Source organism: Zingiber officinale, chromosome 3A (assembly GCF_018446385.1).
Source record: "Zingiber officinale cultivar Zhangliang chromosome 3A, Zo_v1.1, whole genome shotgun sequence".
NCBI lineage: Eukaryota > Viridiplantae > Streptophyta > Magnoliopsida > Zingiberales > Zingiberaceae > Zingiber > Zingiber officinale.
In genome coordinates, this window is record NC_055990.1 from 22,087,864 (window position 1) to 22,231,739 (window position 143,876).

The window sequence follows — 143,876 nt, forward strand, 5'->3', positions numbered from 1 at the left end:
GGCGCCCCCAGCGATACCTCTTTATCTGTTCTCAATGACTATGTAACGATGTAAGGATAAAACTTTTTCCTCGGTTGGCCGTCTGGATTGGTTCGAGCACTTGGAGTGCTATTGATGTGGACCCGATTGTCATCCGCAGCAATGTCTCTTCGATAAGGCGCATGTTCAATACTAAGGCAGCCCGGGCACTTGGACAAGTCAACTTCATGTTGACTTGTCCGAATTCTGCTCCAGTCACTTTGGATGATTCCTCATACTATCGAAAGTTGATTTCACCCGAACCTAACTCTGATCTTCTCCTCGAACAGTCTTCCGTTTCGGTTTCTCGTTCCTCGAAAGTACCGCGCGCGTCTTTCTCGCTCCATCGGTGTACTCTTCCGTAGCTTCTCGTCCCTCGGATGCACCGAGTCCGTCGGCTCGCTTCCCGTGGCATCCTTCTAGTTCACTACATCTTCCATTCGACTTCTTGTGTTCCTAAGTTCCTGCACACTTAATAGTTAATACAAGGATCAAAATATAACATGATTTAATTTAACTTGGTTGATCATATTAAAATCAAGGTACTTACATTTTTCTCTAAATGAGATGTGTAACTAAGAGATACTGGACTTTTGGACCGCTCACTGCTAGTACTTCCCGATTTATTTTAGCAGCCGATGAAAAATTTCTATGATGTCAAGCTAGTAGTCCTAGGTTCGGTGCTATCTGATTTAACTTTTATATATATATATATATATATATATATAATCAATTATTCACAATTGTACACGGCCTCTTAAATGTGATTTCATGGTTACTTCTAACCGTCTGACAATGATTTCATAATTATATAATCGAGCGACTATTTGATAGAATGACGGCCTAATCAAGCGGCCATTTGATCGTGACGTCAAGTCGGCCGATCACAAGTTTAACTGTAAGATTTGATATTCATGTGATATCAAGTCAGCCGTTCATTAGAATCACATGTGCTTCTTGACCGATGACCGATGACCAATGAAAATGTTTCTAGAATCAAATTGATTATCTGTTTTTAAAAGTCCCTGAAACTTTAGTGCAATAGTTAGCGATGGGACAGATTTTTTAAATAATGGGAATTTAAATCTCATCCACCCATTATACATCGGAGGAGATTAGAAAACTTATGAGTCATCTGTCATTATGCAATTTTTTTAATTTATTTTGATAATTTTCACAGGAGGTAAATTGAGTATTTTGAGAAATTAGTGTGTGATTATATATATAATTTGAACGTTTAAGAAATTTGGGGCACTTCCAGTGTTTTTTTATGTCCAGAATACCTCCCATAATTCAGAATACCTCCAGCTGGTGATGGCAAGAACGAAGGTGAATTTACAAAAATAAAAAAATAGGTCATTGTTCGAATTATAGGGATATTTTCTAAAAATATATTCGACCTATTAACCACATAGTTAAAGTTAACGGATTACTCAAATGTCATGTAGATAACTTTTAAAATTACCTATGCATCTTATATTCATTTTACCCCTCTTTTTATTCCTAATTGATTGACAGTTTTAGTGTGATAAATCTGTTAATCAATTGAAAATGAGTATGTAATATTCCACCAATCGATTGTGGTAGTGTAGTAATAGATTGGTGAAATGTAACTCAATTGAAAATGAATTAAAAGAAAAATAATTGCTCTTAATATAATACGTTGAATTGATATTTGAGAGCATAAAATTATTAAGTAGACTTAGATGAGTACAAAGTCATGATTTGAATGATTCTAAGTTCTTTAGATTCATTAATCGATTTCATCCAAAATTGACTAATGAACTTAGAAAACTCTGAATCACTCCAAACTATAATTGATATATTTGTCTAAGTCTCCTTAATACATCTATATCTCTCGATGTAATACATTATATTGAGAGACATAATTTTCTAACTTATTCTCGATATGAAAAATTATATCAAATGTTCATTATTTATTATAAGTGCGATGATGATACTCATTAATCAACATCACAAATGATTTCATAAGACTCAATGATTTCATAAGACTCTCCTATGTCGGACAATATTAAATTTTTAATTTTCTGAATGACGTACATCTATCAACTGGTTTCATTCCAAAGTAGTTGGTGAACCTAAAGAATTTCAAATCACTCCAAACTAAGATCAATTAACTTATCTAAGTCTTCTCAATACATCTATACTTTCAAACATCGATGTGGTACATAATATTGAGAGTAATGTTTTTTTTTTAAACTCATGTCCGATGAATAATTGTTACCAATTGAATGCTATAGTGTAATATTCGATTGGTGGAATGTAATTAGATTTGTATGTAACATTTGATATTATTTTTCATGCCGAGAATGAGTAAAAAAAAATCATCGCTCTTAATATAATGTGCTAAATTGAGAAATCGACCAATGAATTTAGAAAACTGTGAATCACTCTAGAGCGGGGTTTTATAGATTGAACGGTGGGAGGGGGAGCTTTCTAGCCGACTGATAAAGAAAATGCTTTAATTTTTGGGTTTGATGATGAATTCGGACACTTCTATAGACTACGCTGTGTTCGAGCTCTCCCCCGAGCATTCACGGTGAGGATTCCCGGTCAATATGACTTTTGTAATTTTGTTATCCTGTGAAATTCTGAAAAGGCGCATTTTTACAGGTACGAATTGTTTGTCACGTGGAATGGTGAGACTGAGAAGCTTTCATCTGGTTTCTTCAAGTCATTCATCTCCCATTTGAAGATTGCCGAAGAACAGATTGCACGTGAAAGTACATCAATAAAACTTGAGGTTGAGACGAGGAATGAAAATTTATGGTTCAATAAAGGGACAATTGAAAGGTCGCAATGATATGGTTCTTGTTGGGTCCTTTATTGCTAATGTAAACTGGGTGCAGGTAGAATGATGGTATACCATCATTTTCGGTTAAGTCGAGGTCAGAGTTAAACTCTATATCTTTAAAATGAATTTACCCCGCACACGGTGCTCATGGAATACGGCAATCGTCTCCCTAGATACAACGACTTTTATCTTGCGATAGCAGCACTGCAAATCACAAGACCTCCGAACCGAGGAAGCTTCTTGAACTCTCCAATGCAAGAATGCAATGCTTGCTTTGCTTAGAAGGAAGTGAGTGAGTGAATGAGTACGTGAGGGACTTTATTTATACATATAAAAGAGTATAAGCACCTCTTGGTTCAATTAGATCTCATCCATCCATTTCAAAATGAGTGATATAGATCGCATCCTTTCCTAAGAGACATACTACCTCTTTATTAGATACATCCTTCAATCATCCAAAAGGCATTTAAAACCTTTTTAATTATTTTTCCATTTATAATTTTAACAATTCCCCACATAAATGAAAAATAATGCATGCAGGTTATCACCTAAGGAGAGTTCAATCGATAAGTCAATGCATCGGGAGAGGTAGTTTGTGGCTTTGAACCTTCCGTAGTGGAATGCTATCAAGCATACTAAGCTGCGCAGTGAACGTGATGTCTTGAATTGCTAAGTTGTTTGTTATATTAAGACAATAACACTCACACAAAGATTTATCTCACTTACTTTGGGTTCTCATGGTTGGTTCCGTTTTGGCCATGGATACCATCTTGGATTCATGAGTATTTCATTGAAACGACCAGTTTTCACACTCACATAGATGACACTTCTATCAAGAGTACCCTACCATACTCCACCTTATAAAGGTATATAAGTCATTAAAAACATAAGCTTAATCTCACTACATGTGGTAGGACAGCACAAGTTCATCCTAGGATTGAGATAGAGATAATGATAATATATATCGTGTGTTGTAACACAACTTCTGTAACTTCGTTGTTTCATTGAACCAAGATCTTGGGATCTCCAGTCAACAAGGTTAGGTTACCGCTACAGTCATTTTTAGTTATAGATTTTTAATTTCATTCCTCTCGATGAGCAGTATACTTGATCTCGACTTAGCTCCTTCATAAGAGGATCTGTCAAATTATCTTTGGACTTGACATAGTTGATTGCAATCACTCTGTTCGAGATCAACTGCCTAATGGTATTGTGTCTATGACGTATAAGTCAAGACTTACCATTATACATACTACTCCGTGCCCTTCCAATCGTCGATTGACTATCACAATGTATAAGTACGGCGGGCATAGGTTTCGTCCAACTCGAAATATCTTCCAAGAAATTCTGCAGTCATTCAGCTTCTTCAGCTACTTTGTCTAATGCTATAAACTCGGATTCCATAGTTGACTGAGCTATGCATGTCTGCTTTGTGGATTTCCAAGATACCACTCCTCCACCGATTGTGAATACATACCCACTAGTGAATTTGGAATCTTTTGTATCTGATATCCAATTAGCATCACAATATCACTCTAAGACAGTGGGATACTTTCCGTAATGTAATCCATATTCATAATATATTTCAAATATCTAAGAACTCGTATCAATACTTTCCAATAGGTGTCGTTTGGATTACTCGTAAAACGACTCAGCTTGTTGATCGTACAAGCAATATCCGGACATGTGCAGTTTGTGATATACATCAAGCTGCCTATTATCCGAGAATATTTCAATTGTGATACGGGCTCACCATGGTTTTTCTCTAATTGTTGACTTTGATCCATAGGTGTTTTCACTGTAGAGAGATCGTTCGCATTGAACATTTCCAATACTGACTTTACATAATGGGATTGTGTCAAAACTATCACATCGAATGTCCTGAGAATTTTAATTCCCAATATAACATCTGCTAGACTCATGTCTTTTATATCGAAATTCTTGGTCAACATTTTCTTTGTACTCATGATTACCTCATGATTACTGTCCATTATAAGCATGTCGTCTACGTATAGACAGATCATTACATGACCTTCAGGTGTGTTTTTGACATAAATGCATTTGTCACATTCATTTATTTTGAATTCGTTTGACAACATTATTTTGTCAAATTTTTCGTGTCATTGTTTAAATGCTTGTTTAAGTCCGTACAATAACTTAACAAGTCAACACACATTTTCCTCTTTTCTTGGAGCTACGAACCCCTCAGTTGCTCCATATAGATTTCTTCTTCCAACTCATCATTTAAGAACGCAGTCTTAACATCCATTTGGTGTATTTCAAGATCATACAGTGTTGTGATAGCTATCAGCACTCGTATGGATGTAATCCTTGTCACCGATGAGTAGGTATCAAAGTAGTCAAGGTCTTCCTTTTGCTTGTACCCTTTGGCTACAAGTCTAACGTTATACTTGTCAATTGATCCATCAGCTTTATACTTGCGTTTTAGTATCCACTTACAATCTAATGGTTTGGTACCAGAAGGAAGGTCTACTAGTTCCCAAGTATGGTTATTCATGATGGACTCAATTTCACTATTGACGGCTTCTTTCCACATTGGGGTGTCGGGACTAGAGAGAGCTTCGTTTATGTTCTTGGGTTCATTTTCGATATAAAAGTCATGAAGTCTGGTCCGAACAATTTCTCAACTCTAGCTCATTTGCTCCGACGTGGCTTTTTGCTTTGATTGACAATAGTCCTTTTACGACAACTAAGTTCAGAAACGTCATTTTCGTTAGAACTTCCGTTGTTATCACTTTGAACGTTTCCCTTCTTATTTGAGAATATGTTTTTAAAGAATATCACATTCCGAGATTCTATGGTTGTTCCCACATGAATATCAGGAATGTCTGACTTGTGAACTATAAATCGATATGCACTACTGTTATGGGCATATCCGACAAATATCGCATCGAACATTTTAGGTCTGATCTTTACTTGCTTTGGCTTAGGTACCTCGACCTTTGCTAAGCACCCCATACCTTTAGGTATTTGTACGATGACTCGCAGCCTTTTCATAGTTCATATGGTATTTTATCATTTTTCTTGTGAGGAATTTTGTTGAGAATGTGGTTTGCTGATAGTATAACTTCCCCTCACAAGTTCTGGGGTAAGCTTGAATTTATCAACAAGGCATTCATCATTTCTTTTAGTGTCCAATTTTTACGTTCGGCAACACCATTTGATTGAGGCGAGTAAGGCGGCATTGTTTGATGGATAATGCCAGATTCTGAACAAAACTTATCAAACGGTGCACCACATTCTCCTCCTCTACCACTACGAATTATTTTAATTCATTTATCAAGTTGATTTTCAACTTCTATTTTATAGGTTCTGAAAACTTCTAAGGCTTCATCTTTACTTCTTAAAAGAAAGACATAACAGAACCTCGTGCAGTCATCGATAAAAGTAATAAAATACTTTTTACCTCCTCTAGTATGCACGAATTTTAAGTCACATAGATCACTATGTATTAACTCTAGAGGAGTCGTTGACCTTTCCACCGAATGAAAAGGTAGTCTCGTTATTTTTGCTTCTATGCACACTTCACATTTGTGTGTTTCGTCAACATTGACGTTTGATAATAAATTTAACTTGACGAGACGTTTCAGAGTATTATTATTGACATGCTCAAGTCGATCATGCCACAAATTAAAACACTCAACAACATAACTGGAAGCTTTTATTTTATTACCATCAAATTCACGGTGTACAGTCATTACAACCATTTTGATCTGACTCTGTTCTAAGTACCCTTTACCTACGAATACATCATTTTTCGTAAGTACAAAGTTGTTTGACTGGAACACTAGTTTGAAATCAACCTTAACAAGTGTTGATCCAGAAACTAGATTTTTTCTAATGTCGAGAACATGGAGCACATCAATGAGCGTTAGCTCTTTCCCAGACGTCATTTTCAGAACAACTTTCCTGAGTCCGACAAACGGGGATGTCATGGAATTGCCCATATAGAGCTTTCTTCCACTTATCTGAGTATACTTGGAGAACATCGCCTTATCATAACAGATATGATGAGTTGCTCCAGTATCGATCCACCACTGCTTCAGGTTATCCACCACCGTGTTGGCTTCAAACACGACTGCAGTGAGATCCAATTCCATGTCGTCAGAAGTTACGACTTGGTTCGCAACATCCTTCTGACTCTTGGTTGGTTTCTTCGGGTGTCTGCAATCCTTGGGCATGTGTCCTGACTTTCCGCAGTTGTAGCATGTGCCCTTGAATTTCTTGCCTTGAGCATTCTTTTTGGATTGCTTCGGCTTTTTGGCTTTTGGTTCAGCCAGGTTGGACATCTCATCGACTGCCCGCTTCGTTCCTCTAGAGTCGAACATCTTTCGATTATCTTCCTCTATTCGTAGCCTCAGGATTAGGTTTTCAAGTCCCGTCTCCTTTTGCTCGTGCTTTAGGTAATTTTTGAAATCCTTCCACGACGGAGGGAGTTTCTCGATTAGCACAGCTACTTTGAACAACTCGTTCAGCTTCATGCCTTCGGCATCCAGATCATGCGTTATCAGTTGTATGTCTTGGACTTGAGATGTTACGCTCTTGGAATCCAGCATATTGAAATCCAGAAATCGGTCGACGATGAATTTCTTCAACCCGACGCTTTCGGTTTTGTATTTCCTTTTAAGTGACTCCCATAGAGATTTTGCCGTCTCTATTGAACAATACACGTTATACAACGCGTTGTCCAATGCATTGAGAACGTAGTTACGACACAGGAAATCTCCGTGCGACCACGCATCGTATGCATCCTTACTATCGGAATTACCTTCCGTAGCGGCTAGTGGGTCTTCATGCAAAAACCGTACGAGGTTTAATGTTGTCAGGTAGAACAGCATCTTCTGCTGCCATCTTTTGAAGTCAGCTCCGTTGAACTTTTCCGGCTTCTCTCCGGTTGGAACGGCGGTTGGAACGTCATGATTCCAGCCATCAGTTTGCATGAAGAAAATTCGTTTTAAAAATATTGGGTCCTTTATTGTTGATGCAAACTGAGTGCAGACAGGATGATGGTATACCACCATTTTTGGCTAAGTCGAGGCTAGACTTAAACTCTATCTCTTTAAGACGAATTTGTCCCACACACGGTGCTCACGGAATACGGCAATCGTCTCCCAAGATACAACGACTTTTATCTTGCGATAGCAGCACCGCAAATCGCAAGACCTCCGAACCGAGGAAGCTTCTTGAACTCTCCAATGCAAGAATACAATGCTTGCTTTACTTGGAAGGAAGTGGTGAGTGAATGAGTATGTGAGGGACTTTATTTATACATATGAAAGGGTATAAGCACCTCTTGGTTCAATTAGATCTCATCCATCTATTTCAAAATGAATGATGTAGATCGCATCCTTTCCTAAGAGACATATTATTTCTTTATTAGATGCACCCTTTAATTATTCTAAAAATATTTAAATTTTTATTATTATTTTTTCATTTATAATTTCTAACCGTTCTTTCCTGAACATGCTTTAAAAAATACATTAATTCAATTTTCTTACGAGTACTACTCACTGCAGGTTTGTTCAGTTTGTCTGTCAGCCAGAGGTACTTGAATCAGCCAATGCGTATGATGCTAAGATATCACAGTTGGAAGGGGCTAGAAGAATATTATTCTCAGGCACTGTACTCGAAGATAGGAGCCATTTACTTTGGTTTAAATTTTGAAGCAAGTACCTTGGGCATTGCTGAATCAATCACTGTTTATTTTTCCAGGCTTCTGGAGATCCACTTGCTAATTCAATGGGTATGTTCATTTTTGTTTGCCGCATGTCAATTTATCATTAAATTTATTCCTTAATATAAATTCTGTACTAGATCTGTATATTTTTATTTAATTATTTTGTCTCTAAATTTTGCTGATTCCCCATAATTGATTTCATTAGAACTAATTAAAGAAGTACATATGGTCAGTTGCATGTCATGGGTGGATTTGTTGGACAAAATAATTTGTTGTCAGATATTTTGAGAATTAACTAAATTTAAATACACTAAGTTAAATTCAATTTATCTGTCGAAATGACCTGAGTAGATAATCTTAGGCTGCCAGCAATAATTGATTTCTGCCAAGTGTTGAATGTAGACAAGTGACTGGCCAGGCGAGCAAGCGAGTCGCAAACCAAGTGACCGAGAGGCCAAGCGAGCAAGAGAACAAGCAGTCGAGCGAACTGCGGTCGGACGGGCGTGCGACCGAACGAACGTAAAGGCCGAGCGAGTTGCGGCAGGAAGAGTGTGCGATCGAACGAACGTAGAGGCCGAGCGAGTTGCGGGGTGCGGACGAGCGAGGAGCTAAGCAAAGAAGAGGCGGGGTGAGCGAGCGGCCGAGCAAGCGTGCAGCTGGACGGGCATGCGGCCGAGCAAATGAGCGTACGATCGAGCGGACCGAGCGTATGGCCGAGTGGACCAAGAGTCCGAGCGGGTTTGTGGTCGGACGAGTGAGCAGCCAAGCGACTGAGCGAGCGGCCGAGCGAATTGAGCGACCGGACAGGCGTGCAGCCGACCGAACGAAAATGTTGACTGAGTTAGCAGTCGAGCGAACGCAAAGTTCGAGCGGGCAGATGGATTGAGGACTACGAGGGTCACAGTTTCCTTGAAACAAATTTGCCTCACCTCCGGCTGTACTTCGAGGTTTTCTCGGGTCGTTTGTTTCCCAGGATACAACAGTAAACCTTGATTCCCACTAAGGACTGATGGTCACGACGAACCGAATGGTAACCGACTGCTATCACGAGCACTCCGCCAAGCAAGAGATGCATGACAGAGGAGAAGGGGAACGTAGGTGGAGATCTTCAACTTTTTGAGTGTGCAACCTTTTGCTTGTGGACGCATCCTCCTTATATAGGAGCTCAAACCAGTGGGCAGAGTTAATGATTGTTTAATGATCATTATTCGTCAACTGTGAAACGTCAATGTTTCACTCGGTTGCATTAATTTTTAATTTAATGCATTTGTTACACCCTTAAATAAGCAACAAAAAAATTATATGACAAAATGTTGGTTGTTCTACTTGGATAAATTTTGTCCTGACCAGGTCTACATTCGACGCGCGCACTCTCGCACGGGAGTCAACATGGTTCAGTGCAATCTAGGCTCTGAATTTGCACCCCCTACATACCCACGCGTGAGAAAGAGCCTCTCCCCATGCATTTGTTCACATCATCAATGCATGTGAATCAATACAAACCAACCAATATGTCTTAAAACTCCCAATGTGGGACTAAAGTCTCATTCACAATGGAGTTTTATTCCTCTTCCACCTTTTCTCCGTTCACATATATCCAACTGGATTGTCTAATGACTTGCATGTAAGGTGTCAATTATCCTTTCCATGTGATGTTTTTTTTGGTTTGCAAGTTATGCCTTCTGGTATATCCATTAACTTGCAACTCTGCCTCACACTTTCCTCCTTCAGCAGTGAGTTGTATGCTGTAATTTCATGATAATAGATCTCTTAACACATCTAACTGAACTGTATAAGCATATGAAATTGACTGTTGGAAATTTTATAACTATTGATGATATGCTTGGCGTCAATCCAACAATTGAGCCTGGTTAATCATCTCGACAATCAGTCGATGACTTGATTTGGTGCAGTTCGGTATGGTGACGTGGACCTTAACTCATTTATACTCTCGACACACCCTTTCGGTTGCCGAGACACCCTTTCAGGTAACAAACGTACCTTTCTTGATATCATCGTTATTGGCTTAATCTCGTCGATCGTTGAGTTACCCCTTCGGATATCGACATGCCCCTTTCGGGTAAGCTTATCCCTATAGATAAGAATATTAAGGTCGAGGTAAAGACTAGACCGTCTTTCCTCCAGACAATATTTCCCGTCGGTTTATCGACGATCGTCTCCCAAGATACAACTTGTGTCTCGAAATAGGAGCACTCCAAATTTTGAGTTCGTCGAACTTTCAAAGCCTTGGAACTCTTAAGAGACGAGAGAGAAGAGAACTCAAGAGGAGAATTTACAACTTTAGAATTGAGTGTTTTGAATCAAAGAAATGGGGTTCCTTCTATAGGGATGAAAAGTTACTTCCAAAAGGTGAAAAGACATGGGTTATGTCTTTTCACTTAAATCTTATCAATTATGAAAAGACATGGGTGTTTTTTTAATTTAAATCTTATCAATTACCATTAATTAATTCAATTGATTAATTATTTACTTAATCAATTATAAATATTAATTAATTGATTAATTAATTAATGTCACAATTACGATTAATCTTTTAATCAATCAACAAAATTAATTATAATTTCACACCCCTCAATGGTTCCGCATACTCGAGTTAGCATTCATATAATCTCATCCATGAATCAAACTCGTGTGCGAGTCAAAGTTTCGTCCGATCATATCAAACCAACCCTTCATTAGATATTAATTTCTCATTTACTCGAGAAATTAGTTTACGATAGTCTACTCGCGAAATAACTATCTTATCCCTATTTAATTTATTGGTCACCAAAATCAATTTTCCAACTGTTAGGATCTTGAGCGCAAAAATAACACAAGCACAGCGGAATAAACAACAAGATCCTTTCTAGAAGATCCAACGTTTCCAAGGGACAAGAAGGAAGCGCGCGATATTTCTGAGGGATGAAAAGTCGGAGCGGAAGATTGCTCGAGAAGGCTAGAAGATCGGGTGAGCCCAATTCTGGATGCTCGAAATCACTCAAGCGAGCGGAGCCAGAGCGGAAGCCGGGACAAAAAGTCAACTCAGAGTTGACTCTTGTCCGGGCGTAGGGCACCCAGAGCTACTCCAAGTGCTAGAACCACTTTGGTGCCAGCCGGGGCGCCTTGACTCCTCGGCACTGTGAATCAGGATCAGCAAGGGTCCAGGTGCTCGGAGCGGGGTAAAATTTTATCCCGCATCCGTTGCATAGCCGTTTGCGAGAAGATGAGATTTACCACACTGGGGGCGCCTGGACCGTGCCACGTCAACAAACGGTCAGTTTCGACTAGTGGGCTATAAATAGAGCTATGGTCTTCTCCATTTCGAATAACACGCTCTGTGTTTCGAATCTCTTTATGTTTTTTCACTTTCAAGCTTAATTTCCATGTAGGAGGTCTCTCCGCCTCCGACGTTTTGTTCGAGAAGGAGATCGTCATAGTGAGCTTATTTGCCTTGGAGGAGTAGCAATCCTCTGATTGCCAACTAAGTAAACTGTTTATCTTGTACTCGTTTTTATTCTGTAATATTTATTTAAGTGTGTAATCATTTAAAACCCGATTGTTTGAGAAATATATTTGTTGATTAATAGTGCAAGACAATTTACTCTACTCTTGCCAGCCGTAGGGACCTACTACCCCATATTTATTGGTTCACCTCCACATTTATAGGCTTCATTGGAAGGTTCGTGACATTTCAATGCCTTATGGAGATTTTTCATTTTCATCTCGGGGCTTGTGGTTTGTTGAGAGGACAATTTCCTCCACAATTTTCAGGATAAACCCAAAACTTATCAACTTAGCTTTTATCACCTTCTCAATGTTTTAGCCACAACATTGTTAAATCGAGGTGAATGAGATATAGTCAATTATTGAATGTTGTTCCTCGAGAAATATTCTTTTAGCAATATCATGCATTCTCTCCCTCCATCACCATAGATGATCTTGCTTAATTATTTTTTTCAACCATATTTCTAGCGTTTTTAATACAAAAAAAAAAACACACGAGTTCGAATCCTGTAAACAACCTCTTGCAAAAAGCAGGGTAAGACTGCATAGATCCTTCCTTGAGACCTCACATAGCGGGAGCTTCATGCACTGGACTACCTTTTTTTTTTATTTATAGTGTTTTAATACATTTCATCTTAATCTTGCTTAAAAGCAAGTCTCCATAACTCTAATCTTCTGATTTCACCAAGTTAAAACTATGGTTGTCTAATCAAGATGATTACCAAGATTAAACTTGATCTAACAAATGCTCAATCTAGAAAATATACATCTTAGTTTTCCAATTTCATCAAGCTAGAGGTATGATCGTCGGACTGGAGTGTTGACTAGGATTGCATTACTATTAAAGAGACATTTGACTCAAGAATTATACATCTCTTGGTATTCCAATCTCATTGAGCCAAAACTATGGTCGTTTGATCAAAGTCCTGACCAAGATTGTATTTGCTCTTCGAGAGACATCGAACTCAAGAAGTATACATCCCTTGGTCTTCCAATCTCGTCAAGCCAAAGTTGTGGTTGTCTGATTAGAGTGCTGACCAGGATGATATTACTTTTCAAGAAACACTCGACTCAAGAAGTATACATCCTTTGGTCTTCGAATCTCTTCTAGTCAAAACTATGGTAATTGTTTGATCAGAGTACCGACCAGGATTGTATTTACTCTTCGAGAGACACTAGACTCAAGAAGTATACATCCCTCGGTCTTCCAATCTCGTCGAGCCAAAGTTGTAGCTGTCAGATTGGAGTGTTAACCAGGATTGTATTATTCTTTGAGAGACACCCGACTCAAGAAATATACATCCTTTGATCTTCCAAACTTGTCAACCCATAGTTGTAGTCGTCTGATTGGAGTACTAACCATAATTGCATTTATTCTACGAGAGACACTTGACCCAATTTCTTAGTCAATTCCAACCCGTGTAATTCAATCCTTCTAACTCATCTATTTTGACCTCCACTAAGGTCTCGTTGAGTTAGACTTAAATCTAGCTTTTTGCCAATTGGCTTGATCTTCTATCTGAAGACTTCATTAGCCTACTTTTTGGATAGTTTAAACTCACTATTCTTAACTTTGTGATTTTAATCAAATGACCCGCTCAAAGTCTTGATCATCATTGTTACATTATACCCATCGTATAATTTTGTCATCCATCCTTTTAAGGCATGATTCTCCTATAAGAAAATTTTATCCTTCCTTACAAATAACTCTCCCATCGCTTAAGGTTCACTTTTAGATGTTCTAGAACATCTTTTGATAGTAACCTTATAAGGTACATGTTCTTCAAGTAATATTAGGTTAATCGCTTGAAGATGATTACGGAGAATTTCTCCGATTTCTCTCCAGTAGGAGTGGGACCCATGGTCGCTATAACCGTGAATATCTTCTTAAGACCATTGGAAATTTTATAATTATTGATGGATCTGCTTAGCGTCAATCCAACAATTGGGCTCAGTTAGTCATCTCAACAATGAGTCGATGACTTGAACCGGTGGAGTCGGTATGATGACGTGGACCTTGTTCCATTTATACTCTCGATATACCCTTTCGGTTATCGAGCCACCCTTTCAAGTAATAAATGTACCCTTCTTGGTATCATCACGAGTCATCCCTTTGGATATCGACACACCCCTATAGGGTAAGCTCATCTCTACAGATAAGAATATTAAGGTTGAGGTGAAGGCTAAGCCTTCTTTCCTTACGATGATATTGCCCTTCCCCGGTACTTACAGTTTATCGTCAATTGTCTTCCAAGATATGACTTACGTCTTGAAATAGGAGCACTCTGAATTTTGAGTCTGTTGAATTTTCAAAGCCTTGGAACTTTTAAGAGAGGAGAGCAAGAAGTGACATCAAGAGGAGAATTTACAACTTGAGAATTGAGTGTTTGAATCAAAAGAATGACATGGACCTTGTTCCATTTATATTCTCAATATACCCTTTCGGTTATCGAAACACCCTTTTAAGTAATAAATGTACCCTTCTGTATCATCGTTACCGACTTAATCTCGTCGATCGTCGAGTCATCCCTTTGGATATTGACACACCCCTATAAGGTAAGCTTATCCCTACAAATAAGAATATTAAGGTTGAGGTGAAGGCTAAGTCTTCTTTCCTTACGACGATATTACCCTTCCCCGGTACTCGTCAATTGTCTTCCAAGATACGACTTACGTCTCGAAATAGGAGCACTCTGAATTTTGAGTCTTGTTGAACTTTCAAAGCCTTGGAACTCTTAAGAGAGCAGAGCGAGAAGTGATTTCAAGAGGAGAATTTACAACTTGAGAATTGAGTGTTTGAATCAAAGGAATGAGGTTCCTTTTATAGGGATGAAAGGTTACTTCCAAGAGGTGAAAAGACATGGGATGTGTCTTTTCACTTAAACCTTATTAATTATGAAAAGATATGGGTGTGTCTGTTCACTTAAATATTATCAATCGTCATTAATTTATTTAATTGATTAATCTGATTAATTATTTACTTAATCTATTATAATCTATTATAAATATTAATTAATCAATTAATTAATATTACAATTACGATTAATTTTTTAATCAATCAATAAAATTAATTATAATTTCACACCCCTCAATGGTTCTGCATACTCGAGTTAGCCTTCATTTAATCTTATCCATGAATCCAACACGTGTGAGAGTCAAACTTCAGTCCGATCATATCGAACCAACCCTTCGATAAACATTAATTTTTCATTTACTCAAAAAATTAATTTCCGACGATTTATTAGCGAAATAGCCGTCTTATCTCTATTTAATTTATTGGTCACCAAAACCAATTTTGCAACATTTAACACATCTAACTGAACTGTATAAGCATATGAAATTGACATCTATAATATTTGTTCTGTAAAATTTCTAGTGCATAGATCTTTTGGACATAATTTGTGCTTGGCCTTTTCCCCTTTTGATTTGCCAGTTCTTGATTTCTTATCACACTGTTATTGTCTTTGTGAATTTTTGACAGGCAAAGTGGATAGTATTGCAGAAACAATGTAAGTTAATTTCTGATTGCATACACCAAAAATATCGTCCAATTATTTGTTGTGGAATGATACTAAAAATATTATTTTATTTTGCTTGAGTTCTTTTGAAAACTTTGAAAAATTCAATAAGGCATGAAATATTGGACAAAGAGGATTAAAGAAACGTTAAGCAAACTTGATAGTGGATGATGTTAGATCACATCAAAACCATAACTCTCTGAAACTCACACAGAAAGCCTATAAATGTGGATGAACTTTTATCATGAAAAAACTTGGTTGTAAGGTGAAATTTCAGTATAATTGGCGATGGAAAATCACAAACCAAAACTTTGGTTGAAGAGAGAGGAGCCATTGGCCAAGTATTAACATTCATAACAAGCAACCTATCTTGGAGTTTCAACTTGTGCATGTGCTATGCTTGTACATGTTTTTCACCTGAAACTAGGTTAAATAGAAAACAGAATGTTATAGTAAACATTCTAGTAACACTTTGGTCAATTAACTTAAGGACTTCCATAGTTCCATTCCATGTAGTGTGGATTAAGCAAAAACTCTAGTCAGATGGTTTTTCTGAAGAAGCAAACAAGTAAAGAAAAAGAGAGACTAAATTCTAATCAGGCAGCTTGAATATAAATAGTTGAATTTCAAAATGAAGAGAATGAAATTGTTGCATTCTTGCTTATCCATCACTTTTATCTTTCTTTGAAGGATAAAATAGCTTCTTTATGATGCATCCTATATAATTTAGGCATTAGAAAATTGATTTTTGGGATTTCAATTGATATTTAGGCTTTTTTATATGATCCGCGGCAACATCAAGGTACCAGTTTTAGGTCAAGATTGTTAACATGCTGGTTTATTTATATTACACACTTGCTAAATGTCACCAATTTAGTTTCTGAAATGGAGTGTGACCTATTCTTTGAAAACCAAAATAATCATGTTGCTACTTTGTGGTTTTGGAAACTCCATTTTGCTTTAGCCAAATGCTTCGACACAGATGAAACTTAAGGCGGAAGAGAAAGAGAGACAAAATTAGCTTGTTACTTATTGAACAATTAATATAATAATTTTTTGGTTTCTTGTGCAGGGAGGAGTTTCTAAAAGCTACTGATATGCGGCTCATCAGTCTTAAACAAGATCTGGCCACATCCTGTTCCCGTGCAGTTTCTGCTGGATTCTGTGACAAAAGTGTTTCTGATCTGCTTCTGTTTGCTGAATATTTTGGTGCAAACCGACTAAAGTAAGTTTTGGAACTTTAGACACTGCAATCATCTTATCTTAGTAGCCTAGCTTGCTTCGAATTGTTTTCTGAGTTGTTGAGGAGTTGGTATGCATCAATATTCTGGATACCATTGTTACCCTACTCTCTCTGATTTTTTTTTCCCTAGGCTTTATTGTTTGCACAACTTCCATATTAATGTGTGGAAACAATATCATCTACTTTTTATCTAACATTTTGAAAGTTCTTAGTTTGTAGTTCATTATGTGTTGGCAAAGTGTGAAACATGTGATTCGTCCACTAGCATGAGGAGCATATGTTCTCCATGGTTGCCTTGTAAGCCAGTTTAATTGAATCAATTCAGATTAAACAATCGTGAGTGGGGTTGCCTATTGCAATCCTGGTCATCATTTTTTCTCGTTAGCAACGAAGCCATCATTATGATGGTACTGAAATGGTCAATGCAGAATGACTAAAGAAAGAAAATTAAATATGATAACATGCATTGAAGAAGTCAATAAATGAATGCAATCTTAAGAATATGCAACCTATAGGTAATTAGTTCCCAATATGTATCATTTCTCCTCTTGAGAGGGCCAAAAACTAGTTAAGAATACAAGACAAGAGTATGATTGCTACCGTACACAAGTGACATAATCCATTAAAAGTACATGCATAAATCCTTGTTTTGAATCCATGTTATATCACAAGTACATGCATAAATGGGATGCAATGCTTCAAGAGAAGTGGGGAACCAGCAGGGTTCGGAAGGAAGCAAAAATGAAGGCCATGCGTGACAGCCTAGAACTTAGTCAAGCTGAGATGAACTCCAGACATTCAGGATCTGCTTATAGACAGAGATCAAGATACAGTCATGACCAGGTAAAAGTCTGGAACCTTCTAGTAATAGTTCAACTTCATGTAGCAAAAACCACGTTACTTACCTTAATTTTCAGATTGGCAATAGATGCATGCATATCTGTCGATCCTGTAGTTGCATACTAATTATCCAAGCTTATCATGTTTACATTATTAGATATCAACTCAATACAGTGTCAAGTGTATATAGAGAGGGGGAGAGCTGAAATTATCTGAAATTTGGATTGCTTCTTGCAGGATTATCTGAAATTTCAGTTGCATACATGTTGCACGCTGTTCACAGGTTTCTAATGTTGGCACTTGTCAATTAATGAATTACTAACTAAGGGAAGTCACAGTTTCCTGTCTAAATATGTGGTTTTTCATGTTTCTTAGAACTGCACATTTTAGGATAGAGTGGCATGGCTCAAATGTGAGATTACTAGGATATCTTACTCTGTATCTTATTTGAATACTGTTACAAGGCTGCATTCATCACTTTCGGGCAGTCTAAACCTTTTGATTATCATATAGTTGCATCTTGGAAGGTGTTTTCTTGTACAAGTTTTCAATACCCAAGTTTTCCACTTGTCGCTCAAGTTCATATGCCCGCTCCAATATTCCACCGTTTTCGATAATGTTGATTTCTCCAGGTTACTGAACAGCCATTGTTCTCTGCAGCACATTGCTCCCGCAGCTACATTCCAAACTCTCTCGCACCCTTCAGATTGACAGAGGATCATCTAACTGGAAGCTCCCTAAGAGATAATGTCTCTTCTTTTCTATGCATTTGTGAAAACAAAGATTTCAGACCTGATATCATTAGCTATCTTCTTAACTTCTTTTCAGCACCAGGCTCATCGTTGTCTCTATCATCGCCCCGGAGCAAGGAGTGTAAGCCTAGATGATATTGGATAACCAAAGAGCTCAAAAATATGATACTCCACATTTACATTGGAAACAATACAGTAGAACAAATTTGTTGTAGGATATCCTTCTATTTTTTGTTTGTGAGTTCTTGTTATATATATTTTGCTGTGAATGAACATGTTTAGCTTTGTAAAGATGATGTATTTTCTTTTCTTTTTTTCACTTGTATGAAATCTTTCATATATCAAAATATGTTGCAATACGAAGAAGTACACAATATGTAAGAAAGTGATTTGTGCAAAATATGTGTGTATTTTATTATGATTGTTCATTTTTTTAAAAAACAAACTGTATGAAAATAATTCTAAAATAAATTTGGGATTATGAAAAGGATGGTTCTGGGTTTTTGTAAGTTCTTGAAACTTAACCATTAAAGAATTTAATGAAAAAAGGACAAATTAATGGAGATGTGGAGGATCGAACCCCGTGCCTCTCGCATGCAAAGCGAGCGCTCTACCATTTGAGCTACATCCCCGTTGATATTTCAAAATATAATTATCTTAGATTACCTATACAAAAGCAACATGTATGTATCTGGCTATCTTTCTCAAACATTTTATAAAAAAAAAAAAATATTATCATGGTTTAGGTAGGTAACATGAATAAAAAATCAATTACATTAAATTACTTAAAAATTAAAGAAGGGCTAATGCTCATATTATTCTTAATATTAGAAAATTAAGAACTCAATATAATATATATATATATATCTATATTACATTAAAATACACCAAAGTGGTAAAGCTTGTTAAAATATTGAGATAATAATAGTTATGAAGTTTAATTAATATCAACTCCTTTCCTTTATTTTTTTCTTTTGTGTTTGTGAATTATTTTCTTCCTGATTTAATATTATCTCTTCATAGATTTTATAGCCTATGATCGTTCAGTTCAATCTTAACATGGTGTTTCAATGATATTATATAAAGTACATTATCTTTTTCTCTAAAAAACAAAATGTGACTAATCAATCACTTAGAAATATCCAAAGCATTCAAACTTTTGTATTTTTTTAACTATTAGTTAATGATAAAAATATTTTTTCTAAAAGTTTAATCGGGTTTTAAAAATTTTGTAAAATAGTATAGCACATATTTTAATTCACCAAAATTTCATTAATATCTAGCTCTATATGAATTTAACCTAATGTAAACACTTCAGTATATTAAAACTTAAAAAGAGAGGATGGAATTCGGGACCTCTTACCAAATGTCTACTTGATTACAATTTAAAACTAGTTACTATATCAATTTTACTTAATGTAAATAATTCAATATATTAAAATTAAAAATGGGGCATTCCGAGAATTGAACTCGAGACCTCTCGCACCCTAAGCGAGAATCATACCACTAGACCAAATGCCCACTTGTTTATAAGTTTAACAAAAAATTTATTTTTCAATTTAAAAATATTTCATAATTCACAGAATTATTTTTTGCAAACTTTATTTTTCTGTGAAAATTTATCATATTTTCTGCCCAAGAAAATATTTTTAAAATTTTTTAACTGTTATTGAATTTTTTGTATTTTTTTATAAAATACTAATTTTTAATATTAAAAATTCTCGATCATTCAATTTTTGAAAATTTATTTTTTCTATAAAAATACTTGCTCGATTATATTCTCAGGAAATTTTTCAAGAATTTTCAAGCTTAGAAACTATTTTTAAGTATTTTTTTAAATAAGATACATCTTTCTGTAGAAAAGAATTTATTATTACTTAAATTAATTTCATTTTTTTGTGAAAATTTTATCACTAATTTGGATATGTCTGTTTAACTGTGAAAATTATTTTTTCCAAACTGCTTTATAAATTGCAAAAATTCGGATTTCCAAAATTTAAACTTCATTATTTTTTTTATGAATGTTAGTCAATTTATTTTCCCTTAGAGAGTACTTCAGATTTATATCAATGTTATTTTCCAGGATATCCCCTATTTTTAATGTGATCAAAAGGAGGAGAATTTGAAATTAAGTCTAGGGGGGGTACATTTTTTATTTTGCATTTCATGTTATTAATTGTAAATTATGTACATGTTATTTTACTGTTATTTATTTTGGTTTATCCTAACTTAACTTAACTTGGGTTGCTCACATAAAAAAGGGGGGAGATTGTAAGAACCCGTGGTAGTTTTGATATGATCAACTAAGTCAAGTTAGGTCCTGTTGAGTTTTGATCCTTGTGTGTAAGTGTGCAGGAACTTAGGAGCATAAGAAGTCAAGCGAGAGACGCAGCTAGCGAGAAGGATGACACGAGAAGAAGTTGACGGGCTCAGTGCGTCTGAGGGACGAGGTGCTACGGAAGAGTATACTAGTGGATGAGAAGGAAGCACGCAACGTTTCCTAGGGACGAGAAGGAAGCGCACGACGTTTTTGAGGGATGAAAAGTCGGAGCGGAAGATTGGTCGAGAAGGCTGGAAGATCGAGTGAGTCCAATTCCGGATGACCGAAATCATTCAAACGAGCGAAACCGTAGCGGAAGCCGAGGCAACAAGTCAATCGGAGTTGACTCTTGTCCGAGCGTCGGGCACCCAGAGCTACTCCGAGTGCCCGAACCACTTTGGTGCCAGCCGGGGTGCCTCGACTCCTCGGCGTTGTGAATCAAGATCAACAAGGGTCCAGACGCTTAGAGTGGGATAAAATTTTATCCCGCGCCCGTTGGGTAGCCGTTTGTGAGAAGATAAGATTTGCCACGCTGGGGGCGCCTGGACCGTGCCACGTCAACAAACGGTCAGTTTCGACTAGTGGGCTATAAATAGAGCTATGGTCTTCTCCATTTCGAATAACACACTCTGTATTTCGAATCTCTTTATATTTTTTCACTTCCAAGCTTAATTTCCGTGTACGAGGTTTCTCCGTCTCTGACGTTTTGTTCAAGAAGGAGATCATCATAGTGAGCTTATTTGCCTTAGAGGAGTAGCAATCCTCTGATTGCCAACCAAGTAAACTATTTGTCTCGTACTCATTTTTATTCTGTAATATTTCTTTAAGTGTGTAATCGTTTAAAGCCCGATTGTTCGAGAAAGGTATTTGTTGATTAATAGTGCAAGGCAATTCACTCCCCTCTTGCTAGCCGCAGGGACCTACTACCCTATATTTATTGGTTCACCTGCACGTTTATAGGCTTCATTGGAAGGTTTATGACATTTCAATGCCTTATGGAGATTTTTCATTTTCATCTCGGGGCTTGTGGTTTGTTGAGAGGACAATTTCCCCCACAATTTTCAGGATAAACCGAAAACTTATCAACTTAGCTTTTATCATCTTCTCAATGTTTTAGCCACAACATTCTTAAATCGAGGTGAATGGGATGTTGTTGTTCCTCGCGAAATATTTCTTACGCAATATCATGCATTCTCTCCCTCCATCACCATAGATGATCTTACTTAATTATTTTTTTCAACCATATTTCTAGTGTTTTTAATAAAAAAAAAAAACACACGAGTTCGAATTCTAGAAACAATCTCTTGCAAAAAGCAGGGTAAGATTGCGTACAATGGATCCTTCCCCGGGACCCTGCATAGCGGGAGCTTCGTGCACCGGGCTACCTTTTTTTTATTTATAGTGTTTTTAATGCATTTCGCCCTAATCTTGCTTAAAAGCAAATCTCCATAATTCTAATCTTCTGATTTCACCAAGTTAAAACTATGATTGTCTAATCAAGATGATTACCAAGATTGCACTTGATCTAAAAAATGCTCAATCAAGAAAATATGCGTTACTTAGTCTTCCAATTTCATCGAGCTAGAGGTATGATCGTCGGACTAGAGTGTTGACCAGGATTGCATTTACTATTCAAGAGGTATTTAACTCAAGAAGTATACATCCCTTGGTCTTCCAATCTCATTGAGCCAAAACTATGGTCGTTTGATCAAAGTCCTGACCAAGATTGTATTTGCTCTTCGAGAGACATCAAACTCAAGAAGTATACATCCTTTGATCTTCCAATCTCGTCGAGCTAAAGTTGTGGTTGCCCGATTGGAGTGCTGACCAGGATGGTATTACTTTTCAAGAAACACTAGACTCAAGAAGTATACATCCTTTGGTCTTCTAATCTCTTCGAGTCAAAACTGTGGTTGTTTGATCTGAGTACTGACCAGGATTGTATTTACTCTTCAAGAGACACTAGACTCAAGAAGTATGCATCCCTCGGTCTTCCAATCTCGTCGAGCCAAAGTTGTAGCTGTCTGATTAGAGTGCTAACCAAGATTGTATCATTCTTCGAGAGACACTCGACTCAAGAATATACATCCTTTGATCTTCTAAACTTATCAAGCCATAGCTGTATTCGTCCGATTGGAGTACTAACCATGATTGCATTTATTCTATGAGAGACACCTGTCTCAATTTCTTAGTCAATTCCAACCCATGTGATTCAATCCTTATAACTTATCTATTTTGACCTCCACTGAGGTCTCATTGAGTTAGACTTAAATCTAGTTTTTTGCCAATTGGCTTGATCTTCTATATGAAGACTTCATTAGCCTACTTTTTGGATAGTTTAAACTCACTATTCGTAACTTTGTGATTTTAGTCAAATGACCCCCTCAAAGCCTTGACCATCATTGTTACATTATACCCATCGTATAATTTTATCGTCCATCCTTTTTAGGCATGGTTCTCCCATAAGAAAATTTTATTCTTCCTTGCAAATAACTCTCCCATCGCTTAAGGTTCAGTTTTAGATACTTTAGAACATCTTTTGATAGTAACCTTATAAGGCACATGTTCTTCAAGTAATATTAGGGTAATCACTTGAAGATGATTATGGAGAATTTCTCCGATTTCTCTCCAGTAGAAGTGAGACCCATGGTCACTATAATCGTGAATATCTTCTTAAGACCATTGGAAAATTTATAATTATTGATGGATCTACTTAGTATCGATCCAACAATTGGGCTCAGTTAGTTATCTCAACAATGAGTTGATGACTTGAATCCGTGGAGTCGGTATGACGACGTGGACCTTGTTCCATTTATATTCTCAATATACCCTTTCGGTTATCGAGACACCCTTTTAAGTAATAAATGTACTCTTTTTGGTATCATCGTTACCGACTTAATCTCGTCGATCGTCGAGTCATCCCTTTGGATATTGACACACCCCTATAAGGTAAGCTTATCCCTACAAATAAGAATATTAAGGTTGAGGTGAAGGCTAAGTCTTCTTTCCTTACGACGATATTGCCCTTCCCCGGTACTCGTCAATTGTCTTCCAAGATACGACTTACGTCTTGAAATAGGAGCACTCTGAATTTTGAGTCTTGTTGAACTTTCAAAGCCTTGGAACTCTTAAGAGAGCAGAGCGAGAAGTGATCTCAAGAGGAGAATTTACAACTTGAGAATTGAGTGTTTGAATCAAAGGAATGAGGTTCCTTTTATAGGGATGAAAGGTTATTTCCAAGAAGTAAAAAGACATGGGATGTGTCTTTTCACTTAAACCTTATTAATTATGAAAAGATATGGGTGTGTCTTTTCACTTAAATGTTATCAATCATCATTAATTTATTTAATTGATTAATTTGATTAATTATTTACTTAATCTATTATAAATATTAATTAATCAATTAATTAATATTACAATTACGATTAATTTTTTAATCAATCAATGAAATTAATTATAATTTCACATCCCTCAATGGTTCTGCATACTTGAGTTAGCCTTCATTTAATCTTATCCATGAATCCAACACGTGTGAGAGTCAAACTTCCGTCCGATCATATCGAACCAACCCTTCAATAAACATTAATTTCTCATTTACTCAAAAAATTAATTTACGACGATCTATTAGCGAAATAGCCGTCTTATCTCTATTTAATTTATTGGTCACCAAAACCAATTTTGCAACATTTAACACATCTAACTGAACTGTATAAGCATATGAAATTGACATCTATAATATTTGTTCTGTAAAATTTCTAGTGCATAGATCTTTTGGACATAATTTGTGCTTGGTCTTTTCCCCTTTTGATTTGTCAGTTCTTGATTTGTTATCACACTATTATTGTCTTTGTGAATTTTTGAAAGGCAAAGTGGATAGTATTGCAGAAACAATGTAAGTTAATTTCTGACTGCATACACCAAAAATATCGTCCAATTATTTGCTGTGGAATGATACTAAAAATATTATTTTATTTTGCTTGAGTTCTTTTGAAAACTTTGTAAAATGCAACAAGGCATGAAATATTGGACAAAGAGGATTAAAGAAACGTTAAGCAAACTTGATAGTGGATGATGTTAGATCACATCAAAACCATAACTCTCTGAAACTCACACAGAAAGCCTATAAATGTGGATGAACTTTTATCATGAAAAAACTTGGTTGTAAGGTGAAATTTCAGTATAATTGGCGATGGAAAATCACAAACCAAAACTTTGATTGAAGAGAGAGGAGCCATTGGCCAAGTATTAACATTCATAACAAGCAACCTATCGTGGAGTTTCAACTTGTGCATGTGCTATGCTTGTACATGTTTTGCACCTGAAACTAGGTTAAATAGAAAACAGAATGTTATAGTAAACATTCTAGTAACACTTTGGTCAATTAACTTAAGGACTTCCATAGTTCCATTCCATGTACTGTGGATTAAGCAAAAACTCTAGTCGGATGGTTTTTCTGAAGAAGCAAACAAGTAAAGAAAAAGAGAGGCTAAATTCTAATCAGGCAGCTTGAATATAAATAGTTGAATTCCAAAATGAAGAGAATGAAATTGTTGCATTCTTGCTTATCCATCACTTTTATCTTTCTTTGAAGGATAAAATAGCTTCTTTATGATGCATCCTATATAATTTAGGCATTAGAAAATTGATTTTTGGGATTTCAATTGATATTTAGGCTTTTTTTATATGATCCGCGGCAACATCAAGGTACCAGTTTTAGGTCAAAGATTGTTAACATGCTGGTTTATTTATATTACACCCTTGCTAAATGTCACCAATTTAGTTTCTGAAATGGAGAGTGACCTATTCTTTGAAAACCAAAATAATCATGTTGCCACTTTGTGGTTTTGGAAACTCCATTTTGCTTTAGCCAAATGCTTCAAGACAGATGAAACTTAAGGCGGAAGAGAAAGAGGGACAAAATTAGCTTGTTACTTATTGAACAATTAATATAATAATTTTTTGGTTTCTTGTGCAGGGAGGAGTTTCTAAAAGCTACTGATATGCGGCTCAAAGATATGTACTTTGTGGATGTATATGTACTTTGTGGTGCCTTTCCTATTCCAAGATATCAAACATTAACAATTCTCAATGTATTTTCAGTGCCAAAGCTGTTATCACTATATGATGAGGTTGTTCTGGATCATATTGAACACTTAATTAAAGTTGGAGTGGCTATGTCTGATTATTTGCTTGTCAGTTAATATCAATGGGAGAGCTGTAGTAAAATTAATACATCATGGAAAATAGATATGTGAAGACCTTATTTTAATTACTTAACTATTCTTTTTCTCTTTCTTGCATGTGTTCAATAACTTTCTCACCTCCTGTATTTCCATTATACTACCACTCCATATATAGTGAAAGATGTTAAGGTCCTCCTGTTGTGGTACTTTTGTGAGATTGATTATGCTATCTTGCTTGGCTTTTTTGGATGTTTTTCTAATCTCCTACTTTTTTTTAACTTTTACAACTCACACTATTGGCATCAGAGAAGTTGGAGCATGCCCAACCTACTCAACAGCATTTTGATATGGCAGTGCCAGAGGAGCCTTTTCTATCTGGTTCATCAGCCAAAGATCCTTCCCCATGCAGTGGAGGAAACTCTAGGTGGTTAAGTGGGCAGGATCGAATTAACCTCTTCGAAAACAAGCAGAAAGAACTCTCTGCAAGTTCTAAGAATATCAGCTCATCAAGTGTTTCTAATACACTAATACAAACATAAGGTGAGCACCAAAGGCTTTCTTCTCATGTGCCAGAAAAGTCAGTATTCAGAAGATGGGGTGACATGGGCTTTGAGAGTCACAGAAGCAACACTAGTTTCAATTGCAAGAATAGGGGTGGTGTTGCTTTTGGAACTTCTACATCTGGTAATTTCCTATATCTGTCCCAAAATAGAACCGGAGTCACTGAGATTACTAGCTTGAAGGATAGTGCAACATCTCAATGCAGGTTAGATGTTAAAGGACACAAGGCACCAAGCCCCTGTTCTACTTTGACATCATCATTCTCCTTTTACAATGGTTTAACAGGGGATAGAAACTGTAATGAGGAAGATTAGAAAGCTTCTAACCTCATGACCATGGCCAGAACAATCTCAGAGAACAATCAGGGCATACATTACCTGAGTGCTTCTGTTGGCAGGGTGTATCAGTGTGGATTAGATGATCAAGATGCTTTCAGTATTGACCAAAATTTTTTTTCTGAAACAAACAAAAAATCTGGCTCTATGAGCTTCAGATCTAGTCGAAGTCAATTGAAATTCGACAACAATGTGCAAATAGTGCAAACTGCATCTGTTACTGAGCAGGTTAGATTGAGAGGTCAAGGTGAGCAGATTCAAACTGGGGGCATTTCTTCTCAAGCCAGTGATATTAGGTTCAAAGATCACAGCGAGGTAGTTAACAAATTATGCACATTTGGGAGAACAGTAGATAATGAATAGACAACGAAAGGTCCATCAGCTTCTCAGATTTGCTTTGAAAATTCACCAGAGTTATCTACAGAAGGTGATTTATTAACTTCTCAATCTCAGCACACAATTTTCCCTGAAAAAGTAGAGGAAGCAAGGAAAAGAAATTCCACTGCCTCTCATAGAACTTTTGGAACTTCTGAAGGTAAGAAAAGTGGACATATCAATCACCATGACTGGAATTGGCATCAATTATCTGAATCAGAGACTGAACGACTACATAATCAAACAAATTTCTCAGGTGCAGATGAAGTAAGATATGTTAAAATAGACTACATGCCTACTATTCCTGTCTTGACGTCTAATAAATTTGCAGAGAGTTCTGGGTTTTTGTATGAAAATAAATTTAAAATAAAACAAACTGTATGAAAATAATTCTAAAATAAATTTGGGATTATGAAAAGGATGGTTCTGGGTTTTTGTAAGTTCTTGAAACTTAAACCATTGAAGAATTTAATGGAAAAAAAGGTAGTGGAGATGCGGGGGATCGAACCCCGTGCCTCTCGCATGCAAAGCGAGCGCTCTATCATTTGAGCTACATCCCCATTGGGATTTGAGAACATAATTGTCTTTGATTACCTAGACAAATGCAACATGTATGCATCTGCCTGTCTTTCTCAAACATTTTATAAAAAAAATTATTATCATGGTTTATTTTATTAAGGTAGGTAACATGAATCAAAAATCAATTACATTAAATTACTTAAAAATTAAAGAAGGGCTCATGCTCATATTATCCTTAATATTAGAAAATTAAGAACTCTATATATATATATATATATATACACATTAAAATACACCAAAGTGGTAAAGCTTGTTAAAATATTGAGATAATTATAGTTATGAAGTTTAATTCAATATCAACTCCTTTCCTTTGTTTTTTCTTTTGTGTTTGTGAATTATTTTCTTCCTGATTTAATATTATCTCTTCTTAGATTTTATAGCCTATGATCGTTCGGTTCAATCTTAACATGTTGTTTCAATGATATTATATTAAGTACATTATCTTTTTCTCTAAAAAGCAAAATGTGACTAATAAATCACTTAGAAATATCCAAAGCATTCAAACCTTTGTATTTTTTTAACTATTAGTTAATGATAAGAATATTTTTTCTAAAAGCTTAATCGCGATTAAAAATTTTGTAAAAATTGTATAGCACATATTTTAATTCACCAACATTTTATTAATATCTAGCTCTATATGAATTTAACCTAATGTAAACACTTCAGTATATTAAAACTTAAAAAAGAGAGGATGGAATTTGGGACCTCTTACCAAATGTCTACTTGATTACAATTTAAAACTAGTTACTATATCAATTTTACTTAATATGTAAAGAATTCAATATATTAAAATAAAAAATGGAGAATTCCAAGAATTGAACTCCAGACTTCTCACACCTTAAACGAAAATCATACCACTAGACCAAATACCTACTTATCTATAATTTTAATTTAATCTAATATAAACACTTTAGTATATTAAAATTTTAAAAAAAAGAGATTTGAACGAAAAATGGAGCATTCCGAGAATTGAACTCAGGACCTCTCGCACCCTAAGCGAGAATCATACCACTAGACCAAATGCCCACTTGTTTATAGATTTAATTTCATTTAATATAAACACTTTAGTATATTAAAATTTTAAAACAAAGAGATTTGAACGAAAAATGGGGCATTCCGAGAATTGAACTCGGGACCTCTCGCACCCTAAGCGAGAATCATACCACTAGACCAAATGCCCACTTGATTTTAAATTTAATTTATATTTATTTCTAGGTATTATTTAACTTCTTTTAAACCCTAGAATGCACGATGACGGAATAAATAGCTGCATACATGGAGGAATTCTTGGTCTCAGCCGCCGCATCGCTTTCGGTTCCTGATACGTCCCTGCTCCGGCGGCAGAATGCGGCGACCTTGCCGCCGCCAATTTGTCTTCTCCTTCGGAGACGGTACCGCAATGGCGTTCGATTCATCGCTCAATCTGCATAGAGAGTCCCTGTTCCAGTATCGGGCAAATCTGGCGCCCGTGCTGCTGGACTCTTCGTGTTCGTCTTCGGATACGCTATTTCATGGGTATCTTCCTTCCACACTGCCAAATCTGTGAATAATTATTCTGCGCGAGGTTAACCATTCGCTCTCTATTGTCCTCTTTTGGACCGATTTGTAGAGGAGTAGGATCTCAATTTCATTGATTTTTAAGACTGTGTTTACTGATTTTCATTGAGAAAATGCCTTTACCAACATTAACATATCCTCAATTGAAACTATCATGTTCTCACATCTTACAAGATATATCAATTTTGGCTAACTAATCGACATTGCCTTAGACATCCCGGATCAAACACTAAACAAGCTCATGATCCCTTGCAATCAAAATTCTCAAGAAGCAGGCATATGCCTATCAGGCGCTATTCTGTTAAGCCAAGAATCTAATAGCAAAAGTTTTGACTTTTGAGTTTGCTCATGTGTATTGAAGAGCAGTTCCGATTGAGCTCTTTTCCATTTTTCTCTTTCGGTTGATTTGCTTTCTTTCCTGTTTTTTAATTCCTCCGAAAAATGGAATGCTGTGCAGATTTTGTTAATGGGAGTTCTGATCTTTCTCCTAAGTGAAATATAACTACAGATGATCAAACAATGACAAAATATTAACTGTATGCTTTTGCTATTGCTGGCACAAACTCATAGGCTGCCTTTTTCCATGGTTAATGTTTAGTATACCTGCAATTCAGTGGTTTGATTTTTGCAACTGGCCGAGCTGACTGGTTGGAGCATTGCCAGGCAGTAAGTTAGAACAGTTGCATATATAAAAGAGCACAAACCAGCTCCGGGTTGCATAATTTTTGTAGCCCAGATTGACAGTTGCTCCACAATCAAAAACATCAAATAAGTATTCTTGTGATCAATTATAATATCATGTCAGCAGACCTGCTAGTAAAACTTGATCTTTTCCTTTCGGATTATGTAAAATGTGAATCAAAGTGTCTTTCTGTCACACATATTTATGTTGTCCTATTGGAAACATGATGCTGGACCATACATTCATTTCTTTTTCAACCCATGCTGTTTTGTTTTTTATTTCCAACTAATATTTTAGATAATAGCTACTCCTAAAAGGAGTTTAAATCATGCAAAACTTATTTTGGGTCTTAGTTTTTTCCCCCTCAATATTTTTCATTAAATTCTAGGACAATAATATCTCTCTCTGCCTTATACCATGTACCAGAAAAAGCTTGAAGCTTCTGACCTTGAAGAGGCTATTCTGATTTCTGATCATCTCTGGAAAAGGATTGGGATAAATGTAGTTACAGATTGTATCAATTCTAGCTTGATGATGGTAATACCTTTTCCTTTTTTGGTTTTGCATCAGGAAATTTTTTCCTAATATTACTAAGGACCTATATTTTTCCTTTTAATCAAAATAAAAGGGTCATATACTTTTTATTAGTAAGGCAAGATTTACTTAACTGCTCGTCTGTGCCTGTTAATGATTTTAAACTTTGTTGATTTCTTCATGTGGTCTTTAACTATCTCTGTTGATGGGCACAGGGTGTAACAGCCAGAGTAGTTTATCTTCATTAGCATCAAGCACATTGTTCTTGTGCTTAGAGATCTACCTGATACTGTGTTTTGCCATAATAGTTTTCGTTGTACAAGATTTATGCTTATTTGTTCTTTTAAAATATGGCTTATGCTTATATACTCATGGATGGATTATAACACAACACGTCAACACCAAAAGTACACTTCAAGAAGTTCATTATTGCACCAATCTCTCTGAACGTAACCTTCCATATCTTCCCTACAGTTGTGCTTGTCGCTGCTATAGCATATATGTATATTTCCATATTTCTTCATATCACAATATGAAGAATAACAACTGCAGCTATTGCATATATAGTCACATGGTTCATCACAACTAGTCATAAGTCATTCACTATCACTTGCATTATTTTCAGCAAAAGTGAAGAAGCTGAGTTCAAGTATAACGAGTATCCACATAAAATAATAGCCCTGTTGAAGAAGAAACTCGTTTTCGCATTGAAAAAAATTGATCAAAATATGACAAGTTTTACCTTGTCAGTCATACATGTGATTCTCATATTTACATTCGTTGATTCCAAGTAATCACATTCTTTAAAAATATTATTCTATGAGAAGCAAACAGGTTGGAAAATAACTTTGGCTTGTTTGGAGTAGATTTTTTTTCCCTGTAAAGCTCTTATTTTTTTTTCATTCGCTAACACAATGTTTTGTTTACCAATGATTTTACAGCATGCTAGACACTGATGAGGAAGAGTTTGCGTCTGTCGATCTCTCTCTTTTTTTTTTTGCCAACAATTAGATGTGTCGATTTTTGAGTGCATTCATTCTTTCAATACTAAGTGTATTCTCATTTAAAATTGAGTGCACTTAATATCCTTATCCTTTTAGGAAGCACACTGTGAAGAACTCTATTCTCTGTCAGTGGCCTGTTGTTATTGTGCAAATTAGGAGGTAGGAGAATCAAATAGTTTAATCAAGATGAGTAGAGATTAGCTTTCCAGGAGTTTTGACATTCTTTCAGATTAAATTGATAAAAGCTGTCTGTTTGAAAATACCAAGAGTTGAACTTGTGAAAGCTTTTATGTTGTCTTTGGGGGGTATAATAAATGAGAATATTATCTTAATATGTCACCTTGACATGGAAGAATAATTCTAGCATTATTGGATAATGCAATGGGAAAAAGAATGCCTCCACAAACTTCTTATGACCTTGAAATGCCATATAACATCACAAGAATATCATTAGTGAATTTGATGGTAATAGGCCAAGCAAAAGATTGTGTTAAACCTATATAGATCCCTCGATAGAGTTTTCTATCGGAGGTGCTATGTTCATCATGTAATATGGAGTCAAAAGATTGCGATGGATCTAAACATGGCACGACTATAAAGAAGGCATCCGACTTTGTGTTTGAAATAGGCACCCTTCTTGCTTTATTCTCCTCGCTCCTTTTCTTTCCATTTCCTTGAAGGAATTTCTCAGCGATGGATAGGAATAGTTATCTTGAGCAAGCAATGGCCAAAGTAATAAAGGTCTCTCAGAGGTCGGTGAGTGTATATAAGTTATGCTTTGGATTTACTACTTTTGCCACACTCACAGAGTGAGATGAATAGTTTGAAAAAGTTACCTTTCAATTTGCTCACAAAGATCATTATTCCAAGCCAAACCTACCAAATCTATTCAAAGTAAATCTGCCGCGGAAGCAGCACAAAACAGAATTTCATATTCTAGCACTGAATTATGAAAACTTACCCTCAGAAACAACAAAAAGAGGAGTTGAAGGCATCACGGATAAGTGAACAAGATAAAGTACGCCAAAAAGAGTGGTGTTTAGAGAAAAGGAATTCACTAAAGTCGCAAAGGAACAAAGTTGGTTATCAGCAGTTAAAGCAACAACTAACATCTCTCTACTGAGGTTTTTTGTTCTTCCATCATTCTAAACGCTACATCACACACCACTCAAATAAACAAACTCTGTCTCTCAACTCGGACGAATCCTACATATTTCAAAACGGTTTCGCTGTCACAATTGTTTCCAGTCCATATATATGAGTATGAGCTTCTGGCAGTGTAGAATAGGGTGGCTTAAGCTGAATAGGAAAATGTGAGGTAGATGCCTAGCCGTCTTTCTCACCCACTTTATTGTGGTGATAATGAAGGGGAAAACCTTTAGAATTGGTGATGACATAACAAGATTATTCTACAATTACATGCAGAAAGAGCATTGCCCTCATTCACTCTTTTTTCTTTCATCATAAGAAAATTGTTCCATATTTGTAACCAGCTTTAGCTAATCAAGAGGGTTCTGTAACAAATGAAAGAAAAGTTAGGGTTAGTAAATAGAGAAAGAGAAATGTAATAGCTTATTGCAACTTAAAACCCTAACTTCCTCCCAAACAAAGTCAAAAAAGCCAGTCAAATGGAACACTAGAAAGATAGTACAAAACAAAACAAAATAAAAACTCGACCACCTTATGCATCTATCTATATATATGCTCTTCCTCTCCATCAGCTAACCCACACTGCTCTTCCACAAACCCTCTCTTCTTCCTTGTTCTTGCCCTTCCCTAAACCACATACAGAACAGAGCATGGCGCTCGTCGGACTTCTTCTGCCTGCCATTCTCTCCTGGTTCTCTGCTGCACAAGGGTATGGCTACGGAGGATGGTCCGGTGCTCATGCCACCTTCTATGGCGGAAGTGATGCCTCTGGGACAATGGGTATCTTCACGGCTCAGAGTCATCATCCTTCAGGTTGTTCACGTCCGCTCCATTAAAAATGATCTGATGAAACTGTTTTCAGGTGGAGCTTGTGGCTACGGGAATCTGTACAGCCAAGGTTACGGCACCAACACGGCGGCTCTGAGCACCGCCCTCTTCGACGACGGCTTCGCCTGCGGCTCCTGCTATGAGCTCAGATGCGTGGACGATCCGCGGTGGTGCCTTCCGGGCTCCATCGTGGTGACCGCCACCAACTACTGCCCGCCCAACTACGCCCTCCCCAACGACGACGGAGGCTGGTGCAACCCTCCCCGGCAGCACTTCGACCTCTCGCAGCCGGCCTTCCTCCGCATTGCGCAGTACAGGGCCGGAATCGTGCCGGTTGCTCACCGAAGGTGAGTGTTGCTCAGCTGATTTTTTTTTTCCCCTTAGTCGCCGCGATTGATGCCCTCATTCGTGGTACATGCAGGGTGCCATGCCGGAGACGAGGAGGGATGAGGTTCACCATGAACGGCCACTCCTACTTCAACCTGGTGCTCATCACCAACGTGGGGGGTGCCGGCGACGTGCGCGCTGTGTCCGTCAAAGGTTCAGGAACGGAGTGGCAGTCCATGTCCAGGAACTGGGGCCAGAACTGGCAGAGCGGCGCGCGCCTCGACGGCCAAGCGCTCTCCTTCAAGGTAACCGCCAGCGACGGCCTCACCGTCGTCTCCTACAACGTCGTCCCTGCGTGGTGGTCGTTCGGCCAGAGCTACAGCGGCGGCCAGTTCGACTAGCAGCCCTTCTAGAACGAACTAGTATGGAGTTAAGTTGGTAGTGGTGGACTCTTAATTACCACCCTCCATGTTTGTGTCGAGGACTTAGGACCCTAGTTTGGATCAGTGCGATCCTCCTAATTAAGTGTTATTGTTGTATTGAGCCATCTGCATGGCAGTTCAACCATGCATACGAAGGCGATGAACTTTGAGCTACGACAACTGTTGCTGAGTTAAATCTACAAAAGAATGTTGCAGAAGCATACTAATTACTAAAACATACAGATGAGTCTCATCTTGGATTGCCCTGAGGAGGAAGAGAGATTATGAGGATTTTTTTGGTACGAGTTCCGGGGCAGGGGATTCTGAGACTGCATGTGGGTTCCTGAAGATCTGATGCTGTGTCGAAACTTTTTGTCAGAGAATTAAGAGAAACGAGATGGTTGGTGAACAGGTAGTTGGCTGAGTTAATAATAGAAGAAGGGTTGGGGCTCGTTCTGGCGTTGGACTCGAATGGATCGACAAGGGTGATCTGTTCTGGAACTGATGCAGCAATGAGGAAGCACAGCTGCAGGCAAGAAATCAGTATAAGAATTCAGATAATGCATTAGGAAACTAGGCAGGGAACAGAACCATGCTTGACGAAAAAATATTCTCACTCAAACAAACCTGAGCCGTCAAAAGGTCAACCTAGAACACACTTGTAGCATGCAGGCAAACATAACTGCCACCTACAAAACTGCACTCTTCTTCAAAACTCTTTTTACAAAACACTATTATCAAGAAACGCCAATCTTGAGTACATTAAAGAATAATGAAGGTAAAGATTTAAATAACCATAATGTAGTTTACTCATTTCTAGTTTTCTTGTCATGCCCGCGAAGTAGATGACCCACAAGGAAGGCAATACGAAAGGCCGGTACAAAATATAAGCTCATGTAGCCCTCATTAACAGTCTTGTATCTTTACAAGTAGAAATGCCATATATGGCTGTCGACAAATCAATATTTGGGCGACAGTTCTTAAGTGCCACTGTGCCCACTCTTATTTGCTCCAAAAAACAAAAAACACTTTGTCAAGCAACAACAATATGCTTACTTTGACTTTATCAGATACCATCGCAGGTAACAAAATGTTACACCTTAGACCAGTGAATCAGTGAATGAAATACCTCTCGTCAAACTTATCAAAAACTAGTTGAGATACCAAACTCGCCCGTGTTGATAGTTGATGCACCTATGCTGTCAATATACCTTAATTGAAATCAGGTTGGCCAGTTGATGTAAGGCATCGGTGCCACATCCTACTGTTTTTGTCGACATGCCTAGTAGATGCTATGACTTCAGTAATTGGGAAATAGACAAAGTGTGTGTTGCATATCCCAGTTGTAATGCCACTGTACCCAGCGAATGCTCCGTGTACCTGAACAAAAAAGTAGCAAAATTCAAGGGGGGAACATATATATACTACATAATATTCATCCAGGCAGTTACCCCGGAAAAGCAAATTTCATCAAATGTTAAAAATACTTGACATGAGATTAATATGGGCAAGTTCAAATGTAGTTTAGCTATTGGAACACAAGTGTTACTCGAACAAATGATAAATCAACTCAATCATTTAGTCAAGTTCAATAAGTTGAAGAGATCATTTTCATGATGACAAGTCTACAGAGTAAAAGTACACAAATTCTAGGAAAAGATACCTTACCACACGGGCAAAGAAATTAGAAGTTTTTAGACCAAATTGCAAGAACGGGCGAACAATATATTTTAACTATTCCAAGGATTGAGATGCTCAAACAGTATGATTAGATTTTCACAGAAACACTGAGAAATGAATTGATAGGATAGAGGATTCTCATCTCAAACAATATGATTTAGATTTCCATAGAATCATAGAGAATGAATTTAAATGTACAGAAGATTCTCTTTGGAGATGGAATTGGCAGATAGAAGGCAGAAGTGAGGGGTCAAAATAATTACAGAGAGCACCACTAACAACAGAAATGGTAGCTGCAAATTCCAGATGTCTAATGAAGTGAGGTGGATAGAGCAGATATTGGCAAATTTCTTAGTTTCATCTCTAGAAACTGAACACAACTGAATACATGTAGATATTGAAAACAACCATAGTGTCAAACTTTATTATCAAAAACATACATTCAGAGAACAAATAATTTACAAGAAATATTTCTATTAGATGTGAAGTAGAATAGAGAGATTCTTACCGCATTCTGGCCTAGTACAGTGCAAAGAATTGCATCCGATGCATTGGCACGGATGGCACGGATCATATAAGTTGGATCAATGTACTTCAAATCAGCTGGAATACCAATATTCTTGAAATGATTTTTGATCTGTGAAAGAAATGACATCATCCAAAAAACTGCAATCAGTTTAAGCAAAGTATAAACAACTGTACAGTTTAGAATCTGCATAATAATCTGACTTAGCGTTGAAAATCAATATTTTATAGATTCAAAGGCCTATGTGCTGGTGTTGTAAGAATTCATATTTTAAAAAACTGAGAAATAGACAATAAAATAAGACAAGAAGGTTAAAAGAGTAATCATAAGTGCAAAAAAAAAAAACATTTCTTGCCTATCTAATAATTTCATCAATTCCTTGGAATTCCTTGTTTCAATCATGAAGAAACACTCAAACAAGATATGAACACATTACCCTCATAAATCATACTGATTGCCTAGACTTTCAAAGTTTATTTCAACAATATGCGAAAATTTGGTGAGACTATCTATCAGCAAAACTCAAGCAATATCAAATGGGAGGCTATTAGCAGTCTTCTAATTTGTGATGAGTGTGAGTGTGCGCACGCGCGCGTGTGCGTCAATCCGTGCGTCACCCACACGTCACGCGTGCTCGCAGGCGGTGTGCGTGCGGGCCCACGGGCACCCGGATGTGCATGTGTGTGGGCGCATGGGCGTGTGTGTGCATGCATGCGTCATGCATGTGTGTGTGTGTGAGTGTGTGTGCGTGTGTGTGAGAGAGAGAGAGAGAGAGAAGCCAAAATTTTAAAAATTTTGGCAACAAAATTATTAATTAATTAACAAAATCATTTCTCCATCAGTCCTCACAAATAATCCACAGGACAAGTACATTTTCTTCTTTACAACAAAAATGAAATAGATGGTATAATGTGACAGCACCTGCTGTTGAAGGTGAACTCCAATATCGCTAAGCACCACATTTCCTGATGCATCAGTTGTGTTTGACTTTTGTAGGTATTCCTGAAAGACATTTAGAGGCCGTCACTAAATTAACTGAAATGAAAATTACCAATTAATTTTCTTCCAAAAATCGTTAGCAACAAAATCTAACACTGATTTGCTTAAATTGAAGTGCTACTTGTAAACTGTCCTGTATATCCAAATTAATGAGTGGACAGAATGTAATACACCCAGGAAAACTTTAGCAAAATTTTGAGTTCCTAGGTTCAGCTTCCAAGGATACAATAATTTTCCAAAATCTAAGTGTAAACATGCCATGGACAAAATTGGTTGGCTCATAGAAAAATGATCTAATTGCTCATACAAGAAAGCATTTTGTTCTAATCTCAAATAAAATAAATTATCAAGCATAGCGGCTTACTTGTCCTGCTCCTTCAGCAACACAGATCACAGCATTTCCTTTTGTTTTAATGAGATGCTCAAGATGTTGCAAGACTCCATTGGAACCCTCTAATTTGAAAGGTACCTTCGTTTGCATGATTTTCAGTGAATTGATCAAGGAAACAAACCAAATATGGGCATTGGATTTTACTGACCTCTGGAATCAAACAGATATCAATCTGACCACTAGAAAGTGATGCATGCATGGCTATAAAGCCGCTGCTTCTTCCCATCAATTTGACCAGGCCAATGCCATGGTATGCACTGCGAGCCTAGGTGGAAGGAAATATAAGCAACTTAAAAAAAAAGAAGAAGAAGAAGAAAAATAGAAATGTCTTCTTTTGGGAGAGAAAATGTTGGTAATAATTTCAAAAGTAATATGATAGATATGGACATTAGAATAATATGCTACCTCAACATAGGCAGAATTGATCACTCTCTGGGCTTCTTCTACAGCAGTATCAAAACCAAAAGTTTTGTCCATTAACAGTATGTCATTGTCAATGGTCTTAGGCACACCGACAACAGAAACTTTCAGCTTTCTCTTGCGACACTGAAGTTATAATATCAACAAGAAATTAAAGTCAAACTACAATGATAACCATGGTCTATCAATGTACAAGGTAAAGTTGAAAAATAATTTGCAACCTCATGACAATTTAAAATGAAAATATAATATCAGCAAAGAAGCTGTCTATGCATGTGCTTGCCAAATTAAGTCATGTAGATACCAAATTTATAACACTAAAATACAGACCCAATACCTCATTATGTATAGCAAGTGCACCTGCATGTGTTCCATCTCCACCCAGTACGAAAAGCATATCAATCCTCCTAGCCTGAGTTGTCCAATAGAAACCACAAATCAGTATCTGGTTCCTCTAATCCTGTAGAAAATACTCAATTAAGTCTAACCCATGAATTTGCAAGTCATCATACCTGAATGCTATCAACTATTTCGCTAGTGCTAGGCCCTCCTCGAGATACTCCTAGGAAGCTTCCACCAGCAAGGTTAATATTTTGAACCACTCTACGAGAGAGCTAAAAAAGAGGAAAGGGTACTATAAATTTCAAAAAAAAACATATGTGCAGACATTCCTAGAGATAGCAGAAAGTATATAGGACTTCATGGTACCGGTACTTCAGATAATCTCTCATCCGAAAATCCTCGATAACCATGTGGTATTCCAACAATATTTTTCACCCCATATTTTTCTAGTGTAAGAACTATCTGCAAAAAAAAAAGGAACATTATCATGACCAAATTTTGCCAATAAAGAGCACAAAAATTCATGCTGCAAGTAGTGATAAATTGGCTAAAAGTGAAAAATGAATACTAAATCCAGTAAATCTTAACGGACTGTAATGTAGCCAAATCTTGACAATGTTGACATAGTGTATCTGGATCACTAAATGATTGCCCAAGGTCTCTACCTTGCAGTGAGTCATAGTAATCAGTTAAGAATATGATTATCTTAATTCTTAAGATCAAAATTTCTCTCAATTTTCCTTGTGATGAAAATAAAGCAGACTCGATTAAAATAGAAAATGGTCTAATTAAGATAAATTTCTTTCTATTCCCCTTTGATATTGCAGCAAATTGTCACAACTGACACTGAGGCAATCTGCACTGCTTGTCTGCACAAGTTGACACTGAAGCAAAATATACCAACCAACCAGACATGAGAAACTAAATGACCAAAATTTATGTTTGATTGATTTGAAACTAAATTAAATCAAAAGTTCTTGAGAATGTAGAATTTATTGTGTCACACGAAATCCTGTGGAAAGATGCATAGCATAGCTCAACCCTGTATCGGAATAGAAAACTGAGAATGACACATTTTCTCTAATTGTCTTCACTGAAGATGGATGACATAGTTCAACTCTCTGCTAAATTGGCAATTTGAGAACATGACATTTACTCAGTTCATATATTTACTCGCTCAAGCAACACAAATGCAGCACAGCACATAAACATCACAGAATTGATTTTTTTTTCAGAAGAAAGAGAGGAAAAAACAAAGACTATTTTACTGGAAAACTGGATTTAACAGTACCAAGTTGCATTGGAATAGAACAGAAAATGCTGAGAGGAAGTAAAACAATTATTGTGCCTGGGGGTGTAAAGATAGGTCCTTATGCAGGATTTCTGAAGGTGGCACTGATGAAGTTCTCAATGGGTTGTTTGACACATTGTGGTAAAACATCCAATTGTCACACATGACTGATGTCGCACGGTGATGAAGCTCCAGGAGAGGAGCCTGACAATCCATTTGATGTTGTCAAAAACCTCGAGGCAGCAAAGAGTTAGAACAAGATCATCTTCAGAGTTGTCAATGTAAAGAACCAGATGTCAGATGTAGGATGAATGGCATGCCAAAATGATGAATCAAAGACGAGAGGATAATTTTAAGGCACAGCAGAAGAATTGCACCAGGAAAACCCATGTCTCTGCTCGTAGATGCATGAGAGTTGCAGACCCTGACACTATAACAAGCGTTCATCCCAAGTGCACAAGTTTGCTAGAAGCAGAGACCTAATGTACCTATGCCACATGGAAAGAGAGTTGAAGGAAACAAAGAAGGATAGCTTTGGTGCCTCAGCACCAAGAATAGGTCTTGTCACTGTGGACCAGGAGACGATGGCAACATAGATCCAAAGTTTCCATAGATGAGCCGCACAACAAATGGTTCATGAAGGCTCACAAATCTGCAAAATCTAGCTTTGTCAGATTTGGAATCCTTCAAAGTGGGAGAGAGATTGACCTCGCTATGTGGAAACAAGTACACAACAAAGAAGCTAAGGTTGATAAGACCAAGAACGTCGAAATGAATGCTAGGAAGAAGGATGTGAAGTGATGCTTCTTGGGGGAGCATTAATTTATTTGAAGCCAAAAGCATGTGGGAAGAGAAAAGATTTCTAGAGGGAAAGAAAAGGATTGAGAGATGAGTGGGACGCCAATTAGAAAACCAAAAGCCTAGAAAGGGGCGTCTAATACCATGTTAAGTTTGGAGGAAAGAAATATTATGCTGCTTCAATATGAGATAACTATTATTAAGATATACATACAATAATATGACTAATGAAAACCTTAGATCTAGAAGTACCAATGTGGAATTAGACCCAATACCACCTAATAATAGCAATATTAACTCCATTACTCGTACCAATGTCCAATCAATATAATATATGGAATAATTCAGCCTCCATAAGAATTAAGCAACTGTAAACAATGTGTCACAGTAGGCAACTTGGCTCTCCTTCCCAACTTCCATCATCACTCTCCCTCTCACATGGATACACATATATACATCCATAGATCTATTATCCAAGGCCACCTCTTTTAGTTTAACTTTTTGAACATTTAGAAGTTAAAACAACACCTGAATTTTGTTCAAATAGGTTATATATCCCATAATCCAATCCAAGGAGCAAGGTCATCATGCAAAATTCATAAAGTTTTACAGAGACGAAGACAAAAGCTGACAAAGCTTTTCATGCTAAAGTCAAAATATATAACCTACAACCTTAGAGAATGCTTTAATTTTTCAGAGGTTTCTAATATTTGAAAGGTTGGCACTTTTTAACCTTCTATATCTATGCTGTTTTTGTTCATATTTTCAAAACACTACGTCAATTGATTTAGCAAATCCATAGCACCTATGTATGACAAGTAGAATCCACGCATAAAAGGACTATGATGCAAAATCTATCTGCAACAACAATAGGAATTAACTAATGCACGAAAAATTGGCTAACCTGTCTAATGACATCGTTGAGACCAGGACAAAGACCTCCACAAGTAACAATGGCAGCTTTTACCTCCCCGGGTTCATAGTATATATTCTTTCTTGGACCAGCTCGATGCACCCTATTAGGGCCACAATTAACCAATAAAAGGTGATACAGGACAGTTATCATTGATAAAAGTACATTCACGTATTTTAGACTACTTTAAACATATATTACAAAAGAAATACCTCTATTCTGGAGATGAAATTTAAGAAAACAATATACAAAACATCATACACATAAACATAAAAGTTTGACCAATTATACTGTAGATACAAGTTAGTTCATACTTTTGGACATCAATTCTTTATATATAGTCAGAAATGAACATTACTACACTTAAGTACATAAGGAAAGAAATGAAATATAAGCCAAAATTGATCAGACACGACACGAAGCAGCTGAGAGTAAGGAGATACAGCTGCGTAAGACTAAATACTTCAAATATACTTAGTCTCATGCCCCAAAAAGAACACAATCGAATTATGTGACTAATCATTTTATATAATGTTTTAGTTAAACATGCATAAATCATGCTACAAGCTGTGATGGAATCATGGAAAACATCAATGATCAATTAAGAGCATGAACCAGCAAGATCATCCTTTTCCAAGCCACATGAAATATACTTACTGAAAGGAAAAAAGATTAATGATGCAATTGTTCTGAATTTACAAGAAACAGGAATACCATTGCTCTACCCAGCTACAATCAGGATCAATGCACTCTGCTCCAGCAGAAGTAGGCGAAGCAAACTTAATAACCTGGTAAGAATAATATAATGATTTGAAGCTCTATTAGACTTAACATTTATGGCATCCAGGGTCAATCTCTTAATGTTGGTGAGTATTGACCTTTTCCAGTTGGAAAAACTAAGAAGGATAAAAACACTAAGATCCATTAGGTATGGGGAGTGAACTATAAATAATACTGTAAAAGGAAAGTGTAATATTGACTTCACAATTATTAAAATACAACGGTAACTAGTTAATGGCAATAAACACTTCCACAAATCAGTTAATTCATTCTTACTCCTGCCATGGGCATAAACCAGTGTAATATGACATATCTTCAGTTTTAGAAACCAGTTTTCTCTTTTATCAATTTCCTTTAGAAATTGAACTGCAACTATCAACACTTCATAAAGTGGTATAATGCAACACATATTTAGTTTTGGAGACCAATTTCGACTTCTCATCCATATTATTCATGAATTGATGTAAGAATAGGAATGTTTTCTGGAAGAGCAAAATATTCTCTTATCATGAAAGAAAACTCTTCAGCATATTATCAGCATTTAGTATATGGAAGAAACTGTCTGAATATATGTTTTTATTGCAAGACCAAGTAATTCAATACTTGAGAGTTATAGCAAACTGTATCTGATATGGGGAACAACCAGCATAATATAACATATGTTCGGCTTTAGAAACCAGTTTTCTCTTTTTATCAATTTCCCTTAGAGATTGAACCGCAACTATAAACACTTAATAAGTCAGTTAATCCACTCTCACTCCTTAAGCATAAATGTCATGGAGATAAAGTGGCCTAATGCAACACATATTCAGTTTAGGAGACTAGTTTCCACTTCTCATCCATATTATTCATGAATTGATCTGCAATGAATTAAGAATACAGCAGAATAAGAGTATTTCCTGGAAGAGAAAAAAATCTCTTATCATGAAAGTAAAGTCTTCAGCATACTATCAGCATTTAGTATATGGAAGAAACTGTCAGAATAGATGTTTTGAATGCAAGAACAAGTCATTCACTAATTGAGAATTATAGAAAACTGTATTTGATAAGAAGAATAACCAAATGCTCCTGTCAAGAAGTACACCTTGAGTAGTGCTCTGTCATCATCATTCACATAGCCATTCCATATGTCACTTGCTGCCCCATTGCCATCAACTAAAGGGATCCTGTTCAAATCAAACAGCAATTTCTTTATAAAGATCTGGATATGGAAAAATATTTGCTATGAAGGAAAATCAATTAAACAACTATAAATGAATGAGTAATTTCCATAATAGACAAAAGCTTCTTGTGCATACAAACAGATCACCTGCTTTTAAGTGAGAATGTAGTTGACCTTGGCTTAATGTCAAGAATATCCCTCAAATGTGGTAAATTGAATCGTTTTTCAAAATCCTCCTGGAATTTCTTTTTCCAATCAAGATCAGTAAAGTCAATCTGTGGTTTCACAACAGATGGTCTAGAATTTGTAATTTGAGATTCAGCTTTAATCACTCTAGCAAACTTTCTTATCCTTGCACAGTGGAAGTTTCCAAGTCGAGAACCGGAACAGAACTTTATACCATGTTGATGCAAGTCAGCTAAATCAACACCATTAATTGCCTTTGTAAAAGCCATTGGGCAAATGCAGCAGAGATTCTGATGGAAAACATATGCAAAAAGAGCACATTAAGATTGGTTATATTGCAGTTTCTTGCTTTAGTTAAATTGAGATATTGTGGAGAATCCAATTAGGCACTGAAATCATGAGGAAAAAAAAAGCAATAAATCCAAGAAAAAATACAAATGGACAAAATTAACTATAGCCATATCCTTTTTCAAGCTTACACAACCATAAAGCCAAGTTGGAACTGTCAATCTAGTTCCACGGATGTTGAGAAATGAATCATCAGAAATGAAAGATTTAAAGAAGTTCAGTTTATTTCAACCTTGAACTACTTTAGCAAGCAAAAAGATTTTACTTTGAAACTCCATATTCAAGATTTAAATTATAAAGAGCAATTTTACAAAAATACTTGCACCAATCATCGTCGAGAAATGCACAAAAACCTTACTTTGAGGCTCCAGAATTAGCATCCAAATTATCTAGATTCTAGAACATTATAATGAAACTTGCATCAATAATCATCTGATTTGAAGGAAGTCACGATTCTAATGCACAGAAGCCTTACTTTGAGGCTCCAGAATTGACAGCCAAATTATCTAGATTCTAGAACAACATTTTCAAAGAAACTTGCATCAATAATCATCTGCTTTGAAGGAAGTCATGATTCTATATCATAAAATTGAAAAGGACGAAGGTTCCCAGCTGCCTATATAAAAAAGAGCAACAGAGCGATCAGTAAGATTGGATCTATGTACTAGCTACATGGAATGACACTAGAAAGATCCAAACGGAAACAACAACAAAAAATGTGACAACCCGTTCTCTATCAAATTCATATCCCTCTTTCCTTTTCCAACTAACCCAACGAACAAAACCTTCGGCAGGATGTCTAAAGTAAACAAGCATTAAGGTCCTGCTTTGAAGAAACCAAACACAGCACAAGCTAGATAACAAACGACATTTCCCATCGTCATCAGACAACGTCACCCCAACAAAAACGCAGTCAAGATCCACCGAAGAAATTAAGCATGCGCAAGGTCTAAAATCACCAGATCACAAAAAATAACGCTACGGCCCATGATAGCACCAAATCTAATAGGACCGTCACGATCCTTCCGAAGTATCTCAAGCAACACAGAGAAGAAATCGAATCATTTCGCTACCAGCTCACTTCGGGATCAGTGATCGATCCTTCTACTGCTCGCTGCTCGGGAGCACTCTTTCTTCTCCTCGAAGAATCCTCTCAGTCCAACGAAGGAGACGGCGATCGCGATTAACACCTCGGCCGGCGGTAGGTGGAGATCGGCGGAGGAAGCGATGAAGGAGGGAAGCGAAGTCAAAGAAGCCGCCCACCGATTTAATCGGCGAGCGATGGAATTGGGAATCAGTAAAGGACGGCGGCGGCATGATTATGAGCTTAGAGAAATAGTCTGACGCCGTCGACGATCAGGATGACGCCACGTGGGTAAAGAATTGTAACGCGAGTTTACGGATCGTCGATCTGGAGACGACTCGGAAGTCCGATGCCCGGCAGACGGTTTTGCCTTTTTGTCGTCCGTTGCACTTTCCGCGTGTCACAGAGCAAGAAAAAATCGTACGGAATTATCATAACGGTACATTTGCGAGTGACTTTGGGTCCAGATCGGCCCATTCTCTAATTGGCCCATATTCCTCCTAAGGTTATGTTAATGATTTTTTTTTAAAAAAAAAAAACATTAAACTTTTACTTTCATGTGTCATGTAAATTTAGATTCTTATAAAATACACAACATTATATTACTTTGTTTTTCTATATTTATTTATTTGATTCTACCAATTGAAATGAAATCATCTGATCATGTAACCATGATGTTGTTGTATTATAGAGACATCAATTTTATGCATGATCGTGTACACTAATATTACTTCTAATTTTTTTTTTAATGAGCAAGAATCTAATATTTTTCCTTATTGTCAAACTAATGTAATAGTAAAATGTTAGATGAGAATCTCCTTATAAAAATTTAATTTAATATCATATTTGATCTTAGTCAAAAAATTAAGAAAAATATGTTTTCTCACATCGCCATCCTAAAATATTTATACAAGCTTCTTTGCTTTGCTAATTAATATGGAACTAAAAAGACCTCTAGATTTCTAATTAATTAATAAATGTTCAACTAAATCTCGAACTCTAGATCATTAATAAAAAAAATTCAATAATACGTTGATGATTAATAAGCAAATTTTCTAATAATACACCATGGTTAGTCTTGAACTCTAAATTCTTGATTGATATTTGATACGTTTGTAGAAATTATTAATAAATTTTGAAATTATTTTCAATATAAAAAGAAAAATATATATTAAAATAATTTTATTTTGGGCTTCACCAAAATTAGTTGATGTCAACGTTTAATTTTGGACATTGTTTTATCTAATATCTATAGAAGTATTTTATTTATTTTATTTTATTTTATTTTATTTGCATTCTAAATATCAATTTTAACCCCACAAGGAATGATGATGGTAGAGGTGTTTAAAGTGCCATGGGCATCATGGAAAATAATAAATAGTAAACAATATAGAAGAAGAACAACAACAACAAGATTAAGGTTAGAATAATGCCTTGAAATCCTAAAGAGTTTTAGATAGCAGTCTAGCAGCCCAACGTGTGTTCTTCCATTTGATGCAAAGGAGTGATGAGGAATGAGACAGGGCAAGATTCACAAATCACAAATAGCTGTATGTGTGTTAGGTAGCAGTCCCAGCAGCTCACTGGACCCTTCCCTAGATTCCTGCCCTCCCTTTCTCCTCAAGGGACATCTTCCTTAAAAGCTTACTTTGTCCTTGTCTCTCCAGGAATTTCATCACCAATTTCCTAATCTTCTCCTAATTCACTCATGAACCTTCATTACTCATCCGGAGAAGATGCTAAATCAAGTTACAGTATAGTTGGCCAGCACTGAATTTTGATCATCTTCTCAGAGGTGAGTTCATTGATCATGTTGAAATCGATCATAAACGGGGAGGAGGGCTTTTCGGAAGGCAGGGTGGTGCTGAAGAGGAGGCTGAGTGTGGAGCAGTTGAGGACATTGGAGAAGAGCTTTGAGCAGGGGAACAAGTTGGAGCCAGAGAGGAAGATGCAGCTGGCCGTGGCTCTTGGGCTGCAGCCGAGGCAGGTGGTCGTCTGGTTCCAGAACCGGCGAGCCCGGTGGAAGACCAAGAAGAAGGAGAAAGATTACGATGCCCTCAAGAGACAGCTCGAGGCCATGAAATCCGAGAACGAAGCTCTTCGAGCCCACAACATCAAGATCCAAGCTGAGGTACTACTGCTCGTCAATATTCTGAAACATGAACTCAGGGACCATTAAGGGAACACTAAGTTTATGCAGATCATGGATCGCACAGGGAGAGTGGCGTCGGAGCTGATGATCAACCTCAACTTCCATTGATACACTAAGAATTACCAGTTCCTCTCCCATCACATCATTTTAAAAACCAAGAAGATCAAATTGGCATGTACTGATAGCTCTGTGTACTTGTTCTTTTCCACCCTGTGGGCTTATGAGAAGTGTGTGGAAGCTCTCAAGTAAAATGGCGATGTCGATCAGTTGACTCATGAAGTGTTGGCATGGGTTGATTAGCTTCTTCTCTTTACTGCAATGGCTGTCAGCTACGGAAGCAGAGACCTCTGTAAGGCAAGTAATTGAAAGGAGCAGATTGTTCTTGGACCATTCATGCTAAACCCAAAAGCCGGGGACCATGAAAGAACTATCAAAAGAATTGATGATCCAGCAATTTTATCTACTTTTTGTTTGGTTAGGTCCTCCATATGATCGATCAATCTGTTGTTGAAGAATTCATCACATGGACATGGACATGGACAGTTCATGCATATAATTCAACCACTGCAATTTCTTCAGAAATCTAACGATCCAATTCAGCACAAAAGTGTCGGGGAAATGCATTAATGTGTACGTTGTCTTCCACAGTGGGAGTGTTCGTGTGGACTTCTAGTTTTTCCGTTGATCAATTCAAATTGTGACTTTGTCAGAGAAGAAAATAATTTATTATAATGGAATTAACTCAATATTCTTCCTGCCATCTGTTCTCTTGATGATTGGTTTGACTTAGTGAGGCATGAGGATAGACATTTGATAATAAGAGTTTGAAAAATCCAAGATGAAGTTGACATATTGTCGGAGTCCATTGTGAAGTTGATAATGAGGAGAAGAGTGGAGCTTATGCAAACATTTTTGTTTACTATTTGAAGTTAGAGAGTTCATGAATAATCAAAAGAAGCCAATCAGCTTTAGATCAAAGTCCAAGCAGTTGATTCGTTCTTCAACAAAGAAAAGTTTGCGCAATCTCAGAATTTTGTTAGGATTCACTTTAAATGATTGTGAATGCCAAACACGGTCGACTGGTCAAGATGAGCTGTCCGAGTGCTGGAGCCAAATAGGCAGACCAAAAGCTTTTCGATCCCTCTGGTTGGTGTTGGAATTGTAATGTTGCAAATAAAATTTGACATTGAAATCATGTCAAAAAAATCATAAACGTATAAAGAAAAAAAATTTCATTTGTACGAAGTCTTTTGGATAAAGTCTAAAAATAAATTCATAAGAATTTATATCAAAGTGAATAATATCATACAATTATATAGATATCTAAAATTTTCCAATCCTAATTAATATCAGAGCTCAGACTGTCAAAAGATTTAATCGCTGTTTGTACACAAGAACTATTCGAACTGCTAGAAGATTTGACTGTCAACTGTGTACCAGAGCTATGATATAATCGAGTCGTGTGAATAGAATATTGACCTCAAATAAAAAAAATGGAAGTTCTCATATCGGGATCAAGAGGACTAGACACCAATAAAAAAATCCTCATGGATAGTTAAATAAAAAAATCTTAATTGCGATTAGATCAGGAGATCTAGTAAGTGAATTGGACTGAGAAACAAGAAAATCCTAATAGATTGAGTGGACTGTGAACAGGAAAAACTAGTTGATCGGTTAAACTGAGGGACATGAAAACTAAATAAATAAGGAATAGACATCAAATGAATATACTTTGTGTTTGAGAGGCATCCTATTATTCTTTGTTTGAAGGAAAGTTACGAAGTTGTAATATTAAAAAAATCATATATTAAAATTAAAAAGAAAAATTAGGTTCTTAAATTTAAAATAAATAATATCATACCATTAATATATATATATATATATATATATATATATATATATATATATATATATATATATATATATATATATATATATATATATCTTACTATTTTATTAAAAATCTCCCCCTTTTACTAACTAACTTTGGTGAAGCCTAAAATGAATTTATGTTAATATTATTATGAATTTTTCTCATCATTAATTTTCTCTGGTTGTTTTATATAAAAAAATATAGTTCTCTTTAGTCCCACATCTTAAAATTGACAACACTATGATCAAAGAAACTTCTATAAATATTTTAGGCCGACAATGTTAAAAAATATACTTTTCTTAGTTTTTTTACTAAGATAAGTATAATATTAAATTAAATTAATTTTTTTCATAGGGAATTAGTTTTCTTAGTTTTTTTATACTAAGGGTAATACTCGAAAATCTAAACAATTCAATTTTCCAAAGAGCTAAATAATATAGATTTTCAAAAGTCAGGTACTTTACCCTAATGACTCTACTAATAACTTTATTTATTTTAATGTAAAAATACTTTAATTAATATAGTTTCATTATAAAGGGTCAATGTGATTTCAATATATTATATTACGCGCGCATGAACTATCACTAATATATATATATATATATATATATATAGGCTTGACCGGATTTCTGTTCACACTTGATGATGACCCACCCCGAATCTAACCGTATGAGACGGCCGGCCTTCCCCTTCTTCCCTCCCGTCACCGAGTCTACGCCCCTCTTCCTCTTTCGCCAGTCAAACTCGCCTCGAAGCCATATACTCCACAAACCCTCCAGTTTTTCGCCCTCTCGTTTCCATGGATTTCTAATCTCCACTACTAGTTCGCAATCCTTTGGACGGAGTCATGGGGAACTGCTTCAACTTGTTGTCCAGGGTCGACGGCTCTCAGACCCCCCCAAATTCTACTTGTGAGGATTTCTTATCTGTTCCTCGTATTGTCTGATCTGTTAGTTTTAGTCTGTTTTACTGCTTAAAGTTGCTATCTTTCAGTTCATGCCATGCATGTAAATGATTCTAAGAATCCAGCTCTCTTCACAGATGGCTCGAGAGGAATCACCAGCAAAACCAGCGCTTCTTCGCTCCCATCGACTCTGACAGCTTCTACTACATCCAACCTTGGCTCGACTTCCTATAGCGAAACCGTCGTCAGAGGAACTCTTCCTACGCTGAAAAGCGAAGGGGAAATTCTGTCCTCCAATTTGAAGAACTTCAGTTTCAGCGATCTAAGGATTGCTACCAGATACTTTCGCTCCGAGAGTCTCATCGGGGAGGGCGGGTTCGGTTGCGTGTACAAAGGGTGGATCGACGATCAAACCCTAGCCCCTTCGAAGTCTGCGTCGTCGGCGGCCATGTTGGTCGCGGTGAAGAAACTCAAACCTGATGGATTCCAAGGTCACAAGGAATGGCTGGTAAGGTCGACGAAGATGGCGCCGCTGCATTTTGTTTCTAGGCTCTTCCTGGTCTCAGACTTTTCCAAACGGTTCCTTGCAGACTGAGGTCAACTATCTGGGTCAACTCCACCACCCGAACTTGGTCAAGCTGATCGGCTTCTGTTCGGAGGGCGATAATCGGCTCCTGGTCTACGAGTTCATGCCGAAAGGAAGCTTAGAGAACCAACTTTTTTTCAAAAGTGAGCAAAAAAAAAAAAAAAAGGGAGATTCAATATTTGATCGGACTCTTCTCTTCTCGTTCATTACCGACCGAGCTCTCTCTTTGCAGAAGGACCTGCGACTCTGCCTTGGGAAACTAGGATCAAGGTCGCAATTCAAGCTGCGAGAGGCATATCCTTCCTGAACGACGAGTGCGAGATCATTTATCGAGACGTGAAGGCATCCAACATACTCCTCGACAACGTACGCATCGGCCATCGGGCATCAGATCTCGAAGAACAGTTGAACCCTGCCCGGATAAGTGTCTGAGTCTTCACGGCTTTGTTTTGCAGGATTTCAACGTGAAGCTTTCGGACTTCGGCCTGGCGAAGGACGGACCGACCGGCGACCAGACTCACGTATCGACGCAGGTCATGGGAACTCATGGATATGCAGCTCCGGAGTACATTGCAACAGGCAGGCTTTCTGTGAAGGCCGACGTGTACAGCTTCGGGGTCGTGTTGCTGGAGTTACTGACGGGGCGAAGGGCCTTCGACAAAACGAAGGCGGGGGCGGAGCAGACCGTTGTGGACTGGGCGAAGCCTCATTTGGGCAACAAGCACAAGCTGCACCAGATCGCCGACTGGAGGCTGGAGGGGAAGTACCCAAAGAAACAGGCCCTCGAGCTCAGCATCCTCGCTCAGCAGTGCATCGGAAGCAATGCGAAGAAACGGCCGCGCATGGCTGAGGTCGCCGCCTCGCTGGAGAAGCTGCAGTATGCAAAGCATGGTGCTGCTTGGGTTCCGCAGGCCGAGCGGCAAAGGAAGGCGAGTTCTGGTTCGGCCGTCACACGGTCGTCGCCGGTCCAGAATCGTCGTTCCCCGCTGCGTGCGCCCCGCAGCTAGTGACTCTCCTTTACAAATATTCCTTTTTTAGGTGAGCTTTTCATATGGATGGATTCTTTTGTCATGGAGATATTCTCATGAAATAAGTTTTTGCGTGCAAATTAATGAACTGTGCGTGGTCGTGAAATATGAAATGTTGGTGAAAATAATTGTTTTAACATTATACTTTACTTTATTTGTCATATTAATAATCATATCGATCAACTTCAAGAAAAGAAAAACAAAAATGGAAAGGGACTTTATACGCAAGTGAACTGCCGCGATTAAACCTACTGAATTGTGTGATTGTGAGGAAGGTCTTCATGCGTATGAAGCCCTCATTCATGCTACTCCAACCTTTGCGAGCTATTTTAATAAAATCACAAATTGAACTAGCAGTTCTCAAAAGCAACTCATCAAAAGAAACTGCCGGTAGCTCAGCTGAACTTACCGAACTAGTAATACCTTGCTCGGACCTCTGCTGTTGAAGCTTCCTCTCCTTGAGTCATATTTGTACCACCACCAAGCTAGTCCCGAGCTTTGAATTGGATCCTAAAGCAAGCCAAAACTTCAAAAAGGCTGCATTGATCGACAAGGATGCATTCAATGCATAGCACAAAAAAATGGATAGCATCAGGTCAGTGACACTTGAATATCCAAAAAGCAATGCATTATACAAAATAAGCATGAGAATATGTACTGGCATAGCTAACACATGCTGACTACAAGGAATTAAAGAAGCTATTGAAACCAAAATCCCGCCTGATGCTCTTCCAGATCTGTTAAAAGAATTTACTTCACCAAAAAACAGTATGTTGCGGCAGAAAAAACCTCAGTCAATGAGTCACGGCAACTCAATCTGCAGATGCCCGAGCAACCCAAAAAACCAGTGCCCCGATCAAACACCATGACCAGAAAAATTCAGCACCATAACTTGCATTTTCTTATCCAGCTGAGCAAACCACTCCTTCACTACTTTGATTTCTTGAGATTGATCAGCAGCATCGACTAAATGCTCATGGTTTCTGTCCACAATTTCCTTAAAACTCAAGGGAAGAAGATTAACCAGAGCATTAATGATAGCAAGTTGGTTTGGAAGGCTGTTTTTCCCATGTAAAGAAGCTTTGAGCAAAGAAGATAAATTGCACCTCAGTTGTGAAACACCTATCTCCTGAAAACCTCCATAATCAACACCAAACCTGGACAAACAACAAACACCGGCAGGGAAAAACATCAGTTCCGATGAAGTTTCTTTAAGGTAAACATAACACAAAATATAACCAAAAATCATGAAGACGACAAAAATAAGAATAACAGATCAATGAATATATAATATAACATCCTATGAAAAGTGTAATTGCCAAAAAAAAAGTGAGATGATAGAATATATTTAAAAGCCTAATAATGATAGTATTCAACCAAGGTTCAAGTTTCATCTTTTTCTTACATATGAACTTCCCAATTGATGGATACATGCACCCACGGCCAAGACAACCTATTGTGCAGGCATCTCATGTCAATATATATGTATATATACCCTGCAACAGCCTAATTAGTTTTATGCAAAGGTGAAATTGCTATTCACTCTTAGTGAAATGATCCAATCCTAAATTATAGAGCAGGTTTATCCAGATGTATCGGCTAATATACACAATGATTTCTTGGAGAGAAAAAGCCTGTATAATCCTGTCAAATCTGCAGGCTCCAACCAAAACCTCCATTCTCTTCTTGCTACAACTTCCCAATTTTGATCTATGCAGTGAGTGACCTCCTCTCCGTGTTGTTTTTCTTTTGGCATCTAGCATCAAAAACATGTGTGGCAAGCGTAGATGGTTGGATGTATGGTGATTGCCAAAGGGATTGTTGTATACCCGTGATGGGCTTAAGTAGTCATGGTGGGTTTTCAGCAACTTACTTCCTGCTCTATATAAAAGGTATTCTGTTTGTCCATGAGCAATTTTTTTCCTGATGGTTAAATTTAGATTAGGAATGGAAGTAGTTGTTAATGTAAGAATAAGGAAAGCATACCTTCCAAGTTGACCAATCAAAACCACAGCAGCAATTGAAAATTCACTTGATGGACATAATTTTAGCATTGCAAGAATTCGTGGTAGAATATTGTCAGATGTCCATTTCCAACCCTGCAACAAAAATACCACAAATTTTTTAACTTAATTGCCAACTCTAATGATCTGATGGATATGATAACATGAGAAAGCAATTTCATATATCTAGAAGAAATAGAAAAGGAGAAGTCTCAAATCATTGACGATCAGACAGATAGCTGATGTACACAGCTCAAGGGTCCTGGTAAATAATCATTTTACTACTGCAAGTAAAAGGTAAATTCACAAAGTATATGAGCATGTGCAAGAGGAAATACTGGTTTTGACATTAACAGAGAAATGAGATTGTCTATAAGTATCTGAACATGTGCAGGACGGAATAGTGGCTTTGACTTTAGCAGAGAACTGAGATTGTCTAGGAAAAGCAACCATGACACATGATATATTAAGACATCCAAGAAGGTTGCAACAAAGTATCTGAACATGTGCAGGAGGAAAATAAAGGCTTTGGTTTAGCAGGGAAATGAGAATTGCCTAGGAAAAGCAACAGTGTGAAATAATATATTGACATCCCTGAAGATTGCAACAGAGAATAGAGATCCACACAATTATGTGATTGATTAACTAAGGTAAAAGGCAAAATATAATGTAAATTCTCATGAATAAACAAATTATTCCATCATAAGAGTGTTTGTGGCTGCTAATGTGAAATGTAAGAAAATCAAGGTTCGAGTAATCGAACAAACATCGTTGTGAGAAAATCTGTTAACTCTAGGCTACATTCAATAGTCCACTAAAAAACTGTGTGGTTGCTATGAGGAAAGGAAAGTAGAAAAAAGTAAGCATGCAGATGGACTAGCAATAAGATGGAAAATTATGATGGCAAACAAGTCATAGAAAGGTACCATGTAGAGGCTGAAAAGTTCAATTGCAGAAACAACATCAATGATGTAGCAGAGGGGCTTCATGGGAGCATAATCGGTTACCCTTTCAGGAGTGGAACTGGATGTTTGATCAGCATGACATCTGTGCTTAAATAACGCACATGAAGATTCACATCGATTAGACTTGTCATGTACTCTTGAGCAATGGATGCTGTCTTCTGCACCATGAGAACTTTCAGCAATTGGTTCCCGTGACAAGGGAAATATAGAGCTCGTGGATGAATTCCCAGAAAAAGCAAAATCATGCAGTATATCCATCAATGAAGAAGTGATTTTTTCTGTGCAAGCTATCTCTTTGGAGAAAGGACATTGTTCGCAAGGAGAAAAACTGATGTCCACATCTGAAGTCAAATGACCAGAAGGCATTGTTTCATATCCTTCCTCGAGAAGGGAAATGACTGATTTTAAGACAATTGCAAGAAAACTGTATTTCTCCATAGTAAAAAACTTCTCACCACTTACTAGAGCAAATATGTGCAATATCAACAAATTGCAACTTGTATCACATTTAAAGTGTGTAAGAACTTTATAAGAAGTTTCAACAAGAAATCCTATTTGGTCAAGCATAGTACAAATGGATGCACAAAAGATGCTAGTAGCCAACAGCTGATTGGTTTTAGCAGCATTCTGGGTCACAAACATGTTTCCACATTTCACATGAAAAAAATTGCTAGATAAAACTGAACATGATTGCTCAGACTCCACACCCTTGCACATCAAAATCCTTCTCTTGATAATAAAATCTTCTAGTAGGTCCAATAACATATCTATCTTGCAAACTTCTAAAAATAGCTGGCAAATTGTTGCATCAGAAAACACTGCAAGAGAAATATGGGTTAGTTACGAATCACATGAGTTGTGGCAGCGGGATCTGTCTACATCAATACATGCCTTATGTTTTAAAAATAAACTGAATTATCAGAGAAATTCTGTCAAGTATCATTCCAACTAGAGAGCCAGCACCTTAAAGAGATGGTTTAAAATAAAGTTCAGCAAAAAAAAAAGAATTGATTCTAAACAACAGAAAAATTTGAGAGTGTATTTATGGGACAGCATAGGCAAAACAGTCTAGACTGATGAGAGATTTGTTTTCCATAAAATAAAAAACATGGAGAGATGCTTGACAAAAGATATAAGAAACACTTAAATAAAAGGTAGGGACAATATAAGTTTGCATTCGTCACAATATCCATCTAGAACACACTTGTTCATCCATGAGACCCTTAGGATTTAAAAGTTATTTGTGAATCTGAAGAAATCTTCTATCATACAGCCCTAAGTCCTTTTCATTACGTTTATTATCTTCGCAAAAGGCATTTTGATAGACCAAAAGAAGATTAAGGTAATTAATGAGGCCAGAATCTTACATAGTGGTCTTCTATAAGCGCTTTATTAAGGAATTTAGTGCCATCATGACTCCTATAACAAGTTGCCTCAACGATGGTAGGAATATATCAACTCTAAGGCAAGGTGTTGCATCTTTTAGCAAAAAAAACTCAAAATCTAACAGAATTATGCAACCTACGATAAAAGGTTTTATCATCCAGACCATCGGACATTGTTGTTTCTTACTCATGAATTCATCCTCTACATTGACCACAAGGCATTAAGTTTCATTCAATCTCAAGATAAGTGCTAAAAACTTAGATGCATTGAGTTCCTTCAGGAATACATTTTTGTCCTAAAACATTGACCTAGTATGGAGAAGCTCATTGATGAACTAAGTAGTCATGATGTATCACATTACACACTTTTGACAAAAGACGCTGACCTATTTAAAGGTGTCCATCTATACTATTCCTAGGACTTCATGTAGATGATTTAGGGTTTAGCAGGACACGTTAGAAAGGATAAGACCATCCCCTTGCATTGGATTGATTTTCCTGATCATTATTGCGAAGACATATTGCCCAAATTGTATCACAATGTTGTACATGTCAAACGGCTAAGAAAACAAGGCAAAAAAAAAAAAAGTCATAAAAATTTCTGACAAAGATCAACAAACCTTTATCAATCTCCACGGACAAAGATTTAGCAAACTGTAGAATATTACTGGCCATCATGCTTTCAGGATAAGCACGTAGTCTACCAGAAATGTTGCCCAACATCAATGAAAAGAAAACACAGACCTTTTCCCTGAAGCAAGTAGAGTTATTGAACATGTTATATGTTTAGCTTAAAGGCATATGTAAATCCTCTTCTGCTATAAAATCCAAGTTGACTAAATTTTTCATTGTATGGATTATGGAATCAATTAACTTACTCTGGTTGGAGCTCTAACAGAGATTTTAAGCTCTGTAGGACTTCAACAATACTGCAGTCCACCTGAGAACTTCTAAAATTTTGAGATGCAACGATATTTCTAGCTTGAACTATTCGTGATATGCTTTCATCCTTGCAATCTGAAAAGACGACACAGCACCAGTTTGTATTTTCAAGCGATGCAGTGTTTCCATGTGGATTTTGTACCTCCTGGCTGGCAGCTAAATGCACACGACTGTCACTTCTGGCCACTACATTGGAATTTGAAATTTGGTTGTTGTCAACTTTTCCAGCACCAAGAAAATCATCTGGGGTTTGTCACAACATCATGATCAGTTATGATAAATCCTGGATCACTAACAAAGGATCACAAGCTACAAAAGTATTACACTACTCACCACCTATGATATTACATATGTTCGCTTCTAGCATAACTTGGCAATCTTCAATTGCTTTACCAAAGTCAAATTTGTCCACAGTTTAAGTTACATAAAAGGGCCCAGTGTGTACATATCTGAAACCACCCTTCATGTAACTTTTTGTTATTGTTCAATTAACTCTCATACTTTTGATTCAATTTTTTTTTTTACTTTTACTCTAATTATTTATTCGTCCAAATACAGAATTCAGTAAACTTTAAGCATGTATTTGCCAAATAAACATATCTTCTCTGATTGTTTGCATCCGATATAAATGGTACCTAGTTGCTCATATGTAACAACATTTTTATTTAAACTCTCCTAATGATTACGAACCCACATATCTCAACATCCACATCTCTGCTACATAATTTTGTGCTGTTTGTAACTATCAAATACATTGTCTAAAATATGTCATTAGCTTAGTTGGAGGAATATAATACATCTTGCAATATACCATCTTAAATTTTGATTCGATGACTGATTATTCCAAAATTTTAGACTGTTAGTATAGAACCCACAGCATTTGTACACTATTAACACTCACCCCCACATGTATCTGGAAAAACTCCAACATCTGCACTGCTTTAGTTAGTCGCAGAAATTCTTTCTAATAATTGACACTAGCAAGATTCAAAGGCATAGCCTCTTTACTCCAATACCATGTTGAATTTGCATGAATCACAAATTTTAAGCTATAAAGAAAAGATCACTAAAATTATTAATTACTGACACTAGAAGGATTAAAGTTATGACCTCATACTCCAATACCATGTTAAATTTGCATGAATCACTAGTTAAAACTTAAGCTATTGAGAAAAGATCTAAACAAGCAATATACTTTTAAAAACCATTATCCACGTTGACAAATGGATCTTCATCTATACATTATAACTTCACCAAGTTATGTAGTAGTACTGGTGATATAAATAGCATTACCTGACATCAGAGATTGGCCAGCAACGGTTACCACCCTGTCACAGAATGCCCTTCCAACAGCCAGAGACATAGTCTCCTCATGGTCAAATTTTTGTACACTTTTTTCAAGAGGCTCAGTATTGTGTAAATCTCTCTGAACTATAAGAGCACAATTAGGTTCTGATTCTTCAGAAGTATGAACAAAACCTTGAGTACATTTTGAAACTAAAGGTTGAATCTCATTTTTGTTTAAATCGCTCTGACTTTCAAGAACAGAATCAGGTTCTGAATCTTCAGACGCATGAATGACACCTATAGCATCCTTTGGTACTGGAGGGTTTGGTGTCAACAATTCCAACTTGTTTGAATTAATTTCCAAGTCAATAACATCAAAATAGCGACAAGGTTCGCAAGTAACTTCAGATATAGGTTTCCTGAAAATGCTGTCAACCAAACAGTGAGACTGATCCTTTCCTCCATTGGAAATTCTGATTTCAGGTAAAGTAGGTGAAACAGGCCTTTCAACTGCTTCCATGTACCGTCTCTCATCATCCTCATTATCCAACATGAGCAGAGTCATGCAATCCTGCAAATTTATATTCTTAGAACAAACAAAATCAGCCTGATTATCACTGATAGCACCAATATCCTCTTCTCTAGTTGAAGGATTAACTTCCTTCATTATGAGTGATATAGATGATGATTTATTGGCATTACATGACACCATAGGGTAATTGTTCTCTGATTGATGCATTTGACCAGGATTAGAACATTGTAGACATGATGTTTCCTGCTTATCTTTTGAGTTCTTCAGACTTCCTTGAAACTTTCCACACATACCATTGTGAATTTCAGCAAGTTGTCCTCTCCAATTATTAGAAGTTTTTGGGATTCCATTTTTTGCATGGGAATTTGGTTTGGGAAGACCGACAGGATTTCTGATTAGCTTTCTTCCTGTTGGTAGTTCTGTTTTGCCAATATGAAATTGTTTATCCTTGTCACTTAATGATTTATCCAATGTCAATGGATCCTGCTTCCTTGTTTTCTTGCCATTGACATCAACTATGTTACCCGTAGCTTTCTTTCCTTCTGAAACAGATGTGAGTGGATCCTTATGAAAACCTGTATTCTTATGACAGGATGATTTATCTAATGCCCCTGGATCCCTCTTCTTCCTTTTCTTGCTACCAACATGAACTTCAACACTATCTGAAACTTTGTTTCCTTCAGAAACAGATGGCAGTGGATCCTTATGAAAATGTTTATCCTTATAACAGAACGAATTATCTAGGCCCAGCAATTCTTGCTTCTCCCTTTTCTTTCCATTAACAAAAAATACTCTATCTGTAACCTTGTATTCTTCAACAACAGGCCTTTTGTCTTGTGTATTGCGGGTTGCTAAAAATACAGCATCTATTCCCTGTAAACTCATCATATCAGAACAAGTTGCAGAAGTGGAACAGACTGTAGAGCTCTGTTGCTTGTTTCCAAAAGAATTTCTACCAACAGACTCCAGTGCAAACTGAGTACCTGCAATTGATCTTATGCACTGTCCTCCAGATACATCAAAATGAGAGCATTTTCTAAACGAGCCAGGGCTAGAGGGTGAACCTTTGTACAACTTGCCCTGTAGAAGATCACTCTCTGAACTATGAAGTGCTGATCGTAAATTTAATTTAAGATCTGATCCATCAACCTGCAAAAAAATCATTGTTTTTAGGGCAACAGAAAATGATGAAAAATTCAATACATATACACTGAACATGTATAATCACTCGACTGATTGAACTTTATGAGCCAAAAAACAAGATATGAACTAAATGCATGAAGATTTTCCTAAGAAAAACTAAGTTCAAATGTTAAAACACTAGGAAGATTGAATTCTCATTGCTCAGAATCATAAAAATATGGAATCTCTGCCTGCAAATTAAGCTCTTGACAAGTAGCGTGTGATCAGGAAATCAGAGTTTCCTATCTCAACTTGGGGTTCTATTAACAATCTCATAACTAACTTGATCTCATAAGAGTGGTCAAAACTATCTGAAGGTTCAGGTGTTTACCCTGCAAAGACGATGTATGCCAGTCAGCCCATGGTTAAACAAACAATCATCTACTGGAATATGAATAATCTTGAATCTAAAAAACTAGATTCAAAGTTAGCACTTACATGAAACACATCCAACATTAGCCAAATGCAACTTATGGCCTGAGTCTATCATGGCATGAAAGTTCAGGAGTAACAGCATGAACACTTTATAACATAATAATAACCCATTAAAAAAAATTAAAACCAGGGGCCAAACCAGCTTTCTGAGGTATGTCACAGTATTAGAACAAAAAAATGTTCAGAAACACAGATGACTTGGGAATCAAGAACAATTGAGCCATAAAATCAAATCACAAACAAGGATATATCATGCAGCATACATACATAAGATAGCCTCTCTATGCTTTTCGAGGATCAGACAAGTAACACAGTCAGGGGAAGAATAGGCTGTTAAAAGCAAAACCTTACTAAAGTACAAAGTGTTCCATCACTGGAACATGTGAAACACAAATAAAAAATTGTCACAAACCTTTGCAAAGCCGTGTGTACCTTCATTTCTGTGAGACAGTTGATCACCAAGCATCTTAAGGTGACAAGAGAGTTGCATAAAGTCCTGCTGTACGAGATGTAATTGTTGGACAATAACCACCTTCTCCGCCTTTTCAAGCTTAACCATTCTTTTTGCATATTTTACTCGTTTCTTTTCAAACTTGAGTTGCTGTTTAAGAGACCTGATAATACCCACTTCATCACTTGAAACTAGCTTCATTTTTTTGTCATGGGCAGACCCTAGATTTGACATGACCTTGTTTAACTTCTTTTCTAGGTCTTCTATTTTTTTATTCCTGTCCTCCAGCATTTGCTTCATACGCTCTACATTGATCTTTTGCTCTCTCAACTCTATGCATTGTGCTTCCAAAGAACTACTTAGCTCTTTAGATTTACCCCTCTCGAAATCAGCATGGGTCTTTTCTATCATAGTCTTATGCTTTTCTGCTTCAATTGATTTGTCCAGTTCCTGGGTTTTTGCTCTTTCCGTCATTAATTTTGTTTTGATGTCAGTAAGTTCAGTTCTTAATCTCTCCAAAAAAAGTTTAAGCTCCTCAGCTTTCTTTTGCTCAGTCACTGCTAGCTTCCTTTGTTCTTCAGCTTTCCTTTTCTCTGTTTCAAACAGCTTTTTCTCCATCGTTATTTTTGTTTTGGCATCAGTAAGTTCAGTTCTTAATCTATCCAGAGAAAGTTCAAGCTCCTCAGCTTTCTTTCGTTCAGTCTCTGCTAGTTTCCTTTGTTCTTGAGCTTTCCTTTGCTCTGTTTCAAGCAGCTTTCTTCCCTCTGCAGCTTTTTTTTTCTCAACTTCAGCTCTCTTCTTCTCAGAATCACCTCTTTCTTTCTCTTTTACAAGTTCTTCTTTCAAGAATTTTATCTCTACATCCCTTTCAGAGATACAAACATCCGGCATCTTACCATGAGCTTTAGTTTCCTGTTGGTGATAAGCAGTTATCTCAGCCTTCAAATCATAAATTTCCTTCTCCAACTTAAGTATGATACCTGGTTCTTCTTCATTTGCTTTTTTTCCAGGTTCCAAATCCTCATGTTGCTGACAAACTGAATAAGATAAGAATACTGAGCCATCAAGAGACTAGGGAAGTTGATCAGAAAAAATGGCCAGAATGAAACACAGAAGAAACAAGAGAATATTATTTATTGACATAGCATTTTCCAGTTGCAGGATAAAGCATTCAAAGTACCACTCAAAAGCTAGATGCAAGGAGACACATTCTTTTGGAGCTGTGCATATCAGAAATGCTGCTCACGCAGAAGGTTTGGATTTCACACTTCATAAAAGAAAACAGATGAAGAAATACCACATATATAGAAGGAGAAGTAACTCCGAAACTATGAAATTTTGATTTATGCTAACTTTGTGTGCATGATAATAAACCTAAATGCCAATAGGCTTCCTTCAAAATGGCAATGCAAACACAGGCAATATTTATGTTTCTTTTTATTATCCTCAAAAATTTCTTCAAAGTGGAATCATACCTAGTTATTCACTTCTACTCAGATTCAAACTGCATAACCAGATACTGGTTATTCCTAAACATTTCTTTCAGCGTTTATCAATTGACTTTTTATAACTATTGCTAAAAATATCCTTGGTGTACTAATGACAATGAGAAACAAGAGATGGATAATGGTTATTCAAGAAATGATTTCCACATTTAAGAAAAAATTTCTACAGCAAATTAAGATACAGAAAAGCCCTGCTAGTTGGTTGTATGTATAGAAAAAAAGTATGGTCTTACTGTTAGATGTAGCTTCTTACGATGAGACTTCATGAATCATTTTCATCAATTGACATAAATTGATTAGGGAAAGAAAATATGTACTGCGCAAATCTAACAAAAGTAGAAGAAAACGAATGCAGGTACCTTTTTGAAGCTTGGCATTCTCGCCTTCCAGTTTATCAACTTGTTGCTCGAGGATATGCACTGCTTGGCGAAGAGCATTCCTGCTTGCCTCCAGCTTCTGGAACTTTTTCTTAAGCTGAAAACAAAATGAAACATCAGAAAACTGGTAGAGAACTACTGAAACTTAAGAAAACATAGTGCCGAACAGAGATTTAACCTTCGTGCAGCACGGATTCGAGGCATCGAAATCCAAGGCTACGTCCGCTGCCATGGATAAAAAAGAGGTTGAACCCAACTCTAAACTAGGCGAAACGTTCGTCCTGTTTAGAGTTCCAGGGTACCGGCTCTCATTCTCTCAAGAACCTCTAGGGTTTTCCGAGTCGGTGTGTTTCCCTAACAGAACATCGTGAGGCGAACACAATAGACAGAAGGGCGATCTGCGGAGCCTGATTCGACGTCGGTTATTACAAGAACTTCCCAACAGCTCGTGCTTCTCTTCAGGCGCAGGCTCCCTGTTGGTCTGCTGCCGCCTTCAGGAGGAAGAAGAACGTCGAAGATGAACGAGGGTTTTGGAAGTAACAAGGGCAAAAATAAAAAAAACCTTCGTTATTTTTGTTTTGGTCGCCCCAATTTTGAAAAATATCGAAATACCCCTTCATTTCGAAAAAAAAAAACAATTATAAACTTGGCTAGTAAATGTGGAGATTAATGGGCCCAATAAGCCCACTTAAGCCCATCTCGTGAAGGCCTCCTATTAAAATCCGTTAATTAATTATTCTCGTAAAAATAATAATTTAACACATTTCCCTTTATTAACTCACTAATTATTTTTCATAATGAAATTTCAAATTAGTAATTTCGGATTTACTAAATCTAATCTGATTTTACTTTGATCTATTAAGCAAATGAATATGCAAAATAGATACCTATTAATAAATTAAACAAAAAATAATTCATAAATCAGAATTAATCCCCTCTTTATTCATCTAGAAGATAATAGATATAATTTTAATATGGGATCACAATTATTAGTGCATTAAATATAAGATAGATTATCATACCATAAACTTTTGTTATGCGCTTTATTAAAATAAAATTTTAATGTAAACATTATAAACCTTTTAAAGTAGTTGATGTGCCTAGACAAAAAAAAAAATGAGACTAGACAAACAAAAAAAGACTCGTCAAGTTACATTTATTTTGTCATTCTTGCATCCAAATAGTGTGATTAAAATAAGACAAAAGAGGAAGACCAGTAAGAAACTAGGTCAATTATACAATAAAGATTATTTTATTTTATTATTGTACATTGTCTCACTTTTGATTAATAATTATACATATTAATAAGGAAATGAGATAGTTGATAATTGACATAATTAAGAACAATGAAAGCCAAGTCTTGAAGGCGACCCTTTAATTTCAAAATTATTTATGGGGTCATTAATTTCATATAAATGACTAATTAGAAGATGATTAGTTTGTCATATTAATAATTTATTTATTCAAATTGACGAGCTCAAATATGAGTCTATTTTTCTCTGAGACCCCGCACTTCGTGCACGAGACTGTTACTTTATGCATGAGATTATCCTTTTATAGAGCTATTTATCAAAATTATTTAGAACAATTTAGTTAAAATTAGCTAAAAATACTACAATAACACTTGGAATAAGGGTATTTTTATAATAAAAAATAAAAAACAAAAAACATGTATTTTGATATTTATTTTTTATATAACTTATATTATCATATCTTAATTATATATATATATATATATATATATAATTTATTAAAATAAAAGTTTGACATAGACGTATAAACCTTCAATATATTATTAAAAATAAATCTAAATAGCAATTGTTATAAAAAGATATTTGGTTTATATATTTGACTTGAGTTCATTTATTTTAATAAAATTGAGGCAAAAGCCAAAAACTCAAACCGAGTCAATTATACATATCATTTTATAATTCTCATGTCAACTTTGTAGATATAAAATGAGATTAATTAGATGCAGGAACAAGGTGACCATTTCCATTAATGGTAGACAAAAAATGGACCAGGCAAAAAAACATATTTTATTATAGTAGACCGTTTCACTTTCATTAATAATTATATATATTAATAAGTAAATGAGTTAGTTGATAATTGACTTAATTTAAAACATTGCAAGTCAAGGTGACCCGGCCCTTTAATTTCAAAATTATTTATGGGGTCATTAATTTGAGATAAATGAGTGAATCCGAAGATAAATAATTGGTCATAATTAATAGTTTGATTAATGTAATTGATGAGTCAAAACCATAAGGATAAGAGGGCCAACTCGCCCACGGACAAGGATGATTCTCACGCAACGAGGGTTCAAATATCACATTCAGCATTTTATGCGGAATTTGAATCACGGATGACGTTGGGGTGTCATGTTAGACACTTGCACTTCTCGAATTTACATGATGGCAGATCTGTGGGATCGGACTATCCATCTCCAAGACTAGTTGGATCTAGGATTGTACACGAGTTAAGTTGAGTCAAACTTTGCGGTGTTCAAGCTTGTTTGATAAGATAGCAAAGTCAAGTATAAAATGAACCAAGTTATTAGAATGATTATATTGTTCAAACTTGACTCAATTTTTTATGAGTTTGAATTTGACTCATTTAGATGTTATCGAGTTCTCAATTTAAACTTGTTTGAAATTTTTACATTGTAAGCTTGTTTAGATGATTATTAAGTTTGATAATATAAAATTTATCTATTCATTTTAAATTTTTCTTTATTTATTAGATCATTCATATTAGCTACCCTATCAATTCCCTAAATTTGTATTTCATAAATAATACTTCTCTAAATTTGGAGAAGGAAATCTATTGCCTAAATATTAAAATATTATTTTAGTTTGGAAGAGAGAGAAATTAAAGAAAATGCATGGGAGTAATAAAAAGTAGATATTATATATATAGAGAGAGAAAATAATAAAAAAGTAGAAGAGGAAATAAAATAATAAAAAATAAAGATAATATAAATTTTAGAATAGTTAATGTAGTGTGTAGTGAAGAATGATTGTCTAAATTTAATAAAGTGAATAGTTTATTTTAAATTTTAGAAATATCATAGAGATACTGATGAGAATATTCTTAGAGTGTTAATAAAAATATTTATTGATGAATTTGGTTTATGAATATTGTTCACTAAGCATGCGTGCATGGGCGCACTTGTTTGTTTAGAGTGAGATGTTTATGTTTGTTTATTTAATAAACAAGTTATTATTAAGTCGAATACTAAATTTAGTAACGAAGATTTGGTCTATTAATTTACCATCCTAATTGAATGGAATGCCCCGACATCTAAATTAAAACAAAAACAAAAAACAAAAAACAAAAAAAAAACGTCACTCATTCTTGAGTGCAAGTTAAGTAACCAAGAGTTAGAATTTATCTTCTAACATCATCATAAGCGTTTGGTCAACTAATTATCCTATAAGAAGATCTACGAGCCAGCGACACCCAAAGAAAAGAAGCAAGAAAACTAAGGAAAGGAAATGGCGAATGAGGATAGGATGAACCACTATTTGCATCCTGATCACCACTTGGTGCATGTGCACATGGAGTCGGATTTCTTGTGTAGCGGGTGCAAGGTCGAAGGACACGGAGTTCGCTATCGGTGCCACGAGTGTGACTTCAACCTCCATGAGCACTGTGCCCGCTGCTCCTCCACCATCTCCGTTCGCATGCACTCCGACCATTTGCTCACCTTGTACGTCCTCTCTGAAGATAACCCTGATCGGGAACGCCGGTGCAATGTTTGCCAGAAAAGCACCGTGGGTATGTGCTATCGATGCGTGCCTTGCGACTTCGCCATGCACCCACTATGCACGCTGATTCAACCACATGCAAGCCGTTCGAGACACGGCAGTGACCACGACGGCGTACTAGGTTTTGCTAAAACTTTGGGAAATATTACTCTAAATGTAGTAGCTGGTGTAATAGGAGTCGAAATTAAGGATGCATTCAATGACGATGAGGATGACGATGATGACGATGACAAACGATCTGAATGATGATGATGAATACGACAAACAACCTAGAGAATGATGATGACGATAACATTGATGACAACATGGATAATATATAGTTGGATTGGAAAAATAAGATATATTAAAACATAGTATGGTTCAAGATATTAGGGATGCATGTATGTATAATTATTATGAATATTCTTAAATGCCGGTGATATTATAATAGCATGGAAGCACACTCATGGATGTATGTATGTATAATTATTATGAATACTCTTAAATGCTGATCATATTATAATGATTCGGTGGTAAGGTGACATGCCACGCGGAAGGTTAAAATTAAGACGGTCAATATCTTCATACCATCGTCTGACCGTACAGCACACTCGTCCGGTCGGATTGAGGGATGGTCGATCCAACGTCATCATAGCTCGGCCTAACACCGAACTTCCGACGCTCAAAGACTATTGGCAAAGCATGCGCCGAGTGACAGGGCATGTGCCGAGCGGACACCCCGTTCGGTCGAAGATCAGACAACCAGCAGAGCGGAAGCACGACCAAGTAGGCGATATCCGAGCATGGGGCAGTGGCCGAGCGGTTATCTCGCTGGATCGACCAGCGGAACTGGGACAGTGGGAGTCTGGCCTAGCGGCTGTGAATAGAACAGCTAGCCTAGACAGGGGAAGTGGCCGAGCGGCCATCCCGCTCAGCCCCAACGTCAACTTCACAAACGGAGGGTGGTCGAGCGGCCCACTCGCTCGGTCCACTAGCATACAAACAAAGGATCGACCGCTATCCTCTTAGAGACTCGTGTCATTGACAAGCGGCGTGGTTGGTGACATGGTCAGACAGAGAATCGTACGACGGAAGCTTCCACTATCCTGTCAGGATATGTTTGGATTATTTAGGTATGACGTCAAAGCTATTTTTTCTGACATGTCTCTTCAGAAGATGCTTTGAGAAGCGTGCACACATCGAGAAACGTGCACGCGCGCTTACAAGGTCCTATATAAGGAGCCCCAAGCTTCATCGGAGGTATGAAATATTTTTACTGTAGCTACTGTTACGCTGCTTCTTACTTCGCTCAGCACTGACGTCTTGTGGTTGCAGGTCCACGTCACTCGGAGGTCCGCACAGGGTCAACAGGAGCGCCACGTACCTAGTGTCCATCGCCTCGACTCTCGGACAGGATCAAATTTGGCGCCGTCTGTGGGAACACACCTGCATCCGAGCCAAGAAGATGGAAGAAGCTGGACGACTGCACACCGTGACGCTCACTCAAGAGGAGTTTGACGTGCTCATCCAGGCACGAACAACAAAAATAGTAGAGCAGCAGCAGCAAAGAACGCTAGCTGATCGGCTGGGCCAGCAAGTGACATCGGCTTCAGGAGGCCGAGCGATGCATGAAGACTGACCGAAGTAGCTCTCCATCTGGGGGCAGAACAAAATGTCGATTGGTACTCACGGGGAGACTCCACCTGCGCATATTCCATTCCACCGGGCATTGTTTCAAACGCCCTAAGAGATTACTCAGGTCAATCAAGAAAGAGGCTCTTCTTCAGATGAAGCGCCGTTCGGGACGCAAGAAAAGGTAAAGCGCCCCAAGCTGATTCATCTCACGAGTGGATCAACCGCCAGTTCTCCGAGGCAATACTGCAAGATCCACTGCCAAGGCACTACGCTCCCTTGGCGATCGGAGAGTACAATTGGTCGATCAACCTGGATGACCACTTGGGAAAGTTCGACAACGCTGCTACTCTCCATCAATATACAGATGGAGTGAAGTATCGTGTCTTCCTCACTACGCTCTCCGGCTCGACTCAACATTGGTTTAAAAGGTTGTCGAACGGATCAATACGAACCTTCAAAGAGTTTCGAACGACATTCTTACACCACTTCGTGAGCAGCATATGCTATCAGAAGACAAGCGTCAATTTGTTCTCCATGAAGCAGGGCCCCAGGGAGGCCCTCCGAGCACACATCCAGCGCTTCAACCAGGTAGCAATGGATATTCCCTCAGTCTCATCTGAGACCATGATGAATGTGTTCACGCAAGGGCTCGTGGATGGGGATTTCTTCTGGCCACTCATCAGAAAGCCGCCCCGAGACTATGACCATATGCTGAAGAAGGCCAACGAATATATAAACGTGGAAGAAGCCCAAGCGGTGAAAAGGAAAGAAACGCTAGCCGAACCATCGGTGTCAACCGAAAGAAGGCTGTCGATCAGCCATCAGCCGCCAAGAGGACCCTGAGCCGAGGGAGCACGACCACACTAGGAGGTAAGGTCACACGCCGTCCAATATGTGGCCTCCATACAGCCAAAACCAAAAGGAAAGGTATGGACGGTCATGTTCTGTTTCTTCCACCAGTCAGCAACCCATAACACCCGCGATTGTCGCGGATTTGCCGCGGCAGCCCAACCGGCGCCCAAGAGCTATCGCCGCCGATCTCCCTCTCCCGATCGACGGCATGGACATCGAGCAGCCGAACGACGGGATGATGGGCGAAGATCGCCACAACAACATCAACAGAGGCAAAGTGCCAACCCGACCCGAGCCTCCCGCGAACAACATCATCAGTCCACACGGGAAGAGGAGAACCGGAGCAATGCCGCATGGGGGGAGATAAACATCATCATTGGCGGACCAACCAGCGGTGACTCCAACCGAGCCAAAAAGTCATATGCATGGCGGCTAGAGATTCACGTTGTCGGCTGCAGCAGGGAGCAGGCGAGCGGGCCCGAAATCAGCTTCGGACCCAAAGATCTCAAGGGAGTTGAAGTTCCTCATGATGACACCCTCATCATCCGAGCGGTAATTGTCAACTACACAATTCACTAAATCTTCGTTGACACAGGCAGCTCGGTGAATATAATTTTCAAAAAGGCGTTTGACTAACTCCAAATAGATCGAAGCAAACTGTTGCCTATGACAACCCCGCTATACGGGTTCACTGACAACAAAGTTTTGCCAATCGGCCAGACCAGGTTGGCCATATCGCTCGGAGAGGAGTCACTCAGAAGGATGAGGACCGTAAACTTCATCGTCGTAGATGCTCCCTCGGGATACAACGTCATCCTGGGCCGACTGACTCTCAATGAGTTTCGAGCGATAGTCTCCACCTACTGCTAGAAGATCAAGTTCTCAGTAGAAGACCGGGTGGGAGAAGTCAAAGGGAACCAGTTGGCCGCTCGTCGTTGCTATGTCGAGATGGTCAAGACCGAGGCGAAGTCTGCTTGAAAAACACCCCAGCTGGAGGTAAGCACCATAACCGAAAAGACCCCTACTTTGGTTTACAAAGAGAAGGAGGAGGTACAGATCCACCTGAGCTGAGCGGAAGCTACTACCTTCATAGCTGCTGATCTGGAAGCCGAGCAGAAAGCCAAGTTGATCACATGTCTCCAGCAGAACCACGATGTCTTCGCGTGGTCGCCACACGCGCGAGTTGCCCGGGATTTCACCGATCACACTGCATGAACTTCACGTCAGACCAGACGTTTGGCCAATGAAGTAAAGGAAAAGGGATTTCAGCGCCGAACAGAATCTGATCATCTGGGCGGAAATTGAGAAGTTGTTGGAGGGCGGCCACATTCGGGAGGTTCAATTCCCGAGCTGACTTGCTAATGTAGTGTTGGTCTCTAAATCAGGTAATAAGTGGCGGGTCTGCATCGACTTCAGAGATCTAAACAAGGCATGCTCAAAGGACTTCTACCCCTTGTCCCGAATTGACCAGATGGTAGACTCCACTACCGGGTGCGAGTTGATATGCATACTGGACGCGTACCAGGGGTATCATCAAGTACCGCTCGCTCGGGAAGATCAGGAGAAGGTCAGTTTCATCACAGCTGATGGAACCTACTGTTGGAACCCCAAGGTGTTTTGATATGATCAAACAAGTTAAGTTAGGTCTTGCTTTGTTTAACCCTTGTGTCTAAGTGTGCAGGAGCTTAGGAACACAGGAAGTCGAGTGGAAGACGCGGCTAACGAGAAGGACGGCACGGGGAGAGAGTCGACGGGCTCGGTGCGTCCGAGGGACGAGGTGACCGCGGAAGAGTACACCGGTGGACGAGAAGAACATGTGCAGTGTTCGAGGGACGAGAAACCGGGAAGGAAGGCTGCTCGAGGAAAAGGCCGGAACTTGGGTTCGGGTGAGCCCTATTCCGGATGGCCGAGATCACCCAAGCTAGCGGAGCCGGAGTGAACAAGACCCGGACCGAGACGAGCTGAACCGGAGATGAAAAAGTCAACGTTGTTGATTTTGGGCTCCGGGGCGCCCGGAGCAGTCCGGGGCGCCCGGAACCCTTCCGGGTGCCCAAACCTGGATTTTGACCAGGATCGCGCCAAACGCGATCTGATCGTTGGGGGATAAAATTTTATCCCCCTAGGGTGTCCGGAACCCATTCGGGACGCCCCGACTAGTGCTATAAATATAGCACTGATCTGCACAGTCAAATCAACGAACTTGTAATTCATTTCTTTCTGTGCTTTCTATTCTTTTACTGTCAACGCTGTAAGAGGATACTCCGCCCATAGGAGAATCAGATAGTGCGCCATCTTTTCCTTGGATTAGCAATCCTCTGATTGCAAACCAAGTAAACCCTCTTGTGTCTGATCTTTTAATTTAGTCTCTTCTATTTTTTATTACAAGTGTCTGTTAATTAGTTGAATATCCGAGAAAGGTTTTTGATTTAAGTTTTTGTAGGGCAATTCACCCCTCCCCTCTTACCGGCCTCCAAAGGGACCAACAAGTGGTATCAGAGCAAGGCGCTTCAAGAGGATTAACTGTCGATCGAAGCAGCAAGATGGCCAGACCAAGCATTGTTCCACCAAAATTCGAGGGGGACTTCGCAGACTGGAAGCGACGTATGGAGGTATTCCTAAGAACTGATTTTGAAATTCGGTTTATTATGAAGTATGGTTTTGTAGCTCCGATGAATCAAGATAGAGAAGAAAAAGAAGAAAGTCATTGGACAAAGAAGGAGCAGAATGAGTCTGTAGCGAACAGCCGTGCAGAATATCATCTGCTGAGCGTGTTACCACCTCAAGAGGTCAACCGTATCAGAAGCTATTCATCTGCTAAAGAATGTTGGTGCGGGAAGCATCCGACGATCGAACTTGTGTTTTGATAATGACAAAGGATTCAAAGTTAAGGTGTTTTGTTTTCTAACAAGTCTACTTGAGGATTTCAGGAAAGTCCTAGCTGCAGTTAGGCAAAGGGAAAAACCCTAGGGAGTGGTAACTCTAGCTCATAGGGGGTGGTAACCCTATGCGGAAAGTCTTGGTAGGTCGATGTCTTCAGGCAAAAGTCCTAGGGGGTGGTAACCCTAGGTGGAAAGTCCTGGTGTCGCGAACCAGGTGAAAGACTGGACTGGCCGGGAAGCGGATGTCCAGCAGAAAGTCCGGAAGCATCGAGTGCTGAGCAAAAGTCCAGTCGATCTGGAGGATCGACTGGCAACAGGTAAATCTCCTGAGTGGAGTAGGCGAAGACGCGTTCCCCGTAGAGGGAACAATAGGCGTCGGGTCGACCTAGGGTTTCCGGTCGGAAATCCGAAGTCAGATCCGGATAGTCCAGAGACTGTCGAACTTTCATTCATATTTATGATATTATGTGTGCTAACTTTGTCTTGTAGGATATGTGTGTAGTTTGTAGACTAACACATTGTGCAGGGACAAAAGAGCAACATTAGCCTCAGATGAACAGTGTCCGAGGCGCCTCCATGGAGCTTGGAGGCGCCTCGGGTGCGAAGGTGAGCTGGCTGTGCGCTGGAGTTGGAGGCGCCTTAAAGGGCAGTAAAGGCGCCTTGGACCGCAGCATGGAGGCGCCTTGAAGGCGCCTTCAGAGGGATAATGCGCGACTTGATCAGCGCTTATCGACGCATGCAACCCGGGGCTTGGAGGCGCCTCGGACAGCCTTGGAGGCGCCTCCAGCACCCTTTATAAGCAGTGTTCGAGCACCTCTTCAAGCACAACTCTCTCTGAATAATCTCTTGCTACGTGCTGCGAACCTGACGATCCAGAAGTGCTGCGACGCGATACTAACGACCCGGAACTACACTTCTCCATCTTTAGTTGTCGGTATAAAGTTTATGAGTTGCAAATTCCTATACTTGTACAAATTATCGTGCTTATAGTTATTGCCCACCGAAAGCGATCAAGGATCGCGGGCCTTCGAGTAGGAGTCGATCTAGGCTCCGAACGAAGTAAATAGTTTGCCTCTTTGTGTGATTGTTTTTATTTCCGCTGCATTTACTTGAACGGTTTTACGATTCCGAAAAACGAAATAGCCGCGAGCGCTATTCACCCCCCCTCTAGCGCGTCTCGATCCAACAATTGGTATCAGAGCGGGGTTGTTTTGAATTTGTGCAACCACCATTCAAAACGTTTTTTTTCGTGGTATTTTGTTTCGGAGTCAATTAGAAATTAGCTAATTAGCTAAAGTTCTAATTTTTTTTTAATCAGTGTTGCTCAAAGTTGGTCAATACCACTTGAGCTCGTTATTTTTTCCTCCCGCACTACTAATCCGAGACACAGTCTTGGAATAGATCTTTTTGTTTTTGCTCATCTAGGTCTAAAATGACTCAACGAGAAGGATATAGCACTGTTCGTCCCCCACTATTTTCCGAAGAAGACTTCGGATACTGAAAGGGGCGAATGGAGATATATCTGAAGATCCAATTCAACACCTGGATGATAGTCAAGACAGGACTTCAACTACCAACTGATACAGACGGTAAGCCTACATCCTGTGAGAACTGGGAACCAGCCTTCATCAAAAAGGTGGAAGCTGACGCCAAAGCTACCTGCACCATCCAGTGCGGTCTTACCAAGGAGGAACTCAACAGAGTCGGTCCCTTTTCAAGCGCAAAGGAACTCTGGGAGAAACTAATCGAACTTCACGAGGGCACCTCGGAAACCAAGGTAAGTAAGCATGATTTATTATTTAATAAATTATATAATTTAAAAATGCAGGAAGGTGAGACGGCGAGCCAGCTGCACGCACGCATCCAGGACATTCTTAACTCTCTTCATGCAATTGGACAGAAAGTGGAAAATCGGGACGTCATAAGGTATGCATTAAATTCGTTTCTAAGGAGTACATTGTGGGCATCAATGGTAGATGCCTACAAGGTCTCCAAAGACTTATCTTCTTTAAAGTTAGACGAGTTATTTTCTGAATTTGAACTTCATGAACAAACTAATGCACAGTCATCCGAGAAGGGTATTGCTTTGGTTGCAGGTACGAGTTGAACACGGGAATCAAGAGTACGGCGAAAAATTTAATTGGAATCAGAAGACGAATCCGACTCAGAAGATTCAGAGGATGAACTGACCAGCGAACTTGTGAACCTTGTGAAGAAGCTCTACAAGAAGAAGAAGGGCTTCAACAAGAAAGATCTGAAGAAGGCAGTTCAGTCCAGGGAGGCCCAACCGAACTCAAAGGTAAAATTCGAAGTCACTTGTTACGGGTGCAACCAGAAGGGGCATATCAAAGCCAACTGTCCCAACCAAAAGGAGGCCAAAAAGCAAAGAAGAAAGAAGGTCCTGAAAGCAACCTGGGACGAATCTTCTTCAGAGGACGACAACGATGAACTTGATCAAACAAGTCTACTCGCACTGATGGCCCGGGACCAGATCATCGAGAGCGAGTCAGAAGCCGAGTCTGAGCAAAGCCACGGATCCGCATCCGTTTCAGAAGGGTCAGACTCCAATGTAAGTATTCCAAGGCTTAATAATTTAGTTAATTACTTACTTCGCAAACTAGCTAAATCAAACCTTAGGATTAAATCACTTCTAAAGGAAGTAGCCGTCCTTAAAGAAGTGACAAACACTAATTCTTTACCTAATCAAGTTCAAACTGGAAACTCTACTCAAGTTCAAAAACTTGAGGAAGAAAACTCTAGTTTGAAAAATTAGGTAAAAGACTTAAAAAATATGTTAGAATGGTTTTCTCTGGGATCCAAGAATCTGGACCTAATTCTTGGAACTCAAAGAGCCGTCTACAACAGAACTGGGCTAGGATATAAAAGTAAAAAGAAATATAGATCTTATTTGTCCTTAATAAACAAACAAGGTAGTAAATTAGTCCAAGCATGGGTCCCCAAGTCCAAATTGATAAATCAAGTTGGACTTGGCCAATACTGGGTTCCGAAAGATCAAATATACTACCTTGATAGACCATATCGAGGCTATGATCCAGGGAGAGCTAAAAGAAAAACGATCTTAAAAATTTAAAATTTCAAAATTCAAAATCAAATAAAAATTTGAAATTAAATCAAAAATTTCGAAATTAAATTCTAAATTCAAAATTCAAAATCAAAAATTCGAAATTAAATTTTAAATAAAAAATTCAAAATCAAAAATTCGAAATTAAATTCTAAATTAAATAAAATAAAAATTTGAAATTAAATCAAAAATTCGAAATTAAATTCTAAATTCAAAATTAAAAATTCGAACTTAAAATTCGAAATTCTAAATTCAAAAATAGATGGTGGATCCAAACTAGCTGGCACCTCCAACTGAACTACCCGACAGGGTAACTGAACCTAATTTATCCGAAATGGGTAAAACAAGAGTAGATTACCCGGCAGGGTAATTAAGGTTAGTTTTTTTTAAAAAAAAAGGCTGAGTTTAACTTGAACCACAGTACCGGTGAAGTTTTTGGATGATAGTACGTTAGGGAAACTTGGGCATCGCATGTCTAGGAAGATATGACTTCGACCTGGTGCATTTGGCCAAGTGGAATTGACCGAAGCTACCCTTAAATGGATCCTAACAAGTTAGACCAAGGATTAGTATTAAATTCAATGGGTAGGACTATTTGGAAAACCGCGAAGGCATGGTTACTTTAATGAGCTCCGAGTGACTCACCATAGCTAGGGATGGCAATGGGGCGGGGCGGGGGCGGGTTTGCCATTCCCATCCCCGCCCCGTTTTTATTTTTTCGGGTTCGGGGATTCCCCGAACCCGAACCCACGGGTTCGGGGATTCCCCATCCCCGCCCCATCTCCATACTCTATCGGCAGCAACAATGTCAACCTGGAGATAATTTTTGTATGTCTCAAAGAAAAGGTAAGGCTCAAACAATGCATTCCAGCTAGTCTTATTCAGCTCGATTTCCTGCAAGGATGGCAAACAGGGAAATACAGAAGACATGATTCCGAATAATAGCTCAGGTAAATCATGAAATACATACAGACCTCACAGATCTTGTTGCCTATTTGAAGCCAATAGATTAATGTTAACACTATTATTAATATTTTTTTTAAAAAAAATCATATTATTATTTATTAATAATAATAATAATAATATTCAGGGTGGGTTCGGGGATGGGGATAGTATTCCCATACCCGCCCCAAACCCGTCCCATCCCCGAAAAATCGGGGATCCCCATCCCCATTTCGGGTTTTCCCCGCGGGGCCCCAAACCCGCGGGGAAAATTGCCATCCCTAACCATAGCCCAGAAGTTTATCCAAAGAATGCTTACTTGTTGAACCCAAAGCTAAACCTGAATCTAACACAAAGTTAAACCAGACCCTTAATTTTACAATAATTCATCTCACAACAATTATAGGATTCCCTGATTGACAATCTAGATCAGGTGAGATGACTAAGAAATTAAAATTAAATTAATTACCTTTATTTCAAAATTATTTCAAATACAAGGAGTCTACTTCAATTACGCTATCTTTAAATCCATTAAAAAGAAACCAATTCAACTACTTCATGTGTAGGAATTGGATCAATGGATGTTGGATAGTGGATGCTCCAGACATATGACTGGAGATAAGTTGAAGTTTACCAAACTCAAGTACAAGAGTCTAGGATCAGTTGCATTCGGCAACAACGGTAAACTTAAAGTAATCGGAAAAGGTAATATTGAACTAAGTTCCGATTTTATTATTCGAAATGTTTTATTGGTTGAAAATTTTAACTTTAATTTACTAAGTATAAGTCAATTGTGTGACAGCGGATACCTAGTCAATTTTGATAAATCTGGATGTCTAGTTAAAAATATTGAAAACCCAGAAATTAAACTTAAAGGACTTAGGAAAAATAACATCTACACAATTGACTTATCAATATCCTCAATAAAGTGTCTCCTGACACAACAAGAGGAAACCCAACTGTGGCACAGAAGGCTGGGTCACACTCACACTAGACTCATTTAAAAAATGAGTCAAAATGGTTTGGTTAGAGATTTGCTCAAATTAAAATTTATTGAAAACTCAATCTGTGATGCATGTCAAAAAGGAAAACAAACAAAGTCAACCCACAAGTCAACCAACCTAGAAAGATCCAACACCATACTTGAGCTCCTTCACCTTGATCTATTTGATTCACATGGAGCCAAATCACTAAGCAAGAACCAATATTGCTTAGTAATAATTGATGACTACTCTAGGTACACTTGGGTAAAATTTCTAAAAACAAAAGATGAAACCTATGAAATATTTAGTAATTTTTGCAACTTAACGGAAAATGAAAAAGATACTAAAATCAAAAGAATAAGAAGTGATCACGGAGGGGAATTTGAAAATCATAGGTTCACCGAATTTTGTAAAATAAATGGATACCAACATGAATTTTCATGTCCTAGAACCCCCCAACAAAATGGACTAGTGGAACGTAAATATAGAACATTACAAGAAGCAGTTAGGACTATGTTAAACGAATATCACTTAAATCATCAATTTTGGGCTGAAGCGATAAATACTACAAATTATATTCAAAACAGAATTTTAATTAATAAATTTCACAATAAAACACCATATGAACTCTATTATTATAAAATTCCCAATCTAAACTATCTAAAAGTATTTGGGTGTAAAGTTCACATTTTAAATACTAAAGATTACTTAGGAAAATTTACACCCAAATCTAACCAAGGAATATTCTTAGGATACTCCTCTACCAGTAGGGTCTTTAGAGTATATAATCAAAATACCTCGAAAGTTGAAGAAACAACTAATGTAATATTTGATGAAAAAAACAGTTTACCTTATATAAATGAAAATATTGACATTAATCCAAGAACTATAGACGATGAAGAAATCCAACCTAATCTTAATAAGTCAGAAGAACCAGTTTCTGACTCACAGATAAGACCAACTAGAGTAAGTACCTCCCACCCACCTGACCAAATTTTGGGTGACCCAAACCTTGGGGTCAGAACTAGATCATCCTATAGAAACCTTAGTCAGATTGCCCTAATCTCTAAAATTGAACCTAAGACTATAGAAGAAGCCTTGCCTGATCCAGATTGGATCATTACAATACAGGAAGAATTAGCCCAATTTGAGAGAAACCAAGTCTGGGACCTTGTACCTAAACCCATAGATAAATCAATTATAGACAACAAATGGGTTTTTAGGAACAAGTTGGATGATCACGGTGATATAATAAGAAACAAAGCAAGGTTAGTAGCCAAAGGATTTAGTCAAGTCGAAGGCTTAGACTATGATGAAACCTATGCTCCAGTAGCTAGACTCGAGTCCATTAGGATGTTATTAGCCTATGCAGCAAATAAAGGATTCAAATTGTACCAAATGGACATTAAGTCAGCCTTTTTAAATGGTTTTATCAAGGAAGAGGTCTACGTAAGCCAACCTCCGGGGTTTGAAGACATAGACTACCCTAATCACGTATTTAAATTAAAAAAGGCACTATATGGACTAAAACAAGCCCCTAGAGCATGGTATGAAAGATTATCTAATTACTTAATATCCAAAGAATTTAACCAAGGACAAATCGATCCGACTTTGTTCGTGAAAACTATAGGAAAAGACATCTTTATAGCCCAAATCTATGTTGACGACATAATCTTTGGCTCAACTAATTCAAAATTCTTAAAAGAATTTGTCAAATTAATGAAAAGTGAATTTGAAATGAGTATGGTTGGAGAACTTAATTTCTTCTTAGGCTTACAAATTAAACAAACTAAAGATGGAATCTACATTTATCAAACTAAATATGCTAAAGAGTTAATTAAAAAATTCTGTATGGAAAATTCAAAAATTATAAATACCCCAATGACAACCAACATAAACATTGACTCTGACCCTGAAGGAAAACCAGTTGACCCAAAATACTATAGGAGTGCCATAGGTAGCTTACTTTACCTAACTGCAAGTCGACCCGACATATTGTTTGCAGTAGGTATGTGCGCAAGATACCAATCCTGTGCAAAAGAGCCACCTATCATACGTTAAAAGAATACTTCGGTATATTAAAGGAACTCTAAATGTAGGACTTTGGTATCCAAGAACTTGCACCTTTGACCTTTATGGCTATTCTGATTCAGACTATACCGGGTGCAAGTTAGACAGAAATCAGTGCCTAGTAAGCTGGTCAAGCAGAAAGCAACATTGTGTTGCTCTATCCACCACAGAAGCTGAATACATAGCTCTAGGAGAATGTGCATCTCAACTACTGTGGATGATGCATACGTTAAAAGACTATCAACTAGAGTATAAAAATACACAAATCTTTATTGATAATATCAGCTCAATTAATCTCACCAAGAATCCTATTCACCACTCCAGGATCAAACACATAGAGGTAAAACACCACTTTGTAAGGGACCATGTAGCTAAAGGTGAAATTGCACTCAACCACGTTGAGTCCAAATCAAACCTAGCTGACATCTTTATAAAACCCTTACCTGAACTTGAGTTCAGTGCACTTAGAAGGCAAATAGGAATGTGTTGGGTAGAGTAGGGGTCTCATTTTGTTGTCTTGTTTTTTTTTTTTAAAAAAATTCCTAGGAAAAATCATTTTCAAAATTTCTAATTTCCTAGATTTTTCAAAATTCTGGACTTACTTATCATTTTTTCAAATTCTAGGAAAAATAATTTTTAAAATTCCCAATTTCCTAGATTGTTCAAAAAATTGAAGTAGCCTAGGCTTTCCCCCTAGAAATCATGTTCCCCTAAAATTAAGCCAGAGCATCTCACAAACACCTAGGTATACCTTGATTGTGATTGAAAAACATAGAACGGCGTGAGATGCATAGGGTATAGCCTGGACTCAAGAATGCTTATATCTATGCATCAATATGAGTCTGGGCGTTAAATACGCAATATACATTAATCAAGTTGAGTCTTCCAGCTCTAGTCAAATCTAACTGGACCAAATCAACTTAACTTGACTAATCATGTGAAAACTGCTGCCCTATAGGCAGTCAGCAAATAACTAAATGTTAGACAGTTGGTAAAGGATACTTAATTTTCTAGTTAAGAATGCCTTGATCCTTAGGGCTCTGATACCTAGTAAATCAATCTAGTAAACATGACTCATGCTTGGACTTAAGGACCAACTGAATTTGAATGACTAACCTTGTCCTAAATCTTAAATATTATTTAAGCTAAGTTCCAATCTTAACTTTCAAACCCTGTTGAACTTAGCCAACCTATTGAACTTAGTAATTTCCTGTACAATTTTTTCAAAGACTAACAAACAATTTTTCTGTTAAGTAAGAAAGATATAATCACTAACTTTTTAAATCTATCAAAGCGATACACTCCCCAACAGTTTTATAATGTTATTCAAGTGTCTATTATTGACCATTTTTGATATATGACAAAGGGGGAGAGTAGCAAATTAAAATTAAAATTAATAATTAAGGGGGAGCATATAGGTTACTTTAGCAATCAAATTAATAATTAAGGGGGAGCATATAGGTTATTTTAGCAAATTTGGTCATCTTGTAAGTAGCAAATTGTAAAATTCAAATTAAGGGGAAGCAAAAGTTAAGGGGGAGCATATAGATTACTTTAGCAAATTTGCTTTGGTCATTTTTGTTCATCTATACTTAGCAGATTTGCCTGTGTTAAAAATGCGTATCTATTCGTTTGCTTACTTAACTTTGAATTTGAGTTGCCATAATAAAAAAGGGGGAGATTGTTGGTGCGGGAAGCATCCGACGATCGAACTTGTGTTTTGATAATGGAAAAGGATTCAAAGTTAAGGTGTTTTATTTTCTAACAAGTCTACTTGAGGATTTCAGGAAAGTCTTAGCTGCGGTTAGGCAAAGGGAAAAACCCTAGGGGTGGTAACTCTAGGTCATAGGGGGTGGTAACCCTATGCGGAAAGTCTTGGTAGGTCGATGTCTTCAGGCAAAAGTCTTAGGGGGTGGTAACCCTAGGTGGAAAGTCCTGGTGTCGCGAACCAGGTAAAAGACTGGACTGGCCGGGAAGCGGATGTCCAGCAGAAAGTCCGGAAGCATCAAGTGCTGAGCAAAAGTCCAGTCGATCTGGAGGATCGATTGGCAACAGGTAAATCTCCTGAGTGGAGTAGGTGAGGACGCGTTCCCCGTAGAGGGAACAGTATGCGTCGGGTCGACCTAGGGTTTCCGGTCGGAAATCCGAAGTTAGATCCGGACAGTCCGGAGACTGTCGAACTTTCATTCATATTTATGATATTATGTGTGCTAACTTTGTCTTGTAGGATATGTGTGTAGTTTGTAGACTAACATATTGTGCAGGGACAAAAGAGCAACATTAGCCTCAGATGAACAGTGTCCGAGGCGCCTCCATGGAGCTTGGAGGTGCCTCGGGTGTGAAGGTGAGCTGGCTGTGCGCTGGAGTTGGAGGTGCCTTAAAGGGTAGTGAAGGCGCCTTGGACCGCAGCATGGAGGCGCCTTGAAGGCGCATGAAGGCGCCTTCAGAGGGATAATGCGCGACTTGATCAGCGCTTATCGACGCATGCAACCCGGGGCTTGGAGGCGCCTCGGACAGCCTTGGAGGCACCTCCAGCACCCTTTATAAGCAGTGTTCGAGCACCTCTTCAAGCACAACTCTCTCTGAATAATCTCTTGCTACGTGTTGCGAACCTGACGATCCAGAAGTGCTGCGACGCGATACTAACGACCCGGAACTACGCTTCTCCATCTTTAGTTGTCGGTATAAAGTTTATGAGCTGTAAATTCCTATACTTGTACAAATTATCGTGCTTATAGTTGTTGCCCACCGAAAGCGATCAAGGATCGCGGGCCTTCGAGTAGGAGTCGATCTAGGCTCCGAACGAAGTAAATAGTTTGCCTCTTTGTGTGATTGTTTTTTTTTTCCGCTGCATTTACTCGAACGGTTTTACGATTCCGAAAAATGAAATAGCCGCGAGCGCTATTCACCCCCCCCCCCTCTAGCGCGTCTCGATCCAACAAAGAACTCTGGGAGAAGTTCCTGGAACTCCACGAAGGCACGTCCGAAGCGAAGCTCGCTAGAAGAGACATCCTCCGGAACAAGCTGATGAACATCCGTCTAGAAAAAGGTGAGAAGGTAGTCAGTCTACACGCGAAGGTAAAAGAATTGATTACTGGTCTCGAGAACCTCGGAGAACGGTAACAAATCGGGAGACAATATGCTATGCACTCAACGTGTTTCCTAGAACTTCAGATTGGACATCAATCGTCGACGCCTACTACGTTTTGAAAGACCTGGAGGTAAGTACTTTAGAAGAACTATTCTCCACTCTTGAATTGCATGAAACTAGGTGTGTCGGGACAACAAAGGAAGTAAGCCAGATGATTGCACTAAATGCAACCAAGAAGGATGAACACGAGTCACATTTAGAAGACGATCAGGAAGCATACATGGTAAGAAATTTTAAAAAGTTTTTTATATCTAATAAATTCAAAGAAATGCAGAGTAAAAAGAATCCAAGAAATAGAAGAAGGATGCGTTGCTACCAGTGTCAAAAGGAATGACACCTAAAAGAAGATTTCCCAGAACTAAAGAAGGACAAAGGCAAGATTCCCAAGAAGCACAAGAACCTAAAAGTTACTTGGGACGACACTTCTTCATCTGAGTCCGAGATTCAAGAATATGTCGGGATAGCACTGATGGCAAGCTACAAAGGACAAAGTACATCAGAACCTAGCATCGATGAAGGGGGAGCGACCTCAGATGGAAGTAGCGAAGCAAGGGGAGATTCAGGCTTCAAGTCTGATATGGTAAGTGAGGTATGCCTCTTACCCCCTGATGAACTTTACTTTGGTATTAAGGCAATGGCAAAATCCATGTATAAATTAGAAAATAAAAATACCAAATTAGAAAATAAAATTTTAGAAACAAAAAGAATTTTGGCAAAATCATGTCTTATAGAGGATTTTGAAAAATTAAAAATTGAAAATGAAAAACTAAAAGAAGAAATAGAAAGATTGAAAAAATCTAATGGTTCAAATATTTCTACATTTAGAAATTATAGAGGTTTAAATTGGTATTATAGATTTCATCAAAGTCAAATTAGAAATATATCAAAAGTCTATGTACCTAGGAAATACTTGGTTAATCCTGTAGGTAGGAACCTCTACCGGGTTCCAAAAATCTGTTTAATTTAAAATTAAAATTAGACTTAGCATTTTTCAGCAAGGAAATTAAACAACTAATTTCTTTATGAGGCTTTGTCTAAGGAAGTGGTTGTTGCTCCAATAACTAAGAAGGCCTAGTGTCTCGCCACGACTTGGAAGTCAAGTATCGAAATGAAAAGTTTAATTGACTAACTGAAAAAGCATTAATCTAATTTACTTAATGCTTTAAAAGAGTTACTCAATTTGTGTTAGAAAATATTTAAAATTGATTTAGAAAATTCTCACCTTAGAAATTTTCTTTTATGAAAATTACCTTTGAATTTTTTTTAAAATTTGACTTAGAATTTTTTATTACCTTAAGTTTTTTTTTAAAAAAAAATTGCCTTAAAATTTTTTTACTAAGATATTTTTAACCGCCTTCGAAATTTTTTTAAAAAATTTTTTAGAAATTGTTTTTAAGACTTACCATAGGATTTTTTTTTTCCAAATATTGCCTTAGAAATTAAAAAAACATTGCCTTATATTTTTTTTTTAGAATTTTTTTTAAGGAAATGTTGAATTAAGTTTCAAACTTACATTTTAAGAAATTTTTGTTAACACTTATGACTGTTTTTTTTCTAAAAAATGTTTTACTTAAATTTTTCTCGAAAGATAAATTCTGAAGAGTGTCTTTACTTCCACTTAAGATTTTTTAAGGATTTACCTTAGACTTGTTTATAACCCCAATTTTTATGTGATCAAAGGGGGAGAAGTATGTTAAGTCTAGGGGGAGGTAATATAATTGAAAATTAACTATTTTTTATTGCATCTGTTTTACCCTAACTTAACTTGGGTTGCTCACATCAAAAAGGGGGAGATTGTTGGAACCCCAAGGTGTTTTAATATTATCAAACAAGTTAAGTTAGGTCCTGCGTTGTCTAACCCTTGTGTCTAAGTATGCAGGAGCTTAGGAACATAGGAAGTTGAGCGGAAGACGCGGCTAACGAGAAGGACGGCACGGGGAAAGAGCCGACGGGCTCGGTGCGTCCGAGGGACGAGGTGACCGCGGAAGAGTACACCGGTGGACGAGAAGAACGTGCGCGGCGTTCGAGGGACGAGAAACCGGGAAGGAAGGCTGCTCGAGGAAAAGACCGGAACTTAGGTTCGGGTGAGCCCTATTCTGGATGGCCAAGATCACCCAAGCTAGCGGAGCCGAAGCGAACAAGACCCGGACCGAGACGAGCTGAACCTGAGACGAAAAAGTCAACATTGTTGACTTTAGGATCCGGGGCGCCCGGAGCAGTCCGAGGCGCCCGGAGCAGCCCCGGGCGCCCGGAACCCTTCCGGGTGCCCGGACCTGGATTTTGATCAGGATCGCGCCAAACGCGATCTGATCGTTGGGGGATAAAATTTTATCCCCCAGGGTGCCCGGAACCCATTCGGGACGCCTCGACTAGTGCTATAAATATAGCACTGATCTGCACAGTCAAATCAACGAACTTGTAATTCATTTCTTTCTGTGCTTTTTATTCTTTTACTGTCAACGCTGTAAGAGGCTACTCCGCCCAGAGGAGAATCAGATAGTGCGTCATCTTTGCCTTGGATTAGCAATCCTCTGATTGCAAACCAAGTAAACCCTCTTGTGTCTGATCTTTTAATTTAGTCTCTTCTATTTTTTATTACAAGTGTCTGTTAATTAGTTGAATATCCAAGAAAGGTTTTTGGTTTAATTTTTTGTAGGGCAATTCACCCCTCCCCCCAAAGGGACCAACACCTATTGCTACAATGTCATGCCGTTCGGACTGAAGAACATCGGCGCAACCTATCAGAGGTTGATGAACAAGGTGTTCCGACGGCAGATCGACCGCAACATGGAGGTATATGTTGATGACATACTAATCAAGTCCCTCCGAGCTACTGACCTCTGTGCAGATATCAAGGATGTTGATACAGTCTGACCTGGCTGTTGTTTTGATGTTGACACTGATTTAAGTTTGTATCAGATATTAATTAAACTCAGACTGATTAATGATCAAGGTTGATCGTGAGGAGAGGAAAAGTCCAAGTACGGATACTTGGCACGCGAGGTCAGAGAGGGCTCGGTAGCTCATTCTCTGGACCAGACGAAGTCGGAGAGGGCTTGGCAGCTCGTTCTCCGGACTAGGTCAGAGAGGGCTCGGTAGCTCGTTCTCTGGACCAGACGAAGTCGGAGAGGGCTCGGCAGCTCGTTCTCCGGACTAGGTCAGAGAGGGCTCGGTAGCTCGTTCTCTGGACCAGGAAGACGGTAGGTTTTAGGGCTGGGAGGCTCTAAAACTAACTCGGGACTTTGGATCGGTCTGTTGACCGATCCAGTGATACCTTGGTTGACTGGATCGGTCGACAGACCGATCCAGTGATACCTTAGTTATCTGATCGGTCTGTGGACCAATCAGTTAACACACAGAGTATTTCTGTGGGCTATCTGATCGGTCCGATGACCGATCAGAGATAAGCAACGAAGCCACAAAACCGTAGGGGGATCGGTTTGTGGACCGATCCACGCACAGGCTGATCGGTCCAGAGAGCTATGGATCGGTCTGTTGACCGATCCACAACTTGTCGTTTGTTTCTGCTGCTTCTCTAATTTTTCTGATTCACTTCTGATTCATCTGATCAAATCATCTGCTGTGAGATTTCTAAGTTACAGGTTACAGGTATCGTGTTATTGGTCAATTTCAAATGAAGCTCAATCAGAAGAATAAAAACAAGTGCCCTTTATGCTGTATTTCACTGCAAGTGATGCAATTCGAGCTTCAACGTTCACTGGCCGCAATCAGTTGGACTCTTGCTCATTGGTTCGAGCTCAGAGACACCAGTGAAGACCATGGATGGTATTGGTGTGAGTTCAGAGAACCAGATGAGAAGCAAGAGCGATTGGCGACGCCTGAGTTGGTTGCAGCGATTCGACACAGGTGACAGTGATTCGGGACAGTGAGAAAGCAGAATAAGAAGAAGGAAGAAGAGAGGTTTGCTAAGGTTCTCGAAAAACTCTCTGTCGATCAAGAGGCTGTGTGTGTTGTTGAGCTCTTGGCTGATTCCTTCTGTCTTTGTATTTTTGCTTCGTGGCTGTAAGTTCATCTGTTCAATCCTTTAGCCACTGAACTCTGTAAGTAACTGTACTTCACTTTCAAATCTATTTTGTGATCTTTGTGGAGAGATTACTCCACCGAGAAGGAGAAACATTTAGCCGGAATTTGTCCGGGGTGTGATCTACCGAACGATCAAGGGATCGTCCACCTTACGATCACGCCGAGAAGTAGGGGCAAGTTATCCCCGAATCTCGTACATACTCGTGAAAGCTGTGAGTTGTGCTTCTTTCCTTGCATCAGCTTTATTTTTGTTTATTTCCGCTGTGCTAACAAGTTTTTGTGAGGAATTGATTGACTTTTTAGTGGAGGCTATTCACACCCCCCTCTCTAGCCATCCCAAGATCCTAACAAAGGAGACTTGCTAGACACTTGGAAGTATGAGATTAAATTGAATCTGAGTGAGTGTCTGTTCGGCACGAAGGGCGGGCGATTCCTGGGCTACATAGTTACCGAGTGGGGGATCGAGGCCAACCCCAGCAAGGTGAAGGCACTACAGGGCATGCTGCCCTCTAGAAACCTAAAAGAAGCCCAGCGTCTCACCGACTGGATAACAACATTGTCTAGGTTTATCTCCAAATCATCCGACCGGAGCCTACTCTTCTTCAAGATATTGCGCCAAGCCACCAAATTCCAGTAGAACGAGGAATGCGACCGGACGTTCGAGGAACTCAAGACGTATCTGAACTCGTTGCCTGTACTAGCTAAGCCAATCACTGGTGAGCCTCTCCGAATCTATCTGTCCTCGACTGAGCACGCTGTCGGCTCGGCGCTAGTTCGGCAAAATGGCAAGGAACAACCAGTGTATTTCCTAAGTCATATATTGAAAGACACTTAGTCCCGCTACGCTAGTCTCGAGAAGCTTGCTTTTGCATTAGTACTCGTCGCTCAGAGGCTCCGCCTGTACTTCCTCATGCACATAATTATTGTAATGACCAATAGTCCCTTGGGGAGAGTTCTTCTCAATCCAGATGCGCCAGGACGGCTGATCAAATAGACAATGGAGCTCAGCGAGTTCGATATCCAATATCAGCCTCGAATGACCATCACAGTCCTTGACAGATTTCGTCACGGAGGTGCAAAACCCCGAGCCCGACTCGATCTGGAAGATATATGTAGATGGGTCGTCTACTCGGCAGGGGAGCGGGATCGGTGTACTGCTGATCTCCCCTCAGGAAGAACGGATGCAACTGTCCGTTTGACTAGACTACAGGGCAACAAATAATGAAGCTAAGTACGAGGTGCTAATAGCTGGCTTGCAAGTCGCCCGACACGTCGGAGCCATCAAGGTTCTCATCCATTCAGATTCTCAGTTAGCTGCTCAGTAGCTTATCAGGACTTTCGAGATAAGTAACACAAGGCTCAAACTCTACGCTGAGGCTTTTGAAAAACTGAAGGCCAACTTCCGAGAGGTCATCATACAGAAGATCCCCTAGTGGAAAACCAGGCGGCGGATGAGCTGGCCAAATTAGCCAGCTCTCTATCGCCGATCATCATAGCACAGCCGATCAAGCAAGTATTTCTAGTGGCTCACATTGACCCGATGGAGGGACTCGCCTTCTCGAACGATTAGAGGATGGCACTAATGGAGTTTTTGCAATCGAGAGCCACGCCGTCCGATCGGGAGGGAGCCTGATTATTGAGGAAAAGGGCTAGTCGGTTCACCCTGATCGGGGATCAGCTTTATAAGAAGGCTTTCTCCAGACCTCTGCTTAAATGCGTCGGATAGGAGGACGCCGACTACATATTGCAAGAAGTACATCAAGAATCCTATGGGGGACACCCGGGTGGCCTCTCATTGGCCAAGAAGATTCTCCTAGCAGGATACTTCTGGCTGACCCTTCAGGAGGATGCCGCTCGGCCGGTGGCTATATGTTTGTCCTTCTAGAAGTATCATAACCTCTCGCATCGACCGACCGAAGAAATGAAAGCATCTACAATCTCCTGCCCGTTCGACCAGTGGGGCATGGACATTGTGGGGTCATTTCCCATGGCTACCGGACAGTGGAGGTTCCTGCTAGTAGCAGTGGATTACTTCTCCAAATGGGTTGAAGCTGAGCAGCTAGCAAAGATAACCGAGCAGATAGTTCATCTGGCAGCACATCATCTGTCGGTTCGGCATCCCTCGTCGGCTCATCTCCGATAACGGAAGGCAGTTCGTCGGACAAAAGCTCAAGGAATAGTGCGAAGGGTACCTCCGTGGCATATCCTTAGAGCAAGGGGCAGGTCGAGGTCGCCAATCGGTAAATCCTGGGAATCCTACTGGCTCGGCTCGACCATGTCGGAGGAAGCTGGGTCGATGAACTCCCCAACGTACTGTGGGCGATCCACATGACTCCTAAGGAAGGAATCGGAGTGACCCCGTTTCACCTGGTGTATGGCGGCAAAGAGGTCATCCCCGTCGAGGTCGGCGTTGAATCCGATCGGATACAGCGCTACAGTGAACACAATGCCGAACAGAGGCTTTTGGAGCTAGACTTGGTGGATGAAGCGCGCGGCAGAGCCGCTGTCCGGCTGATGGCCTATCGGTAAAGAATGAGGCAGAACTACAATCGAAGGGTGATCCCGAGGTCATTCCAGGCCGGCGATCTCGTATGGAAGAAAGTAAAGCCGACCGGCGACATCACCAAGTTGGAAGCCCCATAGGTCGGGCCCTTCAAGGTCACGGAAAAGCTCCGCTCAGACACCTACTACCTAGAGGACGAAGATGGGCAACGTCTCGAATGACCGTGGAGCGCGAACCACCTCCAGCCGTACTGAACCGAATGAGAGGTGCACCGATGTAATTACTGTGTTTCTTATATCCGGGCCTATTGAGTGCAGGATTGGTATTAAAAGCAAAGGATTTCCAAAACTTGTGTCGAGCGACCAATCCTCATCAAATCGTCGAGCGGTGACGTTAAACCCAGGTCTCCACAGACGGTCGAGCGGCGACCTTAAACCCGAGTCTTCACCAAATCGTCAAGCGGCGACGTTAAACCCAAGTCTCCACCAACGGTCGAGCAGCGACCTTAAACTCGAGTCTTCACCAAATCGTCGACGACGACGTTAAACCCAGGTCTCCACCGACGGTCGAGCGGTGACCTTAAACCCCGAGTCTTCACTAAATCGTCGAGCGGCGATGTTAAACCCAGGTTTCCACCGATGGTCGAGCGACGACTATAAACCCCATAGTCGAGCGGTGACTATAAACCCCAGAGTCGAGCAGTGACTATAAACCTCAGAGTCGAGCGGCGACTATAAATCCTAGGGTCGAGCGACGACCTTAAACCCAAGAAGTATGACCCTAACGAGTTTATCAATGATCGAAATACGAGTGTGACGCCCGCTCGGGACTATATAGTCAAATGCTAAGTGAAAAGACAAGCAAACATGTGAGGAAAAACTGCAAAAAGACTTCATTGATAAAAAACCAAACGCTGCCAAGCGGCAGACAAACATTTAAAACTCTTTCATAGAATCCCTCCTCACTCGAGATGGTTGAAGACGTCATCCGACATCGAATCGTTCAGCTGGGCCCGGTCGACGACACCATCAGTCAAGGAGTTGGAGAGATGCCCGTTCGCCTGCAGCTGGTTGAACGCCCAAGTTATGGCCAACTTGAAACTCTAGACTACCCGATGAACAATCTTGTTAGTAAATTTTTCCGAGTGGAGGTATTCTTGTTTCATGACCTCGAAGCGGTTCGGCTCGGCGTCTTGGTAAGTCTTTATGGCAGCGCGGGAGGCCTTTAGAGCATCTTCAAAGGTCTTCACTTGCCCTCGAAGAGCAGCCTCCCCAGCCAAACAGCCGCCCTGTTCGGCGCGTAGAAGGTCCTTCGTTTCCTTGAGCTTCTCAGCTAAATTTCGAGCCTCCTAGTTCTTCAATTCTAGGTCAGCTACGGCTCAGTTCTTCCTAGTGGTAGCCTGCTCGATCTTCTTATCATAAGTTTTCACTTGAGTCTCGAGCTGGCCTAGCATAATGGTCTGGTCAGCGGATTTCTTCCGCTCGGCCTCCAAAAGCTTGTTGGTCTTGTTCAGATTGGCCTGTAGACTGGCGATCGAAGGCTCCTGGGAGGAGGATGCACCGCTCGAGGATTTGAGCTTCTTCAGCTCATCCTTCATGAAGGCAAGACGTTGGCATATGACCACATTCTCCACCTAGTACTACAAGTAACAAAAGGAACGCTAACGCCGATCGAAGGTAATTTATGAATTAATTTCTAAATCTAGATACATACCTCGGTGGACATCTCCAGATGGCTGTTGGCGAGTGTCCCAGGAAGCATCATCGCCGCTCGCACCCAGGCCTCCTACCAAATGTGAGCAAGCCACCCGCGGATGAGGATTTGGTGTTCAGGAGAAGATGGTCGTGCACTCGGGTCGAGGAGATCTTCGGTCGGCAGGCGGAGGATCGCCGTTATGGAGCGCCGACCAGTCGGCGCTAATTGGGAAGAAATCACGGGGCCAGAAGCTTGGGAGGTCAGGGCCAGAAGAATGTTGGATCGTAGAATCCTCTGTCGAGCTGAAGGAAGAGACGCGATTGGCAGGGCTACGATCGGTTCCAGCGGCAGATCGGCCAACAAGGGGGTCCGATCGGAAGACATGGCTTCCACTGTCTCTGGAGCGGCCGGAGAGGAAGTGCCTCCCTGCTCGGAAGCACGAATTGCCGAAGTGGCCGAACGGGATGGGGTAATCGAGCGGTGTCTCTTGCGCCTGGAGAGGGGAACTCCATCACCAGAGGACCCCGAGCCTTCAACCCGGGCGGCAGGCTGCGTCTCAGAAGGGAGTGGGTCCCCCGTTGGGTCAATGTTTGGCGTCTGATCGGCGACGCCTTCTCTTGCAGTTTGTGTCTCCTCGCTCTTGCCCTCATGAGAGCCGACCGAGGTCAGGCCGAGGTTCACCATCTCTTGTGCCACTGCCACCTCTATATCGACGTTCTTTAGCTTCATCAGACTGGCTGCTCGAGCGCGCATCATGATGTCGGCTGCAAAAAAAAGGAAAGAATCAGTTAGATTCAAGAGAAGAAGGCCGAGAAATTTCATACCTAGGCTGCTCGGGAGCTTCGTCTGGATCAGACTCAGTCCGAACATACACATCACACCCTCCGGCAGCAGCTTGTGGATGTCAAATTTCTGGTCGACCAACAGGTTAGCCGCGTGAAGATAGTCCTGTTGGATCGTGATGCACATGAGAGGGGGGTGAATCACGTGATTTTGAAAAACACTTCTTTTAGATTTATAAAACACGAGTGTACGCAGCGGAAAGTAAATACGAAAAGCAACACCAAAAATAACACAGGCGGTTTTTACTTAGTTCGGAGCCTTTGACGACTCCTACTCCAAGGCCCAGGTCCCGCGGACCTATCGATGGACAATTCACAAAAAACCTCTTCCGGTACCCCGGAAAAGAGAATCGACTACAATAAGAATGAAGTCAAGTGCAACACACTGCACTTGCCTTTTATAATAATTAAGTACAATAAAGGAAATTTTACCAACACTTTTAAGGATCAAAAGATGAAGCACTTCGTGTTGATGTCTGTCTGCCGGGCGCGATCGGAACTCCTCGGAGCAGTCGTCGAGCGCAGCAGCTTCGTAGCAGGAGCCCAGAGCAGTCGAAAAGTCGTTTGGATATGTTGAAGCACGTATGAGGGTTCTTTTTATATTTTTGAAGCTTGCTCAACCCCTTCTTTTATAGCCCTTTGGAGGAGTCTCCAAAGCTTATCAGATCCCAAAAATTCGGATCAGATGAGGAGAGTTCGAATCTGGTTGATCCCAGGCGCGCCCAACTACTTGTTTGACACAGTAATCTTCCGAGGGCCATAACTTTTGACTCCGAACTCAGAATCAAGCTCTATCAGTTGCTACGCGCGCAGAATTCGAAGCTCTACATTTGTATCTACAACATAGAGTTATAAAAAATATATGCATAAACAGTTGATATAGATTTATGATTTAGGTCCTGTCTTCCCGAGACCATAACCTAGTCAGGGTCTCAATTTAGGGATCCAAAATGGACCTAAGCTGGACCGATGCCTACTGTCCCTTAACTAGGGCACGCCCTCATAATCACTCTCCTCCAGTGACTTACCTTACTTACCCGCCAGACGTCCGGTCAGCCCTTCAACCCGTCTGGACTTCTCGCCAGCTATCCGGTCAGCCCATCGACCTAGCTGGACTTCGTGCCAAGCGTTTGGTCAGCCCGTCGACCCGCTTGGACTTCGTGCCAAATGCCCGGTCAACCTGTTGACCTATTTGGAGTTCGTGCCAAGCGTCCGGTCAGCCCGTTGACTCGCTTGGACTTCGTGCCAGATATCCGGTCAGCCCGTCGATCTGTCTGGACTTCGCCTGCACACTCGATCATAGTGTTAGACAACGACAAACCTAACTTAACCTGATTTGTCATTCATCAAAACCTGAGTTAGACCGTTAGTGCTAACCACACCAATAATCTCCCCCTTTTTGATGGAATGACAACCTGATTAAGTTATTGAAAAAAATGCAAGTAAGACAAGCATTTATAACGTTTAAGTTAGATTTTAAATTTGATGTTTTGTTCTACTAACTTAACCACCTATCCCTCCCCCTTTGGCATTCATCAAACATGAACATAGAAAGAACATGCAAAAATGAAAGAATACAGCCAATGTAAACATTGTACAAAATAAGGTCAGGTTGACTTGGGGGAGTGTAAACTTTAAAACATAGTCAATTTAACTTTTATTTCTTAGCGTTTGTAAAACGACTAAGTTTTGAAAGATAGCTGATTTAGCAACATAACTTAGTATTGATTTTGTCGATTTAGTTTTCACAAGATAATTTTTGCAATATAACCTTTAATTTTTCAAGTATAAGTTTAAAGTTAATCAAGTTTTAAAATTTCAAACTTTAAAAACATAAATGTATAAGTTCCAAATCTCAAGATCAAGTTTTAAATTCTCAAAAAAACTTTTCAAACATAGGTTTTCAAAACCAAAATTTCAAAACTAAGTTTGAAAAATTTACTTTTCAAAACTAATTAAAGCTTATTTTTCTAGTCTAAGGTTGCAAAAGATTCTATTTTCAAAACCTTAGTTTATAAAATCTAATTTAAAAGCTTAGTTTTATACAAGCTAGTTTAAAGAAATAGATTTTATCAAATTAGATTTTCAACGATCAGAAATTTTTTTTAAGAAAAGACATTACTTTTAAAGCGGAGAAAATAGTTTTGGTACTTAGTATGAAAATAAGTTGATTTAATCCTCCCCCTAAACTTGACACTATTAAAATAAAGCATTTGGACATATTTGCTAAGAATATTTAATATAAGATTTTCAAAGTAATTTTTTTTAATAAATTGAGGTAGAGCCGGTCGGATCAACGCGTCTCCAATGAGCGTGAACCGACCGACTCTCCTCCTTAATTGCTGGGCTGCTTCCCGATCGGATGGTGTTGCCCCCGATCGAAGAAACTCCATGATGGCTGTCCTCCAGTCGCTCGGAAACTCGAGGCCCTCCATCCGGTCGACGTGCGCCACCAAAGATACTTGTTCAATTGGCTGCTGGATGACGACCGACGTTATTGAACTTGCGAGTTTGGCTAACTCATCTGCCGCCTGATTTTCCGCTCGGGGTATCTTCTGGATAATGACTTCTCTGAAATTGACCTTGAGCTTTTCGAAGGCTTCAGCGTAGAGTTTGAGCCGAGCGTTGTTAATCTCAAAAGTGTCAGAGAGCTGCTGAGCGACCAACTGAGAATCTGAATGCAGCGTAACCCGTCCGGCCCCCACATGTCGGGCGGCCTGTAAGCCGGCTATAAGGGCCTCAGACTCCGCTTCGTTGTTTGTGGCTCTGTAATCCAGCCGAACGGACAGATGCATTCGTTCTTCTCATGGAGAGAGCAATAATACCCCAATTCCGCTTCCAAGCCGAGTAGATGATCCATCCACAAATATTTTCCACATGGCTTCGGGCTCTGGCTTTTGTACTTCGGTGACAAAATCTGCTAAGGACTGTGCCTTTATCGTCGAGCGGGGTTGGTACTGAATATCAAACTCGGTCAACTCCGTGGTCCATTTAATGAGCCGTCCGGACGCTTCTGGATTCAACAGCACTCTCCCCAATGGGCTATTTGTCCGGACGATGATAGTATGGGCCAAGAAATAGGGACGGAGGCGCCGAGCGGCGAGGACCAAAGCAAAAGCCAGCTTCTCGAGCCCGGTGTAGCGAGATTCTGCGTCCTTTAAAATATGACTTAAGAAATTCACGGGTTCTTCTCCGCTCGCCCTCACTAACGCCGAGCCTACTGCTTGCTCAGTTGAAGATAAGTAAATACAGAGCGGCTACCCCACAGCTGGCTTGGCTAGTACAGGCAGAGAGTTCAGATATGCCTTCAGTTCTTCTAACGCCCGATCGCACTCTTCATCCCAATGAAATTTGGTAGCCTTGCGCAAGATTTTGAAAAACGGGAGACTCCGGTCGGCGGTCTTCGAAATGAATCTAGACAATGCTGTTATTCGACCGGTCAAACGCTGTACTTTCCTTAAATTTCTTGGGGGCGGCATGTCTTGTAATGCCTTCACCTTGCTGGGATTTGCCTCGATGCCCCGCTCGGTCACTATGTAACCCAAGAAACGCCCGCCTTTTGCTCTAAACAGACACTTCTGCGGGTTCAGCTTAACTCCATACTTCCTCAGCGTTCGGAAAGTCTCCTCCATGTCTTTAAAGAGATCGGCCGCTTGGACGGACTTGATGAGAATATCATCCACGTATACTTTCAAATTTCGTCCGATCTGCTCCCTGAACACTTTGTTCATCAAGCATTGGTAAGTTGCTCCCGCGTTCTTCAGTCCGAATGGCATCACATTGTAGCAGTACGTGCCGTCGGCTGTAATGAAGCTAACTTTCTCTTGATCTTCTCGGGCGAGCGGTACTTGATAGTATCCTTGATAGGCGTCGAGCATGCATATCAACTCACAGCCGGCTGTGGAGTCCACCAGTTGATCGATCCGGGGTAAAGGATAAAAATCTTTTGGGCATGCTTTGTTGAGATCCCGGAAATCGATGCAAACTCTCCACTTGTTGCCCGGCTTGGAGACTAGTACTATGTTCGCCAGCCAGCTCGGGGACTGAACTTCGCGTATGTGGCCGGCCTACAGAAGCTTCTCAACCTCCACTCGGATAATGGTATTTTGCTCGGCGCTGAAATCCCTCTTCCTTTGCTTCACTGGCCGAGCGTCCGGTCGGACGTGGAGCTTGTGCTGCGCTATACTTGGGGAAATTCCGGGCAGCTCATGCGTTGACCACACGAAGACATCACAGTTTCTCTGGAGACATTTGATTATTTCCTCTTTCTGGCTCACCTCCAGATCGGTCGCAATGAATGTGGTGGCCTCCGATCGGGTTGGGTGAATATGCACTTCCTCTTTTTCTTCATACACCAAAGAGGGTGGTTTTTCGGTTATGGCGTTTACCTCGATCCGAGGCGCCTTCCGAGCAGAATTGGATTCAGCTCAGACCATCTCGACGTAGCATCGCCGAGCCGCCAGTTGGTCTCCTCGCACTTCTCCTACTTTATCCTCCACCGGGAACTTGATTTTCTGGTGGAAGGTGGATACAGCCGCTCGGAACTCGCTGAGCGCTGGTCGCCCCAGGATAACGTTGTATGCTGAGGGAGAGTCGACCACGACGAAGTTTGCAGTCCGCGTCCTTCTGAGCGGCTCCTCTCCCAGCAAAATAGCCAGTCAGACCTGTCCGACCGGCAGAACTTCATTGCCCGTAAACCCGTAGTGGGGGGTTGTCATGGGCAGCAGCTCGGCTCGATCAATTTGTAGTTGGTCGAAGGCCTTTTTGAATATAATATTGACCGAGCTTCCTGTATCAATGAAAACGCGGTGAATAGTGTAGTTGGCTATTACCGCTTTGATGAGGAGAGTGTCGTCATGTGGTACTTCGACTCCCTCCAAGTCCCTGGGCCCGAAACTGATTTCGGGGTCGTTCGCCCATTCTTGGCTGCAGCCGACTGCATGGATCTGTAGCTGTTTGACGCTCGCCTTCCTTGCTCTGTTAGAGTCGCCTGCAGTCGGCCCGCCAGCAATAATGTTGATCTCCCCTCGGGAAGTGTTGTTTCTATTTTCTTCTTCCCGAGCAGATGGCCTAGGCTGCTCCCTAGACCTCCGGGGGTTGTCCTCACGCCTCGGAGTATGATGCCGCTCGGGAGTCTGTCCTTGCCGCCTGTCGGATATCATCCGATCGGCTTCACGAGGGCGCTGTCGTCTGTCGGATAAGGGCGATCGACGGTGGCCACCTCGGGGCACGGGGTGGGCAATCAGGGGAAGGCTCCGGTAGTCTCTTGTATTATGAGTGTCTGTCCGGTGAAATGAGTAAAACATTGGGGTCCATACCTTCTTTTTAGGCTTGGGCCGCTCGGCAGACACTTCTTGAATGGCGTGGGATCTTGCATGTTGCTGGGGGCGAGCTGCTTCAGTTCGCGGTCCTCTAGGTGGCTGATGAGCAGTGTGCGGCTTCCGCTCGGCGGGGGGCGCCCGCTCGGTCGGTGTTTCCTTCCTTCGGGCCGCTTGGGCTTCCTCCACATTGATGTATTCATTGGCCCGGTGTAGCATATGATCGTAGTCTCGGGGCGGCTTCTGGGTGAGCGAGCGGAAGAAGTCCCCGTCCACGAGGCCTTGCGTAAATGCATTCATCATTGTTTCGGAGGTGGTCGTTGGAATGTCCATGGCCACCCGGTTGAATCGCTGGATATAAGCTCTGAGCGGCTCTTTGGGCTCTTGCTTGATGGCGAATAGGTTGACGCTAGTCTTTTGGTAGCGCCGACTGCTTGCAAAATGGTGGAGGAAGGCCGTGCGGAAGTCTTTGAAATTTGTGATGGATCCGTCCGGCAGCCTCCGAAACCACCATTGAGCCGATCCCGAGAGTGTGGTAAGGAAAACCCGACACTTCACTCCATCTGTGTATTGATGAAGGGTAGCTGTGTTGTCGAACTTACCCAAATGATCGTCCGGGTCGGTGGTTCCATTGTATTCACCGATCGCCGGAGGCACATAGTGCTTTGGCAGAGGGTCCCACATGATGGCCTCTGAGAATTGACGGTTGACCCGCTCGGGGGAGGCGTCCGCTGGGGGGGCCTTGCCTTTCCTGTTGTCTCGTATTGACACTTCATCTGACGAAGATCCTCGGTCACGATTCACTGCTGCGGCTTCAGGAGGCGTGCGGAATAAGACCCGATGAAATGGAACCGTGGCATGAGGTGCTTCCGCTCGACCCTCGGATGCGGATGTTGCTTGCTGCTCAATCCGCTCGGCTTGTGACTTTTGTCTCTGTTCCACAAGCTTAGCTGCTCTTGTCTCGATCAAAGCGTCAAGCTCCTCTGTGGAGAGCATCATCGAGTGCGGTCGTCCAGCCTCGTCCATTGCTTCCGATCGGATGCAGGAACGTTCCCACAGATGGCGCCAAATTGATCCTGTCCGAACAATGAATCAACGGACGCTGGGCACGTGGTGCTCTCCAAACTGCTGATGTAGATCTTCGACTGGTCGTGCGGACCTCCGACGAACCTGTAAGAAAATCGAGTCGGGAAGGGGTTCCCGGCGACGACCCTCCGACGCTCAAGTCAGGCAGGTGGACAACAAAGAGGTGGCTTCGAATATCAAAGAACGCGTACCTCAGGCGAAGTGTGAGGCCCTTTATATAGAGCTGTGAAGAGCCTCACACACACATACCGAGGTGAATACGTGTCCTCTGTCCATTCCTCAGTATGGGCTTGTCAGAAGAGCTTACCTGACACCATACTGCTACAGGCTGAGCACCTCCTTGATAGGACAGAATAGCCTTCCATTGTACGATTCTGCATATGGCCTGGTTGTTGAACATGCCTGTTGTCAGAGAATGTTCCTTTGTCCTTTTGTCTCTTCTCTTCCCACGCCGAACGTCCAGCCGCTCGGCAGTCCTATCATGTCCGACCGGACGCAGGCACTGGTCCGCTCGGGCTATTCCTGGTCATGTGCTCGGCTGAGACTATTTCTTCACTGCTGCTTTATGTCTTGGCCGAGCGGACCACCCGCTCGGCCTAGCGACCTTGTTCACCATGAGCATCGGAAACCTGCCTCCCCATCGGGTTATCTTTGATTCCGCTCGGACCAGTTCGACCCGATCGGCCGGCTGACCCGACCCTTCTGACTCTTGACTCTTACATGTTGTTGACCCTTTGCCTATGAGGGCCCTATGACCTTATCGCTGGATCAATTAAGTAATTAAGTTTAAAGTTTAAGTTAATGGAATTTAAGTTTTTAAGTTAGGTGTCTAAATGAATTTAAAAGTTTATTTTATTATTACTTTTTAAGGAATTTCTAACCGAATTTCTAAAACAGCGTTTAAAAGGATTTTAAAATGATTTTTATAATACGTTTAATGGCAATTAACATATGTTTAATTCAGTTTTAATTTTAGGTTTAAATTAATATTAGTGGTTAATTTAAGTTTAAGTCTAATTTTAAGTTTAAGTTAAAATTTTAAATTTTAATTGTTATTTCAATATTAAGTTTTAATTTTTAATTAAGTTAAATTAAGTTTAAAAATAATTTTAAGGTTAAAGTAATGTTTAAGGTTAAAAATAAGTTTAAAGTCTAAATAATAATTTTCAAAGTTAAAGTAATCTATAAAAATAATTTATTTATTTTTTAAGTTAACAAAATTTTATTAAAGTGAAAAATAATATTTAAAAGAATTTTTTAAATTAAATTTTAAAAGAATTTTTAAATAATTTTGAAAAGAATTTTTGAAATGACTTTAAAAAGAGATTAAAATAATTTTTAAAAGAGTTTTTAAAAAGTTTTTTTAAAAAAAATAAATAAGTTTCAAAATGTTTTTTAAAAGTTTTTTAAAAGATTTTTTAAATAATTTTTTTAAAAGTTTTTAAAAGAATTTTTAAATAATTTTTAAAAGTTTTTAAAATGATTTTTAAAAGGATTTTTAAAATAGTTTTTAAAAGGATTTTTAAAATAATTTTTAAAAGGATTTTTAAAATAATTTTTTAAAAGGATTTTTAAAATCATTTTTAAAAGGATTTTTAAAATAGTTTTAAAAAGAATTTTTAAAATAGTTTTTTTTTTAAAAATTAAAATAATTTTTAAAATGAGCTTTAAAAGTTTTTAAAATAATTTTTAAAATTTTAAAATGAGTTTTAAAAGATTTTTTAAAATAATTTTTAAAAAGAGTTTTAAAAGTTTAAAATAATTTTTAAGATAATATTTAAAAAGAGTTTTAAAAGTTTAAAATAATTTTTAAGATAATATTTAAAAAGAGTTTTAAAAGTTTTTAAAATAAATTTTTAAAATGAGTTTTAAAAGTTTTTAAAATAATTTTTAAGATAATTTTTAAAATGAGATTTAAAAGTTTTAAAAAAATTTTTAAAATGATTTTTAAATGATTTTTAAAAGAAATTTGAAAATGATTTTTAATAGAATTTTTTAAATGATTTATAAAAGTTTTTAAAGTAATTTTTAAAAGGTTTTTTTTTTAATTATTTTAAAAAGATTTGAAAATGATTTTTAAAATAATTTTTAAATTGCTTTTTAAAAGTTTTAAAATAATTTTTAAGATACTTTTTAAAATGAGCTTTAAAAAATAATTTTTAAAATAATTTTTAAAATGAGTTTTAAAAGTTTTTAAAATAATTTTTAAAATGATTTTTAAAATGATTTTTAAAGTTTTTAAAATGATTTTTAAAGTAATTTTTAAATGTTTTTTTTCAAGGTTTTTTTTTAAAAAAAATTAAAATGATTTATAAAAGTTTTTAAAATAAATAAAAGAGTTTAAAAAAATGATTTTAAAAAGTTTTTTTTAAAAAAATCATTTTTTAAAGTGTTTTTAAAATGATTTTTAAAAGTTTTTTTTTCAAAAAATAATTTTTAAAATAATTTTTGAAAATTTTATTTTTTTTTAACAATAATATTTAAGTTAATATAATTTTTTATATGATCTTTAAGTTAAGATAATTTTTAAGTTAAAATAATTTTTAAATTAATTTTAAGTTAAAAATATTTTTGAAATGATTTTAAGTTTAAAAGATTTTTAAAATTATTTTTAATTTCGTTTAGTTTAATTTAATTTGATTTAATTTTAATTTAATTAATTTTAATTGATTTAATTTAATTTAATTTAATTTTAATTTTAGTTTTAATCCTTAGTCATCTCACCCGATCTAAGTTTTCAATCAGGAATCTTATAATTTTGTAAGATGAATTTGATTCAATTTTAGGGTTTGGTTTAACTTTGTGTTAGATTCAGGTTTAGCTTTGGGCTCAACAAATAGACATTTTTCGGATAAACTTCTGGGCTATGGTGAGTCACCTGGACATCATTAGAGTAACCAAGCCTTCGATGTTTTCCAAATAGTCCTATCCATGGAACTTAATACAAAATCTTGGTCTAACTGGTTATAATCCGTAAGGGGTAGCTTCGGCTAGTTCCACTTAGCCAAATGCACCAGGTCGAAACCATATCTTCCTAGACATGCATAGACTAAGCTTCCCTAACGTATTATAATCCAAAACTTCACTAGTACCGTAGGTCAAGTTAAACCTTGTCCCTTTTTACTCCAATCCTAATTACCCTGCCGGGTAGGTTTATGTTTGGTTACCCTATTGGGTAAATTATTTTTGAAGGTGTCAGCTATTCTGGAGCCTCCCCTGAATTATTGGCTTTTTATTTTAAGATTTTTTTTTTATAATTAGAGTTGGTTTTAGTTAAGTTTTAATGTTTAATTTGTAATTTAAATTTAAGTTTTTAATTTTGAATTAATTAAATTGGTTAAATTATCTTTCTTTAAACGATTATATTTAATATTTAAATTTTCTTTCAATTTCAATTTTATTAGGTTAATTGAATTATCTTTCTTTAATAGCTTATTTTTAAAGTTTAAGTTTTTATTAATTTTTAACTTTGAATTAATTAAATTGTTATATTTCTTTAAAGTTTTATCTTTTAGTCTTTTATTAATTGTTAATTTTAAATTTTCTAGATTATCTTTGTTTAATATGTTATCTTTAACATTCAATTTTAAGTTTGTTAGATTTAATTTTGATTTTTATCAAAGTGTTTGATTTTATCCTTATTTTTTCTTTGCCTTTTATATTGAAATGATTAATTGAATTTATTAGATAAGTCTTATTTTTAAAACTTTATTTTTTGTTAATTAAATTATCTTGGGTTTGGATAAGATTTTCCGGATTGATATTGTCTAGATTATTAAATAATTTATTAATTTCATCTAGATCAATATTGACCTTATCATCATTATCATTTGAATTTTCAAATAGGTTTAAATTTGAATTTTTAGGGTTATTAATTATTTTCAGATTTTCTAAATTAATTAAATTTGTTTTATCAGAAAATATCCTAGGAGTATTTTTGCAAGTATTGTCAGCTACACTATTTTCACAGATATTTTCAAAAATATCCAAATTAACATGCATATTCTTTAAACTACTATTGGCGGGAGTATTTTGGTATATATTACTAACCTTGAGCGCAACCCCTAATTCAGTAAGTTTTTTTGTTGGATCTGACTCAAGTTTAGATTCGATTTCGACTTGATCCTCTAACTCCAACGGTTCCTCGTGAATTTTGATCAATTGGGTCCAAAGCTCATATGCATTCTTGTACTTTTCTAGTCTGCATAAAACATTGTTAGGTAAAATATCACAAATAATTTTACTTACATTTTTGTTCAGTTCCGAGTCCTGAGAAGGTTTTCTCAATATTAGCACATTATCGAAATCTAGACTTCCTAAGAAACATTCCATTAATCGCTTCCAGTAGTTGAAATCTTGATCGTATGATGGTGGTTCGTGGGGGTTTCATCCTTCTTGAAGAGGCATTGGTCTTGCACAGAAGGAAACAGAGAAAAGTCCCAAAACTTGATCTTGTATTAGCAGTGTTGGAGGAAAGAATATAATATTTCACTATTTTCGAAAAAATAATAAAATATTAATAAAAATATTATTTCAAAATTTTGAAAATGTAATATTTTGTCAATACTAAGCAATGGTGAAGAGATGACGATGTAGTTTTCAAAAATAGTTTTGAAGACAAACGATATCTAATTTTTCTTTAAAAAAATACCCCCTTTGTCTGATTGGTGGTTGCACCAAATCAGAGCGGTACCTGCTTTGATACCACTTGTTGGATCGTGACATACGTGAGAGGGGGGGGGGTGAATCACGTGATTTTGAAAAACACTTCTTTTAGATTTTTAAAACACGAGTGTACGCAGCGGAAAGTAAATACGAAAAGCAACACCAAAAATAACACAGGCGGTTTTTACTTGGTTCGGAGGGTTCGGCGACTCCTACTCCAAGGCCCAGGTCCCGCGGACCTATCGATGGGCAATCCACTAAAAACCTCTTCCGGTACCCCCGGAAGAGAGTATCAACTACAATAAGAATAAAGTCAAGTGCAACACACTGCACTTGCCTTTTATAATAATTAAGTACAATAAAGGGAATTTTACCAACACTTTTAAGGATCAAAAGATGAAGCACTTCGTGTTGATGTCTGTCTATCGGGCGCGATCGGAACTCCTCGGAGCAGTCGTCGAGCATAGCAGCTTCGTAGCAGGAGCCCAGAGCACTCAGAAAGTCGTTTGGATACGTTGAAGCACGTATGAGGATTCTATTTTTGAAGCTTGCTCAACCCCTCCTTTTATAGCCCTTTGGAGGAGTCTCCAGAGCTTATCATATCCCAAAAATTCGGATCAGATGAGGAGAGTTCGAATTTGGCTGATCCCAGGCGCGTCCAACTACTTGTTTGACACAGTAATCTTCCGAGGGCCATAACTTTTGACTCCGAACTCAGAATCAAGCTCTGTCAGTTTCTACGCGTGCAGAATTCAAAGTTGTACATTTGTATCTACAACAGAGTTATAAAAATATATGCATAAATAGTTGATATAGATTTATGATTTAGGTTCTGTCTTCCCGAGACCATAACCTAGTCAGGGTCTCAATTTAGGGATCCAAAATGGACCTAAGCTGGACCGATGCCTACTGTCCCTTAATTGGGACACGTCCTCACAGTCACTCTCCTCCAGTGACTTATCTTTACTTACCCACCAGACGTCCGGTCAGCCCTTCGACCCGTCTGGACTTATCGCCAGCTATCCGGTCAGCCCGTCGACCTAGCTGGACTTCGTGCCAAGCGTCTGGTCAGCCCATCGACCTGCTTGGACTTCGTGCCAAATGTCCGATCAGCCCGTCGACCCATTTGGACTTCGTACCAAGCGTCCGGTCAGCCCGTCGACCCGCTTGGACTTCGTGCCAGACATCCGGTCAGCCCGTCGACCTGTCTGGACTTCGCCTGCACACTCGATCAGAGTATTAGACAACGACAAACCTAACTTAACCTGATTTGTCATTTATCAAAACCTGAGTTAGACCGTTAGTGCTAACCGCACCAACATGTCCGGCCGGCTTTGGTGCTTCTGAAAGGGAGTAAGTTAGGCTTTTATCACCTAGAGGGAGTTTGCTCTCTTAGGGGGAGAATGAAGGGCTTAACTTATGTATTCATTACCTAGTGACATGAAGAAGGTTTAGGCTATGGGATTAGCCTAACTTACATGTGGTATTGTAAGTGATAGTGTTGGTATTGTCAAACATAAAAAAGGGGGAGATTGTTGGTGCAACATTCCTCAGGTCAAGGTTGACCTGGTTGACCAAGCTTGAGTCTTGGTTTGAGTTTCGATGTTTGACAATGCAAGGTTGATTGAAGAAGAGTCAAGTAGGTCAAGGATGACCGGATACTTGACTGGGAAGTCCTAGTGAGTGAAGCTAGGCAGGAGGAAAATCCTGGTGAGTGAAGCCAGGTGAAAGACCTAGTGAGTGAAGCTAGGCAATTGGGAAGTCCTAGTGAGTGAAGCTAGGCAAGAGGAAAATCCTGGTGAGTGAAGCCAGGTGAAAGACCTAGTGAGTGAAGCTAGGCAATTGGGAAAGTCCTGGTGAGTGAAGCCAGGCAAGAGAAATCCAGATGGGTCAAGGTTGACCAGACTTCTGGTGAGAGTCCAAGTAGGTCAAAGGAATTGACCGGATACTTGGCACGAGAAAGAAAAGTCCAAGTAGGTCAGAGGGATTGACCGGATACTTGGCAAGAAGAGAAAAGTCCAAGTGGGTCAAAGGGATTGACCAGACACTTGGTGAGAGAGTCCTAGCTGGTCAAGGGTGATCGGATGCTAGGTCTTATGTACCAACAAGTCATGGTTGACTAGATGTTAGTTTAGGGGGCTTCGGACTTGGTTTTGGGCAAAAACCAAGATCTGGATTGATTCGTGGATTGATCCAGCAGGTTTGGATTGATCCGTGGATTGATCCAGCAGGTTTGGATTGATCCGTGGATCGATCCAGCAGATCTGGATCGATCCGGTGAGTCCCCGCGAACAGAACCCCTCTGGATCGATCGGTGGATCGATCCAGAGGTCCCAATCGATCAGTGGATCGATTGGGACGCTGCTGCTTCGCGTGATAAGCGCTGGATCGATCCGTGGATTGATCCAGGCGTTTCTCCAGAGCACAGAGGCGCTCTGGATCGATCCGTGGATCGATCCAAAGCCTCCCCGATCGATTGGGAGCATTCAAATCCATCGGGATTCGACCGTTAGCGTCGATTTAAGCCGCAGGCGTTCATTTCCTTCGGCATCTCTTCACCGATTCATTTCAGATTCGTCACAGCTCCTCCCCAGCACTCTCTAAGCTCCTCACCGCCAGTTCTTGAAGGTTCTTGGAGGTTCATCCAAGTCAAGAGGCGAGTTGCAACGAGAAGAAGAAGAAGCTAGGGTTTTTACTGCATCTCTTGTAAGCTTTTGCTTATTCTTTACTACCCTTTCTTCTACTTGTATTGAGAGTCTTGTAGGGCTTCTCCGCCTTCGGTAGTTACCGAAAAGGAGTGTTTATTAGTGGAGGTGTGTGTGTGTGCGTGGATCCTTGGACTAGTCACCTCTTGTGAGGTGGATACCAAGTAAAATCCTATTGTTAGCATTGTTGTAGTTTGTTTCTTTGTATTCCGCTGCGCATCACTTTGAAGAAACAAGCAACGAAGCACGACGAGCACACGTGAAGCTATTCACCCCCCCTCTAGCTACTTTTCGGTCCTAACAGCTTCTACAGGTTCGGTTGAGGTGGAAGTCCGACCTGCCACTTGGTGCGAAAGCTCGGCCGCTCGGGGAGTCACATATAGAAGAAATAATCCTTCCAATATTTATTGGAAGTCGTCATTTTGTCGAAGAAGACTAGACCGACCCGAGACTGGAATAGGTAGGTGCCCAGCTCAGACTGCTTGGGATGATAAAAGTAGTGGAATACTTGAGGGGTTAATGGAATGTTGTGCACTCGGAACAATATGACCACGCCGCACAGCAGGCGAAATGAATTGGGGACGAGCTGTGCAAGGGGGACACGAAAGTAGTTGCAAACTTTGGTTATGAAGGGATGGATGGGGAATTAGAGACCGACCACGAACTGGTCACGAAAGAAACAAATTGTGTCGGTCAACAGATTGTGGGGCCGATCGGATGGGGTGGCAAGAATAATTTCATGGCAGGGGGAGTTCAAAAGCCCTTTGGAGACTCTCGGCGTCCCCCGCGTCAAACCGGGTCTCCATGGTGGTATACCATAGACCGGGAGCGCACAGAAGAACTCACCATCACCGGAAAAACCAAAGAACAGGAGCAACGGGGGAAAAGAAGAGTTGAGCAGAGAGCAAAGCGGAGTTGGACAAAGAGCAAAGCGGGCGTCGGAAAACGTAAAAGTGAAGGAGAGCTGCTTACAGAGAGGAGAGAGATCGCCGCCAAGGAGCATAGAGACGCCGGAGAATTGGTCGCACGCAGAGAATCGCCGGCAGCTATCGAAGAGAGCGCGAGGGGAAGGAGATGTGGCAGCTTTATAAGGAGGGAGCTCGGCTGACAAGAGCCGTTGGATCTAGGGCACAGGAACCAAAGAACAGATTCAACCGTTGAATTCAAACTGCCAAACGTCATATCAACAGCTGTCATCTCGATCGTGTGGTGACTACGGCGGCAACACGTGGCGCGCCCCTACAGGGCAGCATTTGATGGGCCTATAATTAGGCGTGGGTGCGTGCTCGACTTTAATGAGGGTGATTTGCATGAATTCTGAGGAGATTCGAATGACGTCAGCATTGACCACGCGGTTCGTGCCCCTCTAAAGACGTCAAAGGAGAAATCTCCCAAGTGCAAATTCTCAGAGCGTCGATCGGCCCACGAAGATCAATCCTACATGGGCCGATCAGGATCCAACCAGCATACCGGCGGCTCGGCCAGTCAATCACCAGACTACTTGTCCAGTCAGTCGGACTTGTAGCCTCCTTCAACTAGACTTGAGGGGGAGGCATATGATTCGGTGGTAAGGTGGCACGCCACGTGGAAGGTCAAAGTCAAGGCGGTCAATGCCCTCAGACCATCGTCTGACCGGGTAGCACACTCGTCCGGTCGAACTAAGGAATGGTCGATCCAACGTCATCATAGCTCGGCCTAACACCGAGCTTCCGACGCTCAAAGACTATTGGCAAAGCATGTGTCGAGTGGCAGGACATGTGCCGAGCGAACACCCCGTTCGCCCGAAGACCAGACAACCAACGGACCGGAAGCACGACCAAGCAGGCGATATCCGAGCATGGGGTAGCGGCCGAGCGGTTATTCCGCTCGGCCCGGGGACAGAGCAGCAAAACTGGGACAGTGGGAGTCTGGCCGAGCGGCTATGAATAGAACAGCCAGCCCAGACAGGGGAAGTGGTCGAGCGACCATCTCGCTCGACCCCAACGTCAACTTCACAGACTAAGGGTGGCCGAGCGACCCACTCGCTTGGCCCACTAGCAGACAAAAGAAGGATCAACCGCTATCCTCTTAGAGACTCGTGCCACTGACAGGCGACATGGTTGGCGGCATGGTCAGACAGAGAATCGTACGACGGAAGCTTCCACTATCTTGTCAGGATATGCTCGGATTATTGAGGTATGACGCCAGAGCTATTTTTTTTTGACTTGTCTCTTCAGACAATGCTTTGAGAAGCGTGCACGCATCGAGAAGCATGCATGTATCGAGAAGCGTGCACGCATGCTCCCAGAGTCCTATATAAGGAGCCTCAAGCTTCATCGGAGGTATGCAATCTTTTTACTGTAGCTACTGTTACGCTGCTTCTTACTTCGCTTCGTCTTCGCCGTCGATGATCTGACTTGAACGTTGGATGGTCATCGCCGGAGAATCCCTCCTCGGCTCAGTATTGACGTCTTGTGGTTGTAAGTCCACGTCACTCGGAAATCTGTGTAAGGTCAACAGGAGCGCCGTATACTCAGTGTTCATCATCTCAACTCTCGAACAGGATCGTATAATATTGTGGAAGCACAGTGCATACATGTATGTATAATTATTATGAATACTCTTAAATGCCGGTCATATTATAATATTGTGGAAGCACACTGTAAATGCTCTTGCGTGGCTCTAAAAATTTTATCACACTATGTATTGCATATATTTATTTATTTTATAAGAGTAAATGATGATACCATCGTAATTAAAAATAGAATTGTTTAGTTTGTGTTTGTTTTACTTGTTTCTATCATCCTCGACCTTTACTAGTGTAAGCTACAAATCTTAAATAAACCTCACCTCTCACCTCTTCCCAAGTTCAAACTTTTTTATTAAACTTTTTTGATTCTAGGAAATTCTCACAAACCTTGTGATCCTATTTACGGACCGTCAGATAAGGTGAATAAAATATTAACCGAATCACGATATCCCGGAGGAGGGGGGGGGTCTATTGAGATGACTTCTATGTTAACCAAATTTTCAGAAATTCTCTAATCAATGCTACCTACAGCAAGCAACCAGGTTGCCTCGGTCCCTAGTACCCCGAGGCTCGAGGCAAATCTAACGAATATATAAGTAACAGACTAATACTAGAATAATCAAATGAATGAGGAGTGAGTACGGTAACATACCCTGACCTAGGGGGTGCCCTTTGATGGAACACTGCTCGAGTTGTCGTGACTCGGAAGAAAGAATAGATGAATCTGAACCAGATGAGGGGCTAGATCTAACGAAGCGGAGCAGGACGCGACACAGGGGCGGAAGACGAGCTGTAGGTCAAGAGATAATAGCGGCATGCAGGCCGTAAGGAACTAGAGGCACGCATGCCAGGATATAATGGCGGCACGAAGGTCGGAACATGATATTGGCACACGAGCCGAGATATGACATCGGCACGCAGGCCGGGATATAACATCAACAGCAGGCCGAGATATAACATCGACACGCAGGCCAAGATATAACATCGGCGCAGGCCGAGATATAACATCGACACACAGGCTGGAATATGATATCGGCGCACAAGCCAAGCTATGACATTGGCACGCAGGCCGGATGACACAAAGATCGGAACATATAGTGAGGTGCATGCCTGCAATGACTTGGGGGAGGTTGGACCGCATCCACAGTGCGTGACTAGGCGGATAAGGGGTAAATCAGCATCGGACCTAAGAGCAGGAGTTCTAGATGGTCGGATCTACTAACAAGGTACATGCAACAGCGATGGCACTATGGGGTCGGCGAAGGCAACAGATCGGCCGGTGGCTGTCGCTTGGAAGAGGCGAGCGCAAAGTCGGTGCATGGGCCATGATGCCAAGGCCGTGGAGTGAGACGACAACACCCTCAGCGTTGGAGCAAGCCGGGGTGACCAGCAGCTAGTCGATAGAGGTGACGACGCTGGAGGCGGTGGCGTCTCGCGAGAGAGAAGAGGAGAGGTGGCATCTATGTCGTTGCACGAATAGGGGGAAGAGGGGAGGAAGGCAATGGGAGAGCGCTGGTAGCAAGCCACTGATGGCAGAGAGGTCGTCGGTGAACTGCTGTGGACGCCAGAAAAGAGAGGGGGAGGCGGTGCATGGGCTGCCTGCGTGGAGAGGGAGGCGATGGTGTGCATGAGGTCGGCGTAAAGAGAACCTGAAGAAACCCCATGCAAGAGAAAGAAGAAGGAGAGTCTGACGGCGTGAGGTAGCCACTGGAGAGCGGCGGCCCAATGAGTGGCAGAGGCATTGAAGACGCGCCTCCCTTCGTCGTTGCAGTGGTGGCGGAAATCCCCACTCGAAGAAGCACCCCTCTTGCGCTGTGAACAATGCCCTAAAAAAGACTGCTACAGTAAATGGCCAAAATGCCGCTCCTCCTTCTCCTAATTACTCTTCTGCCCTCTGCCCTTAAGGCATATCCATATCACAAACCTCCCCCACAAGTCTAGTCGAAGGAGGCGCAAGTCCGACTGATTAGACCAAGCCTAACATAAAGCAGAACTACTATCGAATGCAGAATCAAATTGCTGGACCTATTGTATAATGTCAAACGAATAATGGCGAACAACGAGCGCTTGGCAGAGCAACGAGAGAAACAAGTGCCGACCGAGCGGTGAAAAATAATGTTGAGCGAGTGCCAAACAGAACTACGAGTAAGACACGAACGATGCGTGGCGGGCAGAGCAATGAATGAAGCGCGAGTGATAAACGAGACGAATGTCGACTAGGCAACGAGCATCGAATAGAGCTGCAAGTGAGACTAGCACCTAATCAGGGAGAGAACCTGGCTAACTAGTCATTGTGCCCGACCGAGAGGTTATGGCCATGAGAGCCTTGCTCGGTTATAACTCGCTATTAGGCAAGAATCTAGAAAGCCGACGGAGAGAATTCAATCGAACGGTCGAATGGTACCCAGCGGATCCCACGCAAAAGAATGCCTAGCGTGCATATAAACGGAGCAAAGCAAAAGACCGAGTAGTGTCGAGCGAGCAATCGAAGAAATGTCGATTGAGCGATCGAAAAATGTTGAGCGATGTAAAGCGAACAAGCAGTGCCAAGTGGGCGGTCGAGAGAATGTCAACCAAGAAATAATAAACTGTGATCGAACGATCAAAAAATGTCAATTGAGTGATCAGAGAATGCAACCAAGCGACACAAAAATGTTGATCAGGTAATAGGGAGCGGTGTCAAGCGCGCGGCCATGAAAATGTTGACCGAGTGATAGTAAATCATGACCAGACAGTAGAGAGACTGATGGACGAGCAAAGTCGTGAGCACGACCGAGCGACAGTAAATAGCGATCGGACAATCGAACAATGACGGTTGGGCAATAGGGAGAAACCCGAGCTGGTGGAACGACGACAAGTGAGGGGTTCCGAGGGCACGACCGAAAAAATGCTGACCAATGCAAAGCAAACGACCGAGTAGATGACCAAATGATATTGATTGGTCGACTAAGAGAAGGTTGACCGGGTGATCGAAAGAATGTTGAGCAGGCGCGAAGCCTGTGCGCTGGATAGATACGGAGACTGAGACCAAATGAGAATGGGAGCAGAGCCCGTGGATCAAACGCGTATGGGAGCAAAGGCTCTGTAAGCCGAGTTAGGAACAAATCCTGAGAGACTGAAAGCGACCAAGAGCAGAGCCTGTGGATCGGGCGCGAACGTGAGCAGAGCCTGTGGATAGAGTGCAAACAGGAGCAGAATAATCAGGCGGTTATGTGAATGCCAAGCAAGGAGGAAAGCGGGTATCGACTGAGCAGCAAATGCGGGGCAAAGCGATGAGTGAGACACGATGGACGAGTTCTGGGCAAAGTGGCAAGTGAGGCAAGAGCGGTGAGTGCCGGGCAGAGCGACAATTGAGACACGAATGGTGAGTGCCGAGCAGAGCGACAAGTGGGTCATGAACGATGAGTGTCAGGCAGAGTGACGAGTGAGCGATGAGTGCCGACCGACTAGTAGTTGATCGTGAGAGCCTGACCAGGAGGCCGCTGGTCGTGAGCGAGAGTCTAGAGGGATGAGAGCATGCTCACTTATAACTCGTGCTGAGGCGAGAGTCTGGAATCCTGACCGAGAGGTCGTTGGTCATGAGAGCAAGCTCACTTATAACTTGTGCTGAGGCGAGAGTCTGGAATCCCGACCGAGAGGTCGTTGGTTGTGAGAGCAAACTCACTTATAACTCGCGCAAAGACGAGAGTATGGAATCCCGACCGAGAGGTCGTTGGTTGTGAGAGCAAGCTCACTTATAACTCGTGCTGGGGCGAGAGTCTGGAAGCGTGAGAGCATGTTCACTTATAACTCGGGCTGAGGTGAGAGTTTGGAATCCCGATCGAGAGGTCGTTGGTCGTGAGAGTAAGCTCACTTATAACTCGCGCTGGGGCGAGAGTCTGGAAGTGTGAAAGCATGCTCACTTATAACTCGCGCTGAGGCGAGAGTTTGGAATCTTGACCGAGAGGTCGTTGGTCGTGAGAGCAAGCTCACTTATAACTCACGCTAGGGCGAGAGTTTGAAAGCGTGATAGTATGCTCACTTATAACTCACGCTGAGGCGAGAGTCTAGAATACCGACCGAGAGGTGGTCTGGAGGCCTGATTAGTACTTGATTTGGAGATCTGACCAGGAATTGATTTGGAGGTCTGACCAGGAGTTGATCTTGTTAGGATGTATACTAAAAGCTTAACTTTTTGTATGAACATTTATTTTGAAATAAGAATCACATTGGTCAAATGTCTGTTTTTAGTTAAAAGCAGTTATCCATTTAATTTATATTGTAGATAACATAGTGTGTGGTGTCACACAGAAGATCATGTTATCGGTTCCTTATAAATTATAAATAGTAGCTCATAACCAAGATAGATAGGGATAAACCATTGAAACAGTTGTAGTGTAATTTGGTATTAGTTTATCTTGATTATAAAGTTACACTAGTATACTATGTGTGTATTGAGCAGAACCATTTGAGGTTACTCGATTTATACTGACTACATAAAAGAACAAAACCTCTGTTATTATGGATGTGCGTACTCTTAATCCCGATATAATAACAAGCACATATACTTAGTATTTATTTCTTTATTTTATCAATGGGTGAGATTTATTCGTTAAATCAATAGACCCGATAAGTTGAGAAATAATATTATTTATATGGTGTGTTGTTGATTATAGAAGGAAACTGTGTCCTAGTTATCTAGGTTGATGATGTCCCCTTGAGGAGCTCATAAGAATTGTCATGTAAACCCTGCAGGTGGACTTAGTCCGACATGACAATGAAGTTGAGTGATACTACTCTTGGAGCTAGATATTAATTAAGTGAGTTGTCAATAACTCATTTAATCAATGAACATTCGATATCTTAAACACAGGGAGATTAATACACTCATGATAAGAAGGAGCCCATAATGTAATATGGGATTGGTGCGGTAGTGCAATAATAACTCTTTAGTGGTATGAGTTATTATTGATGAACTTGAGTTGGATGTTCGGGTCGAACACAAGAAGCTCAAGCTCATCAGGAGGTCAAAACCAATTCCTCTTCTCGGTCCCTGCTGTAGCCTCTATAAAACCTCGCATTCACCCGTTTTGATTTTGCTTCTTACCCAAGCTAGGGGCCGGCCACATCCTTGCTTTGTGTCCAAGCAAGGGGCCGACCAAGCCTTGTTTGGTGCCTAATATGTGGGTCGGCCAAGCTATGCTTGGTAACCAAGCATGGGGTTGGCCATAGGAGAAGAGGAAAAGAAAGTTTTTATTTAAAACAAAATTTTGTTAAACTCTTTCTTTTATAGCTATCTACTATGAATTAAAAGAGAGATTTTACTTTTGTTAAAATCTTTCCTTTTTTGTAGTTATCTACAATGATTAAAAGAGAAATTTTAATCTTTCCTTTTTTGTAGTTATCTACAATGGTTAAAAGAGAGATTTTAATTTTGTTAAAATATTTCATTTGTTAGTTATCTACAATGGTTAGAAAGAGAGATTTTATTTTTGTTAAAATCTTTCCTTTTTTGTAACCAACTATTGTAGGAATAAAAGGAAGATTTTGTTTAAAATAAAATTTTGTTATAGTCTTTCCTTTTATAGCTATTTACAATAGTTTAAAAGAGATATTTTAATTTTGTTAAAATCTTTCCTTTTTTGTAACCATCCACAATAACAAATAAAAAGGAAATTTTATTAAAAACTTTCCTTATTAGCCGCCAACAAAGATTATAAAAGAGGGGTGGGAGGTGCTCCCATAAGACAACCTAAGGCTCTCTCTCTTTTATTCTCTTGTGCGGCCGGACCCTTCTTTCTCTTGAGGCCGGTGGCATCTATTCCTTTTCTTCTTCCCTTTCTTCCTTCTAGGGTCGGCACCCCATCTCCTCTTGGTGGCCGGAGCTTGGATAAGAAGAAGAGGAGGAGAATGAGCACATAGGTGGCCGGTTGCTTGGAAGAGAAGAAGAAGAAGAAGGAGGCCTCTTCACTTTGTATTCTATTGGTGGCCGAAAGCTTGGAAGCAAAGGAAGGAATTCGGGTGTTTCGTCTTGGTAGATTGTCGCCCACACGACGTCCAAGAAGAGGAGAGGAATACAGCAAAAGATCAAGAGGTCTTTAGCTACAAGGAAAGGTACAACTAGTTGTTTATTCCGCTGCATACTAGTTTAGTTTTTCCTTGTATGGATCCTAAAATACCAACATAAGAGGCTAGCGATTTTGTGCTTCATTTTTGTGCTTCGATTTTGTGCTTTGATTGAAGTCTCTTTAGTTAAACCTAGGGTTTACTATGAGTAGTTTAAATATTCAATTTCTTTGAAAGGTTTTGTCTAGGAAGTGGTGGATGATCCCATAACCAAGAAGGCCAAGTGCTTCGCCAACGACCTGGAAGCCAATCTTTGAAATAGATATTTAATCATCTTCTGTAATATGGTTTAACTTCTGAAGAACACAAGGGTTGAATTTGGAGTAAAAAAGTTAAGTTTCGTTTCCAATCCAAGTTTAACTTTGAAGAACAAACTTGGAGTAAAAATGTTAAGTTTCGTTTCCAATCCAAGTTTAACTTCTGAAGAGCACATGGGTTGCTAGGAAAAGTTCTGTGCTTGTACAAATTTTGTACAGGGGAAACAGAATGGAATTCCAAGTAGCACCCAACAGATCTGGAGATCTGACCAGGAAGCAATCTGAAGGCCTAACTAAGAAGCAATCTGGAGGCCTGACTAGGAATTGATCTAGAGGTCTGACCAGGAATTGATTTGGAGATCTGACCAGGAATTGGTCTAGAAGTCAGACTAGGAATTGGTCTGGAAGTTCGACCGAGAATTGGTCTGGAAGCTCGACCGAGAATTAGTCCGGAAGCCCGACCGAGAATTGGTCTAGAAGCCCGACCGGGAGGTTGTTGATGATACTCTAATCTGAGACTGATAGCGATACTTTGGTACGAGACCAGTGGCGATAGTCCGGTCCGAGACCGGTGGCGATAGCTTGACCTCGAACGGGGGAGGATAAGCCCTGCAGTCCATAGAAGTGGAGCCCGTAGCAATATGAGGGGGCAGAGCCTTTATCATACCTGATCGCGAAGTGATGTCAACCGACTAAGGATCTAACTCGATCCCTTGACTCCCAAATGCCTGTGAAGTCGGTGAGAGAAATAGTATCGATCCCTTGACTCCCAAATGTCCGCGGAGTTAAGGAGAAAATAATCTGAGCCCTGACTGTCAAAGGGAGTGAAACCCATAACAATATAAGGGAGTAGAGTCCGTAGCAATAGAAGGAAGCAGAGCACTATGGGTGAAGGGAGCAGAGCCTGTAGACGTAAGGGGATGCAAAACAGGTGGAGAATATAGAGCATATAGTAGCAATAGAGTGAAGCACCTATAGCAATAAGAGGATGTAGAATCCCATGGTGAATGGTGCAGAGCCTGTGGCAGTAAGAGGATGCAGAGCCCCATGGTGAAGGGTGCAGAGCCTGTAGTAGTAAGAGGATGCAAAGCCCCATAGTGACGGGTGTAACACACCCGACCGGGGAGCTAGGCCCCTAGTCCCTGATCGGATAGTAAGACCCCTAGCCTGTAATCAAAGAGCGCCCTAGATCATGATCGGGAAGCTGTACTGCAAGTCACTGATCGGGAAGCTGTGTCCCTAGTGTATGATCGGGGAGTTGTGCTCCTAATGTCTGATCGAGGAGCTGGGCCCCTAGTGTTCGATCAAAAATCATAGGCCCTAGGTTTTGATCAAGGAATTATGATCTTACTCTCCTATTAGGGAGCTATAGCAGCTCCTATAACCGTAAAAAGGGAGCAGAGTCTGTAACGTACCTAATCGGGGAGCCGTGCCAAACGGTTAAGGGTTTGTCTCAGTGCCTTGACTCTCGAATACCCATGGAATCAGGGAAAAAATATAATGGAAAAACTAACCCGTTGGCCAGCTGAAGCTCCAACTCAATCCCTCGACTCCCGAATACCCGTAGAGTGAGGGTAGAAGATAATATGTTCGTTGGGATCCTCCGGGACTGTAATAATGGCAGAGAACCTCCCGACGTCATCCATCTTCACGTTCCAGAATAGGTAGAGAAGGTTCCCACAGACGGCGCCAAATTGATCCTGTCTGGAATCTGAGTCAGACGGACCGTCGGGTGAGGTGGATGGAATGTTGACCGAATCGCGACGTCCTGGAGGGGGGGGGGTATGCTGAGATGGTTTCTATGTTGACCAAGTCTTCAGAAGTTTTCTAGTCAACGCTACCTACAACCAGCGACCGAGTTACCTTGGTCCCTGGTACCTCGAGGCTTGAGGCAAATCCAACGAATATATTGTTGGTGCAATATCCCTCAGGTCAAGGTTGACCTGGGTAACCAAGCTGAGTCTTGGTTTGGGTTTAGATGTTTGACAATAAGATATTGATTGAAGAAGAGTCAAGTAGGTCAAGGTTGACCGGATACTTGACTGGGAAGTCCTAACTGGGATGTTAGGCAAAATGAAAGACCTAGTGAGTGAAGCTAGGCAGTATGAAAGTCCTGGTGAGTGAAGCCAGGCAGAAGGAAAGTCCTGGTAAGTGAAGCCAGGCAGAAGAAAAGTCCTGGTGAGTGAAGCCAGATGGAAATCGTGAGGCAGTGAAAGTCCTAGTGAGTGAAGCTAGGCAGATGGAAACTGGTGAGTGAAGCCGGTGAAAGTCCTAGTGAGTGAAGCTAGGATGGAAAACCCTAGTGAGTGAAGCTAGTGAAAGTCCCGTGAGTGAAGCCAGGCAAGGGAAAATCCAGATGGATCAAGGATGATCGGACATCTGGTGCTGGGAAGTCCAAGTAGGTCAAAGGATTGACTGGATACTTGGCATGAAAGAAAAGTCCAAGTAGGTCAAAGAGATTGACCGGATACTTGGCACAGAGAAAAGTCCAAGTGGGTCAAAGGGATTGACCGGACACTTAGTAAGGGAGTCCTAGCAGGTCAAGGGAGTGACTAGATGCTAGGCATGACATACCAACAGGTCAAGGTTGACCGGATGTTGGTTTGGGAGGTTTGGGACTTGGTTTTGGACAAAAATCAAGTGCTGGATCGATCAGTGGATCGATCCAGCCCTGTCCCAGCGAACAGAGAGCCTCTGGATCGATCCAGAGGTCCCAATCGATCGGTGGATCGATTGGGACGCGGCTGCTTCGCGCGATAAGCGTGGATCGATCCAGGCGTGTTTCCAGAGCACAGAGGCGCTCTGGATCGATCCGTGGATCGATCCAAAGCCTCCCCGATCGATTGGGAATATTCGAATCGATCGGGATCCGACCGTTGGCGTCGTTTATAGCTGCAGGCGTGTGATGGCTGCGACATCGCTTCTCCGATTCACTCCAGATTACTCGCCAGCGCTCTCAAAGATCAGATCGCCATGCTTGAAGGATCCTGGAAGCTTTCCAAGTCAAGAGGCGGATCAAAGGCAAGAAGAGAAGCTAGGGTTAGGGTTTTCTGTACTCATTGTAAGCTTTGCGCTTGTATTTTGTTTCCCTTTCCTTTCTTCTTGTACTGAGAGTCTTGTAGGGCTTCTCCGCCCTCGGTAGTTACCGAAAAGGAGTGTTTTCATAGTGGAGGGTGCGTGCGTGGTGTGGATCCTTGGACTAGTCACCTCTTGTGAGGTGGATACCAAGTAAACCAACCGTGTTAGCGTTGTTGTATTTGTTTCATGTTTTCCACTGCATATTCTTGAAGAAACAAGCAACGCCGAGCAACGAATCTAACGCGACGAGCTATTCACCCCCTCTAGCTACCTTTGGTCCTAACAAGTGGTATCAGAGCGAGGCCGCTCTTCACCTGAATCATCGGAAGGGTCAAGCATAACAAGAAAAGCTAGAGGGTGAAGAAGTTGGAGCAAATTCTTCAAGTTCAAGATTTTATCAAGCTCAACTTCAAGATGCAATTCCAAGATGGACTTGGATTTGACACAAGGGTGGCTCCACCATATTCATCTACAAGCTTCGATTCTTGGAAATCAAGAATCGAAAATTTTCTTATGATGGAGATAGAGCAATGGTTTGCTCTCATGGAAGGTTTTGAAGCTCCCACAAATTCCAAGGGCAAAGTACTCAAAAGGAGCAAGTGGAGCCAAGAGCAAGTCCAAAGGTGCGAGGCCAATGACAAAGTGACCAAGCTTTTGGTAAATTTATTGCCAAGCACCATCCTTTGCAAAATTGGAGAATTTGAAGATGCAAAGGAACTATGGAGCAAATTGGCCAAGCTTCATGAAGAGATCCCCTCCACTGTACAAGAGCAAGAAGTATCCAGAGAGGGTGACTCTTTGGAGCAAGACCAAGAGGAGGGCTCCGAGGCTAAGAGATGCTCAACCTCCGAAGAAGAGGAGATCCAAGAAGCTTCATCCTCAAGGGAATGCAACGAAGGGAACAAGGAGGGAGCATACTCCTTGTTTCATATTCAAGATGATGAAGCCTCCACCTCTAGGATTGAGGGGGAGCAATCCTTGGTGACACCGGATCAAGAAGAAGGAGAAGCTTCTACATCCGGGTCAAGAGATGAAGAGGATGAAGAAGCTTCCACCTCCACAAGTCAAGAAAAATCAAATGGAGGAGCATCACTATCGGATCAAGAGGAAACCCCTACATCCACATCACATGGAGGAGAAAGCACCACCCCTACACAAGAAGGTATAAATGTTTCAATTAAAAATAAAAATCATATAATATGTTTTGAGTGTAGGGAAAGTGGGCACTACAAGAGCAAGTGTCCCAACTTGGCCAAGAAAAAGGGTCAAGTGACACAAAAGGGCAAGGAGAAGCCCAAGGAGACCATCCCCGGAACGAAGAAGAGCAAGGAGCATATCATATGCTTCTCTTGCAATCAAAAGGGGCATTACCGAAGTCAATGCCCCAAAGGGAAGAAGGTGGTCACGGCTCAAGGAGGCACAAGTCAAGGGGGAGCCTCTAAGGTAAAAAGGAAGGTAACTTTCATTGAGCCTATTCCCTTACAAAATGGTAAAAAGCATGCTAGGTCAAATTTTTATCATTTTAATGCAATTTACCATAAGAATAGAAAGCATGAGGGCTTTAAGGAAAAACATGTGGCCCTACATGCCAAAACTACACAACCTAAGGTTAGGAAGGTAGATAGACATTTGGGCAAGAACACTAAGGATAATAGATACAAGCCCAAGAATAAAAATGCTCATGGATCAAATGAAAAACCAAAAACTAAGGACTTAGTGATAGAAAATCAAGTCTTGAGATCAAGGCTTGATAAAATGGAAAAGACCCTAAAAAGGATGGAAAATATCCTATTAGGGCAAAATGAGCATAACCTAGGTTTAGGGGTACAAAAGCCATCCAATGGCCATAGAGGTTTGGGATACAAACCAAAGGCTAAGAAGGATGTGCCCTCTTACCATAGAGTTCCATATGGTTATGGAACATACCCTAGGTCTAGTGGTCAAGCCAAAAATACTAGGGAAGTTATCCCTAAGAGTATCTTTGCAATAAATATGACTAAGACTTCTAAGAAGTCTAAGAAAGTCACAAAAAAGGTTACAAGGGAAGCTATCCCTAGAGTTGACCTAGAAACTGTGACCAAGGCTTCTAAGAAGCCCAACAAGGTCACTAGGAAGGTATCTAGGGAAGTTATCCCTAGTGAGTACCTAGAGCATCCAAGGAGCACCAATAGGTGTTGGGTTCCTAGGAGCATCTTCTCTACCCCATAGATGGGTTAGAGAGTGCCAACTCCGATTAGAAGGGTAGTTAACCCAACTTTGAGGAAATTGACACTCAAGGAGCACTTTCAAGGTTTTAGTTAACCTTTGAAAATGAAATGGAATTATTGATTACTCCTTGAAAGAGTAAAATGTGCCAAATGGTGAAAAATTGTTTTTAATCTTAAATGGCACATATTGGGAAATTCATAAGAACTATCAAGTTGGGATTTTGGTATGTTCTTAGGCAATTTAAGGCAATCCGGGCCTTAATTCAAAAGTGCTACTCTTGAAGAAAAATGGAATATGCCAACATTTGAGGACATGTTTATTTTCAATTGGCATACATTAAATCAAGGAAATTAGAAATGCCAAATTTAGGCTTTGGCATTCTCTTGTAGCACTTTAGGGCAATCTAGGTTTAAGTTGTAAGTTTAGCTAAGACTTTAAGGATACTTAGATAGTTAATCTAGGTATATTTTATTTATGCTAAATCTTGCCATGATTGTTTGCCCATAATATGACATGACATCATGTCTAGTTTTGCATTCATGTTTTATTATGAAAAATCCAAAAATACCATGTCATGACATTCATACATCATGTAGTAATAGAATATTTCTCTTTTGAAAATTATTTTACTTTGATGTATGCCATAACATAATCATGCATTAAGTTTAATTCCTTGTAATTAAGGACAAATGGCATTTAACGACACTTATTGACAAGTGACATCCTAGGTGGATGTCTAATATTTCTAAAATGCCTAGATAAATATGCATGATCCCTAGATTAGGGCAAAAAACCAAAATCTACATCTCACAAAGACTATAAGGTGACTTGTATGTGTTTTAGTGCATATTATATACAAGTGAGATGTTAGGATGATGAACAAAGCTCAAGATGTTGATTTAGTGCATTCCTTTGAGTTTTAAATTCATCAAAACACATAGTTATGTGTTTTCCCATCATTGGGAAAGCTAATGTACAAGTCATGTGCATTATGCCCAAGGAACATGATGGGATATTGGTTTTGAAAATGTTTTTAAAATGTTTTTGGAAAACCTTGGTGAAGGCTATCTTTTGATAGTAATCACCATTGAATAGTTAGACACAAACTTGAAGAAAAACACTAAAGTTTTTGCAAGTTTTCAAGTTTGTGTCAATCTTTGAAAATATGATGTATTTTCATAGAAAACTATTTTTCCGTGATAGTAAACGCCCTAAATAATGTCTACACGAAATTTCATAATTTTTGGATTTTTGTAGAATTTTCTAGGGGTTTCTGAAGTTGACTGAAATGGAATTTCAGCAACTATCAGAGCTCCGATCGATCCATGGATCGATTGGAGTTCCTGAATCGATCCATGGATCGATTCAAACGGCAATTCCCGCGAGCAGAAGCTCGCTGGATCGATCAGCCGATCGATCCAGGGAGTCTGAATCGATCAGTGGATCGATTCAGCAAGGTTCAATCGATTGGAACCCAACTTCAATCGATCCAAGTTGCTGGTTTTGGCTGGGAAGGCCTGATTTCAGCATCTATGAACCTCTTTGAGTCTAGGTAACCATTCCAAACCCCTAAAATACATTTGTATACATACAAAGGGTGTTTTCATGTTGAAAGCAAGGATGGATTGGTTAACGAAGACTAAGTAGAAGTTTAGGTTGAGGTTGTTTCAAATTTTGAATATTTGAACCTCAAAACTTCTAAATTTGGGTTTCCTAATGTTTTAGGGATTCCAAGTCATTGTTGGTGCAATGACAGAAGTTACCACCATGCCTTTAGGGGGAGGGACTCTTTAAAGACATGAAAATTATTTTTCATGAACCTTGGAAGGTGGTTAACCTTCTGTTGTGAACTTGCTCAAGGTTGAGCATTTAAACTTGAAATGGGGAGAAATGGGGAGTTGATATCCTCATTATTTCAAGTGGACACTTAAGTGGTAGATAATGCTCAAGGTTGGGTAGTTGTCTACATTGAGGGAGAAGTTAAGGATAAATGAAGGGTATGAGACCTTCATTATCGTGTTGATCACAACGAGTGATGTTGTGAACAACGATGAGCAACTCTTCAGGGGGAGAGTCTTCAACAAATGGATTTGTTGAAGTGTGCCCAGAATTGGAGCATAGGTTGATGTGTGTCCAACGATGGGTTGATGTGTGCCAATAGGGGGAGAATGTATGGTTAAGCTTAGGCCTTCATTACCTATGGGAAGGTCATAGGGGGAGAATGAAAGGACTCATGAAAGGGAGTAAGTTAGGCTTTCATTACCTAGAGGGAGTTTGCCCTCTTAGGGGGAGAATGAAGAGCTTAATTTATGCTTTCATTACCTAGTGGCATGAAGAAGGAGACTATGAGATTAGCCTAACTTACATATGGGATTGTAAGTGTTATAGTGGTATTGTCAAACATCAAAAAGGGGGAGATTGTTGGTGCAATATCTCTCAGGTCAAGGTTGACCTGGGTAACCAAGCTGAGTCTTGGTTTGGGTTTAGATGTTTGACAATAAGATATTGATTGAAGAAGAGTCAAGTAGGTCAAGGTTGACCGGATACTTGACTGGGAAGTCCTAACTGGGATGTTAGGCAAAATGAAAGACCTAGTGAGTGAAGCTAGGCAGATGAAAGTCCCGTGAGTGAAGCCAGAAGGAAAGTCCTGTAGTGAAGCCAGGCAGAAAAGTCCCGTGAGTGAAGCCAGGCAGAAAATCCTGGTGAGTGAAGCCGGTGAAAGTCCTAGTGAGTGAAGCTAGGCGGATGGAAATCGTGGTGAAGCGTGAAAGTCCTAGTGAGTGAAGCTAGGGATGGAAAACCCTAGTGAGTGAAACTAGGTGAAAGTCCCGTGAGTGAAGCCGGGCAGGAAAATCCAGATGGATCAAGGATGATCGGACATCCGGGAAGTCCAAGTAGGTCAAAGGATTGATCGGATACTTGGCATGAAAGAAAAGTCCAAGTAGGTCAAAGGATTGACGGATACTTGGCACAGAGAAAAGTCCAAATGGGTCAAAGGGATTGACCGGACACTTAGTAAGGGAGTCCTAGCGGTCAAGGGAGTGACTAGATGCTAGGCATGACATACCAACAGTCAAGGTTGACCGGATGTTGGTTTGGGAGGTTTGGGACTTGGTTTTGACAAAAATCCGTTGGATCGATCGCTGGATCGATCCAGCTGGATCGATCGATGGATCGATCCGGCCATTCCAATCGATCCGCGGATCGATTCGGAGGTCCCAATCGATCGCTGGATCGATTGGGACGCACGATAAGCGCTGGATCGATCCGTGGATCGATCCAGGCGCGTTTCCAGAGCACAGAGGCGCTCTGGATCGATCCGTGGATCGATCCAAAGCCTCCCCGATCGATTGGGAATATTCGAATCGATCGGGATCCGACCGTTGGCGTCGTTTATAGCTGCAGGCGTGTGATGGCTGCGGGATCGCTTCTCCGATTCACTCCAGATTACTCGCCAGCTCCTCCACAGCGCTCTCAAAGATCAGATCGCCAGTTCTTGAAGGATCTTGGAAGCTTTCCAAGTCAAGAGGCGGATCAAAGGCAAGAAGAGAAGCTAGGGTTAGGGTTTTCTGTACTCATTGTAAGCTTTGCGCTTGTATTTTGTTTCCCTTTCCTTTCTTCTTGTACGGAGAGTCTTGTAGGGCTTCTCCGCCCTCGGTAGTTACCGAAAAGGAGTGTTTTCATAGTGGAGGGTGCGTGCGTGGTGTGGATCCTTGGACTAGTCACCTCTTGTGAGGTGGATACCAAGTAAACCAACCGTGTTAGCGTTGTTGTATTTGTTTCTGTATTTTCCGCTGCATATTCTTGAAGAAACAAGCAACGCCGAGCAACGAACGAACACGACGAGCTATTCACCCCCCCTCTAGCTACCTTTGGTCCTAACATATATAAGTAACAGACTAATACTATAATAATCAAATGAATGGGGAGTGAGTACGGTAACGTACCCTGGCCCAGGGGGCCGCCTTCGGATGAGACACTGCTCGAGTTGTCGTGACCTGGAAGAAAGAATAGATGACTCTGAACCGGATGAGGGGCTAGATCTGACGAAGCGGAGCAGGGCACGACACAGAGGCGGAAGACGAGCTGCAGGTTAGGAGATAATAGCGGCATGCAGGCCGGAAGGTACTAGAGGCACTTATACCGAGATACAATGGTGACACGAAGGTCAGAACATGATATTGGCACACAGGCCGAGATATGACATCGGCACGTAGGCCGAGATATAACATCGGCACACAGGTCAAGATATGATATCGGCGTGCAGACCAAGCTATGATATCGGCACGCAGGCCGAACGACACAAAGATCGGAACATAGTATCGGCTCGAAGGCTGGAACATATAGTGAGGTGCATGCCTGCAACGACTTGGGGGAGGTTGGACCGCATCCAAAGTGTGTGACTAGTCGGATTAGGGGTAAATTGGCGTCGAACCTAAGAGCAAGAGTGCTAGACGGTCGGATCTAGTAACAAGGTGCATGCAGCGATGATGGCATTATGGGGTTGGCGAAGGCCACAGATCGACCGGTGGCTGTCGCTTGGAAGAGGCAAGGGCAAAGCCGGTGCATGGGCCATGACGCCAAGGTCGTGGAGTGCGACGACAACACCCTCAGCGCTGGAGCAAGCCGGGGGTGACCAGCAGCTGTTTGATGGAGGCGTCTCGCGAGAGAGAAGAGGAGAGGTGGTGTCTGTGTCGTTTGCACGGATAAGGGGAAGAGGGGAGGAAGGCAATGGGAGAGCGCTGGTAGCAAGCCACTGATGGCGAAGAGGTCGTCGGTGAACTGCTGTGGACGCTAGAAAAGAGAGGGGGAGGCGGTGCGTCGGCTGCCAGCGTGGAGAGGGAGGCGATGGCGTGCATGAGGTCGGCGTAAAGAGAACCTGAAGAAACCCCATACGAGAGAAAGAAGGGGAGTTCGACGGCGTGAGGCAGCCACCGGAGAGTGGCGACCCGGTGAGTGGCAGAGGCATCGAAGACGGCACCTCCCTTCGTCGTTGCAGTGGCGGCGGAAACCCCCACTCGAAGAAGCCCCTCCTTTTCGCTGTGAACAGTGCCCTAAAAAGGGTTGCTACAGTAAAATGGCCAAAATACTCCTCCCCCTTCTCCTAATTACTCCTCTACTTTTAGGACACGTTTGGTTCGAGTTATCATATATAACCTTGGTTATGTGATTACTTGGTAATTGCATAACCAAGGTTATGGGAGAATACAACATAATCTTAATCTTGTTTGGTTCAACTAGGTAATGGTATAATCTAACTTGACATTTCCTATATTATCCCTTGTTTACTTATATAATTAATTTTGTAGAATAAATTAAATTAAATTAATAATAATAATAATAATAATAATTACAATAATATTAATGAATAAGTTGATAATATATATAATAAATAAATAAAAATGATTTATAAATTTTAAAATAAATTTATATATTTGTAAAATATAATTAGATATGTAATTAACTTATTATATATATTTTAAATTTATATACATTTGGATATGTGATTAAAATTTTTAATTATTTTAATGTATTTTATTTTCCTTTTAATCCTCCTCAATTTTTTTACGCATCTTCTCCACGCTTCTCCCCGCAGCAACGCCGCCTCCTCCGCAAGCCACCGGCGGCGCCTCCTCCTTCGCAAGTCGCCGGCGCCGCCGGCGCCGCCTCCTCCGCAAGCCGCCGGCACCGCCTCCAGCGCAAGCAACGGTGCCGCCTCCTCCGCAAGCAACCGCGCCACCTCCTCCGCAAGCCGCCGGCGCCGCCTCCTTCGCAAGCAACCGGCACCGAGCACCGCCTCCTCTGCAAGCCGCCGCCGCCGCCTCCTCTGCAAGCAACTGGCGCCGCCTCCTCTGCAAGCCGCCGGTGCGCCATCTCCACGAAGAACGAACAGGTACAGAGCCTCTTCTTGTAGATGATCACTGCTATGAGGAGCCATCTCCCACATTCATTCGATGAAATCCCTAGGAAACCTCTTCTTGTAGGTGAGGAGCCATCCTCTGCCGTGATCAGAGCTTGCGATCGGAGCTTCAGCGCACACGAGCAACTCCGGGAGGGTGAGGCGGAAGATCTCATGGACATCCCTGCTCATCTCCTGCTCTTTGAAGGGTAATTTTGGAAAAATATATTGATAATCCTGGAATCGTAGAAAACCTAAGATTTCTAGGATTTTCTGATTTCTGAATCTATTCCTTAATTACTGACGTGACGGGAATATTGCATTACCAGGAATCACCAATTACTTAAACCAAATAAGATTATCATTGATAATCAACTAAGGTTATCAGCGATAACCCCGAACCAAACACGCCCTTAAGGCATATCCACATCACTTTGTATTAGAGAAACCTACATTTTAGGCATCACAATTTACATACTTTTGAAAAATTACAAATCAAAATATAACTTCTTTTTTTTTTTTTTGTTGGCTCGACATGGTAGACTTGCTTAGTGCTCTGCGTATTTTATTATTATTATTATTATTATTATTATTATTATTATTATTAAAATTATTTTAAAAAGTCACAGCCTCAAAGCAGGGCCATGGCTTCGACAATTGCTAATTAAAACCAAATAAAGCCAACAACATCTTTAATACTTTTGAAACTGATCTTGTCCGAAATCTGATGAGATGAAATATTTAGATGAGGCGCTCATGTTGATTGCTTATAGACTTCGCTTCGACCAACAGTACAGATTATATCAGTATCGAGTTAGGGAAGGGGTCCCTGGCATTGACCCTCCGACGCTCAAGTCAGTCACTGGAGATGTAGAAAAACAGAACAACAAAAACAAGCACTGTAGAGCAAGTAGTGTCTTGCGTTACGTACCTCCGTCGATGCTTGGACCCTCCTTTATATAGAGCTCATGTAGTGCGCGTGCATGCTTCCCAAAGTTTTTACTAAAAGAACTTGTCAGTAAAGTGTCCTTGATACAGTGCCTTAACAAACCAAGCATATCTCTGAAGTAACAGTGGAAGCTTCCGCCGCACGATCTACTGTCTGACCATGCCGTCTATAACGACACTAACTCCCAAAAGGATGTCGAGGGATGACACTGTGAATCCGTCGTTAGGTCGAGCGGGCATGTTGCTCGGCCTGTACTTAGCAGACTGGGTACACCCGTCCGCTCGGCTGGTACTCCACCGCACCTGTGTCTCATCCGCTCGGTCGATACTCCACTGCGTCTGTCCCGAATCCTGTCGCTCGGCACGCCTTCCGCATATTTTGGCATCTACTCCTTTATTGACCGTCGATTGCTCGACGCGTCACCGAGCCAAAGGTGATGTTAGATTGGGCACCCTTTCTCCTTGTCGAGCGATCGCTCGACCGACCGATGATATTTGAGTATTGACCGCCTTGACTTTGACTTTCACCATGGCAACGATCCTCCGCAGGGTGGACCCCTCCTTATCACTGCATCAGAAACTACTATAAAAAATCCTGCAAATAACAACGAGATCTCCGACTAAATAAGATTCAGTCGGTAATTATTTACTGAATTAAAATATGTCGGTAGCCATCGACCGAATTTGATTCAGTTGGTGATTACCGACTGAATAACCATTTCCGTCGGTATTTACCGACAGAAATGGTTATTCAGTCAGCAAATAAGCCTTTGGGTCAACGAGTTTAGAAGTTTTGGGTTAACGGGTTTAGGGCATTACCGACGGAAAATTGATTCCATTGGTAATTTCCTTTAGTTAGCGGGTTTTGGAGTTAACGAGTTTGGGCTCAATAGGTTACTGACTGAATTACCGTCGGTAATTCCCGACGAAAAATTTATTCCGTCGGTAATTACCTTTGGTTAACGGGTTTGGGCTGAATAGGTTACTGACGAAATTTTTATATTCTGTCGGTAATCCCGATTAGAATTAGGGCACGCGACCTCCCTTTCCGCTCCGCACGAACTTTGCTCTCTCTCGGTGATTTTCTCGGCTTTCTCTCTCAGCGATCTCCTCTCCGCGTCCAACAGCTTCGTGTCCTCTCCCGTTCTCCGTGATCGACAACCGACGACTCAAGTATGCTCCTCTCATCCCTCATCTCTTCCGTTTCATGTGCACGACGGCCGCTGCGCCTGCTCGCGGTCGGCGGCCCGCCCTAGGCGGCTTCTTGCGGTAGGCCAGCCACCCCAGGCGCCTGCTCATGGCAGGCCGGTCGCCGCATGCGCTTGCTCATGGCAGGCCGGTCGCCGCATGCGCTTGCTCATGGCAGGCCGACCGCCGCAAGCCAATCGCCGCAGGCGCTTGCTCGCGGCAAGCCGGCTGCCGTAGGCGCTTGCTCGCGGCCTATTCGCGACTGGCCGCAGGGGCCTACTCGTGGTCGACCGACCGCTTTAGGTGCCAACTCGCGGCCAGTTGTAGGCACTTGCTCAGCCGCGAGTAACCCCCTGCGGTGTAGAGGTGAAATTGTTATTTCATTATATGTATTGTTATTTTATTTAATGATGCTCTAAGCAACAACCTATGTTTATTAGAAAGTCTAAGTGTATAATGATTCCCTAAGCAATACCATTATATTCTAAGCTTATAATTATATCATGATATTCTAAGTTTATCATTCATTTGCTTTAGTGTAAAGGAGATTTTCGATAATATGATACGAAGATCATGAGATGAAATTGAGCTCATAATGCTTTACTTAAGCTTATTTCAAGTGATACAAGTTTAATAATGTTTTAAATTATATTCTCATTAGGTAACAATGTATATAAACAAAATTTGGATGTACAATCGATTAGAAAATGGATTTATTGGAGATGATTTTATTGTTGAAGTTGAACAGTTTATGAATTTTGCTAAAAGTCATCCAGAATGTATGAATGGTGCTGAGTTACAGTATCCATACAATTATAAAAATGTCAAAATAGAGCTTTTCGTGATGAAGATACTGTAAAAATACATATATGTAGAAATGATTTTGTGTCAAATTACTACAATTGGTACTGTCATGGAGAGTCTTATTTATATGAATCAATTAAGCCTTCTGGTGGTTCTTCTTCTAGGACTACTGTTACCGCTCCTGAAGCATCAAATAATATTGATATTTTAATGCAATCAATGGTTTATGATGCGATGAATGCAGTTGATTATTTGAATATAGATGAAATACTAACACCTGAATATCAGCAACTATATGAAATGTTAAAAGCTAGTGAAAGAAAAGTGTGGGAAGACATTCATTCTTGTCATTCTCAACTATCAACTACTACAAGGTTATTGAATATGAAAGCAGAACATTATTTTTCTGAAAGATGTTACGATGATATCTGTCAATTGATGTCAGAGTTGCTCCTTGCTGATAACATAATGACTGATAGTTTCTATGAAAAAAGAAATTGATCAGAGGTTTAGGTTTGCCTGTAGAGAAGATTGATTGTTGTATAAACAACTGCATGATATTTTGGAATGAAGACAGCGATCTAAATGAATGTAAAATCTGTACTCACTCTCGTTTTAAGCATCGTACTCGTATACCAGGGAAGAAGAGGAAAAATATTGCTTGGAAAGTGATGTATTATTTTCCATTAACTGCTAAACTTCAATGCTTGTATGCATCTGCAGCTACAGCTTGCCATATGATGTGACATCATGAGCATGAGCATAAGCACGAGCATGAATGAGGTATAATGTGTCATCCTTGTGATTCTCCTGCATGGAAACATCTTGATACTATGTTTTCCTCCTTTGCAATGGAATCACGTAATGTGAGATTGAGACTTTCTACAGATGGATTTCAACCATTTGGTCAATCGGGACAACAATATTCATCTTGGCCAGTTATATTAACATCGTACAACTTACCGCCATGGATGTGCATGAAAGATGAATTTATGTTCCTTACCGTGCTTATTCCTGGTCCAACCAATCCCAAAGATAAGATAGATGTTTTCTTACAACCTCTAATTGCCGAGCTGAATGAATTATGGAATGTAGGGTCGGTGACTTATGATGTTGCAAGTAAAACTAATTTTACATTGCATGCTGCCTTATTATAGACGATCAGTGATATTCCAGCATACTCAATGTTGTCGGGATGGAGCACGGCTAGTAAATTAGCATGCCCACATTACATGACAGAGTCCGATGCATTTTCATTACCTTCCAGTGGGAAGGTATCTTGGTTTGATAATCACCGTAAATTTTTACAAGTTGATCACCCTTTTAGGCGAAATAAGAAAAATTTTCTAAAGAATGTTGTAGTAAAAAAACCTCCACCAACAATCCATGCTTAGGTGAAGAAATCATTGAACAAATAGATAGTTATGGATTTCTCCTAGTATCTCAGCCTAATTCTGATGAGATAAATAAATATCTTGTTAGGATGTGCAAGTGTGGTTGGAAGAAAAGGAGCATTTTCTGGGAGCTACCTTATTGGAAATATCTACTCATTCGACATAATATAGATGTGATGCATGTTAAGAATTTTTTTTTTGATAATATCTCCAACACTACGATGAATGCACCTAGAAGAACTAAGGACACTGCAAAATCACGTGAGGAATTAAAAGAATTAGTCAACAGAGTTTGGTCCTAATTCTTCATTAAATTAAGTTTGGTCCTAATTTATATCATCACTATTTTGATAAGTGAAAAACCGCAGAATATCAAATGTGTAAGATGATAGAATATTGAATCTTGCATTAGAACTCATTCGCCAAATAATGGTTTATTCTGGTTACTATGTTAATAGTCTCAAATTCCATGTGACACAATGAGATTCACAAAGATTAACTTATAATTCTGATGTTTGCGTTAAAGGATCTATCGACACCAATAATACTGAGTTTGATTACTATGGTAGACTTGAGGAAATTATAGAGGTTGAATATCCTGCATTACCAATAAAAAGGTGTGTGTTGTTCAAATGTTTATGATATGATCTGACCCCAAGAACATATATTAGAATATATCCAAATTATAATTTAGTTGAGGTTAATGCAAACAGAAGGTTCAATAAGTTTGAATCTTACATTTTTACAATACAAGCGAGTCAAGTTTTTTATCTTGAATATCCTACAAAGAGAAGAAAAGTTAGTGAATGGTTGTCTGTTTGTCGAATGAAGCCTCGTTCGACCATAGAAATGTCGAACACCATTACTGCTCAAAACCATGATGCATTTCAGAATGACGAAGTAGAGATATTCGATTGATTCACAACTCCAATCTATATCACAATTACTTGTAAATGTTAATACCACTGACAAGAAGATAGATGATGGAGAGATATCCAACTGTGAAGATTTTACTGAACTAACAAAGTCTAGTAACGATGACTTACAAATTGTTAATGTTGAGTAAAAATGTTTCCAGAGTCTAGCATTGATTAAATTTTAGCATTATTATTTATCAAGTAAGTTATGATTCAATCATATTTTGTTGCTTATTTATCATGTTAGTAAACTTTATTATGATGTGCTGTAATGTTATTTTGTAGATATCATATATCATGGTAGATCATCCAGCACCACTCCGTGGATCTACAGTCCTTAGGGTTGTTGGAGAGTCGTAAGTATTTTATTATTATTAGTAATTCAAGTTCTTTATTTATAACATATATCTTATGTCTTAATATTATTTATATGTAGGTTTACTCCTGATGGTCATCGAGTATCGACATATATTGCCAAGAAATTTAAAGAAAGAGTCTGCATTTCTGGTACTATATGGAGACATGTAGACAGTGAGACTAAGGATTTTTATTATAAAGAATTTGTGGTAAGTAAACTGAATATGTACAATATATTTATCCTTTGATATACTAAATTTTTATTTGCAGAAAAAATATACGTGGGAGGATGGGTACGAGGCAGAATTTGTAGCGACTTGGAATATTTATTGTACTAAGTTATACAAAGACCTATTATATTATGTGAGAAAGGATAGCACAAGGCCGACTTATGTATCCAATGAGATCTGGGGTGCATGGACGACCACTTGGTCTGCACAAAGATGGCAGACAAAGGCTCAAAAAACTCGAGAAAATAGGAATACAGAGCTAGGTGACCTGAGTATCGGATTCGCTCTGCATATATCAGGATCCCAATCCATTGTTGAGCACGCTATGGATCTGGTGAGTGTAATTTAAAGTTATATAAATCAAATTTTTATTTATTAACAAACTTGCATAATTTTGGACAAACTTATTTGTGCATGCAGGAGTGTTCTTTAGAAAGACAACCCACTTGCCTAGAGATCTTTCTCGAGACTCACCAGAGAAAGGATGACACATATGTTGATGCTCGATCCAAGAACATTGGGGTTTAAATTATTAACTTTATTATATTTAATCTTTAATAATGATTAACTAGCTTTAGTAATTGTGTATAAAATATAAATTGTATATTTTTTCTACACAAGAGGAAATGACAAGTAGGGTTGCTCAAGTATCTCAGCCACCAGTAGAGGGAGAAGACTCACAGGATCTATCCACCCAGCAAATAAATGAAATTTATTTTGATGTTGTGGGCCCTCTACGGCCTTGGCTCTCAGGCCAAGGTGGTATTTAATTGCTTGAGGACTCCTAGGGGTCGTGTCAGTCTTCTTCTTCTTCTGAGGTGGGATGGATCAGAGGTGGGAGGAGAGGTGGGCTGCTCAGGAGCAGACATTAGCCCAGATGCGAGCAGTCATTGCTAAATGAGACCAATCACAGCAGCCCGAGTCACAACAACCCCAGTCAGAGGAGACTCGAGGCCCATCAGACCCTGCTGATAAGTAGATTTTTCTGAGGTATATTCAACTGCAACTTAATTTTTTTAATTTATCATACATTAATTAAGTCAAACATATTTATTCTATTTAGATATTATTATATGTTTATTTTAAATTGTATTACATTTTTCAGGAGTTCATATCGATACATTCACCATCACCACTATTATTGAATATCCAAAATATAATTCAGGTATTTTTTTTACATGTAAAATTACTTATATATTACAATTTTTTAGTTATATATTACATCTGCATCGATTCATTCTGATCATAATCTCCTGTATTTGACTTTTACAGGATTATATTTAGATATATGTATAGGTGATATATTAGGTAAGTATTTTGGATATTTTGTATTTGCCTTTCACGTATTTACTTTTGGATACTTATGATCGTGAGCACTTAATACTTGGATAATTCTACTTGTATTTTGGAGATTTGGATAATTATGATTATGTTTGTATTGTATTTTGGATTGTTTTATGTTGTGACCTTATTATATGTTGTGAGTATATTGTATGGATTCTGATATATATATGACTTGTGTTTGTGCTGCCATCGTTTGTGATGATTTGTATTTATATGAAAATTGTACATAGGAAATATGTAAAATAAAAATAGGTTTTAAATTTTTTTACTAATTTTTACCTACAGAACTATATTTTCCGTCGGTAATCACAGACGAAATATACTATTCCATTGGTAAAATATCGCCAACATAGTAGCAGTTGTGATATATATTGTCGACGTAATCTCGGGAATTACCGACAGAAAATACAATTCCGTCGGGATTTCTCAACGAAATTATAGATTCCATCGACAATGTACCGACTGAATTTAATTCAGTCGACAACTTCTGTTACCTGTCATTTTTCTCTTTATCGACGAAAAAAGTGTTCAGTCGTTAAATTTTACCGAGGAAAAAATACATTCCGTTGATAATTACTAACTGAATATAATTTCAATCGATAAATTGCATTGTCAACCAAATTCCTCCCGATACCATAAATTTCATCAATATTCTATCGATAAGCCCAAATACCGATCGACGGAAAATTCAGTCATTATTCACAGTTATTTTTGCAGTGAACAAGTAAAAAAAACAACAAACAGTCATTGTAAATTGGTGATAATATTCAATTTCGAGAAGAGCAAAAAAAAAAAAACAAATAAGATTTTATTTCCTTTTGCACCGGATCAATTTCGTCTACAACGAACGAATATTCCTATCATTTTCTAGCAATTTTGTTTGTTTTTTGGCAATAGAAAATTCATGATCCTAGCTACCAAATAACTGATATGTATAAGAGCAACAGTTGCTTTTGCTTATGTCCAAAAATTAACTTTAGTCTACAATTACTATACTTGATTTGGGAGTTGAAATTGAAACCAAATGTAATAAAAACGTTAATGAACACAAGTTCAACGCTTTGCTCAAACCTATAACCAATCCCAGATAACAAAAATATGGAAGATTGAACATTTACAAAGATATAAACTTACAAATTATAAACCCATTTCAAACATTGATGCAAATCACAATACAAAGTCAGAAACGGTAACACTATGGTTTGCTTGGTCTAACTGCAAATAAAATCACTGATGTCCGATAAACATTTTAACCGGAGATGAGAATTAGGATTACACAAAATCATGATTGCATTTAAATGAGGGGACTAATTAATTATTAATCATGACTATGTTTGCTTGACAAAATAAAAATTTCTCCCATAGCAATGGGAAGATAGCATGTGCCCCCAGAAGTTGGGAGAGACCATTATGTACCAAGAAGTGATTAGTTATTTTGTACATCAAATCATCTTACAAAGAAATTTACCATTTTTTGTAGCATCCTATTCCACTTGATCGCAAGTGAATGCCTTGCCTCTCCTATTTGAAACAACAATGCTAGGGATTCTGAAAATGGAAGGCACATATAACAGATTCCTCGGTTTAAAGTTGAATCTAGATATTAGAACATGAAAAGAAGGTTACCAAGAAGTATCCTCAACCAAAGATAGCTCACGTTAGGTTTGATTTTGGAGAGTGCAGATGCAATCGTTAAACCTAAATAAATGATGAAAACCCTTCAGAATGTTCGTTTAACTGCATGTTTGTAGATATATCAACGGTAGGAACGTTTACCATGGTCCAGGTCATGGCGTGTTTCAAGGCCATATAAAGCATATTTGGTATATGCAAGAAGCCGCACATGTCTTGGTGCTCCCAGTTTGCTGATAATTGACCGCAATAATCCACTGAAAAGATATGAGCGTTTTTTAATTAGAGATATCAAATAACATCGAATCTTAAAGGTCATATAATGTGCTCATACTCTGTCCGAATAATGGTAAAGAAATCAGAGGGCAAAGATTCCATGAATGAAGAAATATCTTCCATCTTCAAGGAATGCAATTCTTGCTTCAAAAGTTTTTTCTCTTCATTAGACAATTGTGTTCCAAGAGCTGATTTGCTGACAACAAAATGAACAAGTAACAGCTACACACAAATGATTCAATATAAAGGAAAGAAGAATCGATTGTTTTATTGGAGGTAACATCCCAAAAAATCAATCCTATATTTAAAGAAACATATTGATATGCTTGGAAACATCATTGAGAAAGATCAAAATGAGCTACAGTACGAGTTCTTTTCTAACAAATATTTGTACTAAACTGGAGCATTAGAAAATAAAATCCCGTAGCTGAACCAGGATTCTTAATCGCAAAAAGCTATATAAAATCACCATTTTTTTTATTTATCTTCTCAAAATGCTAGTTTTAAATTATGGCTAATTGAAAGCCGTGCCATATTATAGTATTAGACTGATATAACAATCAAAATAGTAAGATCATATTTCAGCAAATCTTCTATGAGACATTGCAAATGCAGATTCAACAAGACATTATTGCACGGATGAAAATGGCAGCTCCTGATGCACACTTGAAGATTAAAGCCTCACCTTTGTATAGTTCTTCCAGTAAAGATGACAGGAAAGTACTTTGAGTAGTTGCCAACACCAAACTTTTCACCCAAATGCTGTATTTTCTTTGAATCCAACCAAATCAAAGCTTTCCATAGCTCACAGTAGTTCAATCTGAACCTCTCGTCTAATTCTCTATAGATCCCGTGATCCAATAGCACTGCATCTCCAAAAGTAGTAGTCAACGCTAGATTTCCACACACTAGCATAATGGTTAATCAAATATAGAACTGAAGATTGCAGCCTAACCAATAGAATAGCCACCATGACCTTCGGGAGAAACCAATATATTTCCAGGGTGTGGATCTCCATGCACAAAACCATGGATAAATATCATCTCAGCAAATATTTCAATTAGAGATTGAGCAACCTAAAAAAAAAAAATTGATGCCTCAAATTGATACATATGAGATAAAACTAAAATAGTCCCACCAAGGCATCAACTAAACCTGGATTACCAAAAAAAAAAAATCTAGCAAGATACATTTTGTTTGCATCCACCAATTTGTATCAAACGTTGATCTATCAGATCTATTGATTTCACAGACAAAAGAAATCCCAACTGATGTTAAGCAATGTATTTGACCAAAAGTTATTAGGAGACTAATGAATCATAACACAGAAAACTTCAAAGAAGACAAGTGTAAGTGTAAAGAGCCTGCTTCATATTTACAAATTGACAAGGAAGTTTGAATTTGTTTTTCAACTAGTAAACTGAAAGTTATACTTGGCTAACACTTGATATGTTGATAAACAAGAGAGCAACCAACCGTTTTCAGAAGAGACATTGTTAACATGTTGAAAAGCAAGAGAGCAATTGACCATTCTTTGAGGAGTTACAATTATATGGAGGTGACAAATGAAGAAAGTATTTTAATCAAAGCAGGCACCTTTTGAGTAGTTATCTTGGAATTTCTCATGGACTCGACATCATCAACCTATACCAGTTGAGACAACAAAGCGTTAATTATTGCATAGAAGAAAACTACATCCAAACGCATACAAAAGAAAACCCCATTCACAGTCATGGCAAATGTATTGGATGATATTATGCTAATTTCTTACTATGTGCACAATGAATTAACATTTCTCCACAAAAGTTTGAAAACAATGACTCAGGACTAACATAGCAAGAATATAAGAAGCCTTAATTACGACACCAGCTAACATATAATGGGTCAAATTACCAACATATTAAATGCAAAACATGGAGGTACAGTTGCAGGTCTTCTTTATTAATAAAACAGAACACTATTATATGTAAGCATAATCACCCTAAGCTCCTTGTTTGTACTTTGGCCCGATACCCATGTATCTTCACTGATAATTGGGCACCTTAGAAACTGCATGAAGAAAAACCTAAAAGAAGCATTCAGCATCATATTCATATTATATTCCATTTTGCTTTTAGCCAGAAGCGTGCAATTCATGGCTCCTCTATGCATTGATGTGAACATCTACTTTTAACCTGAGTAATGGTACCCAACAAAGCCAAAGGAAAAAGAGCACCGTAAAGGAAAACAACAGAAAATAACACAGGTAATACAGCTTCACATAGAAGATAGATCAAAAAGAGAACTAAATCACACTTAATAGTTGACAAGGACCATGGAACTGCATCACAAGTGATGTGTGAACTGTGTAACCAAATCTTCTCAAAGCAACCAGTCCAAAGACACAGATGTACATTCTCACAAGCAATATATTCTGCCAATTTTTCTTGGAAAAAATATTAACTGGATCTTAACGGGCAAAAATACTCCAGAGTTTATGGATTTGGGAATATTTGTCTGATATTAGAACTCCTCAGAATAATTTTTTAAAAAAAACAGGTTCAAGAACAATTTATGGGTTACTATCATAATAGTTTTGTAACTAAGTTTAAAGTATTTAAGAGACAGGCTTATAAGGTTTTAAGAAAATGAGGTACATAGAATGCAAGGTCTTCAAAGCTACCACATTAAGGCATTCGAGTAAATGAAAAGTTTCCAAAATATTTCCAGATAGGTTAAACAAGTCACAGCACCTTGTATCCACTGCAAAACTGCATTGTCAAAACTTGGCTAGTTGTTAAATCCTGAGAAAAGTCAGCCAGAGTCAAATTCCACTGGTATCTCAAAGACTCAAACCAAGACATCATAAAAGCCCATTCAATCTTATCCTAGTATGCTGACACTACTACAAATTCTCTTGACAAACCACATACCCAAAAAATGCCAGGTATTCTGACAACCTTATTGTTCCTAAGATTTCTTGCTGTTCTCTCGGAGTTCTTTGCCTCTTGAACAAAATCTGTAGATATGAAATGGTAAACAAGGATAAACTTGATCGATGACAGGTCTTTCAGTTTGTCATTGCTCAAGTGACAAGTCAGATAACCAGTTAAAGAAATTAATGGATTATTTTTTATGAATACAAGTCCATGAGCTATCCTCAAATTTGACAAGATGACAGAAAAAAATAACCAACAAAACAATCTTGGACAATTTTACTTTCTTCCATTATTGATAGAGCCGTGAGTGTTAGTCATGCAATACTGAAGGTCACAAGCTATCAAATACATGTTAAAAAAATTGCAAATCTAAACTCATATTTCAACCATTGAGATTTCATAAGTGATAATGGAGACCATCCCATTGGAAGACTAGAAAGGGGAAATCTATAGCTATCAATACACTACTTCACAGAGAGGTCAGAGCCAATAATTTCAAAACTCCAGATTAATGGCAACTGTAGTATGCCAGAAGACAATCATCAGATATAGAAAAGAAAAGAAGTATGTGACCCAAATTTTTTATGAGTTGAATGATTAGTCAATTCAAAAACTGCACATTGTGCAGTGCACGGATTAAAACTCTCCTTAAAATAGAAACAGGAATGAGATAATTGACAAGTGCAAGAGTATACAACTCATCATGTTACTGAAGAAAAACAGTATTACTTCTGTATTGTATGACTTGAAAGACAAGTTTGACAGCATAAACAACATGATGAACTTTTGACTACTCACCAAGTTCCAAGAACATTGCCCTTTCAAATTCTTCAATTATTCTTTCAAACCGGTAATCTGGGAAAACCTGTAGATATTATTTCTTCAAGTAAATGTGGAAATCTACAATATTCAAACAATTAAACAAATAGAGTTTTATGGAGCAGATACTTTGCAGAGTAAATTTCGAATTAGAAAATAAAGTCAGCCAGCTTCCTAACATTATGGTAGCACAAACTTTCTTACCGTTATATCTTTCAAGGTAACAAATTAGGAAATCAGTGTTGCCTGGGATTAGTGTGGGGGACCTAAATCCTCTAATAACACTAATATCCAGAAGAGCACTTTACTTTGAGCCTTTGAAACATTTTCTTTATAGATAATCCCTACGGATACTAATTGTTGGGTAAAATAGTAGATATGAAGTATGACAATAACTTAGGACTGACTGTCAAGTCTAGTTCAGGCAAGGGCCATAAAAATGGTTGTATTTCTTTTTGAATGTTAAGTAGAATGCTGTATGTATTATTATAACTGACTTATATGGTTAGGGTCATCTATCTATACCTTTAGATAAAGACAATCTCAAACCTTATCTTGTGTGAGACTCAGCACATGGTAATATGTAGTAGAGTTATCACCTATCAATCTGGAGAGAAAATGCGGGTTGGGAAAGAAGTTCTAAGGTGACACTGATCTGGGGTGGATCAACACTTCCAATGAAATATACAAATCCCCACTAAATTTGCACGCCTCAGTTTGAGTAAGCAGTGAATTGGAAAAGCAACCCTATGCTATATAAAACATAAAAAAAAAACAAATCAATGGAAACTAACAGGGATGTTTCTTGTTATCTTCCTTTTGATTTTTTTTTTTTTAATTTTCCAATGTTCCCACGGTAGCTAGAAGCAACCAAACTAACCACTTCTCTCTCATATAAACATTCTGTGATTCTGATAGTGCCATGAGAGGAGTTTGCTCAGAATACTCCCAAGGAAATACCAACATAATAAATAAAGCATTTGCTGCATTCTCATCATTGGTTTTCCAGTGCATAATTTAAAAATGTGTAACTTGGTAGTAAAGATGATTTTCACATTATGTTTTGCATACCCAAGCAACTGCCTTAGACACAACAGCCATAGTTGTAATATCAATCTTCATCTGCTGCTCTAGGCCGGGGTATTGTACCTAAATGCAAAGATTATAATTTTTATACTCAAGGATTAATAAAATAAGGTAAATTTTAGAAGATAAGTTTTCTTCTTCATGCAACAATAATCTAAAAAATAAGTAATAAATGAAAGGAAACTTGACCACTAACATTTATTGGAGACAATCTAGATAAAAGAACCCAACTTTCTGAATGTAAGCAAACAGCATAATGAATCATCCTCAGGATTGTAATGTTCAAACTCCTAAGTACTTGAGCTTTTACAATCAATAGATGCATGGCACAAAACTCATCGGCGACAACTTTGTTATAGGCTGACAGCAATACATGAAATCACAAGTTGCCAAATCTTAGCATGGTAAATAATCCTAAGAAATCTGATTTGAATAGTGAGAAATTAAAGATCTCGACAAACAAAAAATTTGTAATCAGATATACTGCAACTGCCTCCATACTTGATCAAAATTAAAAACTATATCAACAAAAAAAAACAGAAATTTGTCAAGGAACAAAGCATAAGCAGACTACTGCTTGACAATGTTAACGAAAGTATGAAATAAATATTATCATGTTCTTGAGAGGCCTTAAGGAAATAAATTTGGGGTGTTAATAAGAGTAAGAAAAATATAAAATAGAGATACTTTAGTTTCTGGGGAAAACAGGATGTCAATTCTGTAAAGGAAGCTATTTTATTTTCATCTTATTTGTGGTTAAATTTCTTGTATGGAATTTTAAAGATTCCAAGCAAAAAGAATAGTTTTGTTATATTTTCATTAATATGCTAATTATGATATTTCTTTATTGAATCATCACATATAATTAGAAGACTCAAATATTTGACAAGAATTTGGTTGATCTGGAATGACTCAGATCCAATGTTTCAAAAAGCATCATCAATGCATCTAAATATCAAAATATATGGAGAATAGTAATTTCTAATGAAATTTTGACAGGAAAGCTTCTATTCCAATATATTTGAGTTCTCTTTTGACTAATATATAATATTGGGACATTCGACATGTGTTACTCCCTCCATGACTATACACTAGGCCATCCTATACACACCAATCATGAGGCCGAGTTAGTCATGATTACTCAAGATGTACATGCTGTCATATTTCATAGAAGTACTTATATTGTATTTACGATATATATTTGGTAACATCCACTCATTTCCTAATCTTACATTACTCAGTGGTTCTATCAAGACCATACTTGACAATAGTACTTTCAAATTACATGTTTTAAAGTTTGAAAGGGACTTAACTACTACATATTATAAGGTTTAAAGTGTAATTTTATGCTGAATTAAACATATGTAAAGAGGACTACCATGGGGAAAGAATCCAATTTTTTTTCCCTGTTAACTTTTACATTGTCTACTACCTATTGGATTAAAATCCAAGGAAACATAAAAATTCAAACACCACCACTGATTAGCATGCAGTGAATTTAAATGACAGAAGCTATCAAGTCTAGTGATGGTTCAATGTTATCGTGCATAAAAGGAGATATAGATGTGAATTACACACCATAATTCAAGCTATCAAGAAGGATAGAATAATTATTTCCAAATGAATGACACAGAAATTTAAAGAGTAACTAACAACTGAGAATCTCAGCTATCATTTAGCAATGCTGACCTTGACAGCAACTTCTTGGTAATTCTTCAGAAGTCCATGGTGTACTTGAGCAATTGATGCAGCAGCAATTGGTTGTTCATCAAATGTCAGAAATCTGACAGATAAACAAGTTTGAAACATTAAATTTTCATCATATTTTGGCATGCAATGAACCAACATATATTTTCCATGACAGTGGATCTAGCTAACACCTATTTTCCTGACAAGATGAAGATCAGTTAAGAATCACCAAGAGTGTTTTAGAGTAGGCTTTGAATAATAAATAACAGGTGTATCACAATACTATCTGATGTGCCCCCATCACTACTGGTTAGTGTAATACTCCTTGTCATCCCTTTCAAAAAAAAAATCGATATAGAAAAGAGTGTCTTAGAATAGGTTTCATATAATAAATAACAGGATTATTAATGAAATGCTATCATGCATGCCCCCATTTTGAACATCTACAAAAATCAATCTGGAAATAAAATAAAGTTGCTCAAAGGATGTAGCTACATTTCTGATAAATCCTTTCCCAAGTTTCTGGCTATTACATCTTCAATATCTTTGAAGTGGTATGGAGTGGCCTGAGATATCACATTAAAAGGGCATGACACAATAAATCAACTCATTCATCTTGTGGTTCAAAAAAGGAAAGAAAAAGGTATAGAACAAATTAAAACCTGATCTTGCAAAGATGAAAGGATTGAAGTATATTCTTTGGGGACTTGTCTCAAGGAGGAAACAAACTGACCAGCTTTCACATAGAAACCTTTATTGGCTTCACATAATTTTCTTAACCTCTTAGCAGAGCGAAGATGAACCTGGATAAGCCATAATAGAGCAGAATGAAGATTAGCTTTTTTCTTAATGTTTGAGTACATTAGCAATGAGTCAAATATCATAACTCTTAAAAAACAAGTAAAAAAAGGATGGTCTACATAACAAATAATATACAAATACTTGAAGAAGTAGAAGAAAAAGTAAATTCGCAATGAAGATATATTGATCAAGCAAGGTCTTGCCTGAACTAGTAATGATAATTAGTCATAATCATTATTCTTTGGAAATAACAACTTAATGAGTAAATTCTTCTCCAAGTCTGCAGAACATCCAGGCAGTCTCTTTTTTCAAACTTCCCATTATGAATGGCGTCATCTAAACTAGAAGAAACAGCCATACAACATCTGTAGACCAACATCGTTAAGTATCTGGAATCTGGACTTCTCACTTGCTAGAAGCCAACAGTGCATGTGTGATTTCATTAACCAAAAAGTTAGTCTGCCAAATTGATCTCACAAAGCATGGTCTTCAACATTATCTATATCTGGCATTTTTAAGCTAAGTCATTTCAAGAACTGAGATAGGACAGGAAGAAAACTATTGATGGTGATATGCATCAGCAATAAGTATTCTATGTATTTCTTTTATTTTGTTTTATTATAATCTTCTTGTATTTTCCCAAACCTGCATCCAAAATGAAAAAGGGATGGAAGTTGGTTTAATTTGGAGTCAAAACTTATTTATTAAGCAGGGACACTATCTGATTCACATCCTCTTCATTGAGCATCATCAAGAACTCATGATTCTGTGTTTCCAACTCATGCCAATAAGACATGAATCCTCTGTGTAGTAGTTTCAATGTGATTTCTAGTATTAAAGTCAAGGATGGACCTGATGTCAGTAACATCTGCAAGATTACACCAATCATCAGGTAGTTTAGCATTTGCCAAGTGAGTCTTCACCACACCAAAGTGGAGCTGCTTATGAGTCTTCACACACCCTTCGCGTGATGAAGCCAGACTTAAGCGGGTTCATACACAGCAATGAGAAATGGCAGAGATGTTTCAACTGTTTGATTTTAATTATTAAACATTTTTTTTAATAGCCTCTTGGGGTGATGTAACAGTAGGTTGTTGGCCTTGCAACAGCCAGATTAGATCAAATAAACTTGTCTTTTGTAAGATGTTTGATAATGAAACAAGATGAAGACAATAGACATTGAAGAAACAAAACCCTGTATCTAAAGAGTTTAGTTCAAACTGAGTGGGAAATTCACATGACGTGGGATGCTGATGAATTTTCTGTGCCCTTTAGTGAATTGAGGGAAGGATCACGTCTACAAGTTATCCATTTTATTTCTTCTACACTCTTAGTGTGTGTTTGGTTTGCGTGTTTTCCATTTTCATTTTATGAAAAATGCGCGTTTTCTAGAAAATAGAAAATGACTTTTTAGACATTTTCTATTTTTCTAGAAAATGCTATCTATTTTTTTAGAAAATAGACATGGAAAATGCAAACCAAACACCATTTTTCAAAACTGCACGGTTTCCAAAAAATGAAAATGAAAAACGCACCAACCAAAAGCACCCTTATTTTCCTTGAGGAATCAAGGTAAATGGAAAAAAAGAGGCATCCTCATCTTCTTCATTGGAAGTGTGAGGTAATCATGGCATGATGATGGTCATTTCCAATGATGCATTGTGTGTTCAAGGCTCAGAGTTATCATCTTATACTCCCCCTTATCCCTAATGCATTATACAGTATGCCTAGGTCTATTGATTATATGCATAGTTATTTTGTTAATTTCTGGAGACCCTTTGCAGGATGCTGAGTAAGAATGAACTTTGATTCTTTTCAACATGTACAGTTGAGATGCTTGATTAAAAATTGTCACTCGTTGGAGTGGATTTTCCATTTGAGAGAAGCTTTTCATCTTATTGAAGAACTATGCCTTCAGTTCATATTGGTAATCTAAGGCTGATCAAACCAATTGATACAGGGGTGTGGGGCTTAAAATGGTAGTAGAGCATGGCAGGTGAATGAAAAAGAAATCCATATGTCGTACAAATATCACACTCTGAATCACAGACGAGCAAGAACCAACATCGAGCTATGGATATAACCTGTAATATCCACTAGACTCACTTTCCTACTTAAAATGGTAATGAACATCTGTTGTTAAATTCCGAACTTGGGCTAAACTTGCAATATTCTTCAACATTGGTTCGTGAATATCAATTGATGGGATGCGTGTAGGTGGTCTTCAAGTTTTAACAATAGCATGAAAAGCTAACAACGAAATTGAAACACTAATTTAAGGAAATAATATCTTGAGACATGAATTGAAACTAGAAGCAGAACATATTGCAGGTCACAGACAGCTACCAAAGCCATGAACAAGAGATTGCACCTCTGACAGCTTCTTACGGTAATCGCTGGAATTGGGAAGTAAATGACGTAAAGAATACTTGTAATCCACCACTA

The 143,876-nt window shown here is 39.4% G+C and overlaps 7 protein-coding genes and 5 non-coding genes across 18 annotated transcripts in view; 4 read left to right on the forward strand and 8 right to left on the reverse strand.

Annotated features, from left to right (window-relative positions):
* Positions 1-18,947: 18,947 nt before the first annotated feature.
* On the reverse strand, positions 18,948-19,020 carry TRNAA-UGC. The gene has a single exon. It is a non-coding gene; the product is annotated as a tRNA-Ala (tRNA).
* An 817-nt stretch (positions 19,021-19,837) lies between these two features.
* TRNAP-AGG lies at positions 19,838-19,909 on the reverse strand. The gene has a single exon. It is a non-coding gene; the product is annotated as a tRNA-Pro (tRNA).
* A 7,740-nt stretch (positions 19,910-27,649) lies between these two features.
* TRNAA-UGC lies at positions 27,650-27,722 on the reverse strand. The gene has a single exon. It is a non-coding gene; the product is annotated as a tRNA-Ala (tRNA).
* Positions 27,723-28,695: 973 nt separating this feature from the next.
* Positions 28,696-28,767, reverse strand: TRNAP-AGG. Its single transcript has one exon. It is a non-coding gene; the product is annotated as a tRNA-Pro (tRNA).
* Positions 28,768-28,849: 82 nt separating this feature from the next.
* TRNAP-AGG lies at positions 28,850-28,921 on the reverse strand. Its single transcript has one exon. It is a non-coding gene; the product is annotated as a tRNA-Pro (tRNA).
* Positions 28,922-29,013: 92 nt separating this feature from the next.
* LOC122051394 (expansin-A4-like) lies at positions 29,014-34,768 on the forward strand. The gene is made up of 5 exons (XM_042612520.1): positions 29,014-29,256; positions 30,407-30,517; positions 31,456-33,447; positions 33,530-33,842; positions 33,917-34,768. Exons 3-5 carry the CDS (start codon positions 33,318-33,320, stop codon positions 34,221-34,223), a joined length of 750 nt encoding a protein of 249 aa, XP_042468454.1. The 5' UTR covers positions 29,014-29,256; positions 30,407-30,517; positions 31,456-33,317; the 3' UTR covers positions 34,224-34,768.
* Positions 34,769-35,122: 354 nt separating this feature from the next.
* Positions 35,123-45,380, reverse strand: LOC122051392 (ATP-dependent 6-phosphofructokinase 5, chloroplastic-like). 2 transcript variants are annotated; one of them, XM_042612519.1, is made up of 14 exons: positions 45,162-45,380; positions 43,694-44,022; positions 43,469-43,550; positions 42,319-42,392; positions 41,596-41,707; positions 38,969-39,064; positions 38,773-38,874; positions 38,598-38,672; positions 38,246-38,386; positions 37,989-38,105; positions 37,814-37,918; positions 37,372-37,452; positions 36,433-36,561; positions 35,123-35,624 (listed from the first exon to the last, which is right to left on the reverse strand). In XM_042612519.1, exons 2-14 carry the CDS (start codon positions 43,999-44,001, stop codon positions 35,457-35,459), a joined length of 1,590 nt encoding a protein of 529 aa, XP_042468453.1. In that variant the 5' UTR covers positions 44,002-44,022; positions 45,162-45,380; the 3' UTR covers positions 35,123-35,456. The 2 variants fall into 2 exon arrangements, with proteins under 2 accessions (XP_042468453.1, XP_042468452.1); XM_042612518.1 differs by having other exon boundaries at positions 45,154-45,380.
* A 1,288-nt stretch (positions 45,381-46,668) lies between these two features.
* On the forward strand, positions 46,669-48,430 carry LOC122051395 (homeobox-leucine zipper protein ATHB-13-like). Of its 2 annotated transcripts, none has more exons than XM_042612522.1 (2): positions 46,669-47,295; positions 47,381-48,430. In XM_042612522.1, exons 1-2 carry the CDS (start codon positions 46,975-46,977, stop codon positions 47,399-47,401), a joined length of 342 nt encoding a protein of 113 aa, XP_042468456.1. In that variant the 5' UTR covers positions 46,669-46,974; the 3' UTR covers positions 47,402-48,430. The 2 variants fall into 2 exon arrangements, with proteins under 2 accessions (XP_042468456.1, XP_042468455.1); XM_042612521.1 differs by having other exon boundaries at positions 46,672-47,295; positions 47,365-48,430.
* A 1,414-nt stretch (positions 48,431-49,844) lies between these two features.
* LOC122051397 (probable serine/threonine-protein kinase PBL3) lies at positions 49,845-51,795 on the forward strand. The gene is made up of 5 exons (XM_042612529.1): positions 49,845-50,100; positions 50,231-50,601; positions 50,684-50,822; positions 50,912-51,045; positions 51,135-51,795. The coding sequence occupies exons 1-5, from the start codon at positions 50,037-50,039 to the stop codon at positions 51,684-51,686; spliced, it is 1,260 nt and encodes a 419-aa protein (XP_042468463.1). The 5' UTR covers positions 49,845-50,036; the 3' UTR covers positions 51,687-51,795.
* A 657-nt stretch (positions 51,796-52,452) lies between these two features.
* LOC122051396 lies at positions 52,453-63,297 on the reverse strand. Of its 5 annotated transcripts, none has more exons than XM_042612527.1 (10): positions 62,950-63,297; positions 62,754-62,868; positions 61,870-61,926; positions 60,851-61,801; positions 58,296-59,970; positions 56,939-57,245; positions 56,681-56,811; positions 54,637-55,493; positions 53,694-53,806; positions 52,453-52,864 (listed from the first exon to the last, which is right to left on the reverse strand). In XM_042612527.1, exons 1-10 carry the CDS (start codon positions 62,973-62,975, stop codon positions 52,564-52,566), a joined length of 4,533 nt encoding a protein of 1,510 aa, XP_042468461.1. In that variant the 5' UTR covers positions 62,976-63,297; the 3' UTR covers positions 52,453-52,563. The 5 variants fall into 5 exon arrangements, with proteins under 5 accessions (XP_042468461.1, XP_042468460.1, XP_042468459.1 ...); XM_042612526.1 differs by having other exon boundaries at positions 58,296-59,804; positions 59,886-59,970; positions 60,851-61,926; XM_042612525.1 differs by having other exon boundaries at positions 60,851-61,918.
* Positions 63,298-66,254: 2,957 nt separating this feature from the next.
* Positions 66,255-66,978, forward strand: LOC122053598. The gene has a single exon (XM_042615615.1). The coding sequence runs from the start codon at positions 66,269-66,271 to the stop codon at positions 66,785-66,787; it is 519 nt and encodes a 172-aa protein (XP_042471549.1). The 5' UTR covers positions 66,255-66,268; the 3' UTR covers positions 66,788-66,978.
* Positions 66,979-133,498: 66,520 nt separating this feature from the next.
* Positions 133,499-143,876, reverse strand: part of LOC122051398 (aarF domain-containing protein kinase 1-like) — a 10,780-nt gene continuing 402 nt past the window's right edge. The window contains exons 2-16 of the mRNA XM_042612530.1: positions 143,803-143,876; positions 141,293-141,433; positions 141,126-141,196; positions 140,631-140,724; positions 138,927-139,004; positions 137,835-137,901; positions 137,031-137,116; positions 136,851-136,901; positions 135,715-135,762; positions 135,074-135,194; positions 134,804-134,984; positions 134,177-134,314; positions 133,987-134,099; positions 133,837-133,908; positions 133,499-133,758 (exon numbers count right to left, since the gene is read on the reverse strand). The exon at positions 143,803-143,876 is cut by the window's right edge and continues 10 nt beyond it. Of these exons, the coding sequence (XP_042468464.1) occupies positions 133,658-133,758; positions 133,837-133,908; positions 133,987-134,099; positions 134,177-134,314; positions 134,804-134,984; positions 135,074-135,194; positions 135,715-135,762; positions 136,851-136,901; positions 137,031-137,116; positions 137,835-137,901; positions 138,927-139,004; positions 140,631-140,724; positions 141,126-141,196; positions 141,293-141,433; positions 143,803-143,876 (1,436 nt within the window). The 3' untranslated portion in view covers positions 133,499-133,657. The remainder of the gene's footprint in view (positions 133,759-133,836; positions 133,909-133,986; positions 134,100-134,176; positions 134,315-134,803; positions 134,985-135,073; positions 135,195-135,714; positions 135,763-136,850; positions 136,902-137,030; positions 137,117-137,834; positions 137,902-138,926; positions 139,005-140,630; positions 140,725-141,125; positions 141,197-141,292; positions 141,434-143,802) is intronic.

Excerpts from the sequence above, each read along its gene's own strand:
- LOC122051396 (XM_042612523.1), bottom strand. The coding sequence starts at position 63,003 with ATGGCAGCGGACGTAGCCTTGGATTTCGATGCCTCGAATCCGTGCTGC. Across the intron at positions 59,971-60,850 it reads GTACACACGGCTTTGCAAAG|GTTGATGGATCAGATCTTAA; the intron begins GTTTGTGACAAT and ends ATTTTTTTGCAG. Across the intron at positions 52,865-53,693 it reads TTGATTGGTCAACTTGGAAG|GTTTGGTGTTGATTATGGAG; the intron begins GTATGCTTTCCT and ends TTGTTTGTCCAG.
- LOC122051394 (XM_042612520.1), top strand. The coding sequence starts at position 33,318 with ATGGCGCTCGTCGGACTTCTTCTGCCTGCCATTCTCTCCTGGTTCTCT. Across the intron at positions 33,448-33,529 it reads TGATGCCTCTGGGACAATGG|GTGGAGCTTGTGGCTACGGG; the intron begins GTATCTTCACGG and ends AACTGTTTTCAG. Across the intron at positions 33,843-33,916 it reads GTGCCGGTTGCTCACCGAAG|GGTGCCATGCCGGAGACGAG; the intron begins GTGAGTGTTGCT and ends TGGTACATGCAG.
- LOC122051397 (XM_042612529.1), top strand. The coding sequence starts at position 50,037 with ATGGGGAACTGCTTCAACTTGTTGTCCAGGGTCGACGGCTCTCAGACC. Across the intron at positions 50,602-50,683 it reads AAGGTCACAAGGAATGGCTG|ACTGAGGTCAACTATCTGGG; the intron begins GTAAGGTCGACG and ends GGTTCCTTGCAG. Across the intron at positions 50,823-50,911 it reads GAACCAACTTTTTTTCAAAA|AAGGACCTGCGACTCTGCCT; the intron begins GTGAGCAAAAAA and ends CTCTCTTTGCAG.
- LOC122051395 (XM_042612521.1), top strand. The coding sequence starts at position 46,975 with ATGTTGAAATCGATCATAAACGGGGAGGAGGGCTTTTCGGAAGGCAGG. Across the intron at positions 47,296-47,364 it reads ACATCAAGATCCAAGCTGAG|ATCATGGATCGCACAGGGAG; the intron begins GTACTACTGCTC and ends AAGTTTATGCAG.
- LOC122053598 (XM_042615615.1), top strand. The coding sequence starts at position 66,269 with ATGGCGAATGAGGATAGGATGAACCACTATTTGCATCCTGATCACCAC.
- LOC122051392 (XM_042612519.1), bottom strand. The coding sequence starts at position 44,001 with ATGGCTTTTACAAAGGCAATTAATGGTGTTGATTTAGCTGACTTGCAT. Across the intron at positions 39,065-41,595 it reads TCAACGATGTCATTAGACAG|ATAGTTCTTACACTAGAAAA; the intron begins GTTAGCCAATTT and ends TTTTTTTTGCAG. Across the intron at positions 38,875-38,968 it reads AGAGATTATCTGAAGTACCG|CTCTCTCGTAGAGTGGTTCA; the intron begins GTACCATGAAGT and ends CCTCTTTTTTAG.